At 53.8% G+C, this 129,728-nt stretch overlaps 4 protein-coding genes, 1 long non-coding RNA gene and 2 pseudogenes across 8 annotated transcripts; 4 read left to right on the forward strand and 3 right to left on the reverse strand.

Annotated features, from left to right (window-relative positions):
• Window positions 1–3,464: 3,464 nt before the first annotated feature.
• Window positions 3,465–8,548, forward strand: LOC308625732 (keratin, type II cuticular Hb1; the record flags this gene model as incomplete). Its single annotated transcript, XM_081250228.1, has 9 exons — window positions 3,465–3,833; window positions 4,576–4,784; window positions 5,585–5,645; window positions 6,421–6,516; window positions 6,743–6,907; window positions 7,170–7,295; window positions 7,549–7,769; window positions 8,039–8,070; window positions 8,319–8,548. The coding sequence occupies 9 exons, from the start codon at window positions 3,465–3,467 to the stop codon at window positions 8,546–8,548; spliced, it is 1,509 nt and encodes a 502-aa protein (XP_081106354.1).
• A 6,203-nt stretch (window positions 8,549–14,751) lies between these two features.
• On the reverse strand, window positions 14,752–16,991 carry LOC308624868 (keratin, type II microfibrillar, component 7C-like). The gene is made up of 3 exons (XM_081248630.1): window positions 16,633–16,991; window positions 15,612–15,643; window positions 14,752–15,129 (listed from the first exon to the last, which is right to left on the reverse strand). The coding sequence occupies exons 1-3, from the start codon at window positions 16,890–16,892 to the stop codon at window positions 14,960–14,962; spliced, it is 462 nt and encodes a 153-aa protein (XP_081104756.1). The 5' UTR covers window positions 16,893–16,991; the 3' UTR covers window positions 14,752–14,959.
• Window positions 16,992–17,398: 407 nt separating this feature from the next.
• LOC308625733 (uncharacterized protein) lies at window positions 17,399–44,571 on the reverse strand. Its single transcript, XM_081250229.1, is given in 24 exon segments — window positions 17,399–17,791; window positions 18,029–18,066; window positions 18,069–18,153; window positions 18,394–18,558; window positions 18,797–18,892; window positions 19,271–19,331; window positions 19,954–20,105; window positions 20,109–20,297; window positions 22,996–23,061; window positions 23,136–23,259; window positions 24,607–24,669; window positions 25,984–26,075; window positions 27,675–27,725; window positions 29,511–29,708; window positions 30,429–30,578; window positions 31,712–31,866; window positions 32,238–32,272; window positions 33,725–33,945; window positions 36,214–36,339; window positions 37,450–37,614; window positions 39,077–39,172; window positions 40,335–40,395; window positions 42,514–42,725; window positions 44,170–44,571. Coding segments are annotated over 24 exon segments (3,312 nt in total). The 5' UTR covers window positions 44,503–44,571; the 3' UTR covers window positions 17,399–17,413.
• A 5,230-nt stretch (window positions 44,572–49,801) lies between these two features.
• LOC308625734 (thiol S-methyltransferase TMT1A-like) lies at window positions 49,802–58,593 on the forward strand (annotated as a pseudogene). Its single transcript has 3 exons — window positions 49,802–49,835; window positions 50,835–51,324; window positions 58,521–58,593. The product of its transcript is annotated as a thiol S-methyltransferase TMT1A-like (transcript).
• A 4,739-nt stretch (window positions 58,594–63,332) lies between these two features.
• Window positions 63,333–65,408, forward strand: LOC308624859 (dixin-like; annotated as a pseudogene). The gene has a single exon. The product of its transcript is annotated as a dixin-like (transcript).
• A 22,151-nt stretch (window positions 65,409–87,559) lies between these two features.
• On the forward strand, window positions 87,560–108,704 carry KRT80 (keratin 80; the record flags this gene model as incomplete). 2 transcript variants are annotated; one of them, XM_081248618.1, is made up of 9 exons in its annotated part: window positions 87,560–87,874; window positions 93,632–93,840; window positions 98,381–98,441; window positions 98,718–98,813; window positions 106,045–106,209; window positions 106,695–106,820; window positions 107,450–107,670; window positions 108,168–108,223; window positions 108,349–108,704. In XM_081248618.1, the coding sequence occupies 9 exons, from the start codon at window positions 87,575–87,577 to the stop codon at window positions 108,471–108,473; spliced, it is 1,359 nt and encodes a 452-aa protein (XP_081104744.1). In that variant the 3' UTR covers window positions 108,474–108,704. The 2 variants fall into 2 exon arrangements, with proteins under 2 accessions (XP_081104744.1, XP_081104743.1); XM_081248617.1 differs by lacking the exon at window positions 108,168–108,223 and having other exon boundaries at window positions 87,575–87,874.
• Window positions 106,167–121,691, reverse strand: LOC308624871. Its single transcript, XR_014017009.1, has 5 exons — window positions 121,586–121,691; window positions 114,091–114,225; window positions 111,306–111,397; window positions 106,767–106,841; window positions 106,167–106,306 (listed from the first exon to the last, which is right to left on the reverse strand). It is a non-coding gene; the product is annotated as an uncharacterized lncRNA (long non-coding RNA).
• Window positions 121,692–129,728: the final 8,037 nt, after the last annotated feature.

Here is a 129,728-nt window from a genome sequence, read left to right on the forward strand (position 1 = left end):
AATGAGGCTCAGAGGAAGCTCCTAAGTTACACATATGTTCTATTTCTTCCTACAGGTGGTAGGCACACCACCTATACTTTCTTTTTGGGGGGTGGTCTATTTCACCATAAGAGCAATTTTAACTTCCATAAAGCTCCCATTGCCAGAGCCAAGACCACGGAGTGGTCATTCTGCCAACTATCCCCCACTCCCCTCTTCCCTTCCCCCACCACAAGCTGTTTTACTCCAACAAAACCTACGGATTGAATGTCTTTTTAAGCCTTCAAAATTAGCAGCCATTAATAATACCTGAAGTTAAATGAAATGTCACATCTGAATTTTTTTTAATATCTTGTTTTAAATTGCTTGCTGCTCCTTTCAAATTGCTTAGCAAAGACCAGCCATTAGTAATTAGCTCATGTTTATGCGTGTCATTTTTATAGGGAGTTACACTGGTAGAAAAGGCAAAGCGTGTGTGAGCTGCACCCTGACTCACAGGGCTTCTCCTCAGGACACCCGGCCAGCTGGCTGGCTGGGAGCACCACAGCTCCCTTGTGGGCAGTGCCCAGAGTGGCGGATGAGGGCATAAAGGGCCTCAGAAGAGCTGACCCAGCTCCCCAAACACATAAAGTATCAGGAGCAACGCCCTCCTCTGGGATGGCAAGATGGCTGACACAGTCCATGACCCCATGTCAGTCTTGTCACAAGCCCCACTCCTGAATGTTTTGCACAGACACACTATTCTCTTTTCCCACCAACACCCCCCCACACACCTTCCTCCTGCCCTAAGCTGATTTGCCTGCCTTTGCCCCTAAGACACAGCAGCTATGGGGGCAGGGCAGGGGGGCGGGGGAAGACTGCCAGCTGCGACGTTTCACTTCTCTTTTCTTCCCTTCCATTTAATGCAAACCCCTGTACTTTATGGTATCATTTTTCTAGACCTGCTCTATTGGAATGGGGTGCTTCACGGGTACATAGAACACAGTATAACCTATCTAGGTACTTACAATATACCAGAGGTAAACAAATAACTAAAACTGCTGTTCTCCATCCCCTTCCTTCAGTTCGCAGCCACACGGTCCTGCAGATCTCCACCCCGCCCCCCAGCCTCTCATTGCCCTGTGCCACATACATGCCCATTAGCCCTCCTGGTTCCAACCATTCCAGCCTCCTCTGACTCGGCCCACCTTCCTTAGACTGACTCTCCCCAATCCTGTATCCACAGATATCCTCTCTCTAACAACTTCTCCACCCTCTTGAAAGTTTGCAGGGATTAGGAAATCCAGGGGTTGCCATAGCCTATAGGTGAGAAGGCATTGCATCTCCTGAGCTTCACTACTTAATAGATGGGAGACTGGAGCCTACCCGGCTCTTTGGTGGGGCTAATGGCAGACTCTGGGAGGGCTTACGCCAAGGAGTACTTCCCAGAACTTCTACTGCCAGTGTCCTTGTTCCCCCAGTGAGCCACAGCCACCCCCGCCTCTGCAGAAGACCCTCCAACACTAGCAGGAGTTGTATCCTTTTGATGTGATTCGATTTGGGGTGGTCCGGGAAGATCCCACATGCTGCAGAGCAACTAAGCCCGTGCGCCGCAACTACTGAGCCTGCACTCTAGAGCCAGCGAGCCACAACTACTGAGCCCACGTGCCACAACTACTGAAGCCCCTGTGCCTAGAGCCCGTGCTCTGCAACAAGAGAAGCCACTGCAATGAGAAGCCTGAGCACCGCAACGAAGAGTAGCCTCCACCAGCTGCAACTAGAGAAAGCCCACGCACAGCAACGAGGACCCAACACAGCCAAAAATAGATAGATAAATAAATAAATAGATAAATAGATATTTTTAAAACAGAAGCAATATTGTAACAAATTCAATAACGACTTTAAAAATGGTCCACATTAAAAAAATCTTTTAAAAAAATAGATGGGAGACTTTGGTTGAGTTATTTAACCTCTCTGAGCCTCAGTTTCCTCATCTGTAAAATGGGAATAATGATACATACTTCATATGGTTGATGTGAGAATTAGAAATCATTTATGGCATATAATGATGGTCACATTACTTAGGTGGCCAATAAAAAGAAAATAGGACCTATGTTGCCCTATGGAGTTCTTTCTAATTGTAAAGGGGAAAATATACTCAAGTGATCCAGTTTAGCATCACCAGTAACAGAACAACCTGATATTTTGTGCTTCCTGGGGTGATACAGTAAGAGTTATAAAGCATCAGTTATGATGGATTCTGCCCAAAAATGTTTCAGTTAAACCCAGTCAAGCCTCCAGACCAGCACTATCTAATAGAAGCTGGTGTGATGGTGGAACTGTCCTGTAGCTGTGCTGTTCAATAAGGTAGCCAGTAGTCATGTGTGGCATGTAATTGAGGGACTAGATTTTGAATTTATTTAATTTTAACTAATTTAAATAACCACATGTGTCTATTGGCTACCATATTGCACAGCCTAGCTCAAGAGTTAATTTTCAGTGTACAGAAAATACAAGAGATAGAGCCATAAGTTAAATCAAGAAAACCTATCTTTAAAAATTACTAGGGCAATTGGGAAATTTTAATATGGAATGGATAGTAAATGATTCTTTGGAATTATCATTCTTTTTCTTGCGTGTGAAAATGGTACTGTCCTTATTCTTAAGAAATGCATGCTTAAGTATTTAAGGGCTCCATGTTATGCTTTCTGTAATCGTCAAATAATTGGGCAAATGTGAAAGCAGATATGGCATAATGTTAACAACTCTTGAATCTGGGTACCTGGGTGGAACACATCAGGGTGTTTGTTACACGGGTACTATTCCTTCAACTTTTCTATATGTTTGAAAACTCTCATAATAAAAGTGGAAGAAGACATAAAACAAATATTTAATAATCTGCTGGCTGCTACCATGACAGGAAAAGTCAGGTGTATTTCAGCAGCCAACTGGACTTTCTGAAGATGGGGGAAATACAGCTTTATGTTATAGTAGGACCTTGGCCACTACTGGGATGGAAACTTCTAGAAGTTATTCATAAATATCGCAGTCTTTCCTGGGTCCCCCACTCACACCTTACACACATACAGTTTGCCTGCTTCTGCCCCATCTGGTTTCCCTTCTCCTCCCCTTTTCTTGGCCCCATTCTTCCCTCCCCTCCCCTGCCCTGCCCTTCTCTCTCCAGTACCCTCAGATGTGTGCATGCCCTGCTGTCAAGGCACTTTGAAGATGAAACATGCTGAGTTCCCCTACAGCCCACGGGTTGGCATCCTTTACACAGAGAAGGGTGCGGGCCACACCACTATTAAAGCACATTCTAGAGAGGCGTTGGACCCAGCTAGCTACCCAAGCCCATAAAGCACAAATTGCAAAACCCCATCTGCATAGCCAAGCACTTTCTATCTGAGCATAAATAGGACCCGGGCTCCTAGAGGAGGACATTAGAGTTTCCACAAGACTCCAATTCTCCTATCCTGTACTCCGCAAGCCAAACGGCCAGAAACATCATGACCTGCAGATCAGGATTCGGCGGCCGCGCCTTCAGCTGCTTCTCAGCCTGCGGGCGCCGGCCCGGCCGCTGCTGCATCACGGCCGCCCCCTACCGCGGCACCTCCTGCTACAGCAGCCTCACCGGGGGCTTCGGCAGCCGCAGCCTCGGCGGGGGCTTCCGCGCCGGCTCCTGCGGCCGCAGCTTCGGGTACAGCTCTCGCAGCGCGTGCGGCCCCAGCCCGCCCTGCATCACCACCGTGTCGGTCAACAAGAGCCTCCTCACGCCCCTCAACCTGGAGATCGACCCCAACGTGCAGTGTGTGAAGCACGAGGAGAAGGAGCAGATCAAGTGTCTCAACAGCAGGTTCGCTTCCTTCATCGACAAGGTGGGTGCCCTTGATCATACCCTTCCTGAACCCTCCCTTCCTGGGTAGGCACTGAAGGGGTAGTCGGGGGGCAGGAGAGATGTGGTGCCCATGAGATCCCAGTCTAATGGAGGAGATGGACACACATCCAGGGCACAGAAAGATCAGAGAGATGAGTGAGTCTAGAGCAGGGGCTCCTGATTAGGCAATTGTTATTATATACAACCTCTGTCCAGACAGGCAGGGTCCCCATAGACAGACAAGGACAAGGTTTGGAACCGCATGTCAGAGGAAGAAGGCCATATGTGCAAACAAGACACAAGAAATGCACATAAGATATAGGAAGAGGACCACAGGTCAGCCTTTGGGTGGGTGTCCTTGATCACACCTTTCCTGAACCCACCCATGCTCAATCCAGGCTGGGCACTGATGGGGGAGTCGGAGGCAAAAAGACCTCTACTTGGCTCCTGACCACATGCCACCTAGGCTCAGCACGTCAGGATAACTCAGTTCACCTGAGCAGGGACTGATCTCTCCCAGCCCCTTGCTCTCACCCCTAGGTTGGAAAATCCAAACATAGATCCCAATCCCGAAATCCAGAAGTTGCCTTGCCTTCCACAGCGCCCTCTGTGTAATCTCTGCTGAGCTCCTGGTTTGGGAGTTTACCTTAAAGCAATCAGCGCCCTCCCCCATTCCCCCATGCCCCAAGTAGGCTTTGGGGCAGTGGGAGCCATCTGACCCGTCCTCCCACCCCAAATGGCAGGTGCGCTTCCTGGAGCAGCAGAACAAGCTGCTGGAGACCAAGTGGCAGTTCTACCAGAACCGCCAGTGCTGCGAGAGCAACCTGGAGCCCCTGTTCCAGGGCTACATCCAGACGCTGAGGCGGGAGGCCGAGCGCGTGGAGGCCGACAGCGGGAGGCTGGCCTCGGAGCTCAGCCACATGCAGGAGGTGCTGGAGGGCTACAAGGAGAAGTGAGTGCGGTCAGGGATGACGTAGGGCACGGGAATGGACCTGAGTTAAAGCCTATTGGATGAGACTGGAGAAGACTTTCCGAGAAGGGCGAGTGACCTTGCAGGGCAGGTGGGCGCTGTGCGGCAAGATCTTCACATCAGGCAGTCACTGATCAGATGCCTAAGAGTAGGGCCGTGATTCCCCAGGAGGTCTCTCTCTGCTCCTTCAGCCTTCACTTCCTGGAGCCTGATCACCCAGCAGCTTGCCCTGCGGTCTGTGGGGAGGGGGCTTCTGCAGTCTCCGAAGCCATCTCCTCCTGGCCTCTCAGGCTCCCACCTGTAGCACCTGGACGAGATAGGAGTCCCAGTGTCGCTCAGGGCTGCCAGGTCCTGGGGCTGCTGGTGTCCCACCGTCTAGGGTGTGGAGTGCTGAGGGCCTCTGGGACTCACAGGCCCTCCCACAGCTGAGCAGGATGGACACCCAGGAGAGCAGAAGCTGCAGTCCCCCACACGTGCTGCTGTCCACCCCTAGCATGGGGCTGGTGCTGAGTCCTCATTCTCCTCCAGACGTGACCTCAGAGCAGCTTTGGGAACAGGGCTGTGAGGTCCCAGAAGAGTAGCCCCCTGGACCCCTCAATTCACAGTGGAGAGAGAATCACAAACACATCCCAAATCCAACCATGAGGACCCCAGCAGGGCTGCCAGGGGGCGGGCTGTGTTGGCAGGTCCCTAACATTGCCTCCTTCACTGGTATGAAGTGGAGGGGGTTCTGGGGAGACCTGCCCTGCCATGACCTCCCTTTCTGCCCTCTTCTGCCTCAGGTACGAGGCGGAAGTCGCTCTGAGAGTGACAGCGGAGAATGAGTTTGTGGCTCTGAAGAAGGTGAGTAACATGGGATCGGGAAGCAGAGACACGAGGGATCTCAGAATGACGGGCTCTTGCTGGGGAGACCCACGGTCTCAACCTCACGGCGGGGTGCAGTGACCTTGCCAAGTCAGGATGGGAAATTCCCAGAGATTAGGTCATGAAAGGCACATGTAGGGCTTTGAGAAGGGCAATAACCTTGGAATATCCGCTAGCACCCTGCCCTGAAGCAGGGGGGTGGCTGAGTTGACCTCTGGATGTCCTGTGCTGCTTCAGAGGTGGTGGTCTGTGGCTGGGGTCCCGTGGAGGCATGGCAGCTTCAGCCTCTCTGTTGAGGGACGGTGTCCTGTCTAGTGCTGCAGGAAGTCTGATTAAGAAGAGGGGCACAGGCTCCGGATCTGGGGGAGCATGGAGCAGAGCCAGGAGAGGCCAGGTAGAGTCTCGGAGGACTGCTGGGGACAGGGAAGTGTCAAGGCGGCTGAGTGAGGGAGCCAGTCTGGCAGGCTTCCTGGTACAGGGGAGGGTAAGAAGGAGAGCTGGGAGGTAAGAGGTCTCAGGTGGGAGGAGTGAAAGGCTGGTGACCCATCTCCAAGGCACGAAGGGTTTGTTCTTAGAAGGGGAGGAGGTTGTGAGGTGCCTCTGGGGAAGGGCAGAGGGTATGGAGATGGGACGGGAATAGGAGCACTGGGAATCCTTTCCCCCTCACCTCCATGTAATGGGTGAAGAGAGAGAGGAATGTGGGGGTGGTGATCACCAGAGGTCCTCTGAACTCAAAGACTCCCCACCTTCCCAGGATGTGGACTGCGCCTACCTCTGCAAGTCAGACCTGGAGGCCAACTCAGAGGCCCTGATTCAGGAGATCGACTTCCTGCGGCGACTGTATGAGGAGGTGAGGGGTTGTGGTCCAGGCAGAAAACCAGCAGCTGGCCTGGAAGAGAGGGCGTTGGTCTGGGATCAGAGTGGGACAGGGATTGGGGCAGGAGCTGCAGTCCCTGAGGCTGTCAGAGAGGGCAGGAGCTAGAGACCAAGGAGGGCTGAGAAGGTTGGGTATACACTGTGGTGGGGGAGGGGATGGTGTAAACCACACACATTCTTCCCCCGCCCCTCATCTGCAGGAGATCCGAGTTCTCCACGCCAACATCTCAGACACCTCGGTCATCATCAAGATGGACAACAGCCGGGACCTGAACATGGACAGCATTGTGGCCGAGATCAAGGCGAACTATGACGACATTGTCGCCCGCAGTCGGGCCGAGGCTGAGAGCTGGTACCGCAGCAAGGTGAGTGTCTCAGGGCACCTGCCTCCTAGACATGGTGGGAGGGATGGGTGGTATATATTAACAAGGCTTCTTTTGTCTGGGGATTCTGATCCCTAGAGGTGGTGAAAGAAGTGCAGACCCCTCTCAGGTTATAGTAGCAGGACATGGCTGCCACGTATGGTTGCACAGGCTGAGCACTGTACAATTTGCAAATCATCTGTGGTGTCCTGAGTGGGTGGGATGTTCCATCCTGAGTTTCATGAGCCTCTCTGCTTCCCTCCAGTGTGAGGAGATGAAGGCCACGGTGATCCGGCACGGGGAGACCCTGTGCCGCTCCAAGGAGGAGATCAACGAGCTGAACCGCATGATCCAGAGGCTGACGGCCGAGGTCAAGAATGTCAAGTGCCAGGTAGGGGTCATCTGAGGCCCACCCAGGGTCCCACAGGCAGTGTGTGCACCCAACTGGATCTCACCATTCATTCTCCAGCCCATCTGCATGACCTGAGTCCCAGGTTGTGGTCACTTAAGGAAACGCAGGTGATGAAGAGGAGAGACCTGTTCCTGGGGTGATCCCAGCTGGCCAGGAGAGACTGGATGCATCCAGGAAGTGGAGACAGAGACCCAGGGACCATAACCCACCTTGTTCTCTTCTGGGCCTTTAGAACTCCAAACTGGAGGCCGCAGTGACCCAGGCTGAACAGCAGGGCGAGGCGTCCCTTAATGATGCCCGCTGCAAGCTGGCCGGGCTGGAGGAGGCCCTGCAGAAGGCCAAGCGGGACATGGCCTGCCTGCTCAAGGAGTACCAGCAGGTGATGAACTCCAAGCTGGGCCTGGACATCGAGATCGCCACCTACAGGCGCCTGCTGGAGGGCGAGGAGCACAGGTGGGGCCCATCCCAGCCTGGCCCTGAGCTGCCCATTCCCACCCTTTCTACAAGCACCACCCTTGATCCTGGCTGAGCAATGGCCAGGGATCTGGGACAAACCTATCATTTATCAGTTTGGGGTGGGGGGCGGTTTGTGAGGACTATGACTTCTGACCCTCTGCCCCCTCCTTCCTGACCACTTGTGAACCCCACCCCAGGAATTTGTAGAGCTCTGTCGGCAACTCTGGCTCAGTCACTAATGTTGCTTTTTTCCTCTTCCCTCTCAGACTGTGTGAAGGCGTTGGGGCCGTGAATGTCTGTGAGTAACCTAGACCCTGTGTGGATGAATTTACTCTCTTCCTGTAAGGGATGGAAGGAGGAGTTCCACTGGACCTAAATATAAGAGTGGGCTGGCATCACAGGAGGAGGGATTTGGGGTTAGACAAGAAGCAAGGACCACCTCTTTGGGACTAGAGTTGTTAAGTAAAGATGCTTGGAGAGGTGCATCGTCGGGGAGGCCGGAGACTCGGTCCCCCAGAATTTTGACTCAGCCTTTGGGGTTCGCAGGTGTCAGCAGCTCCCGGGGCGGGGTCGTCTGTGGGGACCTCTGCGTGTCCGGCTCCCGGCCCGTGACTGGCAGCGTCTGCAGCGCCCCCTGCAGCGGGAACCTGGCGGTGAGCACCGGCCTATGTGTGCCCATTGGCCCCTGCAGTTCCGTCACGTCTTGCGGCGTGGGCCCCTGCGGCATCAGCTCCTACGGCGTGAGCTCCTGCGCCAGCAGCTGCCGCAAATATTAGGCGCCCCAACTCAGGCCCGGCCCTGCCAACCCTCCCGCGCAGCCCGGCAGGGCCCGCCTTGCCTGACCCTGCCCCGCTCACCTCTGGGTGGAGCAAGCCCTAGGCTACTTCGCTGGCTCTTCGAAAGGTCCATCCCACTCCTAGCCTCTCAAGCCTGTGTGTGATCCCCTCTTCCCGGGCCCTGCCGCCCACGCTGGGAAAGGCTACCCTAGAAAGAAGTCTCTTTGGCCACCACAGGAAGGGGACTCCGGGGCAGGGAGGACCAGGATCAGAACCTGGGCTGCTATGGGGCCAATGGCCAAAGCTCCCACTCTGTCCCGGCATCTCCCCTTTCTTCTCTGCCGTGTTCCTCCCTTTCTTGATTTGTGTTTCCAATAAATCAATATAGCCAACCCTGAGCCTTGTCTGCACTTCTGCTATCCTCCTCAGGGGTCGAGGTTTGGGAGGGTCCCCAAAGTCACATGGAGCAGAAGAAGCCCTAGATCTGGGGTCTCCACTACAGTCTTTTGTCCCTGGGCTCACAGCACTCTCAGATTTAGCCAAGGAGTGTGCTAGGCCGCTACATCCTGTAATTTTATCCATACCACCTTCACAATATCTCTTGCAGAGTTCAGGGACCCGCAGTAGCCAGGGCAGGGCCCCACCCTGAGTTCGGTGGCACAGCTGGGGTTTGATCCCCGTGAGGATGTTTAGTACTCATTTCACTAAACCACAGCTGCCTCCCAGAGAACATATCTGTGCACGTCTGTACACCTATGGGTAGATGCACCAGTCACTCAAAGCTTAAGGAAACATCACTCCTGGCTTTGGTGGGGAAGACGCAAGCCTGAGTAATTTACAAGAATTCTTTAAGGGGTGAATACATGAACATGACTTAAACTTTCAAAAAGCCTTTGAGGGGCTTCCCTGGTGGCGCAGTGGTTGAGAGTCCGCCTGCCGATGCAGGGGACAGGGGTTCGTGCCCTGGTCCGGGAGGATCCCACATGCCACGGAGTGGCTGGGCCCGTGGGCCATAGCCGCTGAGCCTGCACGTCCGGAGCCTGTGCTCCGCAACGGGAGAGGCCACAACAGTGAGAGGGCCGCGTATCACAGGGGAAAAGAAAAAAAAAAAAAAGCCTTTGATATGGCTGTCTTTTTTTAAAGAAGTCCTTTTGGGGTTTGGAGACCTTCCATAGCTGATAAATTGCCTCAAAACTAGAAAACGGCACGTAGCAAGAAGATGATGTGGTGTAGAGGTGAGCACACAGACCCTGGAGCCAAACTGCATGGGTCCAAAACTGAGCTCTGTTCCTAGCTGAGTGACTTCGGGCAATTTACTTACCCTCTCTGTGCCTCAGTTTCCATATGTCTAAAGTGAAAATGAGAAAAAGAGCACCTCTCTTTTACCTCCTAGGGTTGTTGGGAGGATTAAGGAATTTCGTATACATAAAATACTTAGTGCCTGCCACAAAATAATCACAATATGCATTTATCATCAGTAGTATTCTTTTGCAGAATATAAAGTAGAAATCCCTCCTGGGATCAGGGCCATGGGCAACCTCTCATTACACTTATATCTGTGATCAGAGATTGCAAGCACAGAAAGAAAACCCCACATCTTCCAGACCATCAAGCTCCTTCATGCAGGAAACCATCCCCGCCACACTGATGAGGATATTACAAGTGATGGTGGGAGTGGAGAGATGGCCCCTCAGCTTCACTATAGGCCAAGGCAAGTCCCTGAACATACATTTGTACAGCAGAGTGAATCTCTAAACTTCCAGTGCCGGGCCCAGGAAACTATAGCAAAAATGGAAGTCCCCATCCCCACCTCTAAGTGTGATAGAAATAAATTGAGAATATTGAGAGATCAGAAGTGAGCGGTCTGAAAAGACAAGGGCTCTTTTAAAAGATAGGATTAATTCCAGGTCTCCTGGCAACCAATGTGTCCCCTCCACCCTCCAATGGAATTCTGAGGACAGAGCCCTCAGAGAGTTCCAGAATATGCAACTGTTCTAACCAGCCCTCTGTGCTATGACACCACGCAGCTCAGAAGCAGGCCCTGTCTGGAGTCCAGACCTGAGGCCCCAGCACCAGCTCTATCCCTCCATCCCTCCCCAGTTCAGAAGCCACCAGTCCTGAGGGACTTCTCATCTCTGTCATCTGACCCCTCCCTCTGCATCTCACTAGTCTCATCAGCCCAGCTGGACCTTGATAACCTGTCACACTTCACTCTCTCATCCTCCCTCTGGCTCTGACCTTCTCTTTCCTACTCCAATTCCACAATCTTCACCTTCACAGACCTAGGTTCCCACTCCTGGACAGCTCAGGCAGAGGAGCGAGGGTGAATGAATCACATACATATTGCCCATGATACAGAACGGTGAAGAAAATGAAACACCTCGCTGTGTGACATTTAGCAAGTCACCTCCCCTTTCTGGGTCTCAGTGTATCCACTAGTGAAAAAAAAATGATTGGACTAGATGACTGCTTAGCCATTTAAAGTCCCTTAGCCATTTAAAGTTCTATTATGCTTTTTAATTGAAGTATAGTTGATTTACAATGTTGTGTTAGTTTCAGGTGTACAGCAAAGTGATTCAGTTTATATATATAATATATATATATATATTCTTTCTCAGATCCTTTTCCATTATAGGTTATTACAAGATATCGAATATAGTTCCCTATGCTATACAGTAGGACCTGTTGTTTATCTATTTTATATATAGTAGTTTGTATCTGCTAAACCCAAACTCCTAACTTACCCCTCTTCTCACCTTTCCCCTTTGGTAACCATATGTTTGTTTTCTATGTCTGTTTTGTAAATAAGTTCATTTGAATCATTTCTTTTAGATTCCACATATAAGTGATATCATATGATATTTGTCTTTCTCTGCCTGACTTACTTCACCCAATATGATAATCTCTAGGTCCATCCATGTTTCTGAAAATGACATTATTTCATTTTTTGATGGCTGAGTAATATTCCATTGTGTGTATGTATATATACATATACATATATATATATACCATATCTTCTTTATCCATTCATTTGTCGATGGACATTTAGGTTGCTTCCATGTCTTGGCTATTGTAAGTAGTGAAAGCTCTATTATTCTTTAGGAGATGTGGGAAAGGATGAGGAGCTAGAGGGAAGTAGGGAACCAGGTGCCATGCACTGTGCTGTGTGCATGCTGTGTCTTCATCCCGCACAGCTCACTGTCTGTAGGCTGCTGTCTGTGAGTGGAACAGAATGATTGCAACCAGGTACACACACGTGTCCGGGCATCTGTGTGGAAACATGTGCATTTGTGTGTAACTGTGAGGGTTCCTATATGTGTGAATGTGTGTACACCTGTATATATGTGCTGAAGAGAGGACTTTTGTGGGTACGTGTGAGTGCACAAGTGGACTCGTGTTGGTGACATGGGGTCACAGATGGAGAACTGGGTATGGTGGGAGTGGTGATGGGAAGGTGCTGCTGGGTGTTATCCTGAGGAGGTGACCTCTGACTAGGGAACCCTAGCTCTAACCCTTGGGCTCCCCTATGTATCCCTCCTGCCCTGCCATTACTGTAGCGCCAGCCAGGGCAGAGGGGGATCAGTTGGCCTTCTTGAAGTTGGAGAGCCTTCTTTAAAGGTGCTCAAAACCCTTCCCAAGGACTCCAGTAAGTGAAATATTAATTACATTCATATCGATACAATTCTTACTATGTTTTCAGCACTTTACATATAGTAATATATTTAATTCTGAAACAACGCTATGATAGATACTATTCTTGTTTTACAGATAAACTGTGGAGCAGAGAGGTTAATTAGGGAGGAAAAATAAAAGAGATAAATGAATCTTCACTAGTTAGGTCTGGGGGGGGGTGGCAGGACTGAGGCCCAGAAACAGGTGAAAAGTAACAGCAAGATTGGGAACAGAATCTGGGCCCTTTCTTCTTATTCCAGACTGGACTGGTCAATATATTGCAGCTAGAATCACATCAGGAAGGGCTGCATTTACACTCATCAAGAGACTCCCAAGGAGGGTCTCGTGAAACACGTAAATAGTGGAAGAACAGGACCCAATTCATCCAAGGACAGAGCAGACCAAACAGGACCCCAGAGCCTCAGCTCGTTCATATCTCCTACGTGGCAGGCTCTGGAGACAGATGGATAAGAAAGGTCACGTGCTTGAGGGGCTTGAATAGAGATGTGAGCACAGCGAAGTCACGTCCAGCGCTTTAAGTTCTGCTATCAAGTGTGAGGCAGGCGTGGGGAGCTGATAGGGGCTGATTCCTCGGGATCCCCTTCTGCTGAGAAGCAACCGATGACAACCCTCCTCCCTTCAGAAGTCACTCCAACTCACAAAGCTTGTAAATGGGTGAGGACTGACTCTCCATACATGCCCCAGGCTGGAATATGGCCCGTGGCCAGGGGAACCACTCAGAAAAGTGGTCCCCTAACCGCAAGCATTGCTGGTGGCCCATGTGGCCCTGGCCCAGCAAGTGACTAAAACCTGACCTCATGGCCCTTGGGATCTCCCGGCCTGACATCAGGCTTAGGATTTGGAAAGAAAACCTGTGGTCCACAACCAGTCCTCAGTGATGCTGGATGCAGGATGCTCACCATCAATCCTGCCTACAGCTCCTGGTTGGGGAAGGGCGACATTTCCTTCTGCACATCCCACAAAGTTCCTTTGTTGACATGATCAGCAGAGCAGGAGCTAGAAAAACGTGACCTTGAATATCAGAGAATCTCATTACCTCCTAGCAAAATGCAGGGAATAAGGAGTCCAGCTGAAAAATCTTGCAGAGGAGTGGCTCTGCTTTCAGGCAGCTGCTTTGCATTGGGAGTCTTGGTCAGAATGTTTATACAATTGGTGTCAGTCAGAAAGGATCAAAAGGGTCTGATGCATGAGTCCAATGGGGCCATGTTCCCTACCCCTCAGGTGGATGACAGCCTGCCAGCCAAGTTCTGGTCCCATTCCTCTTGCATGAGACTGCTCTGTTTATCCAGTAAGGGGAGCCTTTTGGGTGCCTATTCTCTGGGCTGGGACCCAAGTGAACACAGCAGACACTCTGGCACTAGTGAACCTTAAAAGGTAAAGCCGGGGCCTCTGGCTAATTATGCACCTTAGCCCCACCCAGTGACATAGAAAGCAGGGACCATTGTTCCCCAGATGCAGAAAGCAGGGACCACTGTTCCCCAGATGCATTGATGATGTAATCCTTTGTGCAACAGAAAAGAATGTGAGCTCGCTGAATGGAGGCTTCTCTCAGGCCTGTGTGGCAAAGAAAGAGCCCAGAAACCCAGCCTTTCTCTGCTCACCCCACCCGCACAAAGTGGCTTACCTTCTGCCCCTCCCCCACAAAGTTGCCTTGTGAAAACTCAGACCGAACTACACCATGGATCTGGAAGTAGAAGCAAAGCTGGAGTCTCTGATTCCAAAGCCCATGTTTTCCTCCACCGTGGTATGTTGTTCCCAGCCCACAGTCAGATCACTTGTTCAACTAAAACCTGGGCCACCCAATTGTGTCTATGTCCTCCAGCCCCAGTCTGCCAGGGCCATCTTCCCCAGGGCCTGCCTTCAAGCGCCCCTGCCAGGGCAGTGGAAGGAGGTTCACCTTCATCCCTGTCTCACGGTATGTCTTTCTGGTCCATTTCCTGGCTTGTGGCCTGCTTCACCACCAGACCGTCATCTCCAGAGGCCCAGGACTAGAGTGTCTTGCCCACCAAGCACTATGTCTGACCCTCAGAGGCCATTTTGCACTTGTAGAGTGAGTGAGTGGCTGAATGAATGCAGTTCTCAGCAACTCTGCCAAGGACGGCTGCCTGTGGACCCCAGGCTAGGACTAAGTCCACCATCATGCATGAATTAACCCCTTCTTTCCCTTTCACCGGGGACCCTCTCACACACACACACACACACACACACACACACACACACACACTCACCAACCTTTAAGATTCTGGTTCTATGATACCACCATCATCTGCAGTCACGTGGACCCACACACCAAAGGGTTCCCCCTTTTCTTTCCCCTCCCCCAAATCCGGCCAGCTTTGTCTTTGCTCTGGGGATAAATAGCCTGAGGAATCTAGGCACAAACAGCCGGAAGGCTCCATTCGCTGCATCACTTTTTATTGCAAAGGAGGAGTCCCCGGAAAAGAGTAGGTGGGGCAGTTCAGAGGGGTGGGGCGCTGGGTCCAGATAAGCCAAAAACCTTGCCTCCCAGTGGCACAGCGTCCAGCCTGTCCACACCCTGGGAATGTGTCTGTCATGGTCCAGTAAACTACATTCCAAGACTTAACACTCTAAGGTGGGGGGCAAGAGGGAAAGGTGAGGCAAGGGCCAGAACCGTGGGAGGGGGCGTCTGAGACACAGCGCCAAGTCACTGGGGCGGAAGCTAGAGTTTCCTGAACTTCTGAGCAGGGCAGGAAGGGTTCAGCATCCGCCGGAGCCGCTGCCGCGGAAGCCCCCGACCCCGCCGGGGGAGCCGCAGGGCGCGCAGCCGCCGCCAGGGGCGCTCGTCTCCAGGGCACAGGGGCCAGCTCCAGACGGCAGCTGGACCGAGAGGCCCGAGGTTGAGACCAGCCGACAGGTGTTGAGAGCGGCTGTTGGAGGAGGAAACCCCTTCTTCTCCCCTGCTCGCGCCGCCCCCGAAGACAGACATACAGATGCACAGACAACACCCCTCCCCCAGGAGACAGACGTGCAGTGCAAACTCCCCAAAGTGTTAGAGACACAGACCGCATCCCCCAGAACCAAACTCAGGAATCTCCCCCGACCCTGAAGTCAGACACGGATTCTCCCCACACGAGAATAAAACAGTCTCCTCCACGGGGATAAACACACAGAACTTCTTCCCACACCCCAGGACACACCAAGAGATCCTCCCCGCAAAGAACAGACCACAGAACGCCCTCCCCCAACACACACAAACACAAAAACACCACTACGAGAGGGAACAGGCCCCCACAGAAGGGAGACACAGAGGCAGCAGACCCCTTCTCCCTTCCCAAGAGGAGACACACAGAGCGGGGGGGGGAGTTAAGATGTGACCCCTCTAACCCAAGCTACTCTATTATTTACTTACTGATGTTCCCTGCCCCAAATCCCAGACCAAGCCTGCAGGGAGAAAGAGGAAGCAGGTGAGTGAACCCATATACCAGGTAGAATAGTCTCCATTCTTCAAGACAAAGCACTCCTGGCCCTCTCCAGACAGGCAGAAATCCTTCCATCCTGCAAGCTGCTTGGTTCTCTCAGATCCCCTCAGCCCTTCTGACTAAAGCCTCCTTCTGGGCCTTTAAACTCAACCCTTCTTGCCTTAAAGTCAAATAATTCACTTTTATTGATGAATTCTTAGAGAAGGGAGAAGGCAGAAGATCTACACTGTCTTTGGGCTAAACTTATCTTGAAATTAGAGACCATGAGGGGGGCACTTTGAAGAAGACCGCAGAAGAGATAGGTCAATTGTCTGGAGAATATTGTTCAAGCCTCATCCAATCAGCTTCCACCTGTGTGTCCTTGAGGTGGTCTTTTACTCTCTGACACTCAGTTTTCTCATCTGTAAAATGGGGATAATAGCACCTCCCTCCCAGGGTTTTGTGGGGTTTAAAGGAGACAATAAATGCAGACTGCCTGTTGCACGGTGCGTTCCCTTTCCTTCCTCTCAGACTGGTGAGCCCAGCTGGAGCTGGCAGCCCTTGGGTCTCTACCTGCCTAAGGTTAAAAAGCCAGGCCCTACCTCTTGCCATAAACCCTGCCTCCCCCAGGCCTGGAGGAGAGATGGGCAGAGTTGAGAAGGCACCCCACACTGGGGACTTTACTCCCCCTGGCTGGGCCTTGGTCCCTGCAGCTGTCTCGATAGACAAATTGGCCCCTACTTTCTGATCCTGGGGGTGAATGAATTGCCCACCACAGGTGCCAAGGGTGCTCGTTAGCTGGGACGTTTTGCCTAAAGGGCTGTAAGATGGAGGAAAAAAACTGGCTCCAGGAGAACAGATCCCTGGATACCCAGCTCACCTCTCCCCACCCCTCCCAAGCTGGCGAGGACCCAGGTGGTACCCTCCCTATGCCCCTGCACCACCGCATCTCAAGCACCGCCCAGCCCTCACCTCCTCTCCTCGCCTTCCAGCAGCTTGCGGTAGGTGGCGATCTCAAAGTCCAAGCCCAGTTTGACCATCATGAGCCCCTGGTACTCGCACAGCTGGCACACCATGTCCTGCTTGGCCCGCTGCAGGGCAGCCTCCGGCCAGGCCAGCTTGCTCTTAGCGCTTCCTGAGGCACCCTCCTCCTGCTGAGCTGCTGGGTCCTTGCCTCCTCTCTCTGGTTCACAGGGCTGGGGGTGAAGGGAAGACCACAGACAAGAGGACATCCTTGGCCCCCACCCCTCCCCACTCAAGGATCCAGACCTTTCTCAGCAGCTGGAGGGCCAATGAGGGATTAGAGATCATTGTGAGGAGTGAGCGTGCCTGTTCTGAACGGTGTGTTTGTGTGTCTGCCTCCCTCCCAGGGTGGAGATTGGGGGCCAGCTGTCTTGATGACTGAGAGCCTTTTGCATCTAGTATAGTGACGCCTCTAAAATGAGCTAGGGTCTGGGAAGCATCAAATGCTTTTTAGCACATAATGCTGCGATTATTGTTTCATCAGGGAAACAAACAGGAAAAATATCCTTTCCTCACAAGAGACTAGAATTTGCAGTCTCTAGGGAAAAATCATAACAATAAAGGTCACAGTGGTAGCTTGAGATCAGCCATGATACAAGTATTTACACTACTGAAATCAGCAAATATTATAAATTGGAGACTTTTTATCCTCAGAGAACCAGCAAACCACTGTCCCTAACTCAATCATGTAGGAGCCTATTGGAAATCAGGCAGTGGACCTCAATTAAGATTATTCCCCATAGCCTCCCCTCGGGGAAGGGAGGAGGCCAGAATGGGTTCCCAGATGGAAGCAGAAGAAGAAATGGGGGCTGGGGAAGTATGCAGCAAAAAAGTGGGCCACGTCTATGCAAATGAGGCTCCGGCCCCAACTGTGCTGGCTGCACCCACTCTGCTCCTCGCCCTCCAGCAGGCGCCGGTAGGTGGCGATCTCGATGTCCAGGCCCAGCTTAGAGCTCATCACCTCCTGGTACTCCTTGAGCAGGCAGGCCATGTCCTGCTTGGCCTTCTGCAGGGCCTCCTTCAGCCCAGCCAGCTTGCAGCGGGCATCATTAAGGGCTGCCTCGCCCTGCTGCTCAGCCTGGGTCACTGCAGCCTCCAGTTTGGAGTTCTAAGGGCCCAGAAGAGAACAAGTTGGGTCTCTGTGTCCAATCCCTGGATGTGTCCAGTCTCTCCACCCAGCTGGGATCACCCCAGGAACAGATCTCTGCTCTTCATCACCTGGGTCTCCCCAAGTGGCCACAACCTGGGACTTGAGTCATGCAAATGAGCTGGAGAATGAATGGTGAGATCCAGGTGGGCACACACACTGCCTGTGGGACCCTGCGTGGGCCTCAAAGACCCCTACCTGGCACTTGGCATTCTCGACCTCAGCCATCAGCCTCAGATCATGCGGTTCAGCTCGTTGATCTCCTCCTTGGTGCGGGGCAGGGTCTCCTCATGCCGGATCACAGTGGCCTTGATCTCCTCACACTGGAGGGAAGCAGAGAGGCTCATGAAGCTCAGGATACCTCCCATGATAGTGCAGGTTGTCCAGTGCTCAGCCTGTGCAACCATACATGGCAGCCATGTCCTGCTACTGTAACCTGAGAGCTGTCTGCACTTCTTTCATCACCTCTAGGGATCAGAATCCCTGGACAAAAGAAGCCTTGTTAATATATACCACCCATCCCTCCCACCATGTCAAGGAGGCAGGTGCCCGGGGACAGTCACCTTGTTGTGGTCCCAGCTCTCAGCCTCAGCTAGGCTGCAGCTGGCAATGTCATCATAGTTAGCCTTGATCTCAGCCACAGTGCTGTCCATGTTCAGGTCCTGGCTGTTGTCCATCTTGACAATGACCGAGGTGTGTGAAATATGGGCTTGCATGATTCTCATCTCCTGTGGAGCCAATAGCCATTCACATTACTTACACCATCCGGAGCCAAGTAGAGCAGAGTTCACATTCCCCCTTTACACACACACACACACACACACACACACACACACACACACTCACATGAGCCCACCATTTCCAAAGCCCTCAAGCTGCAGACCCCCCTGTCTGTTTCCTCTGTACACAGACTGGCCTGGGAATCAGAGAGGAGGGCTGAGTAATGTCGTCCCTGCTGGTGCTCACCTCCTCATACAGGGTCTTCAGGAAGTCCACCTCCTCTACCAGGCTGTGGGCACTGGCTTCCAGATCTCCCTTGCACACGTAGGCACAGTTAACCTCCTGGAGACACAAACACACAGCAGTCCCTAGTCATTGCAGAGGCTTTCCAGGGGGCTCCACCTGCCCCTATCCCATCCCCAGCCCTGCAAAGCAAATCATAGGCATAGATCCAGAAGTCAAGGATCAGGGAACTAAGGTCTCCCAGTAACTCCAGCAAAATGTCATATGTGACTTTGGAAAGTCCTTCTATCTCTCTGGGCGGCCCTGTAAAGGAAGAGCCAGAGAATTCCTGCCCTGTTGATCTCCTGGGGTGTGAGAAGGGAAATGCCCTTCCATGGGTTAGAATAAAATATGAGCTTATTAACTGAACAAGGGTGTACTGATGCCCTGAGAACTGCCAGACTCCCAGGCTCCTGGCCCACAGGCACACCCACTCACCTGCTTGATTCTGACAAGTTCATTCTCTGCTGTGGTCCTCAGGGCAACCTCCTCTTCATACCTCCACAAGGGAAGGGGATTTGGAACAAGGGAAATTATTCAGATATTTGGCTAGTAATGGAAAGGAGAGCCCAACCTAATAGAAAGCAGGGTCCCACCTGACCCATCACACCCCTCCCCCAGGATGTCTGAAACATCCCTCTCACCCACTTCCCTTATCGTACATTTCTCTAACTTAAGCATGATCCGTTTTAAAGATCTGGGTTTTGTTATTACTCTAATATAACAAACTGATTGCCTGGAAAGGTGGACGGAATTAGCAACTTGAACCAGTGGTTGTGAACAGTGGAGAAGAGGTGGGGTCATTTCTTTGTACCCCTAGTACCTAGCACAATAAAGGAATAGAGTAAGTGCTCAGAACAGGCTTATGGGATGCATGGATGGATGCATGAACAGGGGTATGGTCCCTATCCTAAGAAGTTCATAATGCAATGGAAAAAGGCTCTTTGCTGACATTTCAGCTTCTTTACATGTGTCTTCCTGTCACCGCCCTTAAAGCTGACGAAAGCACAAAGTGGGTTAATGAAGAAAGAAATTTCTAAGGCCAGTGTGCTCAGTGGCTCCCCAGTTGTCATATCATGTCACCCCTTCTGAGAGAAGTGGACCTCCCCCGATACACTCACTTCTTGTAGCCCTCCAGCACCTCCTGCACGTGGCTGAGCTCCGAGGCCAGCCTCCCGCTGTCGGCCTCCACACGCTCAGCCTCCTGCCTCAGCATCTCGATGTAGCCATTGAACAGGGGCGCCAGTTTGCTCTCGCAGCACTGACCGTTCTTCTAGAACTGCCACTTGGTCTCCAGCAGCTTGTTCTGCTGCTCCAGGAAGCGCACCTGCTGCCCAGAGGAATGCCATCCAGACACCTGTAATTCCAGCATCCTGCAGGATCCATCCCCCCGCCCGCGCTTCCACACCAGCCCTTTCCCCACGCCAACAGACACACGAGGACCTCTCTCTATCGTTTGAAATGGCTGCAGGTATTAGTCCAAGTATCCCATGATCGAGTGGAAAAGTCCTTTCTCATGCCTGGCTTCACCATGCCAGGGATCAATGACCAAGCTTTCCTCGGGAAACCTTCCCTGGCTAACCTTCCTGCTGGCCCATACCCATCTGAAGTGAACGTTACCCAGGACATCTCAGCTGACCCCGGTGGAATGGTGTTCCTGCATTAGAGCCAGACCCCCTGCAGCCTTGTATTAAGGTCTTCTGCGTATGCCTGCCCTGTCTGGGTACTGCAGACTCCTTTGAGCTCTGAGCCTGGTTCCTGTTGTGTGTCTATTTGCTCCCTGCCTTGAATTGGCTCCAGGGGCCCACAGTGGGGTAAAAAAGAAACACAGCACCAAGACAGAGCATTAGCTTTTCATCAGTAGACCGGTAGATTGGAGATAAAGGGGGCAAGGGAACGATTTCTAGAAGATCTGGCTGAAAATGGAGCAGCTCTCTCTTCCCCAGCACCTGTGACTACCAACCCTCTTTATGGGGAAGTCTGTCCTTGATTGTGTCTGAGATCTCTCATGCTTTAGCCCATTTCTCCCCACTGGGTTCCAAGAATAATAACGGGGACACCAGGGAGCATGTGTCCCTGAGGCTGGGTCAGGGATTAGTACTGACACTTGGGGGACCACTGTGCTCTAGCTGTCAAACCTGTCAATTCCATCCCCTTCGAGTTGTGTTCTTAGAGGGCACAACTCAGTCTGCAGCCCTCCGGTCTCTCGGGACTGTAAATACACTTAATTATCAGTGTGAACAAAAGCTGATTATTAACTTCCTCACTGATCGTGATAGCACAGAAAGTCTGCTCCATCCACCCGCCAAAATCCAGAAGGAGGTCCAAGCAAGCCTATGAAAGTGCTCCTGTAAGTCTAATTTAAATCTTTAATTAAATTAGGGAAATTAAATGCTTTGGGGTAAGTCCACTTCCTCTTGTGAGAAAGATACCAAGGGAAGACGTCGCCAATACTACTATTCCCTGAAGAAAATTGGAATAGAAATTCATAATCCTGAAGCCATTAATCACACGGCTGGTGACCCCAGCTGGAGCCAGAAGTGGAAGCACAGACAACTGTGGAGCTGCACTCCATATTCCACAGAGGATGGCACTAAGGTTGCACTGAGACCCCTGCGAAATCAAAGCTGGACCAAAGGGATTCAGGCCCAGAAGAGTGTTGGGAAAGAAAGCAAGGGGGTGGGGGCAGTGGGGCATTCCCTAGAAATGGGATGCCAGGCAGCCAAAGGCAGGCATGGCTGGCCATGGTGACCTCTGAGGTTCTGGGATTTAATTACCCCTTGCACAATGACAACTCATATTTAAAAGCAAAGGAAGCTAAGGATGATCTGCATATTTCTCTTTAATGTTGGCTGCTGAGTTTATACTCTGGTTTTCTCTGTCCATAGCTGGACACATAATTAACTTCCACTGTGATGGATCGTAGCCTTCTAGTGTTGGTGGCCATGACCAAGCATCAGTTGAGAAGAAGGCTTTGGATCAGGCTGATTTCTCTAAGACCCCAAAGCCTAGCAGTCTGGGCTCCTGACTCCAGGAGGAACTTAACCCTCACTCAGTCCTAAAGACTCAAACCCTGAGAGGGGCCACCTTGGGGAAGGGCTGGGAGCCTCCTTTCAGATTCTGATTCTGCCCCTCTATGGAGCCTTCTGTGCTTGACCTTAAACAAGTCCTTGGACCACTCCGAGCTCCCCTTCCTAATCAGGTAAACGGGCACAATAATTCTGACCTGAGAAGAATGCCCTGGGGATGAGATAATGCATTATAAAGTCCTCACACATTGTAAGTACTCCATAAATGCAAATTCCCCTCCCCTCCCCCAGGCAGAGTGGAGAGGGGGATAGGGGATGGGGGTGGGGGAGTCAACCTTACTAGGAGAGAGGCTATGAGCTGAGTCCTGAGAAACAGAAGGGAAAGTCTTTGCCCCAAGGGAGACAGGATGAATGGCAAATTATTAATAATAGAATAAATAGAACAAAAAAACATTTATGGAGCTCTTATTAAGTGCCAGGTAGGGCCCTAACTGCTCTCCAGTCCGTTGTGCCATTAGGTTCTCTCAACAACTCTCCCATGGGTACTATTAGGATCCCTATTTTGCACATGAGGAAACTGAGGCTCAGAAAGGTTATTCACCTGTCCCAGCTCATAACAAGAATCTCCAGGACTGACCTCTAAGACGCCTCCCCTTCAACACATTCACACACATTCCCTCTCCTACGCCCTACACACACACCCAGCATGCAGAGATGCACAGGTGACTAAGACCAAAGCTACCCAGCCAGCAGGGTGATGGCGCCGGCTGGGATAGACGTGGAGGCCGGGTGTGCCCAGCTGCCCAGCTTGGGACTAGAGCCAATGACCCGCGCTACCCAGCCGAGTCCCTGCAGAGGGGCGCAGGCGGCCCACCTGGAGTCCGCAGCGTACGGCCGACGGAGCTGAGCAGGCGCTTCCCGGCGCCATAAAGCGCGGGCGGGAGGCGAACGCCATTTTACAGAGGCGACCGGGCGGCCCAGGTCCCTTTGATTCCCGGCTCGCAGAGGCGCCAGGCCCGACCTCCAAGCTCGTAAACGCGTGGGCCGCGCGCTCCCTCCTCCGGCCCACGGGCCGCGTTATAAGGCGCAGCGCGGGCTTCGAGACCCAGCCGCCCGCTGCCACCGCCGCCTCACCAAGTCCTGCTTCTCCTCGCGCTTCGGCGCCCCCTGCGGGGTCCACGCCTTCAGCTGCGTCTCAGCCTGCGGCCCCGGCCCGGCCACTGCTGCATCACGGCCGCCCCCTACCGCGGCACCTCCTGCTACCGCGGCCTCACCGGGGGCTTCCGCGCCGGCTCCTGCGGCCGCAGCTTCGGGTACCGCTTCGGCGGCGTGTGCGGCCCCAGCCCGCCCTGCTTCACCACCGTGTCGGTCAACGAGAGGCTCCTCGCGCCCCTCAACCTGGAGATCGACCCCAACGTGCAGTGTGTGAAGCACGAGGAGAAGGAGCCAGATCAAGAGCCTCAACAGGTTCGCTGCCTTCATCAACAAGGTGGGTGTCCTTGATCACACCCTTCCTGAACCCTCCCTTCCTGGGTAGGCACTGAAGGGGTAGTCCGGGGGCAGGAGAGATGTGGCCCAGGTGAGCCCCGAGTCTGATGGAAGAAGTGGACACACATTCAGGATACAGACAGACACAGAGAGATGAGTGTAGAGAAGGGGCTCCTGATTAGAGCACTGTTATTATACACAGCCTCTGTCCAGATGGGCAGAATCCCCAGACAAGATGAGTGTCCTTGATCCCACCCTTCCTGAGCCTGGAATTCCTGGGAGGACCTGAGAATTTCCAGGCCAGTCTCTCCTAGAAATGGGAATGGGGACTGCTGATATTTTGTGTGATATTTTTAGGTGGTCTATTAAAGCGTTAAATAACATTGAAACACCTGATGAGAAAACTCATCTCTTCAGTTTGTTTCAATCCTTAAGATCAAATGGAGAGGGCTTCCCTGGTGGTGGTGCAGTGGTTAAGAATCCGCCTGCCAACGTAGGGGACACGGGTTCGAGCCCTGGTCCAGGAAGATCCCACATGCCGCAGAGCACCTAAGCCCGTGCACCACAACTACTGAGCCTGCTCTGTAGAGCCCGTGAGCCACAACTACTGAAGCCCGCCTGCCTAGAGCCCGTGCTCCGCAAGAAGAGAAGCCACCGCAGTGAGAAGCCCGCGCACCCGCTCGCTGCAACTAGAGAAAGCCCGCGTGCAGCAACGAGACCCAACGCAGCCAAAAATAAATAAAAATAAAATAAATTTATATTTAAAAAAAGATCAAATGGAGAAAATCTCCTTGGGTACTAATATGTCTTTAATATTCCTCTAATACGTGCTACTCTCATGCTCTTAATAAAGGAGAGCAAGCCTCAGCTTCAAAGTTGTCTGGGGCAACAATTTCAGCTAGAATTTCATGCTTTCTGATTTCCTCTTATGTATGACTAGTGATGCTGGTTTTACAATTATGGTGGTAATATAAGTGTGAATTAGCCCCATTTAAGTGTGAATGTTAATCAAATCCATTTATAGATAAATCATTAGTAAAATAGAGCAAGGGGATGACAAAATCCTGAAGTCAGCCGGTGAAGGGTTCATGTTTGAGAATCACCACCCGCAGTGCAGGGCCTGCCCCAGGGCCCTCCCTCCCACACCCCACCCCCCTAGAGTGGGTGGCGGAGCAGGATTCCAAGCCCAGGCTCTCCCTGGCTCTCCAGGTCCCTGGGGCTGGAGGGTCCAAAGCTTGGGGTCCAGCTCCCCCATACCCCTCCAGCAGGAGCTTGTCCACATCAGCAGGCACTCTATCCTGAGTCTGCTGGCACTCACACCTGGGAAAGCCAGGGAGGGGAGCGGAAAGGGTCCTGACCCAGGAGCAGGTGGCCTGGGCTCCATGTCCAGTTTCTCCAATGATTCTCTGTGAGACACTGGGCAGTGGCTTCCCCTCTCAGCCCCAGAGCTGTGCACAGTGCAGTTGTGAGCTGGCCATGACTTGGAAAGGAAAGATGAGGACCAAGACAGCCATGCAGCTCCCCACCACAGCCCGAGCCGTGTCAGCTAAGACCACCTAAAATGATCCCATATAATATCAGCAGTCCCCATTCCCCATCTCTGGAAGTTCCAACCGGGGATTTCCAGCTGCACTCATCGAGTTGGATGAAAGGATACCAGGGCTAAAAGGCAAGGTAACATCTCAACTCCAGCTAAAAAAATTCTGAGAAAGGGAAACCTGGAGGCCAGGGCACCTGGTCTTGTTTGCTGATGTCCTTTCTGGCTGGCACAGTGGTTGTTGCTTCCGCACCTCTCCAGGTTTGAATGACTTCCAGCAAAGGCTTTCATGCTTCACTTCCCTACAGTCCCCACCCTCCCTATTTTCCAAAACCTTCCCCCGTTCACATTACCTGCCTGGCCTCCAGACACATAGGAGTGTCCAGCATAGGAGTTTAGGCCACCTACGACCACAGCCCACTCTCCCCTATGCCTCCTCAGATCCCAGGCATCCTGCTTGTTGAGAGACTGCCCTCTCCAACTACCGGCACTAGGAAGCCCTTCCCAGCCCGACCATCCATTCAAACAACTGCTCAGCAAGCCCCAGGCTGGCCACTGAGGAGAGAGATACATAAGCCATAGGCCCTGCCCGGGGGGAGCTCGTAAGGAAAGGCTTTCCTCCTATTCTCTCCCTCCCAACCCTGCTCTACATTCCTTCCCTCCAGGAAGCCTTCCCTGATTGTCACTACCCTCTACCCCTACCTGTCCCCACCACCCAGCCCAACCCAGCACAGCCCAAATCCCCCTCAGTTTCTCACTCACCCCATCCAGGCCCACCTGGACAGACCCTGACTCAGACCTGAATAAGCAGTCATGAAACAAGGATTCTCCAGCTGCCTCCCCAGGCCAGAAGAGCCCAGCAGAGTCCATGCCCTCCATCCATCCTTTGCCTCTTCACACCTCTCTGCTAGTTCCTTCTTACTCTGCCTGCTCTGTCAGGACAGCTGGGGATATTGGCTCCTCCCACTGAGTTTCGCCCACCTCCACACCAGGTGCGCTTCCTGGAGCAGCAGAACAAGCTGCTGGAGACCAAGTGGCAGTTCTACCAGAACCGCCAGTGCTGCGAGAGCAACCTGGAGCCCCTGTTCCAGGGCTACATCCAGATGCTGAGGCGGGAGGCCGAGTGCGTGGAGGCTGACAGCGGGAGGCTGGCCTCGGAGCTCAGCCACATGCAGGAGGTGCTGGAGGGCTACAAGAAGGAGTGAGGGTATGGGGAGGAGGGTGTGGAGAAAGGAAATCGGGTTAAGTCAAAGCAGGATAGATTTCAGTTAGACCACAAGAAGAACTTTCCGTTTGGAAGAAGAGAGTGACAGGAAACCTGCGGGGGAAATTTTTCTTTTCTGGGATGGGAGTTGAAACACTGGAGAGAGTCTGGGCTGCTCCAGCCACCTCATCATTATGTGTTTATTTTAATTTATCAAACATTTATTGAGCATCTATTCTATGTTCCAGGTGCTGTGTTGGGCCCTGAAGTAGGGTAGGGATAAGGAAGTAAGGAGGACAGGAAAAGGGGCCACCAGAACTAGGTCAGGGTGCCCACCACCACCTCCAGGGAATTACCTTTCAGAAGCAGAGAGGAGCCCTACAAAAATGTGCGAGGCACCAACCCTGGCCCTGAAACAGGAAGAGCAATGGGTGACATGGTTGGCTTGAGTACCCAGAGGAAAGGGATGGACACTTTGATTCTATGACCACCTCCAAAAAAATCCAGTTCCTGGAATGTGTTTGTCTGGGCCTTCATTCTCTTTTTTTCTCTTCAAATCCCAGCCTATTGAAACTCTAGCCGCTGAAACTTGTGCCCTTTTTGTCCCCAGGTATGAAGAGGAAGTGGCCCTAAGGGCCACCGCTGAGAATGAATCTGTGGCCCCGAAGAAGGTGAGTGACCCCAGAATACATGTCCCACAACTCAGAACCAAGGACAGAGGCAGAGGGAGCTCTCTGTGATTCAGAAAAGCTGAGCAACTTCCCCAGAATCACACAGCCCAACCTCTCTCCCCTATTTCTTTCCCCAAATGCCCCCAATGCTCCCTGGGTGGCCCTGCACATCAGAGTACACTGCCTGCTTCAAGCAGGGTAATCCTTCACCATCCAAGGTCACTCCCATTGGGTCAATGGCTTCCCTCCTCCTTCTGCCCTGTGCCTGGTGGAAAATAGGCACTGCATAAATTTTTGTGAACGGAAGAGTACATGAATGCTTGGGGATGGCTCCATCCTCAGGCCAGCAACAGCTGGGAGATGCTGGCATGAACAGTGCTGTTGTTCCTCACCTCTTAGACCTGACTCAGCATAACTGCCATCAGTATACTGAGGCACAGAGACCAAGCAAGGGTCTCGCCCTGAGTCGCATTGGCTCGGGAGCAGAGTTGATCCCTGGGACTTCTTCTGACCACAGATCTCTAGATTTCTTTCCATGAGGTTCCAGAGCAGAGAGGGGTGGATCATCATTAAAACAGCCATTTTACACCAGATCCTAAGTCTCATGATAGTGCAAGCTGTGCATTCTAGAGGGATCATCCTAGCGGGTACCAGAGGAAATGCCTGGAAACCTCAGGACCCCCTCCCTTACCCAGACCTGCTTCTGACCCCTTGAACTGAGTGAGTAAAGGACTTCATCAATGCCATGGCACCAGACACTGGAATGAGCAGCTAAGGAGGGCCCAGGGAGTGTGCCCAGCCTGATGGGGTGCCCCTCCCTGGTGGGGAGAGCTCTGTGCTGTCTCCCCAGCGAGACTCCTGTGCCACCCTCTCCCTTTAGGTTGTGGACTGCGGCTACCTGCAAAAGTCAGACCTGGAGGCCGATGCGGAGGCCCTGACCCAGGAGATCGACTTCCTGCAGCAGCTGTTTAAAGAGGTGAGGGGCCACAGAGCAGTGGGGCAGCAAGGAGGATGGTATTTGGACGTTGGAAAGGACTTGCCACCATCTGGCTTCTGAAACCCCTGGGTGAGGGGAGCACAGGGCAGAGTTGAGGGACCCGAGGCAGGTTTACTGTCAGAAGATGAAAAAGTATAGCTTCTTGTCTTATCTGCCAAACCCAAACAAGCTGTTGTTCCTGGTTACTGTGGTGATAATTATCACAAATTGTATATTCACAAATCAGGCACAAATTGTAAATTGCTGCCTGATTTCAGAGGCCCTGACTGAAATCAGGCAGCAAGCCTCAGAGCTGGGCTCCTCTCAGCCTTGGGACTTTGGTCCTGAGGAGCACTGAGAGGCTCCAGGGTTGAAGGGGAGATGTCACCTTTGTATTGGGGCTTCAGACAGTGAGGCTGTGGAGGAAGCAAGGGCAGGGGACAGGGAAGGACCATGAGAAAGAGGGCTTCCGGGAGTGGGGCTATGGTCCAGGAAGCTCTTACCACTCCCCCACTCCCCCACAGGAGCTCCAGGTCCTCCATGCCCACATCTCAGGCACCTCAGTCTTCGTCAAGATGGACAACAGCTGGGACCTGAACATAGACTGCATTGTCGCGGAGATCAAGGCTCAGTACAATGACATGGCCAGCCGCAGCCAGGCTGAGGCTGAGTCCTGGTACCGCAGCAAGGTGAGTGGTCCAGCGCCCCCTTCCCAGAACAGGGATGCTAAAAGCTGAAAGTATTAGCAGGAGAGATGCTAAAAGGGCTTTGGCCTTTGTCTAGGTGGGATGGGTAAGGGAAGGGCAGGCAGCTCTCAGGATGGGGTGGCCGAGGTGCAAACTGTGGGGCTCAATGGGATGGCATATCCTGTGTCCCATGAGCATCTGTGCTTCCCTCCAGTGTGAGGAGATCAAGGCCACAGTGATCCAGCATGGGGAGACCCTGCGCCGCACCAAGGAGGAGATCAATGAGCTGAAACGCACGATCCAGAGTCTGACAGCTGAGGTTGAGAGGTTGAGAATGCCAAGTGCCAAGTACAGAAGCCTGGCCCACCCCTCAGAGTAGAAAGAGAGCAGGGTTGGCCTGCAGCAGGGGGATTTAAGTCAGACACCTTGCCAAAGTGTGGGAGAAGGAGCAACATCAAACTTTAGGCAAGTCTTCTCCATGGAGAATGCTCTCCGTTCCCGCTGAATGGGGGGTGCAGGGGGAGGGCTATGGAGGGGAACGGAATGACCAGGGCTTTCATGGTCCCAGGGTCAGAATGGGGCAGAGGAAATAGCACCAGTCTGAGAGGCAGGAAACCTGGGCTCTCAAACCAGCCCTGCCACTAGCTCACCATGTGATTTGGGGGAAGCCATTTCACCTCTCTGGCCCATTGTTCTAGATCACTGACCACACACTTAGATGTCCCCAGAGGTTAGTAAGTGAGTGAAGCAGGCTGTACGGAAGGCACTAGGGTGTGGTAAACTGGAAAACAAAGCAAACGGGCAGAGCTGATCAGAGCCAACTGAGGCAGGCCCTACAGAAATGCAGGTACAGTGTGGCCGCATCCTCTGGTTTTTCAAGAGAAGCCAGGAATTCGGAATTTTACATTAAATTTCAAAAATTAAGGACGCTGTGCCAACATTCCCCAAGCTCACTAATTTGCAACCCTGACCTAACAAACGAGTAAGGCCCCTTCTTCCTCTGAGAGTCAATGGTCACTGGATACCTGGTCTCTGACCCTAAATCCAGGAGAAGGAGCCTTAATAACCCTCCCCTGTCCCCCAGAACTCCAAGCTGGAGGCTGCCGTGCCCGAGGCGGAGCAGCAAGGCGAGGCGGCCCTTAATGATGCCCGCTGCAAACTGGCCGGGCTGGAGGAGGCCCTGCAGAAGGCCAAGCAGGACATGGCCCGCCTGCTCAAGGAGTACCAGGAGGTGATGAACTCCAAGCTGGGCCTGGACATCGAGATCGCCACCTACAGGCGCCTGCTGGAGGGCGAGGAGCAGGGGTGAGGACCACATCTGTGGGGATGATGTCTCTTCATCCTCCAAGCTGTGCTTAGAGCTAGGAGCATGTTTGCATATTATTTGCATCTAATTTGCATCATGATTACTTGGAGGAGGGAATTTGCAAGTTCTGCTCCCCAGCTAATTTTTGACTCTCCTCTCCCCACAAGGTTGTTTAAGGGCATTGGTGCTGTAAATGTGAGTTATCTATACTGTGGGTTCTGAAATAAGAGCTTGGGGCTCCTGGTGCTCAGTCTTTTTCTTAAAGGGCCAAATAGTAAATATTTTAGGCTTGCAGGTCATGCAGTCTCTGCTCAACTGCTTAGCTTGTTGTAATGTGAAAGCAGCCACAGCCATAGCAATACTTCAGGAATAGGTGTGGCTGGGTTCCAATAAAATTTTATTTACAAAAACAGGAGGCGGGGGTGGGGTGGGGACGGGGGCACAGTTTAAGACCCTGAAAGGAAGGAGGGGGATGTGGCAGTGAACAATTATGGTAACTTAAATAGCTATTTCAGCCTATAGGGAGGGCCTGGGCTAACAGTTTATCAAGGATGCTTGAGGTTAGACTACTGGAAGAAGTGCCCAGGTGTGAGGTTGTTTGAGGGGGAAGGGGGAATAGAAATAGAAGGAAGGAGCTCTGAGCAAGAGAAGAGGGGGTTGGGGGACTCTGGCCCTTAGGCAGGAGCCGCTGGTGACGACCTTGCGAGGAGACTCAGCCCTGTTCTCTCCCCTCCCCGGCCCCCCGCAGGTGTCAGCAGCTCCCGGGGCGGGCTCGTCTGCGGGGACCTCTGCGTGTCCGGCTCCTAGCCGGCGACGGGCAGCGTCTGCAGCGCCCGCTGCAGCGGGAACCTGGGGGTGAGCACCGGCGTGTGCGCGCCCTGTGGCCAAAGCAGTGGCGGCAGCCACCTGGTGTGGTTTGCCTGGGGACTTCTGCTTCGTAAATACACCGCTCCGCGAGCCAACCGTCCCCGGCAGCGGGTCCCAGAGCTCGGAAAGCCCCTGGGCTTGCGGCAGAAGGGCTTTGGGAACCAGCCGGCCTGCCCTGCCCAATTGCTGCCTTCTGCTCCTGCATCTCTCTCCCCGCTTGTCTCTTCACTTTCTCCAGGGAGGGCGGGCTACTCGCCCGCAGCTCTGGCAGCTCCCCTCCAACCCCAAGAGTCTAAATGACTGGTTTCCCCCAGCCCTGGGCAAAGAGCCAACTCTGACTCCGGCTGCTCTGGAGGCTTGGACGCCTGTGGCTTCTAACGGACAGATTGGTCCCAGGGCCTCTCCAGCGTGGACTTGCTGCTGCTTCCCCTGCCTCCTAAACCCTCCCACGGTGACTGAGGTTGCGTCTCCCAGGGGACAACTTTATGCCCCGCCTGGCTCCTTCTCTCTCCCAGGAAGGGCTGATTTGCCAGTTGGCTGGTCCACCCCAAACCCAGGCCTAGGGCAGCTAAATGTGTGGTCTTCTCACCACTGAGGAATGTTCTCTGACAGCACAGGGCATTGGCTGGGGGAGGGGGTGGGTGAAAACAGCCCTCCCACGCCCTCAGCAGGAGAGGACTCTAGTGCCCACTTCCTGGCAGAGCCAAAACTTCCAGGGGCTTCTGGGCTTCTTCAGGAGAGGAGCTGGAATCAGGCCCAGGCCTGGGAGGGGTCAAGGCCTCACTCTGGATAAGAGTCAAGTTCCATAGAGCAGCACCCCCATGTCACCAATGTACTGTCCCAGTTATCAGGGCAGCACAGGGCAGTATTTACCCTGTGCTCTCTCGAGCCCTCCCCTCCCCACCGCCTTCCCCGCCCAGCCTAATGAAGCCAGGATACCAGGTGCTGGGCATGGGCTCACCCAAGCCTCAGAAAGCAGCTGCTTTATTGGAAGCTATTCTGACATCATTTTTCAGACTGCCTTGCAGTCTTGGGACCAGGGATGGGACCAGGGATGGAGGTCCTCTTGTGACGATGGGAGGAGAGGGTATGTGTCTCCCCACATCAGGGGCTCAGTTGCGGGTGCACCTGCCTGGGGCGGATGTGGTCCTAATGGAATAGGCCTTGGGGGCCCCAGGCCCTCCACCACTGGAGAATCTCAGGGTATTGCTGCCCATGGTTCCCCCGAAGGTCAGCCGGCTGCCAGCACCGCCCGTGGAACTGACCACAGCTGAGAGAGAAGGGAGGAGGTCTCCATCGGCGTGAGGCCCACTGCCCGAGGCCCCCGCCCTCCTGCCATAGCTGCCCGTCTCCCTCCTCCCACCCACCTCCCTTCCCACCAACAGCCAGGGGCCAACCCAGAAGGAGCCTCAGACAGAGGTGAGGGCTGCCCCACACTGCCCGCACCCACCCTGTCCTCGTGCATGGCTCTCCTGGGCTGTTGAGCCTCTCTGGATGGGAGCTGCAAGCCACTGCTGAAAGCTATTGAAGGGAAGGAGGCTCCCAGCCTCCAGAAGGCCAGGCCTTCAGGCCGATGTGCCATCCAATAGACCCAGCCTAGTCTGGACGGCATAGGTGATGGGCCCGCAGCCAAGGACTTACAGACGTTCACGGCTCCCACTCCATCTCCGGTCATCCTGGGGCAGAGGAGATACCTGTGAGGGCTGCTCTCTCCTCAGCACTGGAGGAAGCACTCCCGCACCCCTCCGTCCAGGCCCCGAGCAGAACTGAGGTTCCTTCCTCTGTCCCCACACATTCAGCCTTCCTTCAGCCTTTTCACTTTGGCCCTCCTGCCTACTGGCTACATGACCTTGGGAATGTCTCAGAGTCTCCATTTTCTCACCTATAATGGGGCCTAACTCAGTACCAACCTCACAGTGTTGTCTGTGAAGGCTAAATAACATGTTACCTAAAGCCCTGGGCACACAGGATTCTGTAAATGGTAGCTGTTCTCATTGTTTAGTAGATGGCTGCCTCTCTTAACCAGATCATAAAATCCTCAAAGAAGGCTGTAGCTTATTGATTCCTGCATCTCCAGTCCTTAGCATGAGGTCTGGCACACGGTAATTACTTAATATGTGTTGAAATAATTAGTGAATCGTTGACTGAGTGAATTCAGCTCCAGCCAGGACTGATGGGGGAGGGAGGAGAGGGGGTTGTTTTAAGCAGGCTGTGGGGCTGAAACAGGTCTTGCACTGGAAATTAAAAATCTATCCGAGATAGCTGGTGTTTGTTTTGTGTCTCACAGTCCCACTGTCACCAAGCCCTTGGCCTTGGGAATGAGTTTACTCTGCAGGGAGGAGGAGAGGCCTCAATTTAGTGGAGGGAGTGAGGGAAGCCCAGCTGCAGCCCCAAATCCTGGAAGGGGGCAGGGCAAAGGTCAAGGGCAAGACATGGGGACACTAGAAGGCTTCCAGGCCACCTGTCTGTTGACTGAATGAGTCAATCAAGCCATCAAGGTACTAATGAAGACCCAACTTCATGGACATAGATGTGGAGTTTTTTGTGAAGAATTCCCTGTAAGACTAACCCAACCCAGCTTCATCTCAGGCTGCAGGTGAGTACGCAAATATTTCTGGAGATAGGGGAAATTTACCTCCTCACCACGCTCAGTCAATACCACGTGACTTAGCCCTCAGTTATGTAGTGAGAAGCAGCCTGTCGCCATGGAAGATGCCTGGACCAGGAATCAGCAGAGCTTGACTGCACACTGGCCCTGTCCCCTCAATTAATAAAACTAACCACAATTTCCCCTCTGTACACTAAGGAGTCAATAATACCTGCCTTGCTTACCTGATGTGTTCTGAGGATCAAATAAGATAAGCTTGCTAATAGCCACACACACACACACACGAAAGCGCCATTATTACTTCAACTTTCTCACTGAGCTTACACCATCTGGTCTTTCCCTCTCGAAAGTCATCTCATCAAGGGCAAAGAAGCAAGCATCATCTGTACCCTCCCTGCACTTCCCACACCCAGTGCCCTGCAGAAGAGGGTACACAGGAAATGCTTGCAAATGGATGAATGTCAAGCCCCAGGCCTCACTGAGCCCCGAAGGATCCCCTTTCCAGATTCTTTGTCTTTACCTGCTCTCCTCGCCCTCCAGCAGCTTGCGGTAGGTGGCGATCTCAATGTCTAGGGCCAGTTTGGTGCTCATGAGCTCCTGGTACTCCCGGAGCTGCTGGGCCATGTCCTGCTTGGCCTTCTGCAGGGCCTCCTCCAGGTCCACCAGCTTGGCCCGTGCATCCTTGACGGCCAGCTCCCCACGCTCCTCGGCCTCGGCGATGGCAGCCTCCAGCTTGGCACGCTGTGGGGAGCAGTGGGGCTTTGAGCTGGGGGTGCAGGCCTTACCAGCCACTGCCTTCCTGCTTCCCCATGCTGCAGTGAGCATCTGGGCACCTTGCTTATGGTGGCTTCACTGGCACCAGCCTCCTCTCCCAAGCACCAGGGAATCCCAGGGGTTTCAAACATGGGTTTTGATACCCAATGCATAGCTTCCACTTCTGGCTCTGCCACTTACAAGCCATGTGATCTTGGATGAATCAACCCTTCTAAGCCAAAAGTCTCCTCTTTTCCAAAATAGCAGTCATCACAGTATGTATAGAGAGATATTGCAAGTAATGAAATGAAATAATACAAAAGTCTTTGGCACAGTGTCTGGTATACAGTAAGCATTTAATAAATGCTATTATGATCACTATTATGAGTAAATGCTGTTATGATTTACAAATGCCCACACACCTGACCCCTAGCTAGAGGAGCTCCAAGGCTATGGGATTCTAGTTTAGTCCTCAAATTTCAGGCAGCTGACCAGAACCGAAAACACCTTCAAAATAGGAACCAGTTTGGAACAGGCCCAGAACAGGGAGACTTGGAGTACAGAGATGCTGCTTGGAACCCCTAGACTCCAAGTCAACAGGCCCCAGGTTTGGGCAGGGGTGACACAATTCAGGACGGGCGTGAGCATCAGCTGCCACTTCCTGCCTGGCCTTAGTGTTCCCTCTCTCGTGGCCCGTCCCTCACTAGAGGGGTCTATTTAGTCCTGAGCCGCTTCTCGTTCAGCTCCGAGAGCCACCATCCCCATCCCCTCGCTCAGTGCTCCTCCTCCTTCCCTCTCACAACCGCGCTCTGCCCTCAGACCCTCTCCCCTCCGAGCATGCACTCTTCCTCTCTGCCCAACACCCCCAGTCCTGCCCAGGAGGCTGGCTGATGCCCTCTGTCCCCATCCACTGGTCAGTGCCCTTCCCTGTCACACTGCCTCTGAGCCCCCCGACGGTGACAGACACCCCAGCTCCGGGGTCTGGCTCTGCCCTGTTGGGTAAGAGGAGAACCGGATGTGGCAGAAGCTGCGGCGTTTGGGAAACCGCCATTCATTATTCTGTGCCTCCCCTCCAGGGCTGGACACTGGCTTGCTGCACTGGTGACTCACAGCCCTGAATCTGTGCCGGGAGGCAGCTTCCACCCTCACCCTCATGTAAAAAGGCCTGCAGGGCTCCAAGGGGAGGACATTTCTGGGTAAATCACCCCCACATCCCATCCCCCGGCTCATCTGGAAAGTAGCCACCACCCATCAGCTTCCCTCCCTCCCCACTGCAGACACCTGCCCAGGCTTAGCTGCCTCGAGCACCCCCATGCCTCGGTCAGGGCTTGGGGGACCCTTCCTCATCAATACCCCCCACCCCAGCTTCACAGCACCTCCTCCCATCAGTCTGTCGTCTGAGACCTGTGCCCTGACTATGTGTCAGGTGCTGGGAAGGGAGGAACAGTGAACCAGACAGACAGGGGCCCCTGCTCTTAAGGCATTTTTAATATCCCAGTGGAGGTAGGGGACAATACTTATTTATACTTAATTAATAAGTTGATACTAAATTAATAAGACAGAAAATTTCAGAGAGTGACAGGTGTTTCAGGAGCCTCACACAGACTGCTGAGAGAGTGGCTGGGTGGTTGAGGAAGCCATCTCTGAGAAGAGGTCTTTTGTCCTAAACCCCAGGGGTGAGAAAGGGGCAGCCATGTGCAGAGCTGGGAGAACCACATTCCAGGTAGAGGGAACACCAAGTGCAAGGGCCCTGAAGCATGAAGATGCTTGGTAAATATAAGCTACAGGAAGCAGCAAGAGCACAGCCAGAGAGGGAGTGGTGAGTAGTGAGGTCAGCAGGTGGGGCGGGGCCTTGGGAGCCATAGTGAGGGACCCTGCTGACCTCCGGCCCGCCACCCCCTACCCCCCTGCCCCCAGGTACACGTTGCACCCAGAGCTAGGTGCAAGGAGAGGGCTCAGTACCAATGTGGTAACGAATGGTGGCTCTAGTCTAGCCAGCCAGCCTGAGGCTCCTTCCACAAGCTCCATGCCCAGCTAGGACTCCTGTTCTCCCTTCGGTCAAGCAGGACCTAGCCAGGAACATTTCGTCCTAGAGAGCTCACAGGTGGGCCCTAGAGACTTGAGCCGCACCAGCCTCGTCCCCAGAGCAGCAGGGGCAGGGATGAGACCCTCGCCCCCAGCCTCCTGCCCCTCATCCTGAGCGTGGTCCCAGCTGGCTGCCTTTCACATGCCCCAAGGAGGAGGGCAGGTGCCCACCTGGTTCTTGTTGCTGTCGATCTCAGCCTGCAGCCTCTGGACGGCCCGGTTCAGCTCTGCAATCTCATTCCGGGTATTCCGGAGGTCGTCCCCATGCTTCCCAGCCTGGGCCTGGAGGGTCTCAAACTGAAGGGACCACATAGAAGAGTATGGCAACGGTGGACCGTGATTACAGGTAACTTGTCTTCTCCCGACCCAAGGAAGGCCCCAGGTTCTGAGTGACAAGCCCTCCCAGCTTATCTTCCCAGGGAGGGACAGTCTGACTCCCAGCAAGCTCTGCCCGATGCCAGGAGGCCAGACTCCCGGACAGTGGGGTGGGGGAGGGGTTCAGTTTCCTCCCAGCCAGGACGGGGGGGACAAGGATGGCTCACCGGGCCCATTCCCACTGATCCTGGGGCTCTTCCCATGCCCATTATGTCCTAATGCTGGAGAATCACTGGAAGTCTGAGATCCTCACCTATTAACCCCTTCGTCAGCACCACCCATTTTACAGATGAAGAGAATGAGTCCCAGAGAATAGAAGGGACTGGCCTCGTGTCACACAGTAAGTCCTTATTGGCATACATGTGTCCTCGCATACACCATGGATGACTCCCTGTCTCTGCAGAGACACTGCTCTATGCTGCTTTTAAACCCTCAGGCTCCCTCCCCCAGATCACTGGTTTGCCCCAGCCCACCCCCTCCCCGCCCATTCCCTCAGCACCTGCACTGTCAGCTGCCCTGCCCACACCCAGTGCATATAGCAATTAAACCTGCTCTGGAGCCCTTGGACCCAGGATCTGGTCCCTGCTCTTCTATCTGCTAGCTGTGCAGAGCTAGACAAATCACTTAACCTCTCCATGCCTCAGTTTCTTCATCTGTAAAAGGGGGATAATAATAGTGCCTACCTAACAGGGCTGTTCTGTGGGTTATATGAGTCAATACAGGTAAAACATTTGAAACTTTGCCTAGCATTGTGCTTACTTGACAGATTCTAGCTATAATAATTATTAATCCACGTCCATTCCCTCTGTCCTCTCCCCCACCACATCAGGCTGGAATCTTGCCCTGGGCAGGGACCTAGCCTTCTCCTCCTCTTATTCCCAGGACACTGGAGACCACCACAGATTTAATTCCTGGTGCCTGTCAGCACAGTGGGACCCAGGCCCCAAAGGCTTGAGACAGGGTGAGGAGTAAGGGAAGCCGCCACGGAGGACTCTGCCAGGAAGAGAAAATATGTCTCCAGCGGCCACACACCTTGGTCTGGTACCAGGCCTCGGCCTCAGCCTGGCTGCGGTTGGCGATCCCCTCGTACTGGGCCTTGACCTCGGCGATGATGCCGTCCAGGTCCAGGGAGCGGTTGTTGTCCATGGACAGGACCACAGACGTGTCTGAGACCTTGGACTGCAGCTCTTTCAACTCCTGTAGGGACCAGACAGAACATCAGGACTTGGGGCATGACCTATCCCTGTCCCCATGCCCATCCTGGGATTCCCCGCACACTAGGGAAAGAAAAAGGGAGAAGAGGCCAGAGTGGGAGTGAGTCACCAGGTAGCCAGAGGGCACAGACCCAGCACCTACTAAACAGCTCCACCAGCCCTGGCTCCCAGAAAAGCCCATTAGCACCTTCTGAAATCAAAGAGCCTGGCAGGATCCCAGCGGACAAACAAGTGACAGAGTGTGGTGAACTGCGGTGGCTCCTGGCTGCGAGGTGCTACTGGAGTTGAACTCTGTTGTGAAGGGGATCACTAGGGGCTGGGTAAAGTAAGTCATGTTCCACCCTATTATGCACACTCCGCAGCCTTTAACACCGATGATACAGCCATATTTACAGCAGGGAACTATATCTGTGGTATACTGTTACATGAAAAAAGGTATGATTCTACTTTATTAAATATATGTATTTCTATATCTCTATATCTCTATGTGTACATATGCAGAGAAGAAGTCTGAAAAGGTAGGTATCAAGATGATAAGAGCAGGTATAGGAAACTTGTTTTCAATTTTATGCTTTACTTAATTTTCTAGATTTTCTGCAATGAGTATGTATTTCATAATGAGAGGAAAATAATTATATATACATGTATATACATATACACACACATATATATCACACATGTGATAGACATATGAAGGCCCACACTGAGGCCAGAAGTACCCAAAGTCAGCCTCAAGTATCCAGCCCCTGAAATTAACACACGTGGAAATTCTCTCGGAGATGCTAATGGAGGCTGGATGTTCAGGTAAAGACCAGACTGAAGAGAAATGAGAACTGGTCTGTAATTTGCCTCACGTTTTCCTATGTCCCAGACTAGCCAGATGATCAACCACCCTATCTTCTGCCTAAGGCCAGAGACTCACACTGATGGGATGAAGAGGTTTTTAAATCTCCCTGAGAAAGGAACTGGAAGCCCAGAGCAGGGCAAGCTGAGCAGGAGGGGAGATGGGAGGGGCAGGCAGAGAGGGTGGCTGAGTGGTGGTTGTAAACCCTCAGGCACTGCAGTCTCTCCTGACTCAGGCTCCCCTGCCAGCCCACCCAGTCCACCTGTGAACCCTGTCACAGCCCGGACCCCTCAACATCCTCCTGGTTTCTTCCAGCCCCTCCCAATCCCCCTTGCTGACAAATGATCATCCCACATCTCTGGAAGGCCAGTTTTGACTGACCCCACCCTGGTGTGCTGCCCCAGCTCCTACTGAGCTCCTCGCCCACCATGGATTCCTGAGTCCAGAAAGAATAAAGAGCAGGGGTCTTTATTCAGGGGTCAACTCCCCTACATGCACCCAACACACACCCCGGGCAGACCCAGAGGCAGGGGGTGGACCAGGTAGCCCCCTGGCTAGGACATGCAGGTTGTGGCGTATCTCCCACCCCTGAGGTTCTCACCTCCTCATAGAGGGTCCTGAGGAAGTTGATCTCCTCATTCAGGGTGTCCACCTTGGCCTCCAACTCCACCTTGCTCACGTAGGCAACATCCACATCCTGGGAGGGGTAGAGGGACCCCATGTCCTCAGTTCACGAAATACTTAGCAGGCGTGGGAGCAAGCCAGTACTGTCCAACCCCCAGGGCCAATCACCGCTGCCCTACCAAGAAACATGCCCACGGTGGGAAGTTCCCTCCACTGGACCCGCCCAGGCTCCAGAAGAACATCATCTCCACGCACTCCCAGGACTGGAGGTGCCTACTCAGCGCCGATAGCCCAAAGCAGCCTGAAGCCCCAAACCTAGTGCTTTACCAGTTCCTAAAGGCTTTAGTGGTTTAGACACACCCCCGGCTCTGCCACCTACTAGCTATGTGACCTTGAACAAATCACCTCAACTTTATGAGCCTCAGCTTCTCATCAGTCAAATGGGAGAGCATGAAATCATTCAGACTCCAGGACACCGCTCCAGAGATGGCGAATCTCTAGCCTAAATATGTAGCTTGCAGCATGGGTGATATAAGGCAGGTGGGCAACAGATAACACCGCAAGTCTGGTCCCCTGAGAGCCATCCTTTGCTGTGGTTAAGCTCCTGTGGAAAGGGCTCACTTCCACTCATCCCTGAATCTCCAAGGGCCCAGCACTCCGGGGCAGGTTACATTTCTGTGGATGGGCCTGGAACGCTGAGTGAGTGTGTTTTGAATCAGAATCTTAAGTCAATCCTCTCTAAGATATTCCTAAGGCCTTCTGACCTCACTTGCACACCTCCAGGGACGGGGAGCTCACTTTGCCCCAAGGCACCCCATCCCTTTCATTCAGCAAATATTTCAGGCATGCCATGTGCCACCCTCATCTGTAATTAAATGTTCTGATAGAGCACTTCCTTATTTGGGGTTGAAATCGTCCCTTCTAACCTCCATCCTGTAGTCATAATTCTAACCCCTCCAAAAGCCCAGAAACAAGTCTAGTGACTCGCCAGACACACCTACACACAAATACACACACACAGACATGCAGACACATATGTGCACATACGTACACGAAGCAGGCTTATAAAAGGCTGGCTTCCATATCTCTCCTTCTCCAAGCCCATCGCTCCCTCCTTATAGACCCAGCCAGACCCTGACCACAGGTCCCTACTGGCTGCTCAGGTGAGAGGCATGTGGTCCCCTGTCCCCTGTGCTTCCTACAATGCCACCCACCCTACCTGTCTGACCCCTCACCTTCTTCAGCACTACAAACTCATTCTCAGCAGCCGTGCGACGGTTAATTTCGTCCTCGTACCTGCAGTAAAGGAGGGGAGCCTGGTGTTGGTGCAGCTCTGCCTCCATCCCCCCATATCCAGGTGTGAGAGTCTGCCGTGCATCACCTTTACCCCTCCTTAATGACACACCTGCAAAAACAGGTGTCAGCTACGAAACAAAATGTCCTTGACTTTTCCATATGGCTGTTCCTAGGGCTTTGAGTCTTGGCAGGCATGGGGGTGAGGGAGCAGGGAACATACGTGGATAAAAGGACAAAGGCTGCATATACGGGGAGTGAGAAGACGAATAGCAGCCATGCTTATGGACCACTCTGTTCGGGGCCTGCCCTGTTATGTGCTTCCCATGCATTCTCTCAGTTAAGCCCTACAACAATCCTATAACAATGGTGCTATGATTCTCAGGGAAAGGAACAAAGGCACAGCGAGGCTGGGTACTCTGTCCAGTCACCAAGCTGCTAAGTGGCAAAGCCCGGACTTGAAGCCTGGCCATCTGCCGCCTGAGCTCACACCTTAACCTGCTTAATCCCACCCGCTGAGGGTGAAGAAGGGGCCTGAAGAGGAGGAACCTTATGGACTCAGGAAGGAGGAAGAACCAGCCCCAACTAGGTGACAAGCCCCCATCGCTACTCCCAGAGCACCCCCCTCCATCCCTCTTTCTCCCAAGGAGCCAGCTCCCTGCCCATAGGAGGATGCCGGCAAAGCAGGGCACAGAGCAAGAGGGCAGGTGGGCCTGACCCAGTATTTACTTGAGGATTCAAAATAGGTGTCAGAAACAGAAAGTCAGCAGTGTCCACGAGCTTCTGGAGAACAGCAGGAGCAAGGTGGGGCAGCTTTAGCGGGGAGCAGGATGCTCAGGCAGGCAGAGGCCCTCCCGGAGCCCAGACCCCCAAAGTCCCACTCCCCCAGGGCCTCTAGAAGAGTTAGGAAAATATCTGCGAGGCCGTTTGTCCACCCCTGCTGTGCCACTGGGCCCAGAGGATGTGCAGATAGGAGCTCCCTGGGCAGCTGCACTCAGGACCCCTTCCAGTTCCTCCTTCAGCCCGGCCTGGAGCTCAGCCTGGCTCCCCAGGAAAGTGCTCCGTGGGTTCTGGGTTGGGGGAGTATGTGTGCACACATGCACACCTGACAGCAGGGGCTCACAGGTTGTCCCAGGCCTTCCCTGCCCTGCACCGGTCTGCTTCCACCTGCCTTCCACGTGCCTTCCACCTGCCGTGGGATTAATCCTGTTGACTGTTGCCCTAGGGAAGTCGGGGGTGGGGATGGGGGGTGGGAATGGAGAGACACTCCCTGCAGAGGCCTTTGTTTGTTCTACCTCCAGTCAAAGGCAGTGTCCCTGCTCTGGCTTAGTCATACACCACCACCCCAGGCAGAGCACAGAACTCACTCATTACCCCGAGTGCCCACTGGGCTGGTGGATGCCCGGCCCAGCCTCTGGCTTTGGTTTCTATTCAGTGTGAGTTCAGCAGGCACCTCAAAGGCCTGTCCTCAAGACCCAGCCTTCCCGGCCTCTAGCCTCCCACTCCCTGCCCCTCCTCACAGCCTCCTTTCTGGTTCCTGCCCTGGCTGCACCCACCCCCAGCCTCCACAACCCCTTCCATCCCTCACAATGATCATGCCCTCTGCTTCTTTCCTTCCCAAGTTGGTTCCAGGTCTCCTCCTGGGAGTCAGGGGCCCAAAAACAAGCCCCAGCTCTCCCAATGACCTACTATGCGATTTCAATCAAGCCCCTGAAACTTTCTGGACTCTAATTCCTCATGGGAACAAAACAGAGTTGTTCTAGAATAATCGGAGGGTCATGCAAGTTCTGACACACATCATCTCTTGCCCTGCCCTTTCCTGGGCCTTGGTCAGGCTTCTGAAGGGAGCAGTGCAGATCAGGGCTGGGCTGCGATATTTCACTGGGAGTAAGTCAGAAGAAAGAACCAGAGCGACTTGGAAACGGCCCCCAGAGACACAGAGGAGAGAGGGGAAGCAGGGAACGTGTTAATCAAGACTTTCCCTTCTGGGAGTTGTTGTACTGAGCAGCTGTACCCCTTGACCCCTGACCCCTGACCCAGAGAGGATTTGCAGAGGGTGAGCTGAGAGGGGCGCAGGGGCCCAGGGCATGGATCCCGGCAGGTCGTACTGCGGGGCAGTACTTGTTCTTGAAGTCTTCCATGACGTCCTGCATGTTCCGGAGCTCCACCTCCAGGCGGCCCCCGTCCAGCTGCAGGGCCTCGAGCTGCTTCCGCTGGCCAGCAATCTGGGCCTCAAAGATGCCCAGGAGGCAGCTGCTCTTGGTCGACTTCTGCTCCTGCAGCAGTGCCCACTTGGTCTCCAGCAGTTTGTTCTGCTGCTCCAGAAACCGAACCTAGAAGGGGCGGGAGGAGGAAACTCATGAGAGGCAGACCGTGCCACCCACAGTGTGGTTGGGAGGGTCTCCAGCCATCCAGCAGAATCCACGCTCGCACTGGCTCTTCCCCCAACCTGGGCCCCTAGCCCTTGGCTCTCTCCTCCAGGAAGCCCACCCTGAAAAAGCCTCTCCTCCAGGACTCTCTGTCTCAACTGTCTCAGAGTGTGTCCAGGGCTCAGGTCACTGACATGTGCCAGTGCTTGTGCTCTAGGGTCTCCTCCCTCCTCTGCTTCCCCTCGCATCACAGGCGATGGCCTCCACCTCCCTGTCTGAAGGGCTGCCCCCTTCCTGTCTGTGTCCTGAGCCCGACTCGGGCCCCCTCCCTTCAGGCTGGGACCTCATCTCTTCCTCTCTCAGTATCCTCTCTCCCCTTCCTTCTTTCTCCAACAAGGCCTCAGGACAGGATGCTACAATCAAGCCAATGGAAAATAAGTCCCGAAGGAGCACCAAAATGACTGGTGGTGGGAAGCAGGCCTCCTCAAAACCAGCAACTCAGGCAGCAGGATCTGGGGTCTGCAGCCGAGCAGCAGTGGTGGGGAACCTGGGCCTGGGGCTTCCTGCGGAGGCTGCCCCAGAACTTGAAGGATGTGTACAGTCTGAAGGGTGAAGGAGAGGAGGACATGGGGGACCAGGGAAGCAGACAGGTACACAAAGGCAGGAAAGGGAAAGCCTGCTCTACGGCCAGGGAGGAACCCCTGGCCAGAGGGGCCCAGGGGGCTAGTCCTTAGTTCTTGGGTCCAGCCCCACAAGTGCGCTCCCCCCCCATCTCTATGCTCCACCCCTTTGGGACATAAGAGGAAAAACACCTCTTAAATGGCCCTTCCCCGTGACCCTCAGTGCCCTCAGATGAGCTCTCTCCAAGGGCAAGTATAACCTCACCTCCTATCACCCAAAGGAGGATGAAGGACCAGGTAGTTGGGGCCGATGGGGCCAGGAGCCTGCCTCCCTCCAGCCCTTTATTTCCAGCATCTGCTAGATAATAAGTGGGGCGGGAGGGGAGAATCTCACCCTGCCCCATCTCTGACTCCACACAGCCCCCTCTCAGAGAAGGGGGCCCAGAGAAAGAAGTCCTGGCCTTGGCGTCTGGAGCTCCCAACCTGACTCGGATGACAAAAGCTGCCCAAGAACCCCAGCGACTCACAGGCACAGCCCACCAGGGCAACCGGACAGACCCACGCACACATTCCCGGAGGAGAAAGCAGGGAGATTTGGGTAGCTTGCTGCAAGAGAGGGCTTGGAGGCCGAGGGGGACAAAAATAGCTACAGGGTTCATGGAGAGGGTACAGTCCCAGATATCGGCGGAAGGAGAGCAGGCAGCAGCCCTCCCAGCCCCTGGCCCACGTGCGCTGCGGGGCGGCTGCTGGGGCCTGGATCCTGGCTTGGGGCAGCGCGGGCCGCTCACCTTGTCGATGAAGGAGGCGAACTTGTTGTTCAGGGTCTTGATCTGCTCGCGCTCCTCCTGGCGCACCTGCTGGATGGAGGGGTCGATGTTCACCTGCAGCGGGGTCAGCAGGCTCTGGTTGATGGTGACCTCGCGGATGCCGGCGTCCACTGGGCCCCCGTAGAATGAGCGCGCGGCCACGCGCGGCCGCGAGGCGCCAAGGCCATAGAGGCTGCTGCTGCTGCTGCCTCCGAAGCCGCCGGGGCGCACCGAGTTCAGGCGCACCTGGGTGCCGCGCCCCGGGAAGGCGGAGGAGCGCGAGCTGAAGACCTGGGAGCTAAAGTGGATGGACATGCTGGCTGGGCCGGGCTGGACCGAGCGGCGGGCGACAGGGGGCCGAATTCGCTGACCTCCGGGCGACTTGGCCGCTTTTATCCTCTAGGCGCGGGCGGATAGGTTTACACAGGTAGGGGCGGGGCTGGCCGCCGGCCACATTTCTCTGCCCGCCAGCTCCTCTCGGGGCCGCGCTTCCGCCATCGCGCCGTCCACCCCTCCGAGGCCCAGGCTTTCGGTCCAAGCCTGAACCGTCCAGAGTGGGGAGGAGGGCCATAGAGGCTCAGACCCCTTGAGGCAGGCGGACGCAGAGAGCGGGAGAAGACAGCGGTCCCAGTCGATCTGCAACAGGCTCAGTCAGGGAAGGCTCCCTGGAGGAGGCTTGGGGAAGGAGTGAGGAATATCCATATTCCTGAGACAAGACCAGGAAGATCAAGCGGTAAAGGACTGGCGGAAGGGGGTGGACAAAATGTTCTAGCCCAGGAATCAGCCCCTCCCCAAGCTACTGAGAGCCAGAAAGGCATTCCCCGACAGCCTCCGTCCCAAGTCCAGCTCTTCCTTGAGGCAGCTCGGCTCTTGAGTAAGCTGACCCCAAGGTGGGCCTGGGTGAACTGGTTTCCCTGGCCACGTGTCCCCACGCCTCATTTGCATACAGAGACCAGGCCAAGTGGGGCATGACCCCTCTCTCGCCCCTCTCCTCCCCGCTCCAGTAGAGACATCTTCTGGTGATGGTTACCCTGGGCCTGCACTTCCCCCCGCCCCAGATCACATTCCTGTCCACTTAGTTTATTTGTCCCTGGAGAGGAAGGGGACACCTGTGTGTATTTGAGACACTTTGTGTGAATGTCTGTACACTTTTGTGTGTACGCACCTGCCCTGGGCTTGGCTGTGTGCACACCCTAGGCATGTGTGTTTACATATGTGTCTGCATGTCTGTGAATGTACTTATACAAGTGGGCGTCTATGTTCAGGGGGGCAGGGGGATAGGTGTGTCTGTGAATACACACTTGCACGCCTTTGTACGAATGTTTGTGGAACGTGCTTGTATTTGCCCTCAGACACTCCTCCCCATTCCCCACCCCTGCCACTTTCCTGTTTAAACGTCCCCAGCTCTCATCACCTCCCCCTCCTGAAGCCACCACCAAACAATTCCCCAGCAGTTTCAAACCCAGTCCAAGATGGGGATGAATGTGCTGTTAGCTCTGCTAGAGGGGCAGCCTGAGGAGCCTTTGGAAAAGATAGCCAACAGGACATTGTCGCCTTTAGTCCACCTCTAGTCCCACCCAGTGAGCTGGCCAGGTTCTAGCCAGCTTCAGACCAAGCCCTTGGGGGCATCCTGGGTGGAGGAGGCTGGGGATGGAATGCCCTTCCTGGTTTCCATTTTAGTTAGACAAGGAGGACTAACGCACAGGAGCCCCTTCTCAGTGATCACCGTGGAGACCCAGGCCCCTTCCCCTCCCTCTCCTCCATGTTGGTGTTGGGACAGCTCGGGCCAGAGGCTGAGGGATGCCCAAGGAGACCTTCTGTGTGTCTGCTGCAGGGTGTGTGTGTGTGAGAGAGAGAGAGGGAGAGAGAAAGACACACACACCACATCACACACATACACACTCACATACATATATGTGTACATAAACACTCCCACACATTCATACACATACACACCATATCACTTACACACACACACACACCACATCACTCACATGAACACATGCACATACACACATATATACCACATCACACACACACACACACTCATACACTCCAAAGTCCTTACCCTTCGGCGCTCATCCTCTTTTCCCCACTACCTCCTACCCCAGCCCCCTAGCCCTCCACCCCCTAAACCCACCCAAGTTCCACAGCTGCCCCACACACACCTGGATCTGACCTCTGGAGGCTACGCCCTGCCCATGCCAGGAATCCCTCCCTTCCCCGCCACCCCCATTGCTTCCCTAGAGCCTGACCTGGGAACTCCGGCAGGGCAATGCTGGTGACCCTGAATAAGTCACTGCCCCACCCTGGGCCACAGCTTCTTCACCAGAGACGAAATCCTCAGGTTCGTGGGGAGAGGGAGCTGGGAGGACACTACAAAGGAGAAAAGGTCTGTGGGCTTTTCAGGCCCAGGATGCAGCCTCACCTCCGGCCACATTTCCCCATTCCAGACCCACCCAGGATCCGCCCATCACCTCCCCATCCCCTCCCCCAAGCGTTCCTGGTGGCTCCAGCCCTCACCAGTCTCTTCCTGTCTTTCCATTCCTAGGCCAAAGCCATGAGCCCGCAGGGTGCCAGGCTGCCCACAGAAACACCCTCTGGAGGGCTTCATGAGGAGTGTCCACACCAAGAGGCCGAGGATCAAATTCCTGCCCCACAAGACTGCTCCGTCCATTGGTTCATCTAAACCCAGTCTCCCACCAGCCCATGCTGGCCTCACAGAGACCCTGTGAGGAGATTCCAGGCATAATCTTGAGATGAATTAATTTCCAAAACCTTTCGCAGTTGTTCTTCCGTAATCCAGAGGCGCGCGCACACACACACACACACACACACACACACACACACACACACACACACACACACACACACACACACACACACACACACACACACACACACACACACACACACACACACACACACACACACACACACCATGCACATCACTTGTCCTCCCACTGCCTGCCTGGCCTCCCCTGCACCTCTGGACCCAACTGTGAACAAACAAGCAGCCCAAGTTCCACAGCCCTGCTTGGTGTCACTAAACCTGTCCAGACACCGCGGTCCTGCAGCCCTCAAAGCTGGAACTGGCTGGTCCTCTCTGGAGAGGTGGGGGAGACATTCTTTCTGGCCTCATTACTCATTGTCCATCCCCTCAAAACACCTCCTCAAATTCCTAAAGTAAAAAATATTTAAGGCATAACGTGTTTTCATTGTCTTGGAATTCCAATGATTGCAATCATAACAAAAGCCATGTAATATTTTTGCATGGAATGTAATATCTTAAAAATAAAGTCAAATGACAAAACACATATATGACAGCCAACAGGCTTTCCAGAAGAGACAAATCCATAAGGAAAAGACAACACAGCAGAAGAGTGGGCAACAGACATGGATATTATCAGCCAATGCTTATAGCGTACTTACTTAGTATGTGCCTGGCCCTGTTCTAAGCACTTCGTGTAGTGTACGTTATTTTCTCATTTTAAGAAGAAATTGAAACACAACGAATTTAAGTAAATGGCCCGTGGTCACACAGCTAGTATGTAGAAAAGCCAGGATTTGAACCTTGGCAGTTTGAACTACTAGGTAACTTATTAAAAAAGAAAAGAAAGAAACAAAATCAAATAGTAAATGTGAAAAAAAATGCTCAACTTCATTCAAATTAAAGAAATGCCACAAGAATAGCAATAAAAAGCCATTTGCACCTGTCAGGTTATCAAAGACAAGTTTGCTAACAGTGTTGGAAAGTGTGTGGGTAACAGAAAGTTCTGTCCTTTGTGTTCAGGGTCATCTATTGGCACCTCTTCTTTAGAGGGCAAGTTGGCAATAGCTATCAAAATTAAAGACACTGGCCTTTACCTCAATAAACAAAACAAATAAAATGAATACACTTGTCCTTGATCAAGTACACTCACTGCCAGGAACTTATCCTACAGATGTTCTCACCAAAAGTGCACACATACATGTGGTCTCTACCTCCATTATTTTATACTAGCGAAAAATAGGAAACAACATAAATGCCCATCAGTGGGATGTGATTCAATGCATTGGGCTACATACATTCAGAGGAATGCTATCTATTGAAAAGAAGAAAAGCCTTTACATACTGATTGAAATTTTACCTTTATATATTGATTGTACAAATCACTGTAATTTTTTAAAAATCCCAGGAGGCTCATGCTATACCATGTCCACCCCCCTCCCCTGTGGCTGGTCCCTGCGGGCCCCACAGTCACCTCCTAATCCCCTGGCCACTCCCTCACACTCACCAGGGATGCTGGCACCTGGTCCTGAGTGCTCCCCTTCACCCTGGCACCCTCAGCTCCAAGCACGTGACCCACTCAGCATCTTAGCCTGATCGTTCCTTAGCTCCTCAGTTCCAGTGACCTTCACGTTCATCTTTTTTCTCTTGTCTCTGCCCTTGTCCCCTCTCTAGACCCTAAACTGGTTCATCTCTGAAGTTTCAAACTCTGATCTCACACCACGGTACCATTCATAACTCTCCCACGTTCAGCAGGTGGGTTCTTCAGCCACACCAGCATGTACAGTCCTGAACCCAGTCATTCCATTTTCTAACCCCCCCTACCCTCCTTCACACTTTCTTTCCAGCTTGGACTCCTTGTACCCCACCTTCTTTGGCCCCTACCCTTCAGTCTCCTACACCTGGATAAACCCCCAGCCCTGTTTAGCCTAAACGTTGACCTTCTCTGCTCTAAACTGCCATGCCTCGTGAAGAAAACCATATCCTCAAGATCCAGTGTCACAACCGACTCACAGTCCCCAGGCTCACCTGCATCCTCTTTGCTACTAAGGGCTTCTCTCTGCCTTTGGTCAGCAATTTCTCCCAGTCCCCCCCACCCCGGTTGCTGCTGCAAAGTTTCTTTACTCTCTTCCTATCGCCCACCCTGTACCCTACACCCCCGTTCTCAGCAATAGATCATAGCCTTCTCCTTCACTGAGAAAATCAAAGCCCTCTGGTTAAAAACTCTCTTACCATATATACGGGAATAAAGACACAGATCTACTAGAGAATGGACTTGAGGATATGGGGAGGGGGAAGGGTAAGCTGTGACAAAGTGAGAGAGTGGCATGGACACATACACACTACCAAACGTAAAATAAATAGCTAGTGGGAAGCAGCCGCATAGCACAGGGAGATCAGCTCAGTACTTTGTGACAACCTAGAGGGGTGGGATCGGGAGGGTGGGAGGGAGGGAGACGCAAGAGGGAAGAGATATGGGAACATATGTATATGTATAACTGATTCACTTTGTTATAAAGCAGAAACTAACACACAATTGTAAAGCAATTATACTCCGATAAAGATGTAAAAAAAACCCCAAAAAACAAAAAACCTCTCTTACATTCTTTCCCCCACCTGAACTTACCTCCTTTCCCCCACCTGAACTTACCTCCCCACCCATCTTTTCTCTCTGCCTCCAGGCTCTGAGGACAGATTGTCTCTCCACCTGCACCCTGGATGCAGCGTCCTGCACCTCCTCAGATACAGGCTTCCATTCCGTGGCCACCACTCCCTAATACAGTCACCCTCTCTTTCTCCCCTGTCCCTCCCCTCCCTCTGACTGCCTTCCGTTTGTCTGCATGCATGTTCATTGGCGTTGTAGGGGTAGAAGCCAAATGTCAGTGGGCTGAGGTCCAAATGAGGGGAGGACGCGGAAACTGTGAGTGCTGAACACAGTTTCTAATGGAGCCTGGCAGTAAGAGGAAGCGAGACGGGAAATTAGCTTGAAAGGAAAGAAAACTCAAGGAAAGGATTATTGTAGGATAAGAGACTTGAGCAGGCAGATTGGCAGAGGAGAAGGAGAAGGGCCGCAAAGAGAGATGTTAAGTATGAGAGGGGGGCGGAGCTAATTAAGGGAGCGAGGCGGGTGGAGGTGGAAGATGGATTTAGGAGTGGGCTGCGCGGTATCCAGCCCTGGGTAGAGGACAAACGCCTTCGTCTATGGCAGGAATCAGCTAAGGGTGGACAAAGATCTAGATATTCCAAGGTGTGGGCAGAGGAGGCTAGTTCAGAGACGTTTCTACAGACTCTAAGAGAATGGCTATTTCTGCTTCCAAAACATTCTGTGGGGCTCTTCTCACCAAATGCTCTACCCAATCATCCTATGCACGCACTTTCTCTGACTCAGTCCGCGTGACAATGACTCTCCCTAAAGGAGATCAGCAGTCTCCAAGGAAACCAGGCAGCTCCAGGTGAAAGGTGGAGACTCTGACTCGGCTGCGCTTCCCAGCTACATGACCTTGCAGCTACCTTCTGTGAGACTCAGTTTCTCCTTCTGTAAAATGGGGGATTAAGAGTGTCTGTCTCATGAGTCCTTTTAAGTATTGAAGAAGATAATGTAGAAAATGTACTTAAGGACTCAGTAAGCGGGAGTTTTTGCTGGCCTTGGAGCACCTGCCCGCGGCGATTCCTACCATGTCTTTTCTGGTAGGAGCCCAAGGAGGTTGGGACTTGAGACACCACTCCCCTTGATGTGTCCTTCATTTGACGACTCGGTGCTACTGGGGGGTTTACAGGGTGTTCCATTCCCCGAGGGGGTGGCGCCACCCCCCACCCCGCTCCCATTCCTCCATCCCCTGTCCCCATGGCTCTCTTTCCTGCACGCTGCCCCTGGCAGTCCTCACCCACCCTCTCTTGCTTTCCGTCTGCATCCTGGCATTTCCCATGTACCTTCTGGACTTTCTGGGCTTGTGGAACCGGATATGCAAAAAAGGCTTCCCCTACTGCTTGGCGAGGTTCACTGTGATGTACAACGAACAGATGGCGAGCAAGAAGCGGGAGCTCTTCAGCAATCTACAGGAGTTCGCGGGCCTCTCCGGGAAGCTCTCCTGCTGGAGCTGGGCTGCGGCACAGGGCCCAACTTCAAGTTCTACCCGCCTGGATGCCGGGTGACCTGTATTGATCCCAACCCCAACTTTGAGAAGTTCTTGATCAAGAGCATTGCTGAGAGCCGACACCTGCAGTTCGAGCACTTCCTGGTGGCTGCCGGGGAGGACCTGCACCAGGTGGCCGACGACTCCATGGATGTGGTGGTCTGCACCCTGGTGCTGTGCTCCGTGATGAACCAGGAGCCGATCCTCCAGGACGTGTGCAGAGTGCGGAGGCCGGTGAGTGCGGGGCGTGAGGAGGGAGAGACCACCTTCACGGCGTGTTAAGCCGCTAGAGCGTCGGGCTGCATAGACGCCTGTGGGCTTCAGGTCCAGCTCCCACGGGCCTTAGACAAGCCACTTCATTCATTCCTTTGATCATTGATCTATTCAACAAATATTTAAAGAATGCTGACTCTGTAGCAGCACTGTCTTTCTGGGGTGAGAAATGAGCCTCAGAGTGGTTAAATGACCCACACAAAGACAGATGGCTCATAAAAATGGCAGAGACACAACAAAAATCCAGGTGCCCTAACTTCTAGGTTAAGAAGACCTAGGCCAGAGATCTCACCAAGCCATCCCTCTAGTGACTTCCAACCTGGGGTCACCTAAGTCCCATCACAGACTCCAATTTTCTAACGATGAGAACACTGAATCTCCCAGAGGGCTGCCAGAGCGTCTCCCTTCTGCAACAAATGAGAATGCATTGAGTACACAGATAGCCATCTTCATTTATAGCATGTGTTCTTCATTTTTCACCTTGGGGCCTCAGGAGTTATCTACATACCATTCTCTAGCCCTTTCCTCAAGCAACAGTCATTAATCATTTGTAGAAAATGAACAACTATGCTGGGAAAGAAAGGGAGAGTCAGGGCAGAGCAGTTCTCCAACGACATTGCAGATGGTATCACCTTGCATCTTTGACCGCTGTTAACTTTTCAGAGTTCCTTATGTCATTGTCTTTAATTATAAAGGCAATTAATCAATGTGTCCTACTTGTTTAAAAGAATTCAAAAATTCAAGAAGAACATAGAGGGAAAAATGAAAGTTCTCCCTTCACTTCCTTAAATCCCACTCCCCTTACCTGTCCCTGAAGTCACTATGTTAGTGGGTGTCCTTCTGGTTTTTTCTTTTTTAAATTCATGTTTATCCTCCCTGGTGTTTGGCAGTTTTTCTATCTATCTCAAGTTTACTAATAATTGCTTTCAGGTTTCAAGTTATATTTGAACTAGTACTTCCCCATCAACATACCAAAAGTATATAGTCTTGTGACACCCTCCACCTATTTTGTTTTTTATTTCCTCATCCTCATCCCCTCTTTCCTCTCAACACCATCAGTCTCTCCATCCCATATCCTGGGCTTGGTTAAAATAATCTGTCACTTTAATTTCAACTTTCTGCTAAGGATTTTTCCCCTTGTCTTCTATTTCAAAGATCTTTTCTAATTTATAACATAATTAAAAGTCAGTTTATCATCATCCATTTACTTGCTATAGATTTTACTAGATTTATTGCTCTCCACTGCTTGATATGCTTTTGGTCTTCTTTTATCTTGAGATGTCTCTGTTTTCATTCAAGTTTAATTTTCATTTGTCTTAACTACCTGCTTTTTTTTTTTTTTTTTTTTTTTTTTTTGCGGTACGCGGGCGTCTCACTGTCATGGCCTCTCCCATTGCGGAGCACAGGCTCCGGACGCGCAGGCCCAGTGGCCATGGCTCACAGGCCCAGCTGCTCCGCAGCATGCAGGACCCTCTCGGACCAGGGCACAAACCCGTGTCCCCTGCATTGGCAGGCAGACTCTCAACCACTGCGCCACCAGGGAAGCCCTTAACTACCTTCTTGAATAGGTTCCTGAGAAATGGTTCATGGATCTTGCAGATCTGAAAATGTCTGCCTTCTACCCTAATACTTTAACAATATTTTGGCCAAGACTCCTTCCCCCTGGAAGCTGTGAGTCTTTTCCATGGCCCTGGGGCTTTCCAAGTTGCAGATGATAGCTTCAATGCCAGTATAATTCTCTTTCCTTTTCAGATAACTTGTTTTTGTTGTTGATTGTTTTATGTCTGGGGGTTTTTAGGATTTTCACTCTTTTTTTTTAAGTTCTGAAATTTCACCAGGGTCTAGGGTTCTAAGAACTCAAAGAACTCAAAGTTTCTGATGTATCTCCTCTGGGGTCCAGCTAGAAACCAAACTTCCCCCAACCACTTATTAGCTGGTTAGCTTTTTATCCTATTAGTTGAGTATCCCAGCAGGACAATGGGAAAAAGAAAGTCTCCCTTTCCCACTTCAGCCACCATTTTCCCAGTATGCCCCAGATATAGATAGATCGAAAGATGGATGGACCCCTTATTTTCTCTCTTGCACTTGAATCCCTGTTTCCTGCATTCTATCTCTTCCTCTTTCTTAGTTTACCCCTTAGTTTTTATAGAGCATATCCTCCAGTAGCTTTCTGAGAAAGGTGAGGTAAATGTGTTGATAAAATGCATGTCTGAATATTCTTTATACTCAAAACTAATTCATAGTTTGTACAGCTGTAGAATTCTGAGTTGGAAAAAGTTTTCCCTCAAAAATTGTAAGGCTTTCATTGTCTTCTAGCTGCTAATATTACTGCTGACAAGTTTGAAGTCATTCTGATTCTAGATTCTGTATATGAAACTTTTTTGTCCTCTCTGTAAGTTTGTAGAGTCTTCCCTGTTCCCAGTAAAATGATTTGTTATCTGTTGGAGATTTAGTGGTCCATTTCAACCTGCAAACTTATGTCCTTCAGTTCTGGAAGTTTTTCTGGGATTCTTTCTTTTTTTTTTCCTCCCCTTATATTTCCCTTGTTCTCTCTTTCTGGGACTCTTCTTTTTTTTTTTTGCGGTACGCGGGCCTCTCACTATTGTGGCCTCTCCCATTGCGGAGCACAGGCTCCAGACGCGCAGGCTCAGAGGCCATGGCTCACGGGCCCAGCCGCTCCACGGCATGTGGGATCTTCCTGGACCGGGGCACAAACCTGTGTCCCCTGCATCGGCAGGCAGACTCTCAACCACTGCGCCACCAGGGAAGCCCGGGACTCTTCTTACTTAAATGCTGGACCTCTTTGAACTGGTTCCCTAACTTTCTTATCTTTGATGTCCTATTTCCCATATCTTTACCCTTTTTCTCTATTTTCTAGACTTCCTTCATATTCTTTTCAAAATAATTTACTCAAGTTTTCATTTCTGCTATCATAGTTTTTATATTTCCAAGGGCTGATTTTTTTTTCTAACTATGCATTTTTAATTGAATCCTGTTCTTGTTTCAAGAATAATCTATCTTCTCTTTTTCTTTGATAACATTAATAAAAGGGAGGTTTTTATTTTTAATATTTTCATCTCCCTACTTAGTCTCTGCTTCCTCCAGATTTTTTTTCCTGCTTGTTTTCTGAGCTTCAGTTTTTATGTAGGAGGCTCTTCTCAGATGACTATCGGTCCATGACTGATTACTCACATTTCCAGAGGCAGCACTAACAGCTCCATGAGCATGCATGAAGCATGTCAATGCTAGGCTCTCTGTAGAGTAAGCTAGCTAAGCTATTCACATGGAGAGATTCCAGTAACAGCATTTTGGGTCTTTCCTTTGAAGCTGGTCAGAAAAATCTTCCAAACCCCTTCTTGGAATCTGTAAGTCTGACTTCTAGCATTCTGGAAACCACATGAGAGAAGAGGGCTGGGGGTCTCAGCACTTGCTTGTAAACTTTACTTCATTCACCATCTTTTCAGTAAGGTGTCTATGCCCCACTGTGCCTTGTTATAAAGACCCTCTGTTTAACCAACTCCAGAGAATAAAACTGAAGTCCTCTGTGGAGGTGGGGAGGAACAGTGTCTGGCTGTTCTGAGGAGGGGAGGGGATTCCAAGGTCCAATGGCTCATAAATAGATTTCAACCAATCTTCTAGATTTTTTAAATCAATTTTATTGAAGTACAATTTGCATACAATAAAATGCATCCATTTTAAGTGTACAGTTGGATCTGTTTTGATAAAGGTATACACTCGTGTAGCCACCACCAAAATAAAGATATAGAACATACCCATTACCCGCAAAGGATTTCCTTGTGCATCTTTATAATCAATGCCCACAACCCTAGGCCCCAAGCAAACACTCATCTCTTTTCTGTCACTATAGAACAGATGTCTCTTCTAGAATTTCATATAAATAGAATTATACAGTAAGTACTCTTTAGTGTCTAGCTTTTTTGCTCAACATAAATTTTTTGAGATTCATCCATGCTGTTGCATGGGTAAGCCTTCATTTCTTTTTATCGCTGAGTAGCACTCCATCACATGAATATAGCACAATCCATACCTTTTATGGACAGTTGAGTTCTTTCCAATTTGGGGCTATATTGAACACCTGATATGAAATCTCTTGTACATGCATTTTTTATGGACATACATTTTCATTTCTCTTGGGTAAATAAATGCCTAGAACTGGAGTTGCTGGGTCATAAGTAAATATATGTTTACCTTTATAAGAAACTGCAATGTGATTTTCCAAAGTGGTTATGCAAGTTTACTTTTCTACCAGCAACACATGAACATTCTAGTTGCTCCACACACTCACTAATACTTGATATTATCAATAATTCTAATGGGGGTTTGGTGGATCTCATTGTGGTTTTAATTTGATTTCCCTAATAATTAATAACATTAAGCATATTTTCACGTGCTTACCAGCCATTCATGCATCTTATTCTGTGATGTGTATGATCAAATATTTTACCCATTTTTCAACTGGGCTATTTGTCTTCTTACCAAGTTGTAAGTGTTCTTTCTGTATTCTACATTCAAGTCCATTGTCAAATATATAAATTATGAATATTTTCTACCAGGCTGACTTGACTTTTCATTTTCTTAATGATGTCTTTTGAAAAGCAAAAGGTTTTATTTTGATGAAGTCTGGTTTATCAAATGTTTTCTTTTATGCTTCATGCTTTTTGTGTCTTAGCAAAGAACTCTCTCTCTACCCCAAGATTGTAAAGATTTTCTCTTATGTTTTCTTTTGGAAGTTATATAGTTTTACCTTTTATGTTAATGTCTATGATCCATTTATAGTTCGTTCTTGTGTAATGCATCAAATTCTTTTTTTTTTTTTAATGGATACACAGTTCTTCCAGGACCCTTTGTTGAAAAGACTATTCTTTCTCCATGGAATTACCTTTTTGTCTTTGTCAAATATCAATTGACCATATATGTGTGGGTCTATTTTTAGATTCTATTCCATTCCATTGGTCTATGTGTCTATCCTTTTGCCAATATCATACTGTCTTAATTACTGTAGCTTTATATTAAGTCTTGGAATTAGGTAGCTTAAGTCCCCCAGTGTTAAGTTCTGTTAGGGTAAATTTAGAGTAGTCTTTACTCTGGACTACCTTGGGCTTTCCACTAGTGCATGATCCTTCTGGGGTCTCTGCTGAGTGCCCCGGGTGTTTGTTAAGGACTCTCCCCTCTGACTGGTTCTAACTTGAATGAGCTCTGAAAATTGTTCAGCTTACAACTCCCCAGTCATTCTTTGCCTAACCTCATGGAGTATCACTCTACACATACAAGACTGGTTACTCAACCATGGACCCAAGGAGAAGCCATGCAGATTTCTGAAGCTCTATCTCTGTAGATCCCTTCTTTCTCCCAGCTGGCTTAAGAGTCAACTTTCTTGGGTCTAAGATATTGTATTTAAAAACCTAGAGTTCTCCTCCCATGTGTCTCCTTTACTACTCACACAGAACACTTCACTTCTGACACTTGTGGTGGCCAAATATATTGGAAGTTTTCCCCACACCAAGCAATTCTGCAACACCATCCAGATATCCTACAATTTACTCCATTCTGGCACTTATCCACCTAGAGGTAGGGTCAGGTCCCACAGATTAAGGGCTCAGTCCCACAAAATTGCCCCCTCCCTTCAGCCACCAATCACAAGTCCAGGTTGTCAGGTGTGCTTCTGATTGATTTGCTATAAATCTGAGGTTCCCACGACCCCTTCCTCAGGTTCCATTAATTTGCTAGAGTGACTCACAGAACTCAGGGAAACATTTATGTTAACCAGTTTATTAAAGGATATGATAAAGGATACAGTGGACAGCCAGATGAGAAATACATGGGGCAAGGTGTGGGAGGGTCCCAAGAGCAGGAGCTTCTGTCCCCATGGAGTTGGGTTGCATCACTCCCCCATCCCCATCCATGGATGTTTTTAGCAATTTAGAAGCTCTCCAAACCCCCTTCTCTTGGGATTTTATGGAGGATTCTTCACATAGGTGTGATCAATTATTAACTCCATTTCCAACCCCTCTCCCCTCTCTGGAAGATGCGGGGGTGGAGATAAAAATTCCAAGCCTCTATTCATGGCTTGCCATCCAGGAGCTCACCCAGAGCCTCCTGAGAAGAACAAAAGATGCTCCTAGTGCTATTACACTTAGGAATTTACAAGGGTTTTAGCAGCCCTGTGTCAGAGACAGGGTCAAAGGCCAAATATTAGAACAAAAGATGCTCCTAAGGCTCTTATCACTTAGGGAATTATGAGGGTTTTAGGAGCTCTGTGCCAGGAATGGGAGGTTGGGGGGCAGAGATCAATATACTTATTTTTCTATTAGCTCACAGTTAGTTACAACTTGTTCTACTTTCTAGCTTCCAGAAGTGTTCTGCCTTAACCCTTGCTGTTTTCTTTGTCTTACACACAACAGTTCTGCTATAACATGATATATACATTCCTGAAAATCACGGTACTATGTGTACATCAACTATATGTCAATTTAAACAAAAGGTTTTTTTTATCACCATACTGTGCAAAATCATGCAACAAAACCACAGAGCTTATGGAGGGGAAAAGGGGTTAGGGGCACAATACTCAAAAATGTCATCAGTGACCCGTTAAAAAAAGATAGGAGCCTAATAAAAACAGTAGCACAGTTTTACACATATTAAATGGCTAAGAAATACATAACAACTACAATAAATAAAGCATTTTACCTGGAAAAAGGCTTGACATTTGCTTGTGGACATGGGCACCGGAAGGGTTGCAGCTTGTGAGTTATTGTGAAGTTATTGTGAGTTGTATGTTATTAGCAGCAGGAGGGTTACCTGAAATTTGTTGGAAAGTTGTAACAGCTAATGTGGATGGGTGTGGGTTGTGAACTGAGGCAGGTGGTAGTTGTTTGAGTTGTGTGCGTTTTGTGTATTTCTACGTGGCTCAGTTATCCACATTCACCCATGTGCCTTACACACAAAGTTGTGCAAAAGCAAATGTGAAATTCACATTAGGCTCAAATCATTCCATGATATATCAATCATGTTGAAATGAATTCTCATTTTCAAAACAACCAACTGTATTTGTATCCAAACAAACTTCCCTGCAGTTTTTGTGAGTTTCGGAGAGTAAATATGTGTGTTCAATCTGCCATATTTATTTCTTTCCACAGGTGACTCCCCCAAGTAGACAGTGGGACCTGCCGGAGTAAGGACACGTGACGCTCTGTCAAATTTCCCCACTGTCTAACCCAGCATCTGACCCTCACTGGGTGCTCACTGATGTTGGTTTAATAGAGTTCCAATGAACGTTGTTCTTTGGCCATTTAATGCATCAAACAGACAAAATATTTTTGTGAATTTATGAAGACACACTATTTAAAATAGATTGCCATCTCCAGGAGATGCCCTTAACTTCATGGAACATACAGCAGCCAAACATTCTAGCTGGAATTTCTCCGGTCAGCAATTCCTCAGCCTAGCTAGACACTTCTTATTTGAAGCCTGTAAGAAAGAGCCAGAATGTTCTGGAAGGGGCTACTTTCTTTCAGCCAACATTACATCTCCCACAGGTCCATTGGCCAGGGAGCTATCCCTTCCTCATACCTCTGCATACACAGAACTAAAAAGAAAGCACGTAGGCACTGCAAAGGCCTCTGCATCTCAGGAACTCAAGATCTGCCCTTTGTCAGTCAGGTTCCAATAGGGAGAAAATGGTCACACTAGTTATTTAAACAGAAAGAATTCAACGTAAAGAATTGTTAACTAAGTACAGAACTGTTAACTGCACAACTGAAAGAGAACCCTAAGGTATCAGGGAACTGGCACTGACAGAAGTAGATACTGTAACTAGGGCTGAGGGAACAAAGGGAAGAGGTTAGAAGTGTTAAAACTCAGAACCTTAGGGGAGGGGCCCCTGAGACACAGAACTCTGGGGCAGAGGTGCTGCTTGGCTGGCACTGATACCTCTAGTAGGGGGCAGGATGAAACTGATTGATTCTTCAAGTGTTGGGAAAACTGCCAACTGGATTCAGCTGCTGCTACAGGAAGGCAGGGCTGCTGCCAGAGTGAAGACACATTGCTGGGGCATTGCGTGCGGACCGGAAGCCCACAGAAAGCAAACACCCTGCAGTCTTCCTCTGGCATCCCCTACTGGCAGATCCTAGCAGAGCCAGCTGGAAAAGCCAAGTCGCAACTCCACGTTGGAGGTAAGACACAATAACAACTATTACACTCGTCAACTGGCAATCCCATCTACCCGCCATCACATTTTCCTGAGCTGACTAAACCAGCCCATCGTTTGGGCATTTGCCCCATATCACCCTTCAGTCTTTCAGGGAGAGCATCACCAGCACAGCCCCTAAAACAATTGGCTTAGTCATGGGTCGAATAAATGGAGATGCCTTGTTGTTGGCTTTCTCACCAAGTTGTGCAATAAAAGTATCTTTGCAGTTTCCATTCCTGCCATGACTCCTGGTAAACATCAGGTAGCCTTAAATGCTCCTTGAATAAAAACAAACTTGTATTCAAATATATGCTAGTTAAATCAAGTAATTTGCCTATTAAAGTATAGGCTCTCTTTTTTAAATGATAATATGCCAATGTCATTTCAATGTGGCATTCAAATTAGGTCAACCCTTTAGAAAACAATTAGTGAAAAACCATGTCCATGAAGATGTTCATTAAGGCAGTGTGTGTGTGTGTGTGTGTGTGTGTGTGTGTGTGTGTGTGTAGAGAGAGGAAGAAGGAGAAGGAGAAGAAAGAGGAGAAGAGGAGGAGGAGGAAGAAGAAAGAGGGGAGGGGGAGGGGAGGAGGAGGGGGAAGAGCAGGGGGGCTGGGGGGGGAGAGAGTAAGCAGCCCACATATCCTACAGTAGGGGAGTAGTTGAGTATGAAACAGTCTCTCATTAGTATAATATGCCCTCATTTAAAATCAGAGTTATGGAACTAGTGTTGTACTATGGAAAAAATACTTATCTTCAGGGAGGCTGGTAGCAAAACAGATTTGGAGTCAGAGCTACCTGGTTTCCAGTCCTAGCTCAACCACTTACTAGAAGTGTAACATTTAACAGTCTCCCTGAGCCTCAGTTTATCTCTGATATCAGGAAAACACTTACTTTGCAAGATACATTAAGGATTAAATGAGAAAGAGAAAACAACCTACACAGAGCCTGGTACATACTAGGTATTTCATAAGCAGTGAGTGTTTTTATTATTGCCTTAGGTAAACATGCAGATGGAAAGGTGTAGCAACATTACAGCTGTAATTATATTTAAAAGAAAACAGGCGCACAGAGGGGAGAAACTGAAAGGAAATACACTAAAATACCAAATAGTGGTTGTATCTGAGTGGTAAAATTATGGATGCTTTCCTCTTTTTCTGTTTTCCAAATATTAATCATGCAGTTTGGAACATTTAAAATGGCAAAACAAGAATCATGTTGAAGGACAAGTTTTGAAAAAACCTCCCAAAGATCAGGAAAAGTAACGATTCATTGGTCAGTAAAAACTCTAAAGTGTTGTCTGCCTGCCTGTATAATTCAGTCCCAATGCTATAAGATGGGGCCAAGGAAAGCAGGCATCCATGCCAGAGAGCTGTAGGGCTAGGGAGTGACGGGTGCTTGTCTCTACACAGCAGAGGGCATCTGTGCTGGGGGCAGTGGCTACAAGAAGAGATGATGGATGGGAGAAACCTGGAATGAACCACGTGATGTTGGGATTGATATTGAAGGTATAAGTGTAGACTCATGGCCTTCAAATTAGACAGATAAATTAAAATACATAGATTTAAGTTGTGTTTGTGTGTATATATATATATATATATATATATATATATATATATATATATATATATATTCCCTACCTCCCTTCACTGATGTCTTTGATTCAGTAAACTATTGTTTACTCGCTAAATACACCATATATTTCCATTAAAAGTCTCATTATGTCCATGTTGTCCACCACCTGAACAGGTTTTGCAGTCACTAGTCCAGAAGGTTAAAGCTTGAAGGTAACATTCTGTTCCTGGCTTAAGAGTCACAAAATCACTGACAACATTTCAAAAGCTGTGAGCATAACTACTGCCCAGATCTTGGTTTCTAGATACCATCCTCCACTAAAAGAAACTAATTTGCCTCTGAGAAATGACAAATTCTAGAGCTGGGACAGATAAATCACAAGATGAGTCAGGACTATCTTGTTCCAGAAACTTGGGAAGTGCTTAAAGAATGGAGGGACTATATCAAAAGGACACAGAAGCCAGCTTGAAGGGGTTCCCACTGGCCAAAGCTGAGATAATCTGAGCCTCAAGATAAATAATAAATAAAATAAGGATCCCTGAGTCTACACTAATATAAATAAATAAATGTGGAGTAGAGAAAGGGTTTTTTTATCCCCTACAGAAGATGCCAACTAATAAATGTAGAAGTAATCCTGGATTTGTCAACCATCATAGTAATAGTTAAACCAAGAAACATCAGCAATGCTCGTGAAGGAATTTTGGTGAGGATCAGGATATTTACATGGTCCCAAAGTGTCTTTCCACAAAGTGCTTTTTAAAAAAATTTTTTATTTATTATTTATTTTTGGCTGCATTGGGTCTTCGTTGCTGCGCGCGGGCTTTCTCTAGTTGAGGTGAGCAGGGGCTACTCTTCATTGCGGTGCGCGGGCTTCTCATTGCAGTGGCTTCTCTTGTTGTGGAGCCCAGGCTCTAGGCACGTGGACTTCATTAGTTGTAGCACGCGGGCTCAGTAGTTGTGGCTCGCGGGCTCTAGAGCGCAGGCTCAGTAGTTGTGGCGCATGGGCTTCGTTGCTCTGCCGCATGTGGGATCGCCCCACATCAGGGCTTGAACCTGTGTCCCCTGCATTGGCAGGCGGATTCTTAACCACTGCACCACCAGGGAAGTCCCAATAAATATATATTTAATCCATAAAACGTCACCAAACTTTGTTGTCCTTGGACCTCTATGCCATTCCCCAGCGTTGTGTCCCCAGCAGCAGTGGGCAGGACCCTGCTGGTGCAGTAGACAGGGGAACCAGGAAAGGGCTGCCTTTGAAGCAGGTGTCCCAGCCGCCAGTCACTGAGGGATTGTGAGGTTTGGTTTTTTTGCCACCCAGCAAAGTTGCTGCTTCATTTTTTGCATATTTTAATAGGTTTAGTGTTTTCCCTGAGATAGATCTGCAAATTTCAAGAATGGAAAAGAAATAAATGTTTGTCGATGCATATCTCCTCTGTGTGAATATGAGCTGCTATAGGCAAGAGCTGTGCAAAGTCAGCCTCAAGTGGCACTGTTTTATCCACTCTTTCCCAGTCCCTAATAAGGACTGGGCCACAGCCAGTGCTCAGTGAATGCGTTGTTTCTGTGTGTGTGTGTGTGTGTGTGTGTGTGATTTAATGGACTTTTTTTTTTTTTTTTTTTTTTTTGCGGTACACGGGCCTCTCACTGCTGTGGCCTCTCCCGTTGCGGAGCACAGGCTCCGGACGCGCAGGCTCAGCGGCCATGACTCATGGGGCCAGCCGCTCCGCAGCACGTGGGATCTTCCCAAACCGGGGCACGAACCCACACCTTCTGCATCGGCAGGCGGACTCTCAACCACTACGCCACCAGGGAAGCCCTAATGGACTTTTTATTACATGTCTAGGTGGCAGAGATAAGTCCCATCACCACACAACTTCCCTCCATTTTTCCACCTGCAAAGGCTCTCTGAGGCATCTCATCCCAAATCACGTGTTGTATATGAATGTCTGGAGTGTGTTTAATTACTGAGAGTTGGGGAAGCCATAGTTAGATGCCCTTAGAAACCAGTAAGTTCCCACCTTCAAAGAAGCAATGGCTCCTAGCGATAAGAAGCCAGGTACGGGGGATGAGCATAGTGTAGATAAAATATTGAATGTTGGTTTCCTCCAGTGGGTCGGAGATGGGTTGAAATGCCTGCGCCCGGGGGCACGCCCGGAGCCGCGCGGCCGCGGAGACCACGATGCCGCTGCCGGGGACCCGCAGCCTGCGAGGGGAGGCGGCTTCCACCGAGGCCGGGCTGCTGCACTGTCTGAGCTGCCGGGACAGCGCGCCTCAGAGCTGGGAGCATCCCCGTCCCTGGGGCCGAGACGCCTGCTTCTCTGTCCTCCCTCCTCCCTCTCGGGACCGGGGAGAGCGGCTCTGGTAGTTGGCCTGCCCGTGGAGTCGTTCTTCGGGCCCCAGCGCGGGGAGACATGCCCGAATTGGGGAGCACTGTGACTTTCAGCCTCCCACTTCACCCCGGGAAGCCGACTTGCTGAAGCCAGAGCCACGAGGGGGACCATGGGAGGGACGCAAGTCAAATGCCTGACTTCCCCCAGTCCTATCCACAGTGCAAAGAGGGACTCCATTATAACCCAGTCGGAGGAGAAGGCAGATTTCGTGATTATTCCCTCTGAAGGAATAGAGAACAAAACAGAGGAGACAGACTCTCCATTATCCCGGGACTGGAGACCAGGCAGCCCCCGGCCCTATCTGGAGACTTCACGGGAAGAACAGCTGTTGGAACAACAAGAACATTTGGGAAAAGAAATGGAGGAAGCCAAGAAAAATGATATGAGGATTACAGGCCTTACTGCTCAATGGATCCTTACCCGAAGATGAACAGGAGAGGCCCTTGGCCCTCTGTGAACCAGGAGTCAATCCCGAGGAACAATTGATTATAATCCAAAGTCGTCTGGATCAGAGTATGGAGGCGAGTCAGGACCTAAAGAAGGAGCTGCTGAAGTATAAACAAGAAGCCAGAAACTTACAGGGGATAAAGGATGCCTTGCAGCAGAGGCTGACTCAGCAGGACACGTCTGTACTTCAGCTCAGACAAGAACTACTGAGGGTAAATATGGACAAAGATGAGCTGCACAGCCAGAACGTGGATCTGCAGAGGAAGCTAGACGAGAGGAATCGGCTCTTGGGAGAATATAAAAAAGAACTGGGGCAGGAGGACCGCCTCCCGAAGCAGTACCAGGCCAAGCTATAGGAAACACTTCGGAAACTCTCTGAGGCCAGTTACCAGCAGGTGGATCTGGAGCAGGAGCTGGAACACAAAGACGTCCTTTTGGCTCACTGTATGAAAAGAGAGGCAGAGGAGGTGACCCACTGCAGCAGTCACAACCCTCAGAGCAATGGTTTTCTCCTTCCAGTGGCAGGAAAAGGAGCTGCTTCAGTCACTCACAGAGGGATCAGTGACCTGCAGCTCAGTCGGGATGCCCTCCGCAGCCTGCACAACAGCTTCAGCGGCCACGACCCTCAGCACCACACCGTCGACAGCTTGGAGCAGGGCATCTCCAGCCTCATGGAGCGCCTGCACGCCATGGAGACCCAGAGGAAACAGGACAGAAGGGTTCGGGGCAAGTCACCCAGAACTCAAGCAGGTAGTGAATACCGGGAGTCCTGGCCCCCTAATTCAAAGTTGCCTCACTCACAGAGCTCTCCAACTGTCAGCAGCGCCTGCGCGAAGGTGCTCTATTTCCCTGACCGACCACTTACGCCCTTCATGGCCAATATACCAAAGAGGTTGGGGGAGGTGACACTGAAGGATTTTAAAGCAGCTGTTGACCAGGAGGGAAATCATCGGTATCACTTCAAAGCACTGGATCCCAAGTTTGACACCGTCAAGGAGGAGGTTTTCCATGATGACGATGCCATCCCTGGATGGGAAGGGAAAATTGTAGCCTGGGTGGAAGAAGACCATGGAGAGAATTAATGCTGAGTATTAGCTTGAGGGCTTGTGGAACTTGGCAGTCCCTGGCTGCTTCACTCAGGAGAGAGGACTAAAACCAGAATACACTAAGAAGTTTTTAGTTTGTGCTGCCAAAACAGAAGCTTCTCCAAGTGTGACAGCCATAGGCCAGTCCTGTTTCTGTGCCTGGCACGTGTGGTACTTCAAGTCCCTGTCCAAAAGTAGACCATGGGTTCTTGTGGAGTTCCTTGTCCGTGGGAACACAGTGTTTTATTCTACTCTGAGGACAACAAACCGAAGGCCTTAACTAATGGGGATGGATGATCCCACTCTTATATGGGCATGGCTGCTATTATCTGGAATCTGGGAACTGGATGTATCACTCCTGTGTGTTACAGTATTATTTTAATTGGCCTCAGGGGTTGCAGCAATCAGAGTACCAGCATTTGTACTCACAGACAAGGTGAAGGTACCAGCTTTTTTGCTTCTTTGCAGCTATTGCAAACCAAGAATAACTCGTAAGGTGGTACCAAAGATGAAAGCCCACTCTTCAGGAATTTTTTGGACTGGACATGGATGGTGCTGAATTGTTGAATGGATTGAAAAAGGGCTGCCTATATTGTGCTATATACTACGCCAAAACCATAATTAAGTAAGAAAAAATATATTGAATGTTGCAAGAGATGCTCATCTCCACCTAAGCTCACCCAACACATGGGCACTGTCCGTTGTGCTGAACGGTCACATTTTACAGAGACAGGGAAGGGCAGACCCCCTGCCCAGAGTCACGGGTATAGGGGAGAGAGTTCAAAGTAGGAATTTCCACATCTCAGATGTTCACCAAAGCCTAGAGAAAGTGCATCTGGGTCTTCACTGGAGATCACTGATATCTAGATGAAGAAGAGAGGCTCTCAGGGAACCAAGACAGGGCTCTGGACGTCACAAGCTGGATTCAGGAGCTCTGATAGAGATAAGGCCACCCCCAGGCCAGGCCCAGCCCCAGGACCAGAGGCCGCACCCCCAGCAGCAGCAGCTATGAAAGCAAAGCCTTCTAGGGCTTGGCTGGGTCCTTTTCAGCCTGTTCTATCTGAAAAGCACCTACATATCACAAAGCCCATATCAACAACACCTTCAGCCCACAGACCTGGAGGTACTCAATTCAGCCCCAGGGGCCTGCCTTCCCAGCTCCTGAGATCCAGTTACTGGCAACATATAGGTAGCAGCCAGACACGTGCCTGCTCCTGCCTGGGTCCACCAACTGACCCCAGTGTGACCTCCCTTCTCCAGGACTTGGGCTTGACTCATGCTTCCAGGATGGGAACCTGAGGATTACTGCCGCTCCACGATACCTGACTCATGGGGTAGCTGTGGTCCAGGGGTAGCTGTGGAAGGGGCTCAGAGCAGCTGTCAGCTATCAGGGAGGAGACACCTATCGCTTCATGAGTACCTAAAAGGGGCCAGGGACCAGTCACCAGGCACACTGCCACATTTCATTGGTGTAATGACTCTGTGGGGCCATTCCTAGAAAGGAGGAAAGTGAGATTCAGAAAAGATCATGCACTTACCAGCCACGCACTTACCCTTGGGAGGCTCCCTGGAGCCAGCCAGCACCACCCCCTGGGAACCACCGTTTGTTCATTCATTCCTCCAGCCAGTATTTATTGAGGGCTTCCTGCCCGCTGCTTCATGGCCACTCAGTCCCTGAGGGCAGCCTGTAGGAGGCCCGCCCAGCTCTCCTGGAGGAGCCTGGCTTGGCTGGGAAAGGGGTTCTTCCCAGGTCCACCAAGGTGTCCCACAGGTATCCCACTCCCTGTTAGCATGCTGCCTTGGTGCCCAGGGAGGGATCTCTGGTTGGGACTGGGGCATCAGCTGGGCAGTGGGCCCCTGCACCCAGTAGGTGCTTCAGAGCAGGAAATGTGCTTGCTCTCCCAGGCCTCAGCCTGCGGCGGGTGGGCAGGTCGGGGAGGCAGTCTCTTCTCATTCCTGTGGTTTCAGGTGCCTGGGTGATGTCAGGCCTGAGTGATGCATGGGACTCGCTATGACTGAGGCCCAACTGGGGTGGAGGCATTTCTTTTTTTTTTTTTTTTTTTTTGCGGTACGCGGGCCTCTCACTGTTGTGGCCTCTCCCGCTGCGGAGCACAGGCTCCGGACGCGCAGGCTCAGCGGCCATGGCTCACGGGCCCAGCCGCTCCGCGGCATGTGGGATCTTCCCGGACCGGGGCACGAACCCGTGTCCCCTGCATCGGCAGGCAGACTCTCAACCACTGCGCCACCAGGGAAGCCCAGAGGCATTTCTTTAAAAGCTTATAAATCACTACTTCCCCTTTCAGCCCAGCCCCACCACTGGCCTAGGAGGAGTTGCTCCACAGGTACACAAAGACAGCTTCCCCCTCGCCCTCCTTGATGCTTACATGTGTCTACGGCGCTACAGATCCAAACAGTCACCCTTCTGGGGATCTCCTATCCTCCACGCTGCAGTGATAACGTGTACCCACAAACCTACCTCACAGGCAGCCAGCCCACCTTGGACACACAGGTGCACACAGTAAGCAGCCCCGTGCATGGGCTCACAGCCACACACACACACACACACACACACGTGTCCTCATGCTACTCCCATGCTCACTGGTGTCCTCAGGCACAGATGAGCTCCTACCTGTCAGAGCCCTCAAGCTCCTCCAGGTACCCACAGAAACATGTGCCTTTACACTGTCACACGTGCTCTGGAGTGTGCACACTCACCAGTATACAAGGGGCTTACACACGGGCAACAGTCTGCGGGAGCCCGCATTACATTCACACACACGCACACCCGTGTACGCACTCTACACAGACCTAGACACACTCCAATCACACACCCACACCAGACACACTCGCCCAAGTCTCCACACACCTTCACACACTCAGGCACACCCTACACAAACAAGTGTGACTTTCAGAATGCTTGGGGTGAGAATGTGAGCCAGCAGGGAGCCAGAGCCAGTACGAAGCCGCAATCCCCAGCCTCACCTCCAGGGGCCGCTGCCCAGTCCGCAGCCGCAGCTCAGCTGCAGGGACAGAGCCCGCCTCAGGCACAGTCACCCCAGAAGGACTCTTCAGGAGGAGAGGGACATTCTGGAGAGAAGACAGCCCTGAACTCCCTGCAGTGTGTGGGGTGACCTCCCACCAAGGTGGGCAGGGATTCCAAGAGGGGAAGAATCTGAATGGGGGCAAGTGAGTGGAAGAGAACCGCAGGGAATAAGGAACAGATGCGAAAAGGAAGACCAGGAGGTCCTGGAGGGAAACAGGAGACAGGGAAGGACTGGGGGCAGAAGAAGAGAGAAATGGAAGGAGATGGAAAGGATGGTGCCGGCGGCGGTGGGGGGGGGGGCGGTGGGGGAGTGGGCGGGGGGCTGGGGGGAGAACTAGAGGGAGGAGTTAGGGAGACGCGTGAGAGATGAGAAGGGAAAGAGGGCGGCCGAGACAGCGACGAGGCTGAGCGCACCTCTTCCAGGACCAGGAAGGGGGTGGCGCTTTCTGTCTCCTAGACCACCCTCCACCCTGCCCCACCATCAGCAATCCCCTAGGGGGTGTACCCTGCCCCGGTGCCTTGGCCAGCCCTAACCTGCCACCCACCTGACACCCCTGTGAGGATGACTTCCAACAAGACCCAGGTGGCAGGCGCCCCAGGAGGGGGCCCTGGGGTGTGAGCACCTCTCAACCCGACTCACCCAGCTGCTCCCCTAGGGTGTGGAGAAAGCTGGGCACCCTGAGACAGAGCTGGAAGTTCTCCTTGCTGGAATCCGTCCTGCCGGCCGCAGGGAAGCCTACCGCCTCCTGCTCAGGGCTCTGTGGAGTAAGAAGTCAAGCCATAAAAATGCCAAGATGTGCAGACTTTCCGAGCGGGGCAAGTCCCAGGTTCTCGCCCCTTTATGCCTAAGCTGTCACCCCATCTTCCCTGTCCTCCCAACCCTGGAGGGCTCCGTCCAATTCTCACAGGGTAGGTGGTGAGCCTGGTAAGCTGGAAGGTCCTGAGAGCAGCTCAGATTACAGAGAAGCAAAGGCGGCCTTGGACCCGGCATCTTGTCCACCAGCTCTTCACCTGGACACACTCCCAGGACCCCTGTCCCTCCAGTCCCTCCGAGAGCACCCCAAGAGCTTCACATCATGCCCAGAACCCCCCTTGGGCCATTTGCCACAGATTCTGCCTCTCCCAACTTCTGTGCCCCAGAACTCAGGCCCAGACGGAGGAACAGTGACTGCTTATTGGTTGGATACCCCAAGTGACAGGGAGAAAGGTACGATGCTCTCTATTTTACAGATGAAAATATTGAAGTTCAGAGAGGTGGCCTGTCTTGTCTGAGGGCCTGTGGAGCAGACCAGCATGTGAGATCGAAAGCCACAGTCTCAGCCCTGTGGCTCAGCCTTCCCCCTCCAGCGGAGCCCCGACTCAACCCCTACCCGTGTACCCCACCCCTCCCACCCATGTGGGACACACCTCAACTCCCCGCTCCAGACCCACACCCCACTCTACACCCATCCCACTCCCTCCCCCTCCCCCAGAGCACGCTGTCCCCCATCACTCCCTCCTCCGGAAAGCTGAAGTCAGACCCCTCCATCCTTCCCCATTCCCATAGCACTGCAGCCCCTGCGTCTGACTACGTCTCTCCCCTGCTTAAAAACCCTTCAAGGCTCCCCCCTCACCTTGAGACAGAGTGTTCACTCCTCAGCCTAGCATTCAAGACCCTTGCGAACTTTTCTGGCCTCACCTCCACCCACTCCCCCCAACACCCAGGCCCCCATCTGCTCTCCACCACCCCCTGTTTTCAGGTCCTGGCTCAGCCTACCGGGCTCAGCTTCTGTCTCACCCCAAGCAGCCCCACACCACCATTGATGGTGGCTCGAGTGTCGCCCTCAGAGCTGCCGTAGCCCCCTGGGCTTCCCCACAGAGGCCCGTCTGAATCTCTCTCTGCACAGGCAGGACCCAGTCGATCTTTGCCAAATGATTATCCTCAGTGCCTGGCACACCGCTCAGCTTCCAGCAGGTGTTTTATAATTGGCTAATAATGATTAGACTCTATTTCAATGATGGTGTCTCAGGCTCTCCTCTCCACAAATGCGGGCCAAGGAGATGCTCAGTGCCAGGTGGGATAGCTGACAGTCAGTTTCCCATCAGCCCTCCATCCCATGCTCCCTCTCTGGGCGCTACACCTGCCTCTCTCCATGGGGTTCACAAGCGGCAAGACCCACTGCAGTGCCTGGGGCCCCAAGCACCATCCCTGGGAGAGTTGGCTCAACATCCCGGCGATGTTGATGCACATCTTGCTGACACACAACTCCCTGCTCACCTTAATCCCCTCAGACTCTACAAGGGTAATGGGTGGCCAGGAGGGCCTGAGACACCACCACCCCCCTCCGCCTGCCTGCAGGTCTCTGAGGCTTCTGCAGAACCACCCAGAGGCCCCCAAGTGCATCTATCTCCCTCCTCAGCAGCTTTCCCAGCTCCTTCAATTCCTGGAGCAACTAGAGCAGGGAGACCATGCATGTGAGCCCTGCCCTTGGGAATCTTCCAAGCTGGAAAGTGAGGAATGATCCTGTAACCCAGGGGCCAGACAGACCCAGGGACAAAGGCAGACCAGGATGCAGGTGGACACGAGCTGGTGGATGATGAAGGCCACAACAGTCATCATGGCTACTCCTCATTAAGCACTTACTAAGTGCAAGACTCCAAGCTGAGCAGTTTATAGATGTTTTCTCATTTAATCCTCCCATTACGTCTATGGAGAAGATATCATTCTTATTTTACGGACTGGAAGAGGAAACCCAGAGAGATCTAGCAATCTGTGTGGCATCGTACAGCTAACCAGTGGAAGAGCTGAAACGTAAATCCAGATCTGACAATTCCAAAGCCCAGGCCATTTCCACTCCATTTCACAGCCACTCCAAACTCCAGGTGGGGATTTGTTACTTCCCTTCCAAAGAGGCCTCAAGGGCTCCCCACTGCCAAGAGCAGAACCTCTCCCTACTGAGGTGCCCCACTGCCTGCCTTCTGCCGCCACCCTGCCCACACCCACTATGCTTCGGATTGCAATCTTGCCATTTTCCAAGTCGAGCCCTCTGAGCTTCGCTGTTCACTCAGGCTCAAGCATCTGCCCCCATTTTACAGATGAGAAAACGGAGAATTAAGAACGTTAAGTAACTAGCCCAAGGTTACACAGTCAGGAAGCAATTGAGCCTGGTTGGAACCCAGGTCATTAGAGCATCAGGTAATAAAGCATTCATTTGTGTTACAGACAATTAGGGAATGGGAATTAGCAGGACATGCTGCCAGTAGTGCAGAAGAAGGTAAGGGAGAGTAATCAGGTTGGTTCCAGAGTGAAGGAAGGCCAGGCTAGGCCTTCAGGAATGACAGGGTCTGGATGGGCGAACTTGAGAGGGGAAAGTCTAAGAAAACTACAGACAAGAGAAAAAAGAGACAGAGAGAGAAAGGCTGGTCAAAATTAGGGAGGCAATGTACATGGTGGAAAGGGCCGTGTCATGGGGAGGCCCGCAGTGTCCTCCAAATTACTGTGTGACCTTCAGCAAGTCCTTTCCCTCTCTGGGGGATGCCTTGTCTGTAAATGAAGGATAGATGAGCCTTGATGGTCTCTAGGGTCCCACCTGGCCCTGACATCTTAGGATTCTGACTGTGTGTGTTGCCACTGGGCCTTAAAACATAGGATCTGATCCCAGACCCATTGACATAGGGCACAGGCTCGGAAACCAAGAGCAGACAGGGGCCAGTAGTCAACATGGCACTTGACAGGGCACACTGAGTGCTGGCCCCAGTTACACACCGAGGATGGCCCGTGCATCCTCCTTTTCCACACATCCGTGCTGTACATGTGGACTCACTGCAGTGGGTCCAGTCCTATGGAAGCTGGAACACAGGGGTGAATGAGTCAAGGTGGAATTGTGGGCTCAGGGGGGAAGGTCCAGGACATGTACAGCACAAGCTAAAAGCCCAGGCCCCAGCTCCTCCTCAGGAAAGGGGAAGGGAATGGGGGTCCCTGAAGAAGAGGAAGAGAAAACATCCTGAGGGTAAGGTGAGGGTGTCAGGACTAGAATAAGTGGTCTGCCCAACTGGAGGACATTTGGGGACCAAGAATGGTCCCCAATCAAGACAGCATTGCACCCAAATATAGAGTACATTCCAGACCATCAGCAGAGGGGTTGTTCTCCCTTGGGTCCCTGTGGTACAAAAACACAGATGCACTGGAGGACTCAGTTGGGGCAGAAAATGTACCACTAGAGACTGTGGACACACATATGTGTACACACGCATGCACACACACATGCACACACACAGAAACTCCTGCACAAAGACCCCCAAATCAGATCATCCATCCCCCTCACCTCCAGACTGAGCCCTTCAAAGTGCTCTCTCTCCCCAGAGAACACGCCCTTCATGTGCCAGTGACACACAGCCCTGAAAGTCAGAAGGTCTTGCTGTCTCACCTTGATCCCTGTTGCTGCAGTTCTGATGCGCCTGCTTCCTCTCTGACTCAAGAGGCGCCAAACAAACTGGCCCACCCACCTCTGCGTGGCTGATTTCTACACTCTGGAACGTGAGCTCACCTCTTATCTTTCCTGCCTCTTTGACCTCCATCTCTTGCCCTCAAGAACCCTGTCTTATTCACCACTGAACACTAAACTAGGGGATGAGTGAGCCCTTGGGAGCCCACCTGGTCCTCCAGTGGCCAGCCCCATTGGACCCTCAAGATGTATCAAAGAGCTTGAGAGTATCAGGACTCAGTGAGGACTGCTCCACTTATTAATATGTGTCCTTAATTATCCCACTATCTTCATCTCCTGAGTAGGAAGTCCTTCTTGAAGTCTAGCCTCAAGCCCTCGTGCCATGGTATGAGTCAGTGTACCACCTTTGTTGGAGTCAGGAGACCAAACAGGATGAGGCTACACTGGTTGGCTAGAGGAGCCACCTTCCTGGAAGGGGATGAGGCCAGGAGGGAGATTACGCAGGCACCGGGCCCAGGGCTCCACCAGGCAACTGCCATGGCTCCAACGGAGATGGGGGCGCCTGCCAACTTACCCCGCCCCATGATCTCATAGCTGCATTTGCCAGGCGCTGGCTCAGGGAGCAGGTGCTGACAGCAAGGATTGGGCACAGAGCCCAAGGACAAGAAGGCGGGAAGGCTGCAAGGGACAACAACAGAGCCGTCTCCACGGGGCTGAGACGCGAGTTCCCTCCAGCCTCCATGTGCCACCTTTGGCTAGTGACGCCCCATCTTGGCTCCCCTTCCCAGGCCCCCCGATTTCCCCCCCACCCTCAAAGGACAACAGAAAAGGGGAGGAGAGACTCCCTCTTCCTCCCCAAGTGTCAGTCTCTCCATTTGCATCTCTTTCGGCTTCTCTTGCTCCAAATCGCTGGCCCTGAACAGGATGCTACTGTTTCGAATCATGGAGAGCTTGCTGGGCAGGAGACGGATGGTCAAGTATTGTCGTTCTCGAGGGTGCTGCAGGCACGCATCTAAATGCCTTTTAAAAGCGACTATGGGGCTTCCCTGGTGGTGCAGTGGTTGAGAGTCCGCCTGCCGATGCAGGGGACACGGGTTTGTGCCCTGGTCCGGGAAGATCCCACATGCCGCGGAGCGGCTGGACCCGTGAGCCATGGCCGCTGAGCCTGCGCGTCCGGAGCCTGTGCTCTGCAGCGGGAGAGGCCACAGCAGTGAGAGGCCCGCATACCGCAAAAAAAAAAAAAAAAAGTGACTATGAATCCCTAAATAGATGCCTCTGTCCTGGTTCAGGCTGTCCCCAGAGGTGTCAACCCTAGTCCCAAGGCTCTCCTGAGCCTTGATCCTCAACTCTTCCTCCCGAGGATGCCCCCCACAAGAACTCCCCTCCTCCCACCACGATATCCACCTCTAGGGTCAAGAGACCCCTCCACGCAGCTCTAGTTGGATAAACTGCCACTCTTGGACTCAGCACGGCGACACCTTGTGGAAACCCCAGGCCTCAGAGTGAAGAGTCATCTGCGTCCGAGGACTGCAGCCAGAGCCCTGCTGGGCAATCAGAGGCTCCATTTGCCTCTTGATTCAAAGGTGAAGCCCTCAGTTTGGGCGGACAGCTCTGTCCCTCGGGGTGCTCTGTCTGCTCCCCATTGCACTCTCTCCTCAGCCAGCATCCCTCTACATGCCTCCCTCTCCCCACCAGGGAGCCCTAGCCAGTCGTACCCCTTCTACCTGCCCAGCCCTGCTTCATGGCCAACCCTCCTACAAGGCGCCACCCGGGATTTGCCCCTCTCCCTTCTCAACCATTGCCCAGCACTACTGCCCAAGGCGTGTCTGCTGTTCCCACCTTGGACCGCAGCCTGGGATGTGCCGGTCACCCTGAAGAGAACGCCTCGAAAACCACAGCAGTTCCTCTTCCTTAAATCCTGGGTCTATCCCACCCTCTCCCCCACCCACACAATCTATCCTCCCCTCCCAACTCCTGGCCCTCCAGGTCCCTCTCTGTATAGGAAGTGGGTAGACTAAGGGCCCCTCCCATTCAGGAGCTCTGTGAATCTGAGGTTTCTCTCCACCGTCCCAAGCCCAGGCCCAGGCCCAAAGCAGCCAAGCATGGAGACAGGCTGACTGCAGGTCTGCCGTCATCATCATCACTATCGGCACCCTGGCCCCTGAGAAGGAGGCAGGAGGCCTTATTAGCATCCTCCCTCCACTTCTCAGAATCTCCCTCAGTCTCCCAGAGGCCCCGCACTCCTCCCTCATCTCACTCCCCAGACATCCCAAGAGAAGCCACCTGGACGGTCCACAGGCCAAAACTCAGCCAAACTTCCTGGAGAGGAGGACCTGGCTCAAGCCCGCACCACATTTCTATGTCATTTCTAAGTAGCTCCAAATGGGCTGGGCAGATGTGTGTCAGATCAATCCCCACCCAGGAGGTGGGGCAAATTCCCAGGGTACCAGGTCACTGAGCCAGCACTCTGAGGCATGGCTCCTGGGGATAGGCTGGCTCCAGAATGATGACGTCACTGGGATGCTAGGTGCCTGCTCTTCCCCCTGCCTGCCCCTACCCCAGGAAAGCCTTGTCCTTCTTCAACTGGTCCACACCCCCCGGCTCTGGGAAGCCTTTCCTGGACAACCCCACCCAGCTCTTACCACAACTTATTCCCAGTTCCCTAGTGACTTAGGTCCAAAGTTTTCCGTGTATTCAGTTGCCCTTGTTTATGTGCTGCCTTGCAAATGTTCTCATAAAGCTATATATCTCAGGACTTCCCTGGTAGTGCAGTGGTTAAGAATCCGCCTACCAATCCAGGGGACACAGGTTCAAGCCCTGGTCTGGGAAGATTCCACATGCCACAGAGCAGCTAAGCCCGTGCACCACAACTACTGAGCCTGCACTCTAGAGCCCGCGAGCCACAACTACTGAGCCTGCGCTCTAGAGCCCGCGAGCCACAACTACTGAAGCCGGTGCGCCTAGAGCCCGTGCTCCGCAACAAGAGAAGCCACCACGATGAGAAGCCCACGCCCCGCAACAAAGAGTAGCCCCCACTCGCCGCAACCAGAGAAAGCCCACGCACAGCAACGAAGACCCAAGGCAGCCAAAAATAAATAAATAAAATAAATAAATAAATTTTTTAAAGCTATATATCTCATGGTCGTCACTAGTTGTGGGTCCCTGTATTAATTCAGCCCATTTTGCTGGAGGATTAGTTTCTGCCCTTAAGGAGTGCCAAGAAAGACTGTGAAATCTAAGTCACATCTCTCCTCCTGCAATTTTTTCCTCTTGATGATCAAGCAATCTCACTGATGAAACTCCCAACAGTGAGCAGCTTCTCCCCATGACCAAGTGCTTGCCTTGATTGCCAACAATAAGGCTGTATCCCAGCAGGAATTTCTGGGGAGTATCTAGAATAGGTCAGCTCTTCCTCAAGGGAAGTTTCTCACTTTGGAACATTGCGAACCCTTCCCAGATCAGGTTCCCTCTTCCTGGCCTCTGGAACTAGGCTGAGAACTAATGCAGTGTCCCCACCAACACACTGGGGTCCCTCAGCCACTGCAGGAGGAGGTAAGGAGAGACTGACATGGGATTGAATCTACACTAATTGTGAGGGCTTATTTCAGTGCTCTGGACCTTGATTTCCTTACCAGTAAAACGGGCACAACAGTAAAACGGAGGTGACGTGTAAATCAGGCTGAGGCAAGTCCCACCTTTTGCAGAGGAGGATGCTGCAAGTCACTTCAAGGTCACACAGCTAGTTCCAGGGGGGCATTCATTAACCCAGAAACCCTTTAGTGAGTCCCTGCTGAAACCGAGCAGAGGACTAAGTTTATCTGCTTATCTGGGTAAACTTATGGTAGGAGGAGGCAGACCTGTGAGTGGGAAGCATCAATAGGATGGAACAGGTTCAAAGCTATAAGAGAATATAAACAAATTGCTAAGGGCTCACAGAAAGGGACCAGCAGCCCCTCCCCAGCATCTCCTTCTGAGTCCAGAAGGCTCTTTTAACTTCATTTCAATCATAAAAGACAGTGTGATACAGTCAGCCAGTGAGGCTTCAGCAGTGAGACTCCAGAGGGTAGCTTGCCCTGGATGCTGCAAACTCCTGGGCTGCCCCAGACACCCCCCTCCACTCCCCAGGGGCAGCTCCAGACCAGAGCCTCTTGGGCACAGACAGGCTTGCTCAGAGAGGCTCTCTTCATTGGCAGAGGTGAGGAGGGACTGGAAGGCAGACTCCTGTCTATGGGAGCTAATGTGGGTCAAGGGCACCTTGTGAGGAGGGGCAGCAGGAAGCAATGTTGGGTCCAGGCAGCAGCTGCCCTGCCCGGGCAGAGATGGAGGGCAGGGCCCAGACCTGGGTCTTCCTGCCCAGGAATGACATCAGCCAGCTGAAATACCCAGCCCACTGGGCACCCCGGAGGACTGTGGGGGGAGGGTGGGATTTATGCTTCTCCCCACCCCCACTGACACCCCAGCAGGAGATGCTTTGAGCTTGTCAACATCTCTCTGGCCATGGGCTCAGTGCTCCTGTGGCCCTTGAATGATGGGGCAGGAGCCAGGTCATTAGGCAGGAGAGACTGTCATTAATGCAGGCGATGCCACTGCCACACGGAAATGGCAAACAGTCATTAGTGGCTGTGTCACACGGGTGAGGCAATGCTGGCGAGGTGCAGGGAGCCGCCCCTCCCCCAGCACAGCTCACACACACTGGCACGCTCACCTGTGCACACACACCGAGGAGAAAGCAGGCCCACACTGCCCCAAGTGCACGTTCACGCACTCACACACTTGCTCACTCACATATTCACACACACACACACACACGAAGGGCCTGAACAGACACACTGCCCAGAAGGGTCCACAGGATCTGGGATGCCCCTCCACACACATCTGAAGGGCAGGGTCCCTGGATCCTTCCACAACCAGGTACCCAGACACACAAGTATCGCCCCCTGACTTGAGATGGACACACAGACCTCCAAGGGCCCCAGAGGAGACAGACTTCAGACACCCCCTCCCATCCCACCCGCTCCCTGCTTCAAAGGACCAGCACCCAGGACAGAGAAACCACGCAGAGTGCAGAAGCAGGCAGGCTACGCGTGCCCTAAGGGTGGGGACCACATTGGTTTTAACACTGTAACCCCCTCCACACCCCCAGCCTCAATGGCTAGCACATGCCCTGCCTTACTTGAACCCCCAAGAAATGATCTGCTGTAGGCATGTTTCTAAGCACTTTTCTGAGCTCCCCAGCAGGTGGAAGGGAGCAGGGCGCCGGCTGAGTCCTGGGTTCAGATCCAAGCTCTGCTACCTGCTGGGTGTATTTGTTTCCTCCTGCTGCTGTAACCATGAACTTAGTGGCTTAAAATAATGCAATTTCATTGTCTTACGGTTTGGAGATCAGAAGTCCAAAATGGGTATCCACAGGCTAAAATCAAGGTGCCAGCAGGGCTGCGCTCCTTCTGAAGGTACTAGAGGAAGATCACTTCCCCACCTTTTCCAGATTCTAGAGGCCACCCACCTTCCTTGGTCCCCTTCCGTCTTCAAAGCAACAGGAGTCTTTCTCACAACATCACTCTCCTGGCACCCTCTTCCACATCTAAAGGACCCTTGTGATTACATTGGGCCCAATGTAATCATTCAGAGTAATCTCTCCATCTCAAGAGGCTTAACTTATTCATGTCGGCAAAGTCTGTGGCCATGGAAGGTAACATATTCACAGGCTCTGGGGGTTAGGACATAGACATTTGGGGGTCCAAGACATTTGGGGGTTCCATTATTCTGTCTGCCACACTGGGTGACCTTGGAGAAGTCCTTTAACCCCCCAGAGCCCCAGCATCTTCAACTGTAATCTAGAAATAGCTCCTGCCACATGGGTGGTCATGGCGATTTAGAAAGCCACATGGCGATTTAGAAGCTCTGTGCCTCACATTGGGGGCGGGGGGTGTCCTGGGCCAGCAGCGCTGCCCTCTCCCTTTTGGGCTTCCTGAGGATAGAGGAAAAGGAGCAAGCTGCAGGAGAAACCTGGGTAAGGGATCTCAGAGGCTAGTGAGGGTGTGGGTCTCTGGGGGCTCAGGCAGGAACGGGAGGAGGTACGGGGGTCTGTGAGGGTCCCGGGATCTGGGCAGCTGTGAGGCCCTGCCTGGAGGGCAGCCACCCCACACGGCTACGGACACACACACCTGCAGTGACCCGGGACAGGGCAGCAGGCGTGCCGCTCCTGCCTGTTCCTGCCTTCCTCTCCCTCATCTGCCGCCATCTGTTTGCAGGGCTCTGGGGCCAGCAGGCAGGCAGGAGCCCCAGTCCAGGCTGCTATTACCCTGCTAAGTTCAGAGTGCGGAACAATGACCCAGGAAGATAAACCCCACATAGAGGAATCACCCGCTACAAAACACTGATTAGGCCCCAGTCTTGCCCAGTGCTGTCTGCCCACTCAGGAGGCAACAGGCCACCTCAGAGAGGAGCTGAGGTCGTCAGACTCCCACTGGCCGGTCCTGCTCCATCCAGCAGCCCAGGCCATGGTGGGGGCTCCAGCCCTGCACCCTGCTCCCTCTCTCCTCACCCCACCTTCCCTTCCCTACCCCTCCCTGGTCCATCCCCACCCCGGCTCATCCCCCTCTCTCCCAGCCGCCAGCTCCTCCCAGCTTCCCCCAGAACTTCAGAGCTCAACTTAGGAACTAAGACTCCAATCGGGACTTCCCTGGTGGCACAGTGGTTAAGAATCCGCCTGCCAACGCAAGGGACACGGGTTCGATCCCTGGTCCAGGAAGACCCCACATGCCGCGGAGCAACTAAGCCCGTGCACCACAACTACTGAGCCTGCGCTCTAGAACCCGTGAACCACAACTACTGAGCCCACGTGCCACAACTACTGAGCCCGCGTGCCACAACTACTGAAGCTCACGCACCTAGAGCCCATGCTCCACAACAAGAGAAGCCACTGCAGTGAGAAGCCCGCGCACCGCAACAAAGAGTAGCCCCTGCTCGCCGCAACTAGAGGAAGCCTGTGTGCAACAGCAAAGACACACTGCAGCCAAAAATAAAAATAAATAAAATTAAAAAAAAAAAAAAAAAAGACTCCAATCAACAGGAGGAAGCCTGGGCTGAGGGCTGCACTTAGAGGCAGAAGATCCAGGTGCCAATCCCACAGCTCTGCATGATGAGGGGGCAGGGATGCCTGGCCTGCCAAGCAGTGTTGGGGAGATGAAATTGGGTCACCTGTTGGAGTGCTTTATGTAAGCCTGGGTACTAATCTGAGTTATGGGGACATATGGAAGGACTTCCTCCTCCTTTTCTCCCAGAGACACAGTGGGCAGGGCTGGCCTTGGATTGACCTTTCATAGACAGCTGTCTTGGAGACTCCCCACATCTCACTGCATCAGGAGATCCCCAGCAGGTGCTGGAAGAAGGAGATGGAAGGATGGAGAGGGAGGGAGCGCTCTTCTAATTCCTGGAAGGGATGCTGCCCAATTCATGAATCACTAATAAAGCCAATTAGATCTTCAATTTTTTTAAAAAAAGAACAGAAAGAAAGGGACTTCCCTGGTGGTCCAGTGGTTAAGACTCTGCACTTCCACAGCAGGGGGCAAGGGTTCGATTCCTGGTCAGGGAACTAATATCCCACATGCCATGCGTCACAGCCAAAAGTAAAAAATAAAATAAAATAAATTTGTTTAAAAAAGAAGGATGGAGAGGGAGAGGACACAGCTGCCTGCACGTGGTAGATCCTGATAAATAGGTGTTGAGTGCATAATGTTCAACCCCTGAGCTCCTACTGTATGCCCGGCATTGTGCTCAGTGCTACGGATACAAAGATGAATGAACCATAAACCACCATCGCTCAAACACCAGTTCTCGGGATCCATCCTGAGGGTCTCCCGTGTGCCCGGTATGGGCACTGAGGAGCACTGGATGAGTGGGACATCCCTGCATTGGGGGGTGGTCTGCGTGTTGGTGACTACCCACAGGACCACAGCCTCCTGGGGCTATCCAGCCTGTGTCAGCTGGCGCAGTGCCCAGCACCACCCTGGGCTACTGCCATCCTGGCAAGCTCGCAGAGGCCAGGCACTGACGGCTCCGCAGGGAGCAGAATATGGTTTTGGTCTATTATCAGGGCAGATAAAGCAGCAGCTGAAGCTCAGGGAGCAGTCTGGGCTTACAAATAAGCATCTCCAGATGCCCTACAACTCCCCCATCCTGCCTTTGTCAGCCACCCTGGCCTTCCAGTCCCTCTTTGTTCCTCTCTGAAAGCAGCCCCAGGGAAGAGGACACCTCCTAAATAGCTGCGTGCAGCGCCAGGAATGGAAGGGTGAGGAGGCTGGAACCAGCCAGGCAGCTGACCTGGAGGCAGCAGCTGGATGGAAAGAGATTCCAGAGTTAAGAAAGAGCTGGACTGGGAAGCAGAGGGGCCGGTAATGTGGGGAGAACACCCAAGTCACCACCCTGCCACCTGATCTTTGTATGTGCCCCACTGCTCAGCACAGGGATAGGCGCCCAGGAGAAATGCAGAAAGCATTTCCTGAATGAAGGCACAGTTGGCCGCGGTAGGTAAGGTTGGCGGTTTCTCCAGTGACCAGGATTCCAGGTGTGGGGGGACTCACTGGAGGGGAAACTGGGTCCCCAGATCCTGTCTAATGGGGGAGGGTGCTGGAGGAAAGAGACCCTTGCCTAAGAGAGCCATGGAAACAAGTGCTAAATAATAGAGGACACGCCATGTTTTAACTCAACAACTATTTCCATGCGCACCTACTATATGCCAGCTGTGATGGAACAGTGGGTAAAACAAAGTCCTGGCACCACAGAGGCTGCTACTGAGAGCTCCCCCCATCAGAGACAAGTAAGGGGGCTATCTGGGAAGACTTCCTGGAGGAAGGGGGCAGGCAGGCTGGCTGAGTGGCCAGCATGAAAGCTCAGAGGCAGCCAGGAGGGAGGGCCGTGGGGGAGGGAAGAAGAAAGCTGAGTGTCTGAGGCCTGAGAAATGAGGGCTCTTAGGAGGAACCATCCTCGTGGGTTGAGCAGCCACAGTGGGTGGTTGGAGAGTGGGCAGGAGGCCACTAGGAGTGGCCTGTTGCCGGGACCTGGCATTTCCTCCTGGGGAGGAGGGAGGCGAGAAGGTGCAGTGTTTCCCGGGGAACAGGGGTCTGTGCCGCCGAGGGGCCCTCCCTGGGAGCAGCTGGCGGAAGTGGGGCCTCCTGCCAATTTCCGTTTGTGCAATCCTCCTTCCTGCCCCCTCCACCCAGAAGCAGGCCTGGCAACCCCGCCGGATGTCACTGGCATGAGCCCAGCACCCACACAGCTGGGCAGGGGCTGAGGTACCTACCTTACATGGAAGGAGAGGGACCTGGGCAGCTTATGGCTCTGTCCCTGCCCTGCCCCAAATGCACGCCTGACCAAAGTCTAAGCCTAATGGGGCTTCTGCCAGCTTAGGGACGCTTCCTCCTGCCTCCTTCTTTTGCAAGAAGGACCATGAATCTTCTCGCCCACCTGAGGCACCTGGCCATGACAGGAGGGCATCAGAGTTCCCACCCTGTGCTGAGCGGGAGGCCAGGCCTCTGGGAGTCCCCACCAGTGGACCCCTGCCACCCCAAGCAGAGGGCCCAGCGTCTCGCTCCACGACCCACCTGGGGTCTGTCGCTCTATACCATCTGAAGCTCTTGGTGTTGTATCCTGTGTTGCAATATCATATAACAAGTGCCGGGTGTGGAAGGGTGGCCTTTTACTCATTCCAGAAGGAAATAGTCATCAAGAACCTACTACGTGCCAGGCATTGTGTCAGGCCCTGGAACCCCAAGGAATAAAACCATCCTGTGGTCCCTGGGCTCACAGAGCTTCACAGGGTAGGCAGGCACAAGTAAACAACCAACAACAAATCATCACAAATTGGGCTAAGTGCTATGAGGACAGGAAAGTGTAATTAGCCTCTGCTTACCTCTCCCTGACCCCAGAGGCCTGCCCTCAGTACAGAATGCCCATACCTGCCTGACCTCTCCAGAACACTGCTTGGCTAGAGACCTTGGATCACACTGGAAACCACTGAGGACCTGGCATAACAAGGGGATTGACCACACTGTAAGGAACATTTGTCGAACCAAACTGGAAAAAAAAGTTTAATTAAAAAAAATTCAAATCATCCAGTACAATCTAATTTTACAAGCTATTAAGGCCCAGAGAGGCCAAGCGTTTGGCCCCAAACCACACAGCTGATGAGTAGCAGAGCCCAGACCAGAAACCAGCTCTGCCAGCACCCCATGCTGCCCCCTAGTCCATCCTGGACCAGTTCACAGCCTCCAGGGCCCTGTAGCCTCCTGGCCCATCTCAGATGCCTTCTTTGCAGATCAGCACTGGCTGATTGAATTGTACGCAGTGATGGAAATGTTCTGTATCTGCCCCAGCACGGACACATGACGTCGCTCGTCAGGTTCAGGGAAACGGGGCCAGTTTGGTGGGGGTGGGAATGGGCAGGGCCTGTGGAGAGAAGGAGAGTGTGAGGAGATGAAACACAGAGAGGAAGAAGGTCAGCAGGTGCAAAGAATCTTGTTTGACATTCCAAGGAATCTTCTAGAACTTAATCCACGGAGAGCCACTGAAGGACTTTATGCCAAGTGATAAGATGCCTGCATTGCAGCCTTCCTGGGTCCCCGAGGAGGCTGCTGCTCCTCTGAGCTCCGTAGCACCTCTGACACCCCAGTCACGCTGGCTCCCGTCATCGTCACCGTCCTACACGAAGAGTTTGCTGCCATCTTAGCCTGAAAGAACCTCCCCACACCCTTCCTGGACACGTCTTCCTCTTCCTTCAAGCCTTTGCTCACTGCCCCAAACACCTTCGCCCGGATCAGTGCCTATCCCGTGTCTCCGCAGCCTGCCTGGCATGTGGAGGGAGCTTCATAGGCACCGTTTTTAATGTCTCCATCCTTGCTATTGGTCCCCCTTTCTTGGCCCCAGCCCTTCCCAGTCTACTCTCAGCTTCCCAGTCCCCAGTTCTGGGACCCTCAGAAATTCTTTCCACCAAGGCACGGATTGCACAAAGAGAGAGGGGCGCTGACCCAGGCGAGGGCATAGGTGTGGGTGTGCATTTTGGAGAGAGGAGGAGAGAGGGGCAAAAAACCTAAGCAGGTTCATCTGGGAAGCTTCCTGGAGAAGTGGCCTGGCCTTCCCATCATGCCCTGGGGTGAGGCTAAGAGTCTTCCTCTCCCGGAGTCCCTGTCTGACTTGCCAAGAGCCACGTCCCGCCCCAGAGCCTCAGGCAGGCTAGGATGTGCTCACTGGCACATTCATCCAGCAACTATGCATTGCTGTCCTGCATTATACCAAACCTGCCTGGGCCAAAGGGGGAAAAGGCACACAGACGAGGCACTGAAACTGTGACACGGGCGTGCTATTCCCATAACGCCATCCAGCTGGGCTGCGGGGCCAGGATGCCTCTCCTATCCCAGGGCTGAGAGATGGAGGAGCCCTGGACCAGGACTGTCCCAGAGGCACAGGCAGGCAGGGAGGCAAGAAACAAGAGGTGGATGGGAGTGAGCAGGAGATACATCAGCTGTTGCGGGGTAGTGACTTGGAGAGAGACATAGAAGGAAGGAGGAAGTAGAGAAAATAAGAAAACTCCCCCTTGCTTCTCTGAGGACCAATTTCAGGGGCCCAAGCCTCCCCCATACTTACCTCTGGCCAGCCCCTGTCCCACTTCCACCTTTTCTCGGCCTCCTGGATGATCAGGATTGCCCCTTGTCTCCAGTTACAGGGGACCAGGGGCAAAGGAGGTGGACTCGAGGTGGAAGGTGGGGGATGGAGATTTCTGTCCCTGGACTATGTAAGGATCAACAAGGACAGGGCTCCAGAATCCCAAAGGGGCACAAGACGCTGTCTCCAGGTGGGGTCACCCAAGCTCATGCCCCACCAGAAGCCCCAAGAATGTTTGTCTGTGAGTAGATCCAGGAGGGGTTGGGAGACTGCCCAGGTACCCAAACATACCCCAGAGAGACTGAAATTTTCGCCCACCCTCCACCTTCCCTCTCCTAACCCCTGCCAGGCTTCCTGCTCCCTGGGGGCCTGAACCCCTAGGAAGTTTGGGCTCCATATCAAGGCCAGGAGAGGGTTATGTCAGGTCCTCGGTTAGGGTGCAAAGTCAGAGGCCTGTACAGTGAACCCCCAAGGATGCTAATTCAGGGGTGGAGGGAGGCATGGGTTAAGCTAGAGTAGGGAAGGGGAAGGGGAGGAAGGTGGGTCTGGGTGCTTCCATGGAGTTATGTTTGGGGCTTTTTTGCTGCACTTCCTGTTCAGCAGCCAGAGCTGTGACAGCCAAAGACACCTCTGTGACTGCACCCAAGGAAGACTTCTGGGCCAGAGAGGAAGCGGCAGGTGGGACCACATCCCTCTCCCCACACACAGCGTCCAAGGTTAGCGTGCCCTCCGTGCCTCCAAGAAGCCAGGCCACCCGCAAGGAAGGCCGCACAGTGCTCGGACCCCAGAGACCGCCCTGCAAGGCCAGCCTCAAAGCCAGGGACTGTGACTTGTCAAAACACAGGGGCTGACGGAGGTCAGCAGAAGTCAGCAAGAAATAACAGACTTAAGGTATCCAAAGGTGCTCTGGAGAATTGAGCATCCAGCTTAAAGACAGTTAGGTAGAATCGAGCCCCAGATGGTAAGAAGGCAGCTTCCTTTTCTGTCCCACTGCCCTTTCCAGGAGTCACCTGGCTTAGAGGCTAAGACAGGAGGAAAGGCTCATAATTCCAATTGTCTGGGTTCAAATCCATTACTTATAAATTGCTATCAACAGACCAGACACTCAACCCCTCCAAGCCTCAGCTTCCCCCTCTGTAAATAGGGGCTGATGAGAATTAAAGCGTCTGCAAAGGATGAGTGTCGTGAGGATTAGAGGAGCTAATCCATGTAAAGCACTGGGGACATACATGACATGTCTGCTGCTATTTTGGCACCAGCAGGGCCCATATGCCTTTGTCTGCCCTCCCCCCTCCCCACAGAGCACACGGGGGTAGTCAGTGTTGGGGCGGGCAGGGTGCTGATCTCCACCACATGTTATTCAGATACCAGATCGGGGAGGCAGGTGGGTGCTGCATGGGGGAGGGGAAGTACGTGTCAGGAGGGGTTGGGAGACTTCCCAGGTACCCAAACTTACCCCAGAGACACTGCACAGACACCCCTGCAGTGACCCCATCACCCAGAAGTGTCTCAGCAGCCCACCCCCAGCATCAGAGCCTGGAATCCAGCCTCAGGATAGGCTCGTGCCCTCGGGGCAGATTCCTGTGCCCCAGTGGAGCCAGAAATGCCCACTGTGTAGGACGGAGGTCTGGCCTGGGAGGCAGGAGGCCTGGAAGGGGCGATGTGACCCGGGCAGGAGCTCCCATCTCCAGCCTGTCTCCCCCTCCAGTCCCAGAGGTCTCTCCACCCCTGACCACCGGAGTCTCTCCCAGACACGCTCCTCTCTCTGCTGTAGCCCCACCACCTAGGGTGGTGCACCAGGTCCAGGGAGGGCACACAGAGCCATCCAGCCAGGGCAAGAGCACCCAGGGACATCAGGCCAGGGAGGAAGGAAGAGACAGGCCCAAGAGAGCTGGAAAGTCCCTGGAAGTGGAAGAGCGGGGCCTCCAGAACTTCAGGAAGGCAGGAGGAAGTGCCCTGGGCTGGCCGAACCCTCTGCCACCCCATCAGAGGCTCTGCAGGAGCAAATCGGTGCCTTTTCTACTTGCACTTCATATTTAAGATGAAACCAGGGCAGGAGAAGGAGAAGAGGGGCAGGAGGAACGGGAAGAAGGGGGAGGAAGGAGGAAGGGGCACCTTCTCATAGCCCTTGAGGCAGAGCTGCACTTGACCCTGGCCATGCCCCCCCTCAGGCTCAGATCCCCGAAGGTGGGCTCGGGCCTCAGCCACCATCCATGGAGGGCTTGGTGCCCAGCCCTCTCCCAAGTTCTCCGCATATACCGCCTCCTGTGGGGTTGGTGTCTTCATCCTGATTTTACACGCTAGGACAGAAGTCAAGGAACATGCCAGAGGCCACACCAGTGGTGAGCAGCCAGGCTGAGTCTTTTCTTTTCTTTTTTTTTTTTTAGGTTTGGGCAGGGATGACTTTTTATTTGTTTGTTTGTTTATCTGGTTGCGCAGGGTCTTAGTTGCGGCAGGCAGTCTCCTTCGTTGTGGGATGCGAACTCTTAGTTGTGGCATGCATGTGGGATCTAGTTCCCTGGCCTGGGCCCCCTGCATTGGGAGCACGGAGTCTTACCCACTGCGCCACCGGGGAAGTCCCCATGCTGAGTCTTGAACCAAGTCTCACTTGTCCAAAGCCACAGGCTCTTGACCTTGACCATCTATTTCCTCTCCAGCCCCTCAGATGGTGGAATGCACACAGTAGGTGCTCAATAAACAATAGGTCAAAGGCAGGAAGGAGGCGGAGCAGGAGGAAGAAAGGAAGAGGAGAAGGTAAGCGGGGGAGACTCTTGCGCATGTAGAAACTAAACAGTCAAGGTGCTGTTTTCCAATGCCAGGCTGGCACGGTGCCCGGAACAGCTGCCCTACACTCGGGAGCCCAGGCCCTGCACTTGCCTCATCTTTTCCAGAAATATGTAAGCCTAGATACGTCAGCCTTCAGGTATGCAGTGAGGTCTTCGGTGAGAGGCATAGCTCTCTCTCTCTCCCTCCCTCTCTCTCTCTCTCTCTTCTCTCTCTCTCCTTCTTCATTGAATCTGCCTTTCCTCTGGCTACCACCCGACCCCCACCCAGCCAGCCAGCCCAGCTATGTCCCTCTCCCCTGGAACCAGGCCTGGCTTGGTTGGGAGGCCTATGAACAGCCCCCCTTAGCAAGGCAGATCCCTGCCCCGGGAGGAGATGGGTACATGGTGCCGGGGGAGGGGCAGGAACCACATCATCTAACAGGTTGGTCGGGCTGGGAGGCGTCCCGCCTTCGTGGAGCTAATGAGCACTGTGCAACAGGTGTCTGCTCCTCAGTCCCCAGCCTGCCCTGCCTGCAACTGGAGCCAGCTGCCGCCACCCCTCAAAGGCTCGCTCGCCCATCCCTGCGCCCTGCCCGCTCTGGGTCCCGGGGGGCTGCAATGGCCTGCCGCTCCTGCGTCGTCGGCTTCGGCAACCTCAACAGCTGTGTGGTGACCCAGGCGAGCAGTCCCTGGCCTGGGACCTCCGGATGGAGCAATTACAGAGCCCCCGAGCTGGGCTTCAGCTCCAGCAGCCTCACAGGCTGTCTGTCAGCTAGCGCCATCCCCAAGGTGACCGTGAACCCCAGCCTGCTGGTACCTCTGGACCTCAAGGTGGACCCAGCCATCCAGCAGCAGAAGAGCCAGAAGAAGGAGGAAATGAAGGTCCTCAATGATAAATTTGCCTCCCTGATTGGCAAGGTGAGCAAAAGTTGTGGAGGGGCTGTCTCAAAACTAAGCCCTGGGCAGGTGGCTGAGCTCTGTATTTCCCAAGCATCACGTCCCACGCCCACCCCCAGCCAATGGGAAGTCGGCACTGCTAACTCCGCAGGCTAGCTCTGAGCGGAGAGATGGGGAGGGAAGTGCCTGCGCCATCCTGACGTGGGGGAGAAAGGGACCCCAGAACGGCCTCTGAGAGGTGTCAGGATAATAATGTGTTGCATGGCCTGGGGTCACCCTCCCTCCCAGGTGTGGACTAGGGAGGGGCTCTGAGTGTGACCAAGAGGATGCCCCCTCGTAGGAATGGCCGATGGGGGCACGGGCTGCAGTCCGACTCCAAGGTAGATGGACAGGGCCCACCTTCCTGTCCACGCTGCTGGCTCTGTTCAGCTTCCCAGGGTCAGAAACACCGGCAAAGGCTGGGGTGGGGGGGGCACGTGTGGGGAGGCCAGAAGGAGGCTGCAGAATGGGCCTGCAGCTGTGGCTCGTCAGGAGATAGGAATGCGAGAGATGGATGCTGCGAGTCAGAAACAGGTGGCCAGCCAGTCCTCCCTGCACCCACCTGAGTAGAGGGATTGAGTCCCTGGCACCCCACTTCCTAGACCCCACTGCCATGGCCAGCATGCCGGTCTGGGCACTGGTGTCCATCTCCGGCCCAGGGCAAGGGCTTCAAGGGCTCCAAGGAAGTCCCGTCTACCTCCCGAAGCCGGTCCTCACTCGCCTCCTCCAAGCACCTCCCCTAACCAGCCCTCCCAGCTCTGCTCCCTGCCGCCCTGTCCGAGAACAATAGTCAGAGAGTAACAGCTCACCATGTGCCAGGAACTGTGCTGGGTACTTTACATATTTATCTCAATTTCCCTCAACCTTAGGAAAGAAGTCATTTTCATGCCCATTTTACAGATAAGGAAAACTCAACTTTCTTGCCCCCACCCCCCATCCTTCTGCCCCTGGCTGGTCCTTCTCTTCCCCTTGCTCTCCCAGCCTCTGTGTCCCTCTGTACTTCCACTAGGTGGGCACTCACGAGAGGGGAAGAAAGTAACATCTGGAGCACCGGCCTGTGCTCTGCCCACACCAGCCAGCACTCCACAGTGGTCGTTCCCCTCCTGTGTAGATGGGGAGACAGAGCAGCCCATGGGGGAAGTGCGTTGCCCAAGGTCACACAACCAGCAAGGGTACGGTCTGGACTTGACCTCAGCTCTGTGAGACACGAAGCCAGTAGCCTCTGAGGTGGGAGTCATTTCTCCCCGGCCCCCTCTCCCGCATTCATGTGTCCAGACCAGCATTCCTGCACCCACACCTGGGGTGCCTGGGGTAGGGGTGTGGAGGGGAAGTGACAACTGGAGGACAACCATCCTAGGAGAAGAGCCCGCTGCCCTGGGAAGGCAGGTCCCTGCAGAGCCACCTCCTCTCCAAATACAGCTTAATCCCTTAAAAGGAATGTTTCATGAGCTATGTAATTCGTATAATTCGGCACGGATGGGTGGCTTTCTCCCTGAACGCCAGGGCTGATATCACCCTGTGCCTCTCCGCCATGGGGACAGGAGGGGTGTGTAGGCACAGGGAAGGGCCCAAGTGGTCTGGGTTCTGTTCCCAGGGCCAGGGCGATGCCCTCTAAGATCTTCAGAAGAACTGGAGCTTCCCCATCTGCAATTCAAGCCTTGGCCTTGAGGATGGTGCTCTTCAGGGTAGGACGCAGGCAGCGGGGGTGCCAGCCCCTTGGGGAAGCTGATCACTGGGGCTCTGCCCAAGGAGTCTCAGCTGATCCACCAACTCTATGGAGAAGGTCTGTTATTAGCTCAAATCCCTCCTTGTAAAGACTGTGAGGGCCCAAGTGGAAGCAAGCAGAGGTTAAGAATGTGAAACCTGGAGTCGCATTGCTTGGTTGGGATCCTGGCTTCCCCTCTGACCGGCTGCATAACCTCAGGCAAATTATTTAACCTCTCTCTGCCTCAGTACACATCGGTGTAATGGGCTTGTCAAACGGGATCATTTTTGAAAAGCATTTATAAAGCCCTTACCAGGTACCAGGTGCATTCTGTTTGTTATATTAAAAAATACCATACATGGGCCCAGCCCAGGGAATTCTTGAACCCATTTAGTCCCTTCCAGGCAGGAGGGAGCCTGGGAAGAGGGAGGGAAGGGCCCTGATGGAGGGAGGGGTGGAGGAGCTTCATGGGTAGGGGTGCAGCATGGGGCTGGAAAGAGATGCATGAGCCGGGGGGTGAGATGCCATTACCAGTGGAGGGGTGGGCTCTAGGCAAAGAGAAGAGACAGGCAGGGCCACCCTCCAGCTCCACATCCCCTTCTGGGCCCTCTGAGGCACCGAGAGAAATCAGAGAGCACTGAGGAGGAGGAGGAGGAAGAGGGAGAGGGTTGGCGAGGAGACCCCCAGGAGTCCACCGAGGGGCCCTGGAGCAATGCTAATTCTTCCACTTGCAGGCTGTGTTTCCTTGGGCAAGGCACTTACCCTCTCTGTGCTTCAGACTCCACTTCCCTGCTCTGAGGGTAACCCTGAGCTCATGCTGGCGGAGGGACTGGTACAGCTGCAGCCATGAAGGAGGGGCATGAGCTGAAGCAGCAGCAGGAGAGGAGGCCGAGGGAGGAAGGGAGAGGGCAGTGCCAACATCCAGCAGAGGCTGCTGGCTGGGCCCCCTCACCTGCACATGCAGACACCAGAGGGGACGGAGGTGGGACAAGAGGGAGGACTACCAGCGGCGCCCAAAGAGGCTGTAGAGAGGGAATCCCAGAGGGGTGGTAAAATGCCTGGGGACAGAGAGTCACCAGAGCCATCGGACACCTGCACGCAGGAAGGCACAAACCAGCCCTTCCTGACGAAGAGCCCCCGAGGCTCCTTAGGCAAAGCCAAGTTCTGGCTGGAGGCAGAGGATGTGACACCTCCCCACCTGAGGAATAGGACCTGCAAGCACCAGAGGCGTCGCTCCAAATGCTCACCTGCCCAGACTGTGGGCCATGGGCTGGGGACGTGAAGCCTCCCAGGCAGTCAGCCCCCCTCCTCAGAGGGGGCCCCAGCCCAGCCCAGGCTGCCCAGCTCCCTCCACAAAAAGCACATCTCTCCCCACCCTCGTCCGGGCCTGCTTTTCAGCAGGGCGGCCCAGGACCCTGGAGTTGGGTCACAGTGAGTTCTGTGCTTCTGAGCCTCAGTTTCTTCATCTGTAAAATGGGAAGCAGGTAGACCAGGGGCTTGCTCTCTGAGGCTCCTCCTAGAGCTGCGGCCTGCGATCTAAGGGCAGGGGTCAGCCAGGATGGGGAGGAAGGGGAATGAGAGGGGAGTGCTCGGCAGCCTTGACAGGTTGGAAGCAGTTAACCCGGCACCTCACAGGGTGCCAGGATTTCCTGCCCTCCCAAGGCCTTTGTTCCGAGAGGGAGGAGCCCTTCTGCGGGGAAGGTTCTGGGTGGGGGATGAGTTTCCATCTGCACCCACTGAGACAACAAGAAACTCCCCCAAGGGCAGCAGGGGGAGGGGGCTTCCCTGGATCCCCCAGAGGCAAAAGTGCCCTTAGACTGGCTGGCCAAATGCACACCATCTCCCAGCAGGCAAGTACTAAAGCATAGGGGATCGAGGTTAGACTAAGGGAAGGACTTCCTGGTCTAAAGGGTTTTTTGGTTGCTTATGGGTGGAGGAAGGAGCCTCACATCTCTCCTCTCACCCCACCCCCAGTATAAACATGGGGCTCTTGTCAAAACACCGAGAAGGTGGAGTGAGCAGAAACCTGCCCTCACCCCCACCCAGCAATCCCTCACACACACAAGTAGGACAGAAACTCTCTTGACTGCATCCCTACTGAACCTGTTTGATTGTGATGACAGCAAACTGTAGGCTGAAAGTCAGCTTCAAGCAGAATTTACCAGTACCAATGGGAGTTAAGGAGGGGAATGACAGCCCACAAATGCCATTGTCCAGTGCTCCCGCTGGTGTTGTCTGCTGCAAGGGTCAAAGGGGCCTTTCCCAGAGCATCAGAGTATCTCAGGGAAACCCGGGTATGTGGGTAGGACAGAAAGAGAGGCGAGGCCACCTGGCACCCAAGTTCAGGAGGAACAGGACCACAAATGTCCAGAGCAGGCAGCTGCCATCAGATGGGCCTGTCTGTGCAGCTTGGCCACCGAGTTGCTGTGGACACCCTGGACAAGTGACCTGACTGCCCTGGGTCCCTATCTCCTCATCTGTATATGAAGGGTATAGACCAGCTGATCCAAAAGGCTCCTGGCTGTGGTCCCGGCTCTTTCAGAATGTGATTCTGGGAGCTGATGCCAGCCGTGGACGGGAGGAGGTCCAGCTACTTGCCTGTGGTCATGGGGAACCTCACCAGGCTCGTTGTCACAACATCCTCACGACAACAACAGCCTGCACTGTCCAGGAGCCTAGCCCCAGCCACCCGTCTTGCCTCGGTGGCTTACCCGCGTCCCGGGCTCTGACGGGCTAGGGACCCCAAGAGGCAAGCAGATGGCTCTCAGTCTGATAGGGAGTGTGGGAGATCAGGACAGACAAGGAGCAGATAAACCAAGGGCCCAATACTGGAGGGAAGAGGGGAGGCGGCTGGGATGGTGGGAAGGAGAGTGAGTGCCTGAGAAAGGCTGGGCCTGGAGAGGACAGGCGGGGTGGGGAAGAGGCAGGGGGAGCCCCCAGGCTGCGCTGGGCTGAACTGGGTGGAGGGAAGGAGAGGACTCAGGAGGGACCCTGCCAATCTGCCAGTGGCTGGGGTGGGAGCTGTAGGAGCCCCTGCAGAAGTCTGAGCAGGAGAGTGTGAAGGACGCAGAGTTTGAAAGGAGCCCTGGGCCCAGAGCCCTCCCAGTCTTTGTCCTCCAGGCAAGACCAGCCCTGACTAGAGGCAGAAGCCAGGCCAGCAAGGGCAGCTGGGTCCTAGGGCCTGCAGAGACCTTGCAGCCAACCGGAGGCCTATGCTGCAGCGGTTCAAACATTCTAAACCCAAACTGCCTGGATTCCGCCCCTGGCCCTGACACTTGCTAATTGTGTGACCTTGGGCAAGTTATTTCACCTCCCTGTACCCTATTTGTCTGTAAAGCGCAGCTGAAAATAATACCTACCCCGTCGGGTTGTTTGGAGATTTAATGCGTTAAAGATGTCCAGCAAGTAGAACAAGGCCCGGTGCACAGTAGAAGCCAGAGCAGCGTTTGCTATTTGCTGCTCCAAAGCACATCCCCGGGTTCTTCTCTCCGCAGGTGGGCAGGGCAGGTGGCGTCATCCCTGACTTCTAGCTGGGGAAACTGAGGCTTGGAGAGGCTACAAGTCCAGGGTTGTCGGGAGGATTAGCATTTAAAAACTAACCAGGCCTTACCCTGCTGAGTTTCCAAGGCAAGATGAGACCAGGCTTGCCGAGGTGGGCGGCAGACAGGCCTCTGACACCCCAAATTCCCTGGGGTCTCCCACCCAAGCCCCAGGCAGGCCTGGAGAGCCTGTCACATGCGGGCACGTTCACAGCTTAGTCCCCCTTCCCTCATCTCCTCGGCCCTGCCCCTCCCATAGGAAACTTTGGCTAATTGTCTCCACCTCCCTGGGATTCTTGGATTCCATCCTTATCTCACCATCTGCAGTTTGAACAATCAGTAATTGGAGATGCCACCTGAAGGCTCTAAGTGGGGGCCCCGGGTGGGTGTGCTCCGAGCAGATGAGCTGCCACTTCGCATGGAGGCCCCCCGGAAGGGGCGTGAGCTGGCTGGGCCGCACCTGGCCCTCTCACAGCAGCCCTTCCGCTCTCCCAGGTGCAAGCCCTGGAGCAGCGCAACCAGCTGCTGGAGACCCGTTGGCGCTTCCTGCAGAGCCAGGACTTGGCAGCCTTTGACCTTGGACACCTCTACGAGGAGTACCAGGGCCGACTGCAGGAGAAACTGCGCAAAGTGAACCAGGAGAGGGGCCCGACTGAGGCCAAACTGCTGCAGGAGCTTGAGATGGTGGAGGAGTTTCAGATCAGGTAGGGGGCGCCCTGTGGGGGATGTGGGCCGGGACTGAGGCTGGGGACCAACCTGCACTCAGGTGCAAGGTCTGGGAGCCCAGGCCAGAAAAAGAGGAAACTTCTTTAGAAAACAATTCTTTAGTCCACACTTACGTATTGGAGACCTGCAATGTGCTAGTGGTACTCTAAATATTGGGAGGATATGACAGTGAAGCTACAGTTACCCCCCAGATAGTGACCCTTACGACGAAGCCAGTCTCGTGCTGGCTGACGGCCAAGCCCTGTGCTTGCTGGCCCCTGGGCACTGTCACAGCTCGCACCCCCATCCCCTCCTCTTGTGCCCATAAACACACTGGCTCTCGGCCACACAACCCTCTGGCAATGGGAAGTTGTGTCACTAGCTAGAGCAACAGATGGGCTCCTGCTTTGAATGCAGCTTGGGATTTTGATCTCTCTTGGACTGGCAAGAGAAGGGGGCGGGTGCAGGCAGGGAGCAGAAATGATGGGGTTTGTTTGCACAAGGAAACAATCCCCTAGAGGTAATGCGTGCCTGACCTCAATGGTGGACTTGGGATCTAGAGAGAGATGAGGAAAACAGCCCCAGCCTGCAGGATGCTTTTATGACTTAATGGGACACACAGACAGGGGGACAAGCAGCTGGCAAGCAGTATGGCCCAGTGGTTAAGGGCCCAGGCTTGGGCATGACTATGTCCTGTGGAAGGGGGTTACTCCCTGCCCACACCCCTCATTAGCTCTGTGACCTCGGGCAAGTTGCCTCACACGTGAACCCCAGTCTCCTCCCGTGTGGAGTGGGAAGGGTGATGGTTGATGCCAAGCCAAGGCTGGTGCGAGGAGGAAGCTGAGAGTTCAGCGTGGTGCCTGGGGCTGATAAACGGCCACTTTTCTGACCCCTAAAAGGCTGAGTGCCCAGCACACAGCAGTCCTTGACTTGGGCTTGCTGAGCTGAATCAGCCAGTCTAGAAAGGCAGACCAGTTACTTTGGTAGCTCAGAGGAGAGGTGACCCTTTCTGACCAGACAACGGCCACGGCTTCAAGGACAAGGAGGCTGGGCAGAGCAGAGAGGCCGGTCTCCTTGCAAGGAGGCCCCCTGGCCAGGGTGAGGGGAGGCCAGGGTGTGGTTGAGCCCGCACCCTCCTCCGGCAGGGCTTGGGCCAGACCCCAGGCCAGCGATGAGGCGAGGCCCAAATCCTCCAGAGTCAGAGGGTGGAGGAAGCCTGTCAGGAGTCCAGGGACCTGGCTCAGCTTTTGCCCACCGCCTCTCAGCATGGACTCCCCTGCCCAGACCACATTCAGAGGGGAGGGTCACACAGGGAGCTCTCCGCTCTCTGGGGACCTCAGTTTCCACATCTGTGGATGTGGCTGGAACTTCCCAGCCAACTGGCATGATCTGCAGCCCTGGCCTGGGCTGGTCCTCGAGACTGGGCCCTTTTCTGACCTGGGGGCCACCTCTCCCCCGAGCCCTGCCCTCCCAGGTCCTAGGGAAACACACAGGGAAACTGATTGCCCATTCTGACGGTGACGAGGCAAATCATATTGGTGCGCCAGAGCCCACGACTCATTTCACTGATACCTAGCAGGTCTTTGGCCCTCAAAGGAGCAGAGAATGGCAGAGCTGGATGGCAACTTGGATCCTCCTTTTATGGGGGCGGAAACAGAGGCCCAGAGAGGGCGGGGGCTTGTCCTCAGTCACGTAGCCATGCATACTAAGCCCCATCCCTAACCTCACAAGCTCCCGGGTGAAGCTGCCCCCAGGAGAGCAGCCAGATCACAGCCACAGAGGCACTTTGTAACTGGAAGTTCTGTACAAACACTACTTGTTGTCTTAATCTGGCTCAGCCCCCCTCACTTGGCCTGCTGCCTGGTTTGCATCTGCTGCCTGATTTTACTATTTAGGCTCAGGGCCTCTCTTCCCCTCTCTGGGTAGGGAACACACCTGAGTTGGGGGAGGTAAGGCTGGAGGGTTTCTGGGTCTGCGGGCCAGAGCCATAGAAGCTGAAGCCTGGCTGTGCAAAGCCTGGGGCCCCCAGGAGCCAGGAGACGCCAGGCCAAGCCCTGACAGGGAGGGGTGTGCCTTGACTCTACAAGGCCGATGAGATCAGCTTCACTCCTAGAAATAAACAAGTTTGGTGGGGGGAGGTATGGGTGTGACGAGCTGAAAAGGGCTAAGAACAGTTTGGGGAGCCGGTGGCTGACAGACTGGCAGGGGATTGGTGGTGAATGGGGGGACATGGCGTCACGTAAGCCTCTATAGGAATGGAGACTTCCAAAAGCTTTGATGTAGCAGGGACCCCAAGGATCAGCTAGCTAACCCCTCTATTTACTAAGGATGAAGCAGAGGCCCAGCAAGGGGAAGCAACTTGCCCAAGCCCACACAGCAAGTGACTCAGGAATGTCACATACGATTGTGTAAGCTGTCTGCTGCACAAGAGCGTCTGTTTGAGGGGGTGAACTGGAATTGAAATGCAGTGGAGTCAACGAGAAGGGGGTGGAAGGCTGCACAGAAGGCTGGGAAGGGCAGTGAGGGGTAAAAAGGAGGTTTGACACCTCGGAGGGCTCCCCACTGGACAGTTCTCCCCAAGGTCCTGCACCCAGGCTGGCAGAACTCTGCTATCCAGAGAAGGGGGGGAGGGGGAGAGGCTGGACACAGGGCGTGCGTGGGGAGGGCCAGTCAATGGGAGCTGCTCAGCTTGGGGCTCCCCAGACCCCTGTCCCCAACTCCCAAGGCCCCCAGATTCCAGAGGGAAGCCTCTTCAAGTCAGATTTGGGAAGGATGTGCAGAGAACTGCCCCCTCCCTCGCCTGCAATGAGGATTCCCGTGGTTTCTTTCTGGAAGTGTTGAGACAGAGGGGCTGAGGGCCGGGGTCTGGTGTTGGAGAGGAGGGAGCTTGGGTAATAATAATAGCAGTAGCTTTAGTGGATGCCACGCACCGTTGTAAACACTTTATGTATTAACTTATTTAATACTCGGACGTCAACATTATAATGACAAAGGCACACAGAAGTAGCCTGTCCAAGGTCACACAGCCAGTTAGCAAGACAGCGAAGAATTGAACCCAAACAGTCTGGCTCTGGAGCCCCATGCTTCACCAGCACACTACACGAGCCTCCAAGCCCCCCTCTGTGCCTCCATTTCCTCATCTGTGAAATGGGACCAATAGGACATCCCTGGCTGGCAGCTCTGAAGGTCACAGGAGGGGGTGCAAGTAAAGCTTCTTGGGCATTTTGTTTGCCCTGGTGGGCCCCAGATTGCAGGCCAGTCTCCCTGGCCCTCCCCACCACCCTGCCCCCATGACCCGTACTCTCAGAGTGTCCCTCCAAACTCTCGGAAGCCGAGGCAGTGACCGGGGAGAGTGCAGGCCCTCAGCACACTGAGTTCCAGAGACCCAAGTGCCCCATGGGCTCTCACCCCCTGGGGCCTGCTCCTCTGAGTCCCTCAGGGAGGCTGGGGGAAAAGAAGGCCTAGGGGGTGGCAGGTCCAGCTAGTTGACGTGGGCGATGGGTGACGCTGCCCTCTCTGTGAGGTCAGGGACTGGGGCAGGCGGGCGGCTGTAATTAGAGCTGCCAGTGATTCAGGCATTCCCTGGAGAGGAGGGGAGAAAACAGGAAGCCACAGAATCCCTACATCCGCTGGGGCAGGCAGGGCTGCAGGTGGGAAGCATGCAGCTGGCCGACACCAACCCCGGGGGCCAAGAAAGTAATGTCAAGGATCCAGGGAGCCCGTCTCCCCAACCAACAGTGTCCTTGTTCTGAATACGAGGTGGACTCGAGTAAGGAAGAGGCACATCTGAGGAAGAGAGGGAACCCACCTTTGTGGAATGCTGGTGGACTTCAGCCCCCATGCACACACACATGCACCCACGCACATGCACACGTGCATACCCCGAAAGACAAGAGAGGGGGTGGAGTTACCTGCCCCCAAACACACCGGGGGCCCATCTGACTGCAAAGTCCATGCCCTTCCTGTCCTCCCTCTGCGGGGAAGATGGCATGGTGTCTTACTGTCTAGCAAAGCAGTGGAGATAAGGGTGGGGCTGCAGGGACAGGTAGAGTTAGGAGAGGATAACGTGTGAGCAAGATGCTCAGAGCAGACTCAACCAAAGGCACAGCTTGTTTGAAACTGAGACTCTCCGGGGAGGAGATGGGAAAAAGATGAGGGAACAAAACGTCAGGGTGAAAGGGCTGCACAATCAGGAGAGGCTTCCTGGAGGAGGTGAATGTGAAGCAGAGCCAGGAAAGGGGCAGATGCCACTGGGAGAGGAATGGCTGATCATCAGGAAGGAGTAAGCCTGGGGAGCGGGATGCCTGCTTCCCCAGAGCCAACACTAGGGTGTCGTGGAGGAGAGGGGCTGCATCCACCGGAAGAAAGGGACCATGTTTTCCTAACTGGCACAAGGCACCAAATGGGACTACAGAGGCCCTGAGCCCCACCCAAGGAGGGTTAAGCAAGCCCTCACAAGTCCTACCACATCCAGCTGAGCAGCCCCTCTCTCGCTCTGTCTCTCCCTGCCTCCCTCTTCCCTCCCTCCCCACCTCCCAGGTACAAGGACGAGATCGCCAAGCGCACGGACATGGAGTTCACCTACGTGCAGCTGAAGAAGGTAGCCTCCCCAGCCTGCCCCGGGGGCTCCTTCCTCATGGACACTCTGCCCTCTTTTGCTCAGGATCCCCAAGCAAAGCCCCCAGAGGCTGAGTCCCAGGACCTCAGGCAGAGAGACATGAACCTGTCCCCACCCTGCTCCTTCTGCCAGGCTGAGCCAGGTCTCCTCTGGGAATCACCCCCATCTCACCCAGGAAGCAAAGTCCCCCCTACCCCACCCCTGCCCTGGGACCCCTCCATTCCCTCTCCCATCATTCACTGCTGCTCCCACCCCCAGGACCTGGATGCAGAGTGTCTTCGACGGACAGGACTAGAGACCAAGTTAAAAGGCCTGAAGAGCTTTGTGGAACTGATGAAAAGCATCTACGAGCAGGTGAGAAGGTGGGGCCAGGGTCCCTCTGAGCCGTGGGTAAGGGATGCAGGGGAGGCAAAGGTGTCCAGTGGGTCGTGGAAACTTCAGCAGGCACTCACTGTTGCCAGCCACAGATGTAACAGTTTCCTAAACCCCTTGCATGCTGTTGTCAATAATCCAACGTGTCCCCTCGTCACTCACTTCATGGAGTGTGGCAGGTTCCCACAAAGCCCCTCTCAGGGAGAGCCCTGCTTTCATGTGTGCTGGAGCTCTGAGGGCATGCAGGAGACCAGGTACATCAAGGGTCAGGAGGTGGCCTCAGAGCAGGGAACCAGGAGGCCTTGAACAACCGTTCTAATTGAACTAACCTCTCTCTCATCCCCGTAGCCTAAATTGCAGACACCCACAGTTCTAGCTCTGATAGGCCTTCACTGCACCCTCCTCCATTTTGGGGTCAGGCAGGGAAGACCTATAGTCAGATTCTCTGGTTCCCAGACAACACTAGCTTCTGCCAGACAAAAATGACGCAGTAGGGACTTACCTGGCGGTCCAGTGGTTAAGACTCTGCACTTCCACTGCAGGGGGCATGGGTTCGATCCCTGGGGAACTAAGATCCCACATGCTGCGTGGTGCAGCCAAAAAAAAAGACCCAGTAAATGTAGACAGAGGAGGCTCCAGACACATTCTCATATGTCCTCAGCTGAGCCTGGGGGAACAGCAGCCCAGCAAGGCCTGTCCCACTGCCAGTGCCGCCAGCAGATGAGCCCTGCCACTGGACTCCTCCCCTCGGCGCCACTCTGCCTCCCGGGCATCCCTTGGGACATGTGTTCTCCTCTCTACATCCCCTGTCTCAGGGGTGAGGAGGCTGATGGGGCGATGCTTCAGTTCATCTACAAGCAGGCAGGACCCTCGCTGGGGATGACAGGGCGCATCAGCCTGTGTGCTGCAAACCGCTGGCGCCAAGCTATGGTGGCGCAGCCCAGGGCAGAGCAGGGGTCAAAGTCACCACCGCAATCAGAAAGGTCTGCTAGGGACTTCCCTGGTGGCGCAGTGGTTGCGAGTCCGCCTGCCGATGCAGGGGACATGGGTTCGTGCCCCGGTCTGGGAAGATCCCACATGCCGCGGAGTGGCTGGGCCCGTGAGCCATGGCCACTGAGCCTGCGCATCCGGAGCCTGTGCTCCGCAACGGGAAAAGCCACAGCAGTGAGAGGCCCATGTACCGCAAAAAAAAAAAAAAAAAAAGTCTGCTAAAATGGCCCTAGGGCTACTGACCATGGCTTCAGGGCCTCGCCCTGTGGAGATGGAGACTGGGCCTCGTGGCTGCACATGGGCCTCACTACTCTCCGGCGGCTCAGCTCCCAGAGGGGCTTCCATGGGCCTGAGACCTGCCTGCAGCCATGGGAGGTGGCAGAACTGAGAGAACACCCCAACCCTCGCCAACAGCAGGGAAGCAGCCCTCGCAGGCAGACGGCTCCAATGCCCACTGAGTGGCGTGGGGAGTGGGTGAGGGTTTCCGCTGCCCAGACTCACCAGGCCCTGCTGCCGCCCCGGCAGACGTCAGCAGGACCAACGTTTCAGCCTCTGGTCCGTCCTGCGAGCCTACACCTCCGTGATGGTGGAGGCCCTACAGGGGTAGAGACATAGCTGAGGAAGGTCAGGCATAGCCAGCCATCTATCTGAGCATTGCTGGAGGCACACCCGCCAAACTTCTGGGCCCCCACCCCAATAGCCAGGCTGCGGACTCCATTCGGACTTGGCAGCCCTTGGGCCCCAATCCTGACTCTACTTTTTTTTTTTTTTTTTTTTTACCATTTCTGTGACTCAGAGCAAGTTATTTCTCCCCTCTGTGCCTCACTTGCCTAATCTCTAAAATGGGGAGAGTGATAGTAGCAGGCTCATCGGACTTTGATGGGATAAATCCGTTCATTCACTGAACAAATGTTTATGGCATGCCTGCTAGATGCCAGGCACTGATATCACAACAGTGAGCCAGGCGGGCAAGTTCCCTGCTCTCAGGAGGGCACAACTTAGCTAAGAGGGGACAGGCTAATAAGCACCTGGACAAGATCATTTTGGAGGGTGAAAAGTTGCTGGTATGCAAAGAAACAGGGTGATGCCTTACTGCAAGAGGTCAGGGAAGCTTCCGGCCCTGAGGCCGAGTGTTGACGGGGGTGCATCTCAGAGGAGGCCCAAGTGTATGAAGGCCCAAACCAGGAAGATCCAGCTCAGCAGAGACTTGAGGTGGCTTCCGCCAAAGAAAGAGCTGTGTGAAGCACCTGAGGCAGGAATGATTTGATCCTGGGAGGGAGAGAAAGCAGCAGCTGTGGCTAAGGCAACATGGGCAAGGGCCAGCTCATGCAGGGTCTGGGGCCCAGGATGGGGTGTGGGACTTATTCTAAGCATGATGGGCAGCCCTTGGTAGGGACTACAGACGGGGTAAACGTATGGCTTGTGCTGCTGGGGGACTGCTGTGGAGAAAGGGCCACAGTGAATGCAGAAGTGCATTTATTATTATTTATATTATATTATATATTATATTATAGCATATTTATAATATATATGAAATAATATATTTTTATTATTACTACATATTATATATAATATATATAATAACAGCAGTTATTATTGCTTTGGGAGGCAGTGAGGTGGCAGGTTGATATCGGGCCGTGAGGTTTGAGTTTCTCTCCACACACCTCTGTAGGCTGAGAAGGCAACGCTGACCCATTGCTAAAATGATTTCCCCACCAGTGGGTCTCTAAGCTGGCACTGCCTAGTAGAAATATAATGCAAGCCACATAGGTAACTGTAAGTTTTCTAGTAGCCACATTGTTTTAAAAAGCAAAGAAATGGGAAAAAATAATTTTAATGTATTCTATTTAGCCCAATATATCCAAAATATGATTATTCAACATGTAAACCATATAAAAAATGAATGGGCTATTTCACATTCTTTTTCCCATGCTAAATCTTCAAAATCTGGTCTGTATTTTACACCTCCAGCTCATCTCAATTCTGACTGGCCACATTTCAAGTGCTCGTAACCACATAGAGCTAGTGGCTACCGCATCAGACAGAGCAGGTCCAAGCACAGAAAGGTGCCAGCCATGGCCAGCTCAGGTAGAGGGAAAACATGGCGGGATGTGAGTAGCTCCAGGTGAGGCCATATGCTCTGGTTTCAACTTTGGAGCAGACACCAGAAAAGCACGGCTATATAGGCTCACCCCAGGGTCCCAGGAAAGAGCCCTCCCCTCTCCCCAAAACACACACACACCACACACACACACGCACCCAGGATAAGTTGTGGAAGGCCTTTCCCAGAAGCCAATGGCCATAGGCTGCTCCGGGCCTCATCTACACACTGCAGCCTCCCAGGCAACCCCCTTACCCCTCACCTCCAGGGGTGGGGCCCCCATTCCCCTTCAGCTTCCAGGGTACACCCCAGCTCCCAAGTGCACTCAGGCCTGGCTGCATCCAGCCAGAACGCCACCTGCCCCACCCGTACACTCTAGTTCCAGGGAGATTAGCTACGGAATCCACTGACAACCCCCTGCAGCCAGGCACACCTCCTAGGATGCTGATGCCTGCAAAGAGGACCTGGCGTGACTAAGTTGCTTTGGCACCTGCCATCGTGGTGCCTCGGGGAGGCTGCTCCAGGCCCTGGACACTTCCTCCCGGCTCCATCACCGTTACCAATCACAATAGTTTCCTTAGCTGTTGCTTATTGAGCACCTACTACATTCCAGGCACCAGGCTGAGTGCTTTCAGATGTAATCTCATCTACTCTTCCCAATAACCCTATAAAGTAGGGATAATGATTGAGAAAGCATGGACTTTAGAGCAGCTTGGATTTGAATCCTGGCTTGGTGATGATGTGAACTTGAGCAGGTCCCTTTATTTCTCTATGCCTCAATTTCTCCATTTGTAAAATGGGGAGAACAATAGCACCTAGCTCACTGGCCTGTTGTGAGGATTTATTTTTCTAATATATCCTAAAACGCTTAGAACAGTGTCTGGCACATGGTATTTGTTAAATGTCAGCTGTGTTCAGTTCCATAATTATACACATTTTTCAAATGAGAAAACTGAGGCTCGGCTAAGTTTACAGACTTGGCCAGCGTTGCCCAGGTAATAAGATGTGGTGGTACTCAGAGCTCAGTTCCCTTTTCCTTTGGCCGCGCCACGCGGCACGCAGGATCTTAGTTCCCCAACCAGGGATCGAAACTGTGCCCCCTGCAGTGGAAGCGCGGAGTCTTAACCCCTGGACCGCCGGGGAAGTCCCCCAGTGCCATTAAACACTACACTTTACCAAGCAGTACTGGTACCCCCTCAGAGTCACCATCTTCCCGGACCTGGGGGACTACAACGAGAGTGGTCATACACATGGCAGCCTCCTCAGACTCTGGTTCTTAAGCAAAGCTCTGAACTGTACCTTGGCTTAATTCTTGCCAACTTGAAGGTACACATCCCATGGTGGCACTCCCACACCACACAAGTCAGCATTGTTATGCTCTCCGCAGCCCGGCAGGGGCCGGCCTGTCTGAACAGGTCTGCAGATGTTCTAAACCCTCCACTTCCTGCTGCTGTTTACCATACTCATGCTTACGCTGCCTCTTTCCAGAAAGGATCTGAGGCTGCCCCATCAGCTGTGTTTCTCCCCTCCTTTTGCCCCGGTGGTGCCCTGTATTCTGACAGCGCCCTAGCCTTCTCCTGGTCCACAACAAATGCTACCCTAGGCCTGGGCTGGAAGTGTCCCTGGAGAGCTTTGTCTGAAACACCCCAAGTCCACCAACCTACACAACATGGTGACTGAGGAAGCCCCAAGCTACATCTCTGAAACTGTTCACAGCCAAGCTCCGGCCGGGATGTCCGTTCCATTTGGGAGATGCCAGTCTCCAAAGATGACCCGAGGCAGCAGAGGTGGGGTGTGAATCTGTAGGCACCGTCCACCTTATTCTGGCATGGGTTGGGGCCTCCTCCGGCCTCTGCTCTGAGATCTCTGTTAAGTTCATCTGAAGGTCAGCCAAAACCCTCCATCAGGGAACACCCTAAAGGGCAGCTGGCCACTGAGCTCAGAGTCCCGCTGGCTCCAGGGTGGAGACAGGTTGCTGCCACTGCCCAAGCTGCCTTTTCCAGGAGGCGATCCTGGTCACCAGAGATGCTAGTGGGCAGGGTCGGGCAGCGAGCAGACAGGGGAGGGGCGGCCTTCCTCTGCAGGCCTCGCAGCTGCCCGACCCCACGGTCTACAGCCACAGGGATACAAGCTGCAGGTCAGGAGTAGCAGCATCCGCAGGTCCAGATGCCAGAGCTTCAGCCACAGCCTCGCTGAGCATAAAGACAGATGAGGGTCAGGAGGGGGTCCAAAGTCAGGAACCAAGATCAGAATGCGGTCATGAGCCAAAAACAAAACCTGGATCTGAGCAGGCTTCCTGATCCAACTCCCACTTTTCAGGAAATGCAGGGGCCAGAGGAGCGTGTTAAACACCAACACGCAGGGCAATCAGTAAAATTCAGACGATGGGCAAGCAACTCGGTGTTTTCAATAAGAAAAAGAAAAAACAAAATAACAGAGACAGAGAGAGATGGAGATGGTATCTACAAAATAAGAGAGACTTAGAGACATATGGACCAATGACAGTGTATGGACCTTGTTTGGATCCTGAATCAAACAAAAACTTTTTTTTAAATTATATATATATATATATATATATATATATATATATATATATATATATAATAGATAGATAGATATAGATATTTATTTATATATATGTGCCATAAAAATGAGAACACTGACCAAATTTTGATGATGAAGTAAGGGTCAAGGATGGACTGTGAACACAGGCAGGAGTAACTATGCTGCCCCTGTCCCACCCCCTCCCTCCCCCCGGCTGAGTACCGCCCCACCTCCCAGGGTGCCCGACCCCCCTCCCTGCCTCTCCGAGGCTCCCCGGCCACCTGCCTCACTCTGTCTGTAAGATGCTGGCCACGGACACTCTGCTTATGCCTACTCATTCCTTCCCACCCAGGCCCCACCCAGGCCCAGGTTGTTGATCAGCACCTCCAGGGAAAGCAGCCCAGGGCTCTGGAGGTGACACCTTGTAGCCCCTACACAGACACCTGTCCCCACCTGCCTTTCTAAACACCCCTGAACCCTCAGGCCAGAAAGCTGTCAGGCTGTGGGGCATGACAGAAAGCAGATCTGGGGCTTCAGCTCCTGTGTCCACCCCACTATGTGAGCTTAGCAGGAGCAGCAAAGGCTCTGGAGTCCAGCCCTGCACTCACAGCTGTTTCCATCAACTCTGTGCACTGCAGTTTCCTTCCTCTTTGTAATCTGGGGCTAACAATCGTGCCAACCTGATGAGGAGGAAATGTGAGGATGCCTGGAAAGCCCTTAGCACACACACACAGCCTGGTCTATCATGAGCCCCCAGGGAAATGGGAGGTTTTACCGCTTCCGGGGTCTCTGAGGACATAGGCTAACATTTTCTGGGCAGAGAAGAGGACAGAGAAGAGGGGAAAAGAAGGATCCCAAAGGACAGAGAGAAGAGAAGATATTGAGGCTAAAGCCTGTTGTGGCCGGGCAAGCCCCTCAGCTAGATGGGGAGGGCCACTGAGTCCTCAGGGTGACCCTGAAGTCACCTCTGCCTTGGCCACTGGCAGGGGAGTGGGGATGCACAACTGTCAGCCTCTGGTCCACTCCTGCCCTCATCATTCATGGGCTTCCATCCCAACATGCATTCAACAGAGACATTCCCCTGCCAGATATGGAGGCCTGGAGGTGTAAATGGCTCATCCAGGCCCTCGAGGAGTTCCCGTCCTGGGAGGGCAGGGGTAGGTGAGGTCAAGCTGCCCAATGGTAGAATTCCCTCAGACCCAGAGGTCCTGGGCCCTTTCCTTCCCTGCCAGGAGAGGAGGAAGGTGGTCTGCCCTGGGAGTGGACAAGTGTAGACAGGGGGAAACTGAAGAGGAATAAGGCTTGTAGGGTGGGCCTCTGGAGCCAAGGGTCCCTCCCTGCCCTCTCAGAGAGGAAGACCAACAGGTGGGTGAGCGGGGGCCAAGAGCTGCTTCCCAAGAGTCCAAGCTGGGGAGGCGGGGCAGGGAGGCATCTATCCTCTGATCATCTCTCCGGGGAGACAGGGAGGAGCCCGCCCTCCCCTCGTCCCGGGGGATGAAGGCACAGTGGGGACTATGTCTGGCTGAGGGTCTGGTGCCCCCCTACCAGCCCTGAGCCCCCAAGTCTGTGCCCGGCCAGGAGCTGAAGGACTTGGCAGCCCAAGTGAAGGATGTGTCGGTGACCGTGGGTATGGACAGCCGCTGCCACATTGACCTGAGCAGCATCGTGGAGGAGGTGATGGCCCAGTATGACACCGTCATGGCTCGCAGCCTGGAAGAGGCCAAGGCGTACTCCCAGAGCCAGGTACGGGGCTCACGAGCAGGCTGGGGAAAGGCAGCCAGGGCAGAACGGGCTGTAGCAGTGATGGCTGAGGCCGCCTGCAGCTCTGCGCGCTGAGACTCTGGGAGAGGGGAATGGGGAAACATAGTGGGGACGGAGCCCACAGCAGTGAGTTCACAGGCAGGAAGGAGAATGTGAGAGCCCAGCGCTGTGCCCGGCCCCAGGGGTGATGGGGACAGGGGGAAGCCCACAGTCTGCACTCTTCAGAGGCTCACGGTGGTGCTGCCAGCCAGCAATGCCAGGCCAGGTGTGGGCACGGCCCGTGGGGCTCAGTCTAGGGCAGCCAGGAGAGGCCATCCAGAGACGGATGTGGTGGGGGGAGGAGGGGGAGTGGTGGGCCACAGAGGAGGAGGTGCTGCCGGGGTGAGGAAGAAGAAGGGACCAGGGGCCAGGGTGCCGGGGGGACACAGTGAATGGCCCCTCATTGCCGCCTCCCCCACGGCCTCCAGCTGGAAGAGCGGGCTGCCTCCTCAGCCGAGTCTGAGCACAGCCTCCAGAGAAGCCGCGGCGAGATCGCTGACCTCAAAGTGCGCATCCAGAAGCTCCGATCCCAGATCCTCTCCATCAAGAGCCACGTGAGCGTCTGAAGTACCCACCTGGGGGTGGAGCAGGGAGGAGCGTGGGACACACACTCTCGCCCACTCTCACACATGCACGCACACTCACACATGCTGAGTCCAAGCAAGCCCTGGCTGAGTGACCCTGGGCAAGTCACTTAGCATCCCTGGGCCACAGTTTCCTCATCTGTCCTCCTAAGATGGCTCTGCAGATCCCGTCAGCCTTGCAGGTAGAAGTGCTCTGTAAACTGGCCGGGGCTGTTGGCACGCTGGAGGGCCCCGCCACAGACACCCAGAGCCCACCGCCTCCCTCCAGGCCTCCCACCAACTACACGGAGAGAAGGGAGGGGAGGCCTAAGCCCCAGCTTCCGGCCAGAGAAGTGCCATCCTTTAAGGACAGTTGAGACAGGCTCCTCTGGGGGCCTATTGTACTTCCTCCTTTGGTGGCCTTGGGAAAGTGTCTCCTTAGGTCTAACTGAATGCCCTCTTGCTGCAAGGCGACCCACTACCATGCTCAGGAATGCCGTGCTGGGTCCTCCCTCCCCATGCACACCCCCACCAAGGACAGAGGTGGGCTCCTGGCCCTGGCCTGATCTCTCTCTCCCACCTTGCTCACTGACCCCTTCCCTCTGTCCTCCTGGCTGCAGTGCCTGAAACTGGAGGAGAACATCAAGGCAGCCGAGAACCAGGGTGAGCTGGCCTTCCAGGATGCCAGGGCTAAGCTGGCCCAGCTGGAGGACGCCCTGCAGCAGGCCAAGAAGGACATGGCACAGCAGCTGCGCGATTACCAGGAGCTGATGAATACCAAGCTGGCCCTGGACGTGGAGATCGCCACCTACCGCAAGCTGGTGGAGGGCGAGGAGAGCTGGTGAGGAGCTGGGCCAGTGGGGTGGGGCTGGGAGCTGGGGGAGGACTGGAGGACCAGCCCCACAGAAGGCCAGCCCTCTCCGCCCCCCTCCCCGCCCGCAGCATGATTCTATGAGCCTGGCAGGCCTGGATTCATGTCCTGGCTCAGCCACTTAAACAGACTGGTACCTCGGTCCAGTTCATTAAATTCTCAGCTTTCCCATCTGGAAAATGGGCCGATCATAAGCATGGCTCGCCTGTGGTGCGGAGGATGAATACGATCCTGCATGCAATGCCTGTCACAAATTAGTGCTCAGTAAATGACAGCCATTCATGCAGGGGAAAGGGGACAGAGCCCAGAGAGGACAAGCTGGCTGGCCAGGGTCACACAAAAGGGCAGCCCAGAGCTGGGAGTGACAGCCAAGAATTGCCCTTCACATGCCAGTCCCCAGGCCCCCAATCCCAGGGGAGCTTAAGCCACAGGCTCCCTTCACATCCCACCATTTCCTCCTTCCCCAGGATGGACTTGCCCTCAGCCACTGTGATCAGCTCCATGCAGTCCAGACCTAGAACTGGTGAGCCCGCTTGCCCCAAGAACCCATGGTGGGAGGTGGACAGTGGGGGGATCATGGCCCTAAAGCCATCATATTAAATGGCTCCGAAACCTCCAGCCCGTACCCTGCCCTTATGTTCCCTGTAGCTGCCTCCAAGTATGGCCTCTCGAGAGCCCCCTCCCGGAAAAAGAAAAACAGGGAAGGCCTCATGATCAAAATCACCGAAACCTCAGAAGACTTCCTCTCGCAGGAGTCAGAGCTCTCACAGTAAGGCTGCTGTCCAGACCCCAGGAGCCCCACGTCATTCCCCTGTAGCAGGAGGAACAGAAGCTAGACTCAAGAAAGCAGCTTGGAGCCTCTAGGTTGGGAAGGAAGGCAAACCTGACCCTGAACGAAGAAGAGGAGGGTTGGAAACAGTGACTGCTTTTCTGTGGGTTGCCAGGGATCCGACAGGACGGTCACCAGCTCTTCAAAGTCACTGGGCTCCACATCAGTATCTCACAGTCCCACCCTTCCAACCTCTGGCCAGAGGTTTTCCTGACTGGGTAAACTGGAATTGGGGGTCTGTTTTGCCTGCATCTCCTCACTCCTCTGAGTCTCCTCCCCCGACAGAGGGCTCTGAACCAAGGTCCCTTTGACCCTTTGCCCAGCCCTTTCCCTAAGCTCACATCTCAAGTCTTGCCTTGCCTCTGCCTCAGAACCGAGGCGATGCCCTTGTTCCCCCAGCCCTGGCCAGCCACGGACCAGGGGCTGACGGGACTGCCTGGGCACCCTCTGTATCTGGAGTTCCTGGGGAGGCTGGGTGCTGAGGACCCCTGGCTTTCCTGCACCACCTGGGCTCCCCAGAGACCTAGTATTAGGAAGGGAGGAGAGGAGGCTCCCTGGGTGTTTGGGACCTGAGCCCGGAACTCTGAGATCAGCGCAGACACCTGTGCCCCTTCCCTCCTCCTGTGGGTCCCTCCCAGCAGGTCACCGTCAGACGTGGACAGGCTGCCCAGCCAGCTCCCAAGCCCCTTCTCTAGAAGCCATTCTTGCCATGACGAACTCCCTGGCGGGGAAGTGGGAAGCGGGGAGGCCACATGGCATCCGGAGATCAGGCAGGAGAACTGGACCCTCCTTTCTCCTCCCTGCCATCCTGGGGTTCACCACCTTGCCTGGGATCTGAGCTCTCTGCTTCCCACCCAGGTGTTCCCCAGCCTGAAACCTGGCTTGGGTGCACTAGGCCCTTGAGACCCCTAGCCCCACACCCCTGCCATGAAACCCCAGGCCCATTTCCCATGAATCCCACTCCTGGGCGTCTCTGTTCTCTCCATGGGGCCAAGCAGCCTGGCCCTCCCCTCCTCTGCACCCACAACTGTGGCTTAGAGCTCCTTCCCTTCTTCCCCCTCCGAGCCTCCTCCCTCCATGCCCGCCCCCCTGCTGCGGGGTGGGAGGGTAGGTGGGTCATGAAGAAGGCACTGTCCACTCGGGTCTGGGAGCTGCTGAGCCCTTGAGGTCGGGCGGGAGGGCCCCAATAACAACCAAAGAGAAATTCTGCAGCGATCCAACAAGAAGATTTGGGGCTGGGAGGAACGCTCCTCTTTCCTCCTCTTGGCTCTCACCTTGCAGGGGGATCCTGGCAGCTCCAGACTGCCACTCCATAAGCCACCTTCTCTCCTTCCCTACCTGCCCCTTGCCTCACCTCCTCTTCTAGCCCCAGTTTTGATTCATTCATCTTGTTTTCCAGGAGAGGGTGGCCCAAGGCTCTGGCCCCCTCCTAGGTCTCAGGGTCCTCTAGGCCTGTGGGGGGCACTGAAGGGCTACTGACTCTCGGGCTCAAGGGAACTCAGACATATACTCATCCCTCAAGTCCCAAAAGGGTGCTGATTGCTGCTTTTTCTCCACCTATTTATTGGTTTCCAAGGGAGCAAATCCTCAGTGGGGATACAAAATATAAAAAGTATATATATATTATTTTTTCATAACTTATGTGTCTTTTAACTTATTGCTTCTCTTCCTGTTTCTGCATAATCAGTGCTATGTATTATACTATCTGGAGAGACAACACATACCCCAGCCACCCCACCTGACTGGCTATCTTGGGGCAATGCCCCCTTCTCCCCGCCAAGGGATGAATAAAGTGCTGAGATTTGTCCACGGATAAAGCTTCGTGTCTGTTTTTATCTCCCCTCTCAGGATTGGTCAGTCACTGGTCAATCAAGTTGACCACAGGACTTTGGAAATTCTCCAGTTATGGGGAAAGGAGTCCAGGGACCTAGTTATACCTTCAAATCAATGCAACTTGGACAAAAAAAGTTCTCCTGCCCTACCATCCTACAAGGAGGCTGTACCGGTGTGACCTATGTTCCCAGCGCCTCCCGATATGCCCAGGCACCACGTGACCACCTCCGCAAGCACAGACACGGGGGATTCCCTATGTGGAGGCAGTTCCCCCTCAAGCACTTCCGTCTGATTGTGCTGGTTGGCACAGCCCAGAATATTTTCTGATAGGTACAGGCCTAATCCTGCCCAATCAAATTCTATATCAACAAACAAGGATTGAGGGCCTTATCCAAGCCCAGCCCTGTGGTAAGACACCTACGAGCATTCCCCACCCCGCCATCTCGAGAAGCTCACTATCAGGTCAAGAGAGGAGCTATCTGCTCAAGGTAGCCCGCTGAACTTCCTCTCCAAGTGAAGAAAGCAAGGGAGGGCTTCCCTGGTGGCGCAGTGGTTGCGAGTCCGCCTGCCGATGCAGGGGACACGGGTTCGTGCCCCGGTCCGGGAAGATCCCACATGCCGCGGAGCGGCTGGGCCCGTGAGCCATGGCCGCTGAGCCTGCGTGTCCGGAGCCTGTGCTCCGCAACGGGAGAGGCCACAACAGTGAGAGGCCCATGTACTGCAAAAAAAAAAAAAAAAAAAGAAGGCAGGGGAGAGGGGCTTGTTCAAGGAACCCGGGGATCAGAACAGGAAGAAGAGATGTCTCAAAGACAGGAATCTTGGGGGTGAAGAAGAAGGGCCTTTGAAGCATTCGTGTCCTGGCTCACCCACTCACTGGAATGAGACCTCAAACAGAGCCTCACTTTTCCCATCTGTAAAATGAGCATACAGCTTCCCTACTTACCTAAAATGGTGTTTGGGGATCTGACAAGATGGCTGGGTTCACTCCTACCAGGAATAGCACATGTCTTGCTTGAGCACTCCGAACTGTAACAGCTCAACAAAGGTAAAGGATTATCAGTGATGTCGTTATTGTTATTACAGCAGATGTTATGGATTAAAGACAACCCACCAGTCGAGAGATTAAAATCAGGCCAATAGGCCTGAGGCTGGCTCTCTCAGGGCACAGCACAGCCATGCCCCTGGGAGGGAAGACTAGAGACTTCCATTCAGGGTTTATCCATTCTCCTGAGGCCCCTGAGGGATGGGCTCCGCTCTCAAAGCTCAGAAGAGATGGTGGATAAACCCCATTCCTGTTCAGGAAGGGCCTGGGAACTGAGACCAGCTCTCCTACTTACATCATCCTTGTTTTCTATTGTATTAAGTTCTGAATTACTACTTATCTTTGTTTTCTATTCTGTTAGTTTCTGAATTATGAATTTCTGAATACTAATTTGAATTTCTGAAACTGAATTCATAATATCTATAACATAAAAAATAACCTATTCGTTATTTCCTTTCTTCTACTTTCTTTGAATTTATTATTTTTATCAGTTTTTGACTTGTTGAGTTGAATCTTTAGTTTTCCATCTTTCTTCTTTTTCAATATAAGATTGTCTAAAGACCATAAATTTCCTTTTATGTACTATTTTGACTGCTTCATATTAGCATTTTTTATTAGCATTTAGTTAAAATGATTTCATTCTTTGACTCATAAGCTGTTTAGAAAGCTCCCCACACAAGGGTCACATATTTCACATTTACTGAGCACATACTTGGTCTGTGCCTGGCCCTGCCCGGATGCTTAGAGAGACATTAAATCCAGCCAGCATTTATCTCTGTATCCTGGCCTCCCTAATCCTCTACTTCAGCCATGCTTCCATTGCCTACTTTTGTGCCTTTTATCCTCTAAACTCCTTGTGGGCAGGGATTGCACCCCATTACGTCCCCAGGGCCTTGCACAGTGCCTGACCCATAGCAGGTTTTCAATAAAAGTAAAATTAATGAAAGAATGAATGAATGATGTACCTCCCCAACTGATGTCTCCTAGCCTAAAAGTCCCATGAAGGGAAGGGCATATCTCCTCAGCCTTTGTGTCCCTGGTGCTAATGGCAAGTTGAGGGACCACAGTTAGTGCACAAAGACAGAGAGAGAAGGGAGAGGGGGAGCGCAGAGAGGGAGGGAGGGACGGAGGGAAGGGAAATAATGACTTCCCTACCCAAACAAGGACACTCACCTGCCCCTCTCCTGCCAGCGGAGGATTCTGACTAGTTGCCGGGAAGGCTGGAGTCTGATTCCCCCTCCTCGTGCAAGCTCCCTCTTTCCTCCTCCTTCCCACTCCTGGCCTCCAGAGTGATTCAGTGAACACCTAGCCAAGGGCACAACCCCTGCTCTGAGTACAGAAACAAAAATAAGCCCCTACCTGGGCTTGGCGCTTTCTTCCCCTTTGTCTCTGGTCCTCCCAACTACCTGTGAGATGGGCTGGACAGGTATCATTAGCAGAGGCCCAGAGAGGCCTAGCACTGTCACTTTGGTCACCCAGCAGATAAGAGGCAGCAATGTTGGTTCCCTGGAACCATTTTTCACCTGTAGACTACCTGCCACAGGGACAGTAAAATGGCCAAGCCCGGGAGTTGGTGAAGTGCAGACTGAAGGTCCCCACTTTCAAACACAAAGGGTGCTGGGGCTGAGTGGGTACCCAACAGCTGGTGCCCAGCCTGAGCCCCCAGGCACAGTGTGGAAGATCAGGGCTCAGGGGTCTTGGGCCAAGACTAAGTCAGTGCCCTGGTAGTTCCAGAGAAATCTTCCTCTAAGGGGCTCCCGGGGCCAGGGCCCAAGGCGGGCCCTGTGTGCTGGGAGCTGACCACACAACCTCCCTTCCTGCCTCTTCTGGTCTATGTAGGCCTGAGGAAAAACAGCTGGAGGGGAGGCAGTCCCTGTGTTTGGGAAGCTCCAGAGGCTGATGGGGGAAAACAGAAACAGAGAGACAGAACCAGAGATACCTGGGCAGAGCTCAAGACCTCAGCACTGGGGCCTGCAGAGCAGCTGGGGGACTTAGTCAAAGAGGGCTTCCTGGAGGAGGGGAGGGAGGCGGCTTGGGAGGAAGGGTTGTCTGGTCTGGCAACAAAGAAGGCAGTGGGAATGTCCTGGGGGCGGGAGTGGAGCAGAATGCTCAGCCTCCGGCCTGGGCAGAGAGCAGGCTGCAAGTACCAGGCTGAGCAGAGGAATGAGGAAAACTATGCGGGCACGGGTCATAATGTGGGGTAACCCCTGAAACCCCCACCAGGAGATAAGCCAACAGAGGCAGGCACTGTGCCTTATTCAACTGTGTGTCCCAGTGCCTAGTAGGGTGCCAAGCACACAGTCAGCGCTTACTAAATGCTGAATAAATGAATGACGGCATGAACGGCAGGTGACTGCAGCTACGGAGGGACGCAAGATTTACTCGTGAAGGACTTTCTGAGCACCTGCTATGTGCTGTGCCCTGTGCTAGGTACAGCAGGGAGGAATGGGGTAAAATGGGGTCCTTGTCCTCAAGGGGCTTCTGGCTTCTGGCCAGGATCCAACTCATGGTCCCCTGTCATGGGGAACCCACTGTTGTGGCCGACCACGTGACTGATCCCCGTGGGACCTTGGGCAACTGCTGGAGTTGTTTCTTCATCTGCAAAATACAGTAGATGAGTGCTCCTGCGGATCTCTGAGGGTCAGCACCTTGACGGTCCCCTTCTGCTCATCCCCTGCATACTCACCTCAGTCCCCTGGGCAACTCGCCCTCCTTGGAGGCAGCAGTCGGAGGAACTGAGGAGTGGCCAGCAGAGCAAGTCCTGGTTCCCGCTGTGTGGTCTTGGGCAAGCTCTGGGAGACAGAGTACCTGTCTCGTAGGTCTGGTGTGAAGGTTTAAAGAGATGGCGCATGACAAAAAGAACTTAGCGCTGTGCCTGGCACATGCTAAAAGCTTTAAAATAACAATAATAGCAAATATGCTAACTGTGGGAGCCTTTCCCCTTAGCCCAATGGAGTTGGAACTTGGCCAGCAGTGGTCAGGCAAGATCTGCCCAGCCTCACTCGCATCTCCCTCCCCCCAACACCGCAAGGAGAGGCCAGGGGCTCAGAGATCAGTTGGGGGGCGGCTGAGGATTAGAGAAGGGAAGGGAAGGGAAGAGGCCCAACCATCCCGTTCCGGAAGAAGCTGACCGCCCACATTCCGCTAGGGAAGGGTCAGCGCCCTCCCGACTTGCGCGCACCTCGGCAACCATTGCCCTCTGCCGGCCGCGGCGAGACCAGCACGTCTTAGGAGCCTGAGCCTGCAGAGGCTTCCGCTCTGGGGAGCGGGGTGAGGCGGGAAGCAGGGAGGGGGTATGCGTTTCCCAGCGCTGAATCCATAACCCAGATCCCCGCACAATTAGCGCAAATCTCAGGCCTCAATGCTCAGAGTCTCCCGGGGCTGAGCCCTCAGAGCTGGGGCCACAGACTAAGCCATTTCCTCTCCCCATCACCACGCCCCCAATCATCGCCCGCCCGCAGGGGCAGGCTCAGCACCTTCCACCGAGAGAGCTGCCCCAGCCCACAGGCCGCAGAGACCCTGACCCCACCTGGAATACTCAACCCCCGGGTGTGGCTCCTTCTCATCACCTCCAAACATCACCTCCTCAGAGAGACCTGAGGAGCCCTCACCCCCACTACCTGCACACTACTTTTTATTTTCTATTTCATTATTACCCTGTCCTGTGTTCTTCATAGCACTTAGCACAGCCTGCTTTGTCTGTTGATTTTCCCTTCTTCAATGTATCAGCTGAGATCTGGTCAGGAAAAGAGAAACCAGGCTAGGCATTTCAAACAGAGAGGATTCAACGCAAGGAAATGAAAGTGTGGTTATTGAAGGTATAAAGAACAAAGCAGGAAAGCAGAGGTATTCTAGAGATTAGTAAACACTGAGGCAACATCATCCCTAGGGCTGAAAAGGTGGCCTCACCCAAACCCAGGAGTCCCCAGGGGGCTGGTTCTTGCACATGGGGCAGGGAATGGATGGGTAAAACATTTTCCTTCTACTGGGAACAGTTGGGACTTAAAGACCGGGTGATTACTCTGACGAGGTGGCCAAGGCCCATGTGGGCTTCCAGAAGGTGTACTGCACGTGCGTCCTGGTGGAGAATGTGTAACCCCTGCAAACCCCCTGCTGGAACCCTCTGCTCAGAAACACAAACATCTCCCAAAAATAAACAAGTGAGACTACATCAAACTAAAAAGTTTCTGCACAGCAAAGGAAACCATCAACAAAATGAAAAGGCAACCTACGGAATGGGAGAAAATATTTGCAAGTCATATCTTTGTTAAGGGGTTAATATCCAAACTATGTAAAGAACTCATATAACTCAATAGCAAATAACAATAATAACTAATAATGACCTACTGTATAGCACAGGGAACTCTACTCAATACTCTGTAATGGCCTATAAGGGAAAAGAACCTAAAAAAGCGTGGATATATGTATACGTCTAACAATTGTAAATCAACTATACCCCAATAAAACGTTTTAAAACTAGCAAATAACAATCATCATCATCATCCAATTTAAAAGTGAGCAGAGGAACTGAATAGACATTTTTCCAAAGAAGATATATAGACGGCCAACAGGCACATGAAAAGATACTCAACATCACTCATCATCACGGAAATGCAAATCAAAACCACAATGCGATATCATCTCACACCTGTCTGAATGGCTATCATCAGAAAGACAAGAGGTAACAAGCGTCGGTGAGGATGTGGAGAAAAGGGAAACTTGTACACCGCTGGTGGGAATGTAAATTGGTGCAGTCACAATTGGTGTGAATTGGTGGAAAACAGTAAGGAAGTTCCTCCAAAAATTAAAAATAGAACTATCATATGATCCACTTCTGGGTATTTATCTGAAGGAAACAAAATCACTATCTTGAAGAGATATCTGCAGTCCCATCTTTATTGCAGCCAAGATATGGAAATAACCTAAGTATCCAACTACGGATGCATGGATAAAGTTGTGGTATATACACTACTCAGCCATAAAAAGAAGGAAATCTTGCCATCTGCGACGACATGGATGGACCTTGAGGATATTGTGCTAAGTGAAAGAAGTCAGACAGAGAAAGGCAAATACTGTATGATCTCACTTACATGAGGAATCCAAGAAAAGCAGACTTACAGAAACAGAGAACAGATTGGTGGTTGTTAGAGATGGGGCGGGTAGTTGAGGAAAAAGGAAAGAGAGTAAGAAGAAAGAGAGAAAGAAAGAAAGAAAGAGAAAGGGAGAGAGAGAGAGAGAGAAAGAAAGAAAGGGGAAAAGAAAGGGAGGAAGTGGGGAGGAATGAGAGAGAGAGAAGCAACACCTCCCCCACTTTGATTGGTATATTTTTGTACGATAATAATTTTTTTCAAAGGGAGAAACCTGCCTCTCCCTATCTCAACTAAGGCACAAGAGTTTGGTGGATATTACCGTAGCCACTCAACTTCTGTCCCAAAGAGAGCAAGAAAGAATCAGAACATTCCTGCCGCCTCCTCCTCCCCGCCCCCAGTCCTCCAGCCCTTGACAGGTTTATGGCAGCTGTGGCTCAGCTGAGGCCTAAAAGTCAGGGACGCCCCTGTCATCAGCCCCCATCACCAAGGGATGCATGCCACTCAGAGCCAGCACTCAGCACTCACTTGACAAATATTTAATGATGCCTACAGTGTACCAGGCATGTTTCAGGCTCTAGGGAGAGAGCATGAACAAATCTGCCCAAACCCCTGCTCACATGGAGTTTACATTCTCATGGGGAGAGACGGATAAGAAAGAAATGTGTTATAAAAGATAGTTGGCCAGATAGCAATAATAAATGGTATGGAGAAAAATTAGTGGCAGTGTGCCTAGGGAATATTGGGGGGGGGGCGGTCACAGGAGGTCAGGGAAAGCCTCACTGAGAAGGAGACATTTCATCAAAGCCCAGACAGGGGTGAAGCAGAGAGCCACATGGATGCTTGGGGAAGAGCTCTCTAGCAGAGGAAGCAGCAAGGGCAAAGGCCCTGAGGCAGGACCCTGCCTGGCATGTTTGAGGACCTGCAAGGAGGCCAGTGTAGCAGCAGCAGTGGAGGGACAAGGGGGAGAATGGGAGGGGACTGGTCAAGCTGGGGGCCAGGCTGTGCCCGGCCTCATGGGCATTACTGGACTCCAGCTTCAACTGAGTGAGACGGAGTGTTTGGGATGGAGAGTCAGATCTTGACTTCTGTGGTAAGAGGCAGAGGACCAGAGCAGAACAGTTAAATCTGGAATGTTCCCAGCCCAATATCTGACAAGAAATAAAAGAGAGAAAGAGCCTTCTCTGCCAGCCTTTCTTTTACCCCGTCATTTCCATTTTGGAGAATCAAAGGACAAGCCGCAGGACACCTGCCCCCATTAGAACCTAAGCTCCTGGAGGCAGGTGTCACCCTGTGTGACGCGCTCATCACCGCACGCAGAGGGTCTCACAAAAGGCCTGGCATTCAGCGGGTGCTCATTAAAGATCTGGGGAAGAAATGTGCAGACATACCGTGAGGGAACCTCTAGAAACTTGTAATAGGCTACACGACCAAGGTGTGTGTCAAGGATGGTGCTGGGCACCTAGCAGACATAGCCCCCTTTTCAGGAGAGCTTGAGTGCTTTGCCCAGGGTCACCCCGAGGCCGAACGGGAATCAGACGGCAAATCTGTCTGACTGCAGGGCCCTCGCCCCCTTCTCACTGCCACAGAGGCCAGTGGGTCACGCCCAGCTCCCTCTGGCTCGCCCAAGGCCTTCAAACACCAGCCCAGAAGGCTCCAGAGGGAGAGGGGACGTCCCTTTGCCTGTCCCTCTGAGGGTCTGTGAGTCTATGGGTAGGGGGGGTGGGAGCCTGACCCTCCGTGGAGAAGGTGCATTTCTGTCCCACTGGGAATCTGGCCTTCCTGGCGCAAGGTCGGTCCTCCGGATCCCACCACCACCCGCCCTGCTGGTGGGACTGTGCCTGTGTTTCACCCCCCGCCCGGCCGGTTCCCATCCCGGCGGACCTGCCTCGCATCTCCATCCGCGGGCCCCGAGCGCCCCCAGCCGACCGCTGCTCCGCCTGCACGTCCACGGCCAGCAGGAGCCCGAGGGCGCCGGTGCAAAGGGGCGGTGCAATGGGAAGTTCCCCGACACCCAGGAACCACAGGGGAGTCCCATCTTGGATTGAGGGGGCATTGCCTGCCACACACAGTAAGGGGACAGGGCACAGACCTCACGGATGTATCCTCCCGGCCCTGGGACTCTCCTGCAGGCTCCCTGGAGCATTTTCCGGGGTACTGGTGGTCTGAGCCTTGAGAGAGGTGGGTAGAGAACGCCAGGGGGGAGGGGCAGGACCGGGGCTCCCGGGGCCAGACCACAGTGGGTCCTCTGCCCCTGCCTGGGACTGAAGAAAACCCAGGCTGATCCCCACCCCCAGCCTTAATCCCTCTTATCCCCTGCGTCTTCCTCTTGTCCAACCCCTTGCCAATCATATCCCTCCCCAAAATGGCTTTCCTCCTAAATCCTCAGAAGTCCCAGTGCCATCACAAGGCCAGCGCACATCCCATCTTGGCACTGAGTCAGGAGCTTGAGAAGGGGACGGAAGGTGGGTGAGCAGGAGGGCAAGGTCAGCCTTTGGAGAGGACGACATATGCACAGGCTCAGAGCTGTGTGCAGATGTGAACGCATGTACACAGCATGTGCATGTGTGCACTCAAGTGCTGTATATGTGAACACATATGCACAGATATGCCCATGGGTACATATGTGAGTCACATGCTCACACACGAGCATTGCATGCACACCTCCACGCCTGGGCACAGGTATCCACACCTACTAGCAGGCGTCCTTAGATAAACACAGGTCTGCCATCAAAGCCCACATCTGCACACTTGGGTATACACACACCCCTCAGTCGATACTCATGTGCACACACGTCTACACATGCCTGGAGGAGAACTAGACTCTGGAAACAGAAAGACCTCAGTTTGAACTCTGGCTTGGCTTTACCACTCTCTTGCTCCGTGATCTTTTGTGTGTGCAGCTTTTCAAAGCCTCAGTATCTCTGCCCATAAAGTGGGTAATAAGGGTGTCTGTCTATCGGGTTGTAAGGGTTAAAGGAGCAAATGAATGGATCAGGCCCGACACGCAGTAAGCGCTCAGCAGTGGCAGCAGACAGACCCCCATCCTCAGGCCTGCGTGTGACAGTGACTATAGCGTAACCAGAAGGGTTCCCATCTAGGGATTGAGGCAAGGAGGCCCCCAGCACAGGCACACACATGTGCACACACGCCGGGGCTGCTCTGTGTTCCTGCTGTTTGTGCAGGCTGCTTAGCTACAAGCTGTGCTGAGGAGCGCATGGGCCCACAGGGGAGCCTGGCCCTCCCACCCCAGCCTGTTGGGACAGGGCCTGCCCAGGATTCATTCCTGCATTCCTGCTGCCTTCCCTCTTCCTCTTGGCCACAGACAGTTGGGGTACAAAATGGAGGATTTAGGGAGCCACTCACCCTCCAATCCACCATAGGCTTTGCCCTGCCCACAGTGAGTTAGGGGTGCTGCAGGGGCCCTCCCTGACACAGAGGGAGCCTGGGGTCCTCCTTGGGGCTCTCCAGCTTGCCTGACACCCCATCTCCATCTCCTCACAAGCTCAAGGCTGCTGAGACTACACCCCTGGTGGGGTGAGAGGTGGCAGGCCCTGCCCCCCCCAACACACACATGCCCCCCCCATGGCCTCCTGGGAAAAGGAAGCTGGCCAGTATCCCTGTGAGCTCCTTTCCCAAGGACTCTAAGTCCCCTCACAAAACCCTGCCCCCCAGGCCACTCCCATGGCCACCCTAGTGCCCTGGGCCGGTAGAGAGAGGAGCTCCCTAACCTGGGTCCAGAGCACAGAACAAGCTGGGCTCATAGGCTGGCTCTGAAGACCACACAGCAGGTCACCCCTTGAAAGTGTGCCTTTCCATAGCCAAGCCCCCGCTTTCCATAGCATAGCAAACTATCAGGCCCCAAAAGGATGACTGGGATTCTTCCCCTTGCCTGTCTTCACTCCCAGGTGGGCAGGGAGCACCTGGCAGGAACCGCTGCCATACTTCAGTGACAGTGGCATACATACCACCATACTGCAGACAGTAAGAGCCCCTTTCTTTGGTAAACGGGCCCAAAGATAGCGGGTGCAACCCACCCAGGCCCTTCCCCTTCCAGGTCCCTTCAAAACAGGTCAGGGCCACCTCACACCTCAGGTGTAGGGTTGTATGACAGTAACACAGGCATCCCAGCCACAGAAGTGTAGCCAACCACATATTTTACAGATGGAGAGACTGAGGCCCAGAGAGGGGAAGGGCCTTGCTCTAGGCCCGCAGTGGAGCTGGGCCTCCTGACCCCTTGCCACCCTCTTTGGAGAGGGCCAGGGCTCTAGCAAATCTCCCACTCAGAGCTTTGCTCTGTGTCCTGGGACTGCCTAACTGGTCGCGTAGAAAGAGAAAGAGGGGATGCACACCCCAAATCAGCTGATATTCTATTGGGAGGAGGAGCAGGCTTCAGGAGGCTTCTTCCCAGGGCCTAGCCTTAGGGCTGACAGGAGTATCAGTGCCCAGACAGGGTCCCTTCTGGAACTCCAGGGGCCTAGAGCATGCCAGAATGAAGGGGTCACTGGTGTGACCACAGACAGGCCTGGGTTTGGAAAGGGGGACCCTGAACATATTCTGAGACCCATACCCTCTCCACCACTGCGGCCTTGCAGTTGTAAACCCCAAAAAATGTGGAGATAAGAAAACGGAAAAAGAGCACTGGACTGGGAATTAGGGGCTCTGGGTCTGGTCCTGTTTCTGTCACTAACTCATGGGGGGAAGTTGAGCCTCAGTTTACCCATCTGTCAACTGGCGATGGGATTTGTGCTCTCCCTGCTTCCACCACCCCACACTGCCAGAGCCTGCCCCTCTGCGATGGGATGGGGTGCAGGGGACCATGAGGCCCCTCCCTGAGGAGTCTTGCCCTGGAGGAGCTGCCAGTCTGACTGGGGAGGTGGGCAGGGACGTTCTTTAGCACTGTCCCGGGCCACTGTCCATGAGCCTCTCCTATGGGTCAGCACTCACGACAGTACTGGGAGGTAGGGTCATCGCTCTCTTTTACAGATGAGCAAACTGAGCCCAGAGCCGGGACTCCAGCACAGCTCTGGCTGCCTCCAGCAGGACAAGGGGGAGGCCACCGGAGAGGGGTGGCCCAGGGCCCTAGCCACCTACCATCAGAGCAGGTGTGTCATGCCGCTGCGGGCAGGGGGTGCCCTGGGCCCGGAAACTCAGGAACTCGGGATCTGTGTCTCCCTTACCGTTCCGCGCCCACCCCCACGGCGCCCGACGGGGACAGAGCCCGGTGTGGCGCCAGGTACCGGGGAGGGGCTCGGAAACCTCTGTTCCCGCGGCGCTGACACCTGGTGTCCGCCCGCCCGGGGTCGGCGTGCCTGGGCAGGGAGGCGGCTCGGGTCCGCCCAGACCGGACGGGACGCGACGCGGGCGGCGACGCCACATCTGAGCCCCGCCGCCTTCGGGGGCGCCCCGCCCGGGGGCAGGGGAGGACGAGCTTCCCAAAGCCGGTCGGGTCCCGCCCCCTGCCGGCCGCCGCAGGTGGATGCAGGTCTGGGAGAAGGCACCGCCTCTCGCGTCCCACTACCCCGATCAGTCACTCATCGAACACTTCCTGCTGGGGCTGAGGCTGGGGGTCCTGCAGAGGGGAAAGCCAGAGCCTGGTAGAGAGGCCTTGCCTTCTACCGTCTTTGACCTGCCAAGCCTCTCAGCCAGCCCGGCAACACCCAACACCCCCTAGGCCGCACCAGCGACACCCTCTGCACACCCCGCAGCCAGGCTGCAGAAGTGACCTCCAGTTTCTGGACTCCCCTTGCCCAGAGAGTGGGCAGAGCTGGAGCCCCCTCTTCCTGACTCCGAGCTGCTCACACACCCTCCAAGCACACCTGTCATGCTACCCTTGATGCCCACCCCTCCTCCTGCCTACCACCCAGCCGGGAATGTCCACCAAGTCTTTGCCTGCCTGCTCTAAGACCCCTCAAATACCAACAGCAAAATGCTTATGTAGCAATTACTATGGGCGAACACTGTTCTTCCTGCTTTATAAACATCATACATTTAACATCATACATTTAACAAGCCTGCCCAGAACAAACGCTGCACCACCCCTGCCACACACACACACACACACACACACACACACACACACACACATTTTGTGCCTGTCAGTAACTCCATGCTCCCAGGTCTGGGCTCATGTGGCTTTCCTATCCGCGCCCCCCACCCCACCGCCCCGCGCTGGCAGCTGTGCTTCAGAACATTGAGCACTGCCTGTCCTTCCCTCCGCTGAAGCCCCCTCCCCCGCCACTGTGCCCCATCCTCAGGCAGCTCTGTGGGCAGCAGGTGCTGGGGAAGGAACAGAGACTCTAGTCCCAGCCACTATGCACTGCTGTGCGACTCAGGGCAGCACAGGACCCTCTCTACGCCTCAGGTTTCTGAGCTGCGGGAAGAGGTCATTTCTAAGGCCACGTCAGACCCCATACAAATTGGGGTTTTGTATACAGTAAGTGCTCACTAAATGCATGAACAGCTGTTCACAGATTGTGACCCTGCTCTCAGCCCCCCTTTGAGTCCAGGACCTGGGAGGAACCGTGCCCTCTGCCTCCCATGCCCTGGCCTTCCTGGCTTCTAGAACTTCCTGATAGATCCTGGTCCCGGCCCAGAGGAGTCCATGACAGGAGGGGGTGATGATCTGTGAACAGGCCTGGCAGTCTCCTCCGCCCTCTAACCCTCTTCAGGGCCTGGCACCAGCATACAGGCCAGAAGAGAAAGATAGTCCAAGTTCACATGTGTTCAGAATCCCCCATTAGAGCACTATGAACCAAAGGTCCCCATGGGTTGGACCTACAGGGTCTACCCTGGAGTTTCCCATCTGTAAAATCAGGAAGAGTCAGCTGACCATGGTTTTCAGCATGTACTTGAAGAGCTGCCCTTAACAAGCTCATAACACTTATTGAGCACCGACTGGTGACAGGCACTGCCCAAGGCACTGGAAAGACAGCTGCTGTGGGACGCAGAGAAGATGCTGGCAACCAGCTCAGATGCAGAGGCAAGGACAGAACCTGAGGCAGCAGGTTCTCCTCCTGCAGAGGGGAGCACGCACAGGTGTGAAAGGCGAGGGCAGGGCCAGCTGGCTGGGGAGGGGCAAGGAGAAGGGCATCCCTGTGGGAATTCAGAACGGAGCCTCGGGTTTCCCCAAACCCCACGGGTGGAGGACAGGAGAGAGCATTTGCAGTCCTGACCTCCAACTTACTGTGGCCTGAGCGCCGGACAGTCACATCCTCCGGCGGACAGGACAAGAAAAGAGGGGGTTAAACACACAGCAGAAGAGACCAGAGCCAGGCACCGGGCAGACCTTCCTGCTAGAACTGTCTGAATTCCAAACTGGCAAGAGACTGAGGGGTTCCCTGATCCCCAGGGCTTTCAAGAAGGGGTGTCACCAAGGGGCTTCAGGAGGGTTCTTTCTACACCAAGGTAGAGGGCTGGGGGAAGACCTCTCAGGGCCGCTCCACGCAGGGGAGGCTGGGAGTAGGACAGCAAGTTTCAGCCATTCTCGCATGTCTGGCCTTGTTTTCTTCACACAGCAGAAGTTACTTCGTCAGCTTCCTGGAAAACCTCTGTGCAATCACTGATGGAGAAGCCCTGCCCCAGGACTCTCTCTCTCCCTCCACCCTCTGTTCTGATGCAGGAGCACAGACCCGCCCGCTCCCAGCACAGGCTTGGGACCTGGCCCTCACCCTGTCCTCTCCCAGCTGGACCATCAAGATGCACTCATCAGCACAAAACCCAATGCACCCCCAGGCCCAGGCTCAGCCAGACGGGGAGGGAGTGGGGAGAGCACACAGCCTGTGCCCAGGAAATGGGGCGGGGCTGGGGGTCAGGAGTCCCGGGCTCTAGTCCCGGCTCTGGGCCTCAGTTCCCCAAGCTGCACGGTGAGGGGCTGAACTAAATAATATCCAAGGATACTCCCAGCTCCGACTGTTCTAGGACCAACAGGAAGACACACTCCCTTCCTTCACTGCGCCCACAAGGGGGCCAGGGCCAGAGCAGGGGCTGCCTCCAGACTCTGCCCTCACCAAGCCGTGTAACCTCTCTGTTGAACTCACTTGCCAAAGTGTCCTGGCAGAGGGGCTGTTGCTAGGGTCAAATGAGATAATGCTGGAAAACTGCACTGGGAACATGGAGTCGGCGCTCTCACCTTTCAACTCCAGGGTGAAATTCCAAGATGGTGCGTCTGGTACACACAGGATGACCGGCACAGAAAGACACAAAACACATTGCACTCAAGGGCTGGGGAGAGTATGGCCAGGGGGTAGGCTGGGGGCTTCCAGGGATGGTCTGCTTCTCAAGGGAGGCGCTGGTCGGGAGTTGGAGATGCAAGAATTACAGACAGGGAGACGGGTCTAAGGAGGGGGCACCTGCTTCCTCAGGCTGTCTCCACCGGGCCCCCTCGCTGGGAGTTAGGCAGGCCGAGCCAGACCACCCCACCTGGAGAACTGACCAGGAGAACTGCCCTGCGACCCCAGCTCCCGTGAACAGAGAGGGCGGCCCTTGCCAAGGGAGCCCAGCAAAGGCTCCTGGGCTTGGAGAAGGGAGCCAGGGCTGTGCGGTGTGGCCTTGGCCTGTTAAGAGTCTATAAGTGAAGGGACACTCCATGGGGCTTAAGATCCTTGGGGGAATTCACAACCCCTAGCCCACCTCCCTAAATGTGCAGAGGAGGAAACTGAGACTTGGAAAGGAGAGCTCACTTAGCCAAGCAGCGAGCTCCCTCTCTGAGCCCTGACTGCCTTTTCTGCCTCCCAGGTGGGGAGGGCCAGGCCTCCCCGACTCCAGGTGCCCTTACCCGGGTCTAGGGCAGGTGTCAGTGTCTCCATGGAGGCCGGGGGGCATTGTTGGGCTCAAGGCCAGGACTGGGATACCTCAGAAGCCAGCTTCTTCCTGAGAAGGGCAGGGAGGCCCGGAAGCAGGGAGAGAGCCTGGCCTCCACCTGGCGGACAGCATTTGTTACCTTGTAAGGTACTTTCTCTCCTCCCTCAAACAGCTTCTGACCGAACTAGGTGGGGCTGTGGGTGGAGGAGGTGAGGCTTGTTCTTGGAGCCGTGCCTACTCACCCACCCAAGGACACCTGAATAGCCCTCCCTGGGAGCAGCAGGGTCCAGAGCAGCCCCCTGGCCCGTCAGAGAAAGCCAAACAACAGACAGGCACGTCTGAGGACCCAAGCCTGGCCTGCAAACCACGATCCCTGGGTTCCCACCCTCGCCCCTCCGGGAGGGGGTGTCTACCTGCGCTTAACCTGCGCTGCTTCCCCCTCACCTCTGATTTACGGCCAGTCTGGCTCTCCTGCCCTCTCACACTCACACCCAGACACACACACAGCACCTGCAGGGGGAGGTGGGGGGCAGGAGGCGGGAGGCTGGTGGTTGTGTGGAAACTTTCTATCCTTCCCTGAGGGCAGTGAGGCCTGGTTCCCCAAGGAGGGAGCTGCCCATCAGGGGCCCAGGGCCTCCTGCCTCTTGCCCAGAGGAAGCAGGCTGGGCACTGCCCGGGAGTCCAGCAGGGCCATGTCTGTCTCCATCTTCGGAGGCATAGAGGGATCCAGGACCCAGGGCCGGTGGCTGGGAGGGGCAACAGGGCTGCTCACTCACCGGACCCTGTGGGGCCCCTGCCTGACTCTGAGTGAGGAGTGGTGTCCGGGGGTCCCAGTGACAAACTGGACTGAAGTGGAGGACCGGGGCCAGGCCACCATCACTGATGTCCCACACCTGGCACAGGGCAGGCCCCACTGAACACCTGATGAGGGGCTTTAAGGCCGGCTGGCCACTCACTAGCTATGTGACTTTGGGCAACTCTGAGCCTCCCTAAGCCCTGGTTTTGTCTCTGTAAAGTGGGAGTGATAGTTTCCTCCTCCCAGAGTTGTTTTAAGGGCCCGCTGGGTTGACAGTTTGGATAGTAGCACAGGATGGCCTGCAAATGGCCTTTACTGGGCAGCTGAGGAAGGGTCAGTGTGCTCCCCATTGTCTCTGGCTGTGTCTGTGGACACCAAACCATTTCAGCCCCTCCAGGCCCTAACTGGAGGGAGCCCCAGGGCTACAGGGCATTTGGTCACCGAGGAGCACCTCAGGAGGGTCTCACAGCACCATGGGGGAGAAAGCACTGAGTACAGGGCCCATGCCAGGCAGGGCCCTCCGCCCCTAGGTCAGCGTGTCCTGGCCCCAGTGCCATCTGTGCACACAACTGTGCATGTGTGTGTGTGTGTGTGTGTCCAAAGTGCCGCCAGGCCCGCTGGGCCACACCCTAGTGACTCAGGGCTATGGCATGCACCCTACCCAGCCAGTGGGAGAACAAAGCCACCAACTCAGAGCCTTGGCATCCAGGCTGAGTCACACGCAAACACACCCAGCCAGGTGCCCCCATGCCTCCCAGGATGGTCCCACCCCAAGGGATCTGCAGTGGAGAGCAGAGGCAGCCTCTCACACTGACGAGGGAGGGAGGGGGGCTGGGGTCAGGGGTTAGGGTTAGGGGCATGCCTGGGCGCAGCTGACTGACAGACAGGAGCCTGACTGACAGACAGGTCTCGGGTCTAGACCAGGACCATCAGCCCACCTCTGGGCCCCCAGGCTTCACTCACCCCAGGCAGCAGAGTCACAGGCCTGACCCTGGGACCCCAAGTCTGGCCCTGAAATGTGTGGGAATTGTGACAAGGTGAGACGGCCAGGCCTTCCAACTACCACTCTGGTTAAGGCCAGGTGAGGAGTGGTTTCCCCACCTGAGCCTGGGAGTCAGGGTGGTCAGGAGAGGGGCCAGGGCTCACCCTGATAAGACCCTCCATCTCCCTGACCACCAGTGGCTCAAAGAAGGAACAGAGGCTCCCAGACAAGTGTCCAGAGTGAGAGAAGATGCCCAGGCAGGAGGGCAGGGAGCAGGTGGGTGGGCTTCAAGGGCAGGGAGGAGACCCAAACCCCAGGCCAGTCCAGTGTGGCATGGGGCCCCTGCTTCAGCTAATACCCAGGCCCTAGAGAGTCTGGGGCTCAGCTGCAGAATGCCACCTCCTTGGGCCCCCGCCTGAGCACAGATGGTGGAGGGGGTCCTGCCACCACCTGGGGCCAGAGCATCCAGTCTCCAGCCGAGGCCTTAGCCGACAGCAGTCCACCAAAAAGGGAGAGGACAGACCCAGCAGGACACCACAGGGCAGACAACCAAATCCCTAAAACCCTCAACTAGCTGCGACCATGCCCGACCCCAACCCAACCCAAACTAACCCCAAACTGTATCCGACGCTCACCTGGGCTTGCCCCACCCCCATCCTGAACCCATGGCCGGATCTGACACTGCACTAACCCCACCTCTAAGGCTAAGTCTGAACCGTACCCAACCCTACCCTGAATCAACTTCACTCCAAACCTGGGTGCTTCCCTATGCCCAAACCTTACCCCATTCGCAAAACTCAGCCCTAAAGCAATCCCATCCCAAACCCCAGCTCTGACCTGCACCCGCTCTCAGACTTTTGCCCGAAATTCCAATGTCAGCCCAACTGCAGCCCCAAACCTACCACATTCCTGCAAACTCTACCTTCCCAGGCCCTCCCTTAATCCTAACCCGTATTCCACATCCCAGTAGCACCCCACGCCCTGTCTCTACTCTCAGCACTGACCCTACCCCAAGATTCCCAAACCCCAAGCTCCCCACAAGCCCACTTCTACCCCACCCACCCCCATTAAGCCCACGCTGTGTCCATTTTCTGACAATCAGAGACATCTGCTGAGCCCTGGAGTGTCAGGTGGGGCACAGATCCAGGGTAGTGGGTCAGGTCCCACATGCCCAGGCTGGGAGTCGAGGTAAAAGGGCAGGGGCTGTGGACAGGACGTGCCCCCAGTAAGAACGGCAAGCACTCTGCCAGTACCATGAGTCCTGCACCCAGTGGCCCCATGTGAGGACTTGTGTGAGGTGGGGAGGACGTCATTCAGACTCTGGGCCTGCCCTAGCACGCCTGTCCTCCCAGCTGAGGTGGGAGTTCTGCTCAGAGCAGTCCAGGGGCCCACTGTGCCCACTCGGCCCAGAAACCCACCGCAGTACAGCCCCCAGCCCACTCCTCTACCCCAGACCCTGGGGTACCCACACCTTGGGGGAGGGAGTCAAACCCAGGCCCCTGAGACTTGTGCCAGCATTCCCCAGGGGGCCCCAGCACCCCTACCCCCTGTCCCTGGTCTATAGGCCCAGTAGGCTGAGTTCGAGGCCCTCCCTCTGCAGTCTGGGGGAGAGGGAGCAGGGATGGCTGGCTGGTATCAGCCGCCACCTCCTGCCCCCAGGCCCAGGCTGCATTCCCAGCAAGCCAGGACCTGCCACTGGGTAAACAAGCTGCGCTCAGCACCCTCCTCCGCTGTCCTCCCAGACTCCAAGGTAGCTGCTGCAGCCAGTTGAGAAGGTCTCTCACTCAGCTCTAGCCTGAGGCCTTCATGCTGCAGTTTCTGTCACGAGACTCCCCAGGACTCTTCTCAAGTAGGCCCAAGCACCCCGAACTCCTCAGGCCGCCACAGCCTTCTCTCACCCACTCAGCCCTGCACCCCAGAGACCCTGCACCCATGGCAGCAGCATGATCCTGAGTGGGTCCTTTCCTTAGCCCGCCACTCCGTCAGAAGACCTGGCCCTTAGTGGGCCAGTCAGGAGCTGCGGCTCCACGCCCCCCACCATAGTGGGCAAGGGAGACCCTGAGAGGTCGTAACTCATCACACCTCACCTAGGAGGGTTAGGGGGTAAATTGCCTTGCCCCACCTCAGGCCTCAGCCAGTCCAGGGCTCGCTCCAGAAGCCTGAATAAGCGTACAGGGCCTCTGGAAGCGGTGGGAGCTAGAAGACGCAGGGGACTCAGGGATGGGGAAGGCAGGACCAGGCCCCCCGGGACAGGGCCTCCCCAGACCTCGGCCCTGGAAGTTCTTGCAGTCATCCAACCTGATTCCCTACAGCACAGTCCAAGGGGAGAAGGAGCTTCTCCTCCTCTCCGTCCCTCCGGGCACCAGCCAGGTCTGGACCCAGGCGCCTCTGGCCTGGTGCCCACTCTTTCCCACCCCTGCTGCTCTCACTGGCTCTGACCCTGCCCCTCCCATGCTCAGCAGAGGGACCCAGCCCTCCCTCGCCCGGGGGTCCGGGCTGCCCAGAGTCTCCCCACAGCTCTCCTGCTGCCCGTGGAATTCATGGCAGGAGTCCCACAGAGGGTCAACCCACCCATCTCAGCAACCAGACCCCTGCTGCTGTCCACCTGCGCCTGCCCGGGCCACACTGGCCCCTTACGCTCTCCAGAGAGGCCGTGC

The sequence above is a fragment of the Mesoplodon bidens genome, assembly GCF_964165515.1.
Source record: "Mesoplodon bidens genome assembly, chromosome: 11".
NCBI lineage: Eukaryota > Metazoa > Chordata > Mammalia > Artiodactyla > Ziphiidae > Mesoplodon > Mesoplodon bidens.

What these genes read in the sequence shown, in the direction of transcription:
- LOC308624868 (XM_081248630.1), bottom strand. Translation starts at nt 16,892, where the DNA reads ATGTCCTCTTGTCTGTGGTCTTCCCTTCACCCCCAGCCCTGTGAACCA. An exon ending in CTGGAAGGCGAGGAGAGGAG is followed by an intron (nt 15,644 to 16,632) that starts GTGAGGGCTGGG and finishes TTCTCCCTGCAG; the next exon opens with GCTTGGTCTGGGATTTGGGG. An exon ending in ATTTGGGGCAGGGAACATCA is followed by an intron (nt 15,130 to 15,611) that starts GTAAGTAAATAA and finishes CTCCTCCAACAG; the next exon opens with CCGCTCTCAACACCTGTCGG.